At 42.2% G+C, this 144,179-nt stretch overlaps 2 protein-coding genes across 4 annotated transcripts; one reads left to right on the plus strand and one right to left on the minus strand.

Annotated features, from left to right (window-relative positions):
• The first annotated feature begins 39,989 nt into the window (after positions 1 to 39,989).
• On the plus strand, positions 39,990 to 110,919 carry LOC133380424 (atrial natriuretic peptide receptor 1-like). Of its 3 annotated transcripts, none has more exons than XM_061617794.1 (24): positions 39,990 to 40,027; positions 44,424 to 44,481; positions 46,599 to 46,695; positions 55,165 to 55,297; positions 58,023 to 58,146; positions 66,440 to 66,544; positions 67,713 to 67,815; positions 69,049 to 69,194; positions 70,797 to 70,869; positions 72,978 to 73,125; positions 74,857 to 74,943; positions 78,522 to 78,665; positions 83,556 to 83,677; positions 85,605 to 85,746; positions 89,423 to 89,471; positions 91,381 to 91,485; positions 94,883 to 95,002; positions 97,062 to 97,155; positions 98,819 to 98,906; positions 102,219 to 102,358; positions 104,882 to 105,034; positions 106,075 to 106,173; positions 108,890 to 108,981; positions 109,984 to 110,919. In XM_061617794.1, exons 2-24 carry the CDS (start codon positions 44,428 to 44,430, stop codon positions 110,116 to 110,118), a joined length of 2,553 nt encoding a protein of 850 aa, XP_061473778.1. In that variant the 5' UTR covers positions 39,990 to 40,027; positions 44,424 to 44,427; the 3' UTR covers positions 110,119 to 110,919. The 3 variants fall into 3 exon arrangements, with proteins under 3 accessions (XP_061473778.1, XP_061473687.1, XP_061473861.1); XM_061617703.1 differs by lacking the exon at positions 39,990 to 40,027 and adding an exon at positions 40,041 to 40,101; XM_061617877.1 differs by lacking the exon at positions 39,990 to 40,027 and adding an exon at positions 40,335 to 40,383.
• Positions 110,920 to 121,635: 10,716 nt separating this feature from the next.
• TMEM215 (transmembrane protein 215) lies at positions 121,636 to 126,982 on the minus strand. The gene has a single exon (XM_061631945.1). It carries the CDS (start codon positions 125,772 to 125,774, stop codon positions 125,019 to 125,021), a length of 756 nt encoding a protein of 251 aa, XP_061487929.1. The 5' UTR covers positions 125,775 to 126,982; the 3' UTR covers positions 121,636 to 125,018.
• Between the last annotated feature and the right edge of the window lie 17,197 nt (positions 126,983 to 144,179).

Consider the following 144,179-nt stretch of genomic DNA (forward strand, 5'->3'; position numbering starts at 1 on the left):
GTCCAGCTCCTGGTGATTGCATAGCAGACATCATGTGGTGCTGTTAAAAGTCCTTCTCCTGATGATCCTAGTGGTTGGGCAGCGATATATAGGGTAAGGAGGTCCATCAGATTAGGTGGAACCAAATTGTTTGGGGCTTTGTATACTAACAACAAAACCTTAAATTTGGCCCAAAAGCATATTGTCAGCCAGTGCAGATCGGTCAGCAGGGCTGTTATAGCTGTCAATGGCCTGTACCTGTCAACAGCTGAGCTGCAGCATTCTGCATGAGCTTCAGGTTCCAGACCAATCTTAGGATAGCTCTACATCGCGTGCACTGCAGCAATCCAGTCTTGAGAAGAAGTGGGTAAACAACAACTCATTAAAGTAGCAATGTTAAGCATATTGGTTATAAATTCTTTATGAGCAACTCTGGAAGGAATTATGCCACACTGGAGTTGGCACCCTTAATAAAATGACTTCATCTTATTTGTTGTGTTAAAAGACTGAGACATATTAATGGAGGCTGGGGAAGGAACAGACATGACTCTTTTGGATGTTAACGGAGAGTTTGTTTGTACTTCTAATTCTCTTGAATAATATGTTTTAAAGGCCTGTCTTGAAACTCCCGAAGCCAACACAAATAACATCCCAGATTTCAGTAGTAAGCATTGGACTGTTTTAATACCCTGTGAAAAACTTAATGCTGAATTGAGCAGGACTTTCTCATTTAAGTGGAGTCTGCATTTAGGTTTCTCAGAAGTGCTTTGAATCTGTCTCACTTGCTCCAGGCCATTTTCTTTTGGCGTTAGCATGCCAAGGACACTCCCATTTGTGTGCTATACAGGCCCATGTGGTAAGATGGTGTCCTGGCCGATCTACATGGTAAGAACATTTAATTGTGGCAGGATGTGCATGGAACACTGAAACATCATGCCTGTTTTGGCCATTAGATTAAGGTTATTGGAGGAAATGTCATGTCCTGAAAACACATAATAGGCACAAAAAACTGTCAGTGTAGTTCCCACCACAGGCCTATGACTAAGCACACCTGCTCACCCTTGTAGCTAAAGTATGCTCCAGCTGAGGTGAACAGTACATAGACATAGCATGCATGTGTGAATAAGAGAAAGGAAGCATAATACACTGTAATTAGACAATAGGCTATATTCAGAAAACATTTGCTACCATTACAGAGATACAGGTTGGTTCCAGATGACCTGTTTTATTGATTTCTCTTTCTTTGTACAAAATTTGCAGGAAGGTGAATACAACATCAACTGCTTATTGCACGTTCATTCTGATTTGCTTGTGGGGAGGTTATACGATATCATGTTAAGCAATTGTTACCCACACCTTCCAGTGCATTTTCCATCACTTTCCATACCACGAAAACTCTTGGTTTGTTGTACAAGAGGCCAAATCCACACTCATTGTGCAACCTGAATTGGCAGCGATTGAATCCCACCCACAAAATAGCAACAGTTGGGAAGCGGCCCTAGAAAGAGGAAGTACAACTATCAAAATTAGACATGTTTCCCAAAAAAATGGCTTCTGGTTAAAGAAAATCCCTTCTTATACTGCAGTTAACCAGTTCTGTGCCAACAGGAATCTCCTCAGTCTAAAAATATTGTCCTGTCTTGCCTTCGCAGAGAGGATGATGAGCCTCTCCACACAATGAACTGTAGACTTATCCTTAACCCTTAGTAGCGGCACCACTTAGTTTTTCAAAAGCGGCAGACTAGCTCACTGACAGCAGCCAAATTTACTAGAAGAGGAACAGCTGTTACCATGGTTACGTGAGACTCTCTTGCTGCCCAGGATGATGATACGTTAATGTGTGGCAGTTCTTTCTCCTCCTCTCCAGGATCATTCCAGGGAGCTAAAACTACTCCAGATCAAGCATGTACCTTTTCTAATAACAGAGGGTTGGACATTCAGCAGATATTTGAATAGCATGTGTTTTAACTTGCCTATCAGTTTTTATGGGTTTAAATTTGGTATGGTTTAAATTTGTATACTTGTTTTTAATGTTCTTAATTGTTGTAAACCACCCAGAGAGCTTCGGCTATGAGGCGGTATATAAATGCAATAAATAAATAAATAAATAAATTCTGTGGTGTCTTTACTCTTTAAATGGCTGATGATTTGCATGTGTGAAGCTGCCATGACAGATCAGTCATTTTGTGCTATTTTGCTTATTTTGTACGTCGCCCAGAGTGACTGGTTAGCCAGCCAGATGGGCGACTAAGAAATCCAATAAATAAATAAAAAATAAAATGGCACAGAAATTTCATATCATCTCACATCACCTGAACAGAACTCAGTACTACGCTGCTGGCAGTTCACACACATACTGATCTCTGAGTCATTCTGTGATCAGATATCAAGTGACAGGTTATGAAGTGATGCTCATACATGCGCGACCACTTCTGAGGCAAAACATGAAAAGAATGTGAAACAGCCCTTAAATAACAGGGTTTAGGGCCAATGTACATGCATGCATAAGTTTTCTCTAATGGGAAAACAGAAGGTGGGGGATGTTCTTTGGGAAAACGGTGAGGAAAGGGTTTAAATCACTCTCCTCCAGTGCTGTGATCCCAATCCAGTTTATTCTGTCTCTCTGTCTCTGTCTGTCTCTTTCTCACACACACATCCTATAGATGGGTTTTACAAAAATGTTAACAAATCTCCCATTTCTTACAATTTTTGTAAAAACTAGCTGCTCTGGTGTGTGTGTGTCATATTAGGGCCACAGCACTAGGGAAGGGTGCATCAAACCCTTTTCCCTTTCCTGCATCTTTTTCCCCCAATGAAAATTACTCCCCTCTCAAAGCAACAGATAAGCAAATTTCCCGTACCTGGGTAAATAGCCTTTCAAGGTGGGTGGGGCATTTTCAGTGCTATCGTTCTCTAAAGTCCCCCCTCCTAGACTGCTGCTTTTTACAAAACCTTAAAGAGATGGGAGATTCAGTTACAAGTCTCCATCATCTTATCTAGGGTGGCCCTGGAGATTCATGAATCATGAAGGCCTAATGCACTTGGGCTTCTCTTTATGTCTGCTGTATTACCTGCCTGCGTCTTGAGGCAGTGTGTTTTGGAGCACTGCACATTTGTTTATGACTGTAACATCTGCATCTTATCATTCTCTTGGACATATTTTTCCCAAGATATGCTTGAGAGAGAGGAAGAAGAAAGAGGAAAACCACACTGGGCAGGGCATTCAAAATGCACACGCTGAAGGGGCTGCAGCAACTGAAATAGTTAATGTCCAAGCTGATGTGGAAATGCAGAGAACTGAACTTAAGCTTTTAGAAATGAGAAACAGAGAGATATGATCATCCCTAGTTGGAGTCAACTAGCCAAATGTGGAATTACTATCTATTCATAGTGGTCTCTGTGAGCCTCTGTAGGATTCTACTAGTTATACATCCTGAAGTATAAGCGTATAAGGATCATTGTGGTACCTAAGAAACATACACAGCAGTCCTAAAAGGTTCTGTGCTGAAAGAAATTTCATTCCCTTGGTTAAGAACAATATGTGCAATTGTTAAGGAAAAGCACACACTTCTAAGATAAGTTGACTGGACCAGTATGTTTACATACCTGCCAGTTCTGAAGTTATTAACAGCCTGGCAGGAAGATTACAATATAGTCACGTTTCAGATGTGTATATTGCTTTCCAGAAATACATGTATCAAAACCCTTGTTATTCTTATAATCATAGTTACTCCAGATGCTAAAATTGTGACAGGAATATTCAAGCAGAACATAGATGAAAACTTGCCAAGAAAATCACACACAGAGAAAAACTGCTAAATATGACTGAACAGTTCCCCCTAGTGTATTTAGCCATGACAAGGTACATTTACTGTACTTTGAAATGCTAAAAGATATTCAGCAATTGCTAGTTCAAGATGCTTTGGTTGCACTAAATAATCTAGTCATCATTGCTCCAAGCTGCATATAACCCAGTTGTATTAGGAGGTCCGTTCTGCACAACATAGGAAACAGACCTTTAGTGTGGCGGCACCTACCCTGTGGAATTCCCGACCCTTAAATATTAGACAGGTGCCATCTCTGGTTAACTTTTCAGCACCTATTGAAGACCTTCCTCTTTCAACAAGCCTTTTAAGTTGAGACCTTATCCCAATCTGTGTCTGTGTTGGAATTGCTTTTTAATATGTTTTTAACCTTTTTTAAAAAAGATGTCTTGAAAGCTTTTTTTAAAAAAGAATGTTTTTAAATATGTTTTGTTTTAATGTATTTTAAAGCCTGTTTTTATCATGTTTTAAAGTGTTTTTGGTGCTTTGGTTTGGCGCCCTGGTATCCTGCTGGGAAGAAAGGCGGGATATAAATCAAATCAAATCAATCAATCAATCAATAAAATATTATACTGCGTTGCTTCCTCACAAAATACTCAAAAGTAAAATGATGAGTGCAGGCTCTCAGTAAATAAACCTGTCCCCACTGCCTTTTGGATAAATCTCAGAAAGGAGGATGACCAAGAGAGTCTTTCATGATCAAAACAAAAAATAAAATAAAATAAAAATTCCTGGAATGGGACCAGTTCCTAATCTTTCTGCCAAACTCTGACCATCAAGCCAGCTGTAGGGGACTTTTTCCTGTAGATCCAGCCACTGAGATCAAGACAGGGCCTCAGATGCTGGGCAAGTTCTCACCTTGACTTCTGTAGAATCCAATAAAGAGGACATTTCACGCATGGTTTCACCTAGAGGACTGCAAGGCCATCGGGTAGATCCGAGGGTCGGGGAGGGGGAATCGCTGTGGTCTATAGAAGTTCCATCCCTCTTGTTAGGCACCCTATCCAGGTGGCTAATGGTCTGGAGTGTCTCCACATTGCGTTGGGTCAGCGAGACAGACTGGGAATACTGTTGGTGTACCGTCCACCCTGCTGCCCAACAGCCTCCCTAACTGAGCTGACAGAGGTGGTCGCGGATTTATTGTTGCGATCCCCCAAGCTTTTGGTATTGGGGGATCTCAACATTCATGCCGAGACCGCTTTGTCTGGGGCGGCTCAGGACTTCATGACCTCCATGACAGCCATGGGGCTGTCTCAATTTGTTACTGGCCCTACGCATATCTCGGGGCACACTCTAGACTTGATTTTTGCCACTGGATTAGGGGATGGTGATCTGGGAGTGAGGGATTTTGCATCTATTCCTTTGTCATGGACAGATCACCGCCTATTGAGGTTTAGACTCACAATGTTTTCTCCCCTCTGCAAGGGTGGACGACCAATTAAGATGGTCCGTCCCCGGAGACTAATGAATCCTGAGGGTTTTCAGAAGTCTCTAGGGAGTTTTCCGGCTGATAAAACTGACGCTCCTGTCGAAACCCTGGTCACTCTGTGGAATACGGAAATGACCCGGGCAGCTGACGCAATCGCCCCGGTGCGCCCTCTCCTCTGCAGAGCTCAATTGGCTCCTTGGTTTACCCCGGAGCTAAGAGTGATGAAGCAAGAAAGGAGACGGCTTGAGTGCAAATGGAGATGAACTCCCGACGGCTGTAACCATGCAATTGTGAAGGTCTCTACCAAGCTCTATGTGAAGGCGGTGAGGGCAGCAAAGAAGCAGTACTTTGCGGCCTCCATTCAGTCATCTTCTAACCGCCCAGTGGAACTTTATAAAGTTGTTCGGGGACTTTTACACTCTGTTCCTCAGAATGCAATAATACCATCAACAGCCCGCTGTAATGAGTTTGCGAGACGCTTCCAAGATAAGATCATGAACATCCGCCGGGACCTTGACTCCAATATTGTAGCAGTTGAACCTAATGAGGTGTCCGGAGCACAGTCCTGTCCTGTTTTATTGGATGAATTTCAGTTGGTACAGCTCGAGGATGTGGACAAGGTGCTTGGACAGGTGCAGGCGACCACTTCTGCTCTGGATCCTTGCCCCTCGTGGCTAATAAAAGCTAGCAGGAATGGAACAGCCGGCTGGGCCAAGGAGGTAATCAATGCCTCTTTACGAGAGGGAGTGGTACCACTCTGCCTGAAACAGGCGGTGGTGAGACCGCTCCTAAAAAAACCCTCCTTGGACCCTGACAACCTTGACAACTATAGACCGGTAGCAAATGTTCCATTCCTGGGCAAGGTTCTAGAGCGTGTGGTCGCTCGCCAGCTCCAGGCTCTCTTGGATGAAACTGATTATCTGGATCCATTTCAATCGGGCTTTCGGCCGGGGTTTGGTACAGAAACAGCCTTGGTCGCCCTGTATGATGACCTCTGTCGGGAGAAAGACAGAGGGAGTGTAACTCTGTTGGTTCTCCTTGATCTCTCAGCGGCTTTTGATACCATCGACCATGGTATCCTTCTGGGGCGACTTGCGGACTTAGGAGTTGGAGGCACTGCTTGGCAGTGGCTGTGCTCCTACCTCGAGAATCGTCTCCAGAAGGTGGTGCTTGGGGAGCATTGCTCGAGTCCCTGGGTACTCCAATATGGGGTCCCGCAGGGTTCAGTTCTGTCCCCCATGCTCTTTAATATCTATATGAAGCTGCTGGGTGAGGTCATTAGGAGATTTGGAGTGCGTTTCCAGCAATATGCTGATGATACGCAGCTCTACTTCTCCTTCTCATCTTCTTCAGGTGAGGCTGTCAATGTACTAAACCGCGGCCTGGCTGCGATAATGGACTGGATGAGAGCTAATAAACTGCGACTCAATCCTGACAAGACTGAGATGCTGTTGGTGGGGGGGCTCTCTGCCCAGATGGTTGATGTCCGACCTACCGTAGATGGGGTTACACTCCCCCTAAAGGAGCAGGTCCGTAGTTTGGGGGTCTTATTAGATCTGCTCCTGTCACTGGAGGCTCAGGTAGCCTTGGTGGCACGGAATGCATTCTACCAGCTTCAGCTGGTAGCCCAACTACGACCCTATCTGGACAGGGAGAACCTTGCCACAGTTATCCATGCTCTGGTAACCTCTAGATTGGACTACTGTAATGCACTCTACGTAGGGTTACCTTTGAAGACGGTTCAGAAACTTCAGCTGGTGCAGAATGCTGCGGCCAGAGTTCTTACTTGGACTAAAAAATCTGACCATATAACACCTGTCCTGGCCCAACTGCACTGGCTACCAATATGTTTCTGGGCCAGATTCAAAGTGTTGGTTCTTACCTATAAAGCCCTTAACGGCATCAGACCGCAATACCTGATGGAACGCCTCTCCCGCTATGTACCTACCCGTTCGCTCCGCTCGACGTCGAAGGCCCTTCTCCGGGTCCCAACTCATAGGGAGGCCCGTAGAGCAATAACTAGATCTAGGGCCTTCTCAGTGGTGGCCCCCGAATTATGGAATGCCCTCCCTGACGAGATACGCCTGGCGCCTTCTTTGTTATCTTTTCGGCGCCCGGTAAAGACCTACCTCTTTGCCCAGGCATTTTAATTTTTATTTTTATTTTATCTTTGTCTTAACCTTGCTTTTAAAATGTTTTTATAGTTGTATTGTACCCACACTCATCTGTATTTAATGTGGTTTTATTCTGTTGTACACTGTCCTGAGAGCTTGTCGCTAAAGGGCGGTCTAAAAGTACAATAAATAAATAAATAAATAAAAAATTCTATAGTGAAATGATTGCTAAGATGTCCTAAATCTGTCGCCATAGGCAGGCTTCTTGTCACCAACCTGTTCTTTCCCTGCTCATGCTTTTAAAAGTCCTAGATGTACACGTGGAACAGCCAAGCAATACACATTGGCCAGTTAATCTTGGGGGGGGGGAACTACTACGTCTTAGTTCTGTTTTCACAATTACAAATGTGAAAAGGAATATTCTCCTCTGGGGACATTTTTGCATTAAACGACTGGGGCAGGATGAAAACAGGTCAGCCCTTAAATATCTCATTGCCCAATCCTGATTGTGCATATGGAAAGGATTGTTAAAAGGTGTTAAAGGAGTCACTAATAATGCCCATTAGTTTACCAGTGTTATTTATTCTGTTAATGAGAGTCCTTGGAGAAGATTGCTTTCTTCATTCAGAGCCAGAGGTACTGTGGTGATTTTGATTTATCTATGGCTATGCTTAACTCTCCATGCTTGGGTATCATGGTTCAAACAGTCTGACAAATTTTGCAATTGTTTCATATTCACTTTATTGTGCTAATTAAATTTCAAATTCTCTCATTTTCCTCTTAGTAGCTACATAAAGACATATTTATAGTAATAATGGAGTAAAGTAGGGCGAAAATGTTCCATTGGTCATAGTATTGAAGGAACCAGTTCCAGAGGATATTCTGTCATGACAAGGCCATCTAGAACTGCCATTTTTGTCAGTTTTGTGAGAGTTGCACATGGCTTAATGTGTGCTGCAAAATTCTAACTATAGGCTGTATTCAACTCACTCCTACTCAGAATAATCAGGGAAGGGATCCATTTGGAGCAAAGAACTGCAAGTGTGTGTGTGTGTGTGTGTGTGTGTGTGTGTGTGATATATATATATATATATATATATATATATATATATATATATATATATATATATATATATATATATATATATATATATATATATATATATATAACCCCTTCACTGATAGTTTCTCAACTCCATATTAAACTTCACATACATATGCACCCTTCATGAAGTTCCAATGCACATTTACCCCCCAAAACACCCATTTGGAACCCTGTGTATCTGTGGGTGGGGGGAGAAATTCAATTCGATTCACATTTAAAACAATTTATCATATTCACACTTTCCAAAACAATATGAGAACCAAAACACAGCCATGTTTTGAAATTTGTGTTAATCCCACCAGGTTTCCAACCAGTGTTTACAAAAATGCATGTTAGGGAAGATTGTGTATAAAAATGAATAGATTAATGAAAATAGTATGCAAAATAGTATGGCCACCCTGGTTTCCTTCTGGGAGGAAGGGTGCAATATACATTCCTCCGGAATTGGATTGCCAGACACACAGACCCAGATCAGCTACTGGAGATTTGTGGAACATGTTTGCATGTAGCTTTTAATTATGCCTCAGACTCAAATAAATTTCATTCTTATCCACTTCTCTATGCATAATTTTATAAAGATTGCAGCAGCAGATATGTCAATATTGCAGTTTTAGAATTTCAATGTACTTATAGTAATTAATTGTACTTATTTCATTAAGTTAGAAATGTCATTTCAGTTAGAAATCAGATTAAACAGCTAATGCCTTGCTCAGAGATTCTGTTTGTGGAGGGGGCACAGGAGCACACAGCTGAACTCCTTCCTGCACTAACTAGGAATATCTGAAGAGGGACTTTAGGATGTTTGGTTAAATGTGCATACAGTCCTCCCTACGATTGGAGTTCTTACTGCAGAGGATCCTGATTATAGGGAGGACTGTAAGCACATCTGGCACTTACAATTCCCCTTCAGACCTCTCTGCTGAATGCAGGAAGCTTGGGAGTAGAAAGGGTAGAGCCAGCCCCCCCCCATATAAGTTTTAAACTCCTAAATATTATTGATCTTAAAAGTCTGACAGCACTAGATTTGGGGTGGGTGGTTTTTTTAAAAAAATCATCTTCTTAGAATCATTGCAGGCAAGGTCTTTATGTGCTCTTGTCATGAAAACATCACAGAAGAAAGTAGGAAGACTCTGGTACGGTCCTGGAATAAGCAGCTCACTCTTCCTTTGTGTTTGTCTGCTTCTCATTAGATGGGACAACAAATCTGTATAATTTGTAGCTGTGGGAAGATGACTGCTGTTTATGGTGAAACACTCATATGCACAGACAGAGGAACAAAAGAGAAATTTGACAGCCAACCACTGTGATCCAAAAATAATTTGTCATGGGCACAGTGACTCATGTGGTGGCATAGCATGCTTACCCAGAGAGTATCACTCACTCACACACATGGGATAGTGATATAAAAATGGTTGTCACATGCAAGGGCAATACACTTCATCTTATGATAGTCTATCTCCCTGAATAAATTCTCACATTATTTTCTTTAGAGTGGGTCTTCATTGTGGGTTGATGGCAAATATGAAAAATGCTTAACCAACATTTCTTCGAAGTGTTGATATCTGGGGCATTCTTATTTTTTTGTCTGAATTAAAAGTTGGAGGGACACTGAAAAAGATTCAGTTTATCTGTATTTTATCTGACAACTCCCAGAACAATAGGCAGGCATTCTTCTTTGGACTTGTAAGGTAGGCCAGTTGCTATTTTCTTTTGTATTCCTGTGCTCCCCCTTTGCCCTGTAAGTCAGAGCTCATAGATAGGATAGTGCATTCTGGGCATGAGCTGAATCAGCGAATCCTGGTACTCCACTACCCACCCCCATCACTACCCACAGGATAATGGTGCTGCCTATATATAGGGGGGGTTGTCAGTACTTCATGGGGTCTCCTCACTTCAATGACTACAAAGCAGAGAAACCATCTACAAAATGATCCAACTTCCATTAGGCTACACAAGATAGAAAGCACTTATGGCCTGGTCTGCTAGAAGTGCAAAAAAGAGGGGGAGGGAATGAAGCTGGAATAGTTCCCCATCTTTGTGGGAACATTTTGAGCAGGCATTAGAGGTGCAATATATAAGATAACAGAAAGTGATTTATATTTAGACCTTACTATTTTTCTAAACATATTTTGTATACTTTCAGAAAACCTCGCAAGGTGGCTTACAAAGATATAAAAATATCAACAAGCATAAAACATTTTTTAAAAATATGAAAATGTTTAAAAAACTTTGAAGGATCATCTTGAAATCTGCATTGTGTGTATGATTTACATTGCAAGAGTTTGTATGCCGAATATTGGAGACTATTGTATGGATCAGTGGGACACCTTGTACAGATAACTGAGAAAACAGTAGTACAGGCTAAATTGATTTGCTTCGGGGGGTTTTAAGGAAGGAAGACAACCCTACAACTTTTTATTTAACTGGGCAACCCTTTATTGGACGGCAAAAAAATTGTGCACTTTTAAAGACTAACTATGCATTAAAAATTGTTTTAAATTTTACTGAATACACATTTGCTATGCTGTAACATTTGATGGTTGTTATGTTGAATAATGTTTATAAACAGAGTAGTGGGTGCATCCGTTGTGATTTTGTTTTTTTAAAGACAGACTTCAGCCCCTCTTCTGGTGTACTAGTGTGTCCTGCCAACCAATACTTAGTTTTAGAATCCCTGCCTTAAAAGCATAAGTATTGGGACAATCTCATGGAATTACAGAGCTGCATAATTTGTTTCACCCTGGCTCAACCCTGTAGTATACGGAAAAGCAGCCAAGGAATTACCTATTGTTTATCCTCTGGGTCTAGTTATCTGAGTGCAAAGGTTGTTATGGAAATCCAACAATGTTTACAGAAAGGTAGCATTCATCCCAGATTATGTCACTCCTCAAGTTAGCATGAGTGAGGAAAATCAGATTTTGGCAGGTATCCTTAGAGACTGATTTCTTCTTATGAAGTCAATTATATGATGTTAGTGTTCTACCTTGCGAATTTCATCCCATCTCAGGGAGTATGAGCAAAGCAGGTCATACATAACCCATTTCTGAAGGCTACTCCTTACTTGCATGTTCAACCCTTGAAGACTGCAACATCAAGTGATGTATGTGAATTGGGCTCAGTGTCAGCATGTGGCATCCTTGGGTAGCTGCTGCTTGCCCTGGTCTCTTTTCAAGAACAGCAGGATCTGCGAGCTGCCATTTAAATTTCCCACAGTGACTTCAACATTCCTCTGGTTCTTTTGGAAATTGAATTGGTGGCTCCCAGACTCAGATACATTGTGACTACCATCAGGTAAGCCTCCCCATCATGCCTTCAAACCTGAAGGCAGTGCTGGTGTGAATGAACTACTACACATCTTATACCACTGACAGAATTTTTGTGTCACTTCACCTCCAACTTGGGATGTGTGAGAATTGCGATTCAGTTTGCATTTCAAGCTGAATCTATGAAATTTGCACATTCCAAAACAATATGAGAAGCAAAACAGAGGCATCCTTCGAAACTCACAGTTATTTGAATTTTGCAGTGCAGTTCACCAACCAAACCATGTTTACAAAAATGCATATATTAGGGGAAAGTGTGCATAATAATGAATATATGGGTGAAAATAGCATACAAAAATGCATTATATGACAAGAAATTGCTTGCAAAAATGTGTAGTCAAAACTGTGTAATGGGCTCAGCCCAAATAAAGGCTTAAAATATGCATAGAATTGCTGAAATGGCTTGTATAGTCTGTATATTTCAATGTATGTATCTTGCAAAAGAGCAAAAAAAATTACTGCCTTCAAGTCGATTCCGACTTATGGCGACCCTATGAATAGAGTTTTCATGAGGCTGAGAGGCAGTGAGTGGCCCAAGGTCACCCAGTGAGCTTCATGGCTATGTGGGGATTCAAACCCTGGTCTCCCAAGTCGTAGTCCAACACCTTAACCACTACACCACACTGTCTCTGGGTTTTTTAAAAAAGGGTTTTTTCGTAAAGCAGTATCTATGAAAGTCTGTAGAAGAAGGCAGAGAGATAAGGTGTCTAGGAAGGCAGGCAATGCTTCATTATCTTTGTAAACAGCGATAGCAACTGCTGGCATGCCATTTATGGTGTTCCATTATTTAGGTGAGTCTGATGGAGACCTAGCTATCAGAACCACCGGAGAGGCACACCTGATTAAGATAACTAGTTGTTGACATCTAGCTTGCTGGGCCTAGCAGATGGCACAGTTGATAAGACCCTGAGAACACATCCTTTCCTTTGATAAGAAAGTGTATAAAATGCCAAGGTCAATTGAGCTCAAATACCCATCTCTTCTGGAATGGGTCGAAGTGGTCTGAAGGAATAATGATTCCGTCTTATGTCATCTGATGGGTGAGATGTATTTCCATGTACTTTGTACCCTTGGCTCTGTCTTTGAGCTTAACTCAATTTTTCCATTTATTGTAACCTCATTAAGCAAGTTGTACCTTCAAGGTTTTATTCTTGGATGTTATATGCCCAGTCGATCACTGTGGTCTGCAGATGAGGGCCTCCTGCAGATACGATCTTATCAGTAGGTTCGTTCTGCACAATATAGGAAACGGACCTTTAATGTGGCAGCACCTACCCTGTGGAATTCCCTCCCTTTGAATATTAGGCAGGTGCCATCTCTACTATCTTTTTGGCGCCTTTTGAAGACTTTCCTTTTTCAACAAGGCTTTTAGGTTGAGACCTATCCCAGTCAGCGTCTGTGTTAGAATTACTTAATATGTTTTTTAATAATGTTTTAACCCTTTAAAAAAATTAAAATGTTTTTAACTCTGTTTTGTTTAATGTATTTTCAGATCTGTTTTTATGATGTTTTAAAGTGTTTTTAGCCCTTTGTTTGCTGCCCTGGGCTTCTGCTGGGAGGAAGGGCAGGATACAAATTAAATAATGAATAAATAATATTCTTAAGAATAGCCAGTATCTTTTAAGTTGAGACCTATCCCAGTCTGCACCTGTGTTAGAATTGCTTTTAATATGTTTTCTTTAATAATATGTTTTAACCCTTTTCGTTTTGTTTTTAAAAAGATGTTTTTAAAGCTTTTTTAAAAAAATGTTTTTAACGTTTTGTTTTAATGTATTTTCAGGTCTTTTATGATGTTTTAAAGTGTTTTTGGCGTTTCTGTTTGCCGCCCTGGGCTCCTGCTGGGAGGAAGGGCAGAATATAAATCAAATAATAAATAAATAAATGTATGATTTGTATTCCTATTTTCTGTTTCTGCTATGCTGGCTAAAGCCACTTAGAATATATTTTATTAGTTGTTGTGGGCAAGATATAAATAAATAGCATATATTATAAAGATTATTCTGTTGTGTGAGGTCTGCCTCCCAAATAGAAAATATCTGGTATTTCCCAAGACTCAAGAATTCTTGAGTTGGTCTCCATCTGTTATCCGCCTACTGTTTGATGACTGCTGTTGGAAATCTGTGAGCTTAGGTGAACTAATATTCAACATACAAGGATTCTGAATAGATATGGATGACGGGAAAAAGCAAGAACCCACAACTCTGTGCATCCACATGAAAGAGGGCCAGCCTTGCCAGTATCAACTGCCTACAAAAATATATTTCTTAGGAGAAATTTGCACTAAAATGCTGGAGAATTTTCATGAGGATTAAAAAAAAAAAAACACCCGCAAATTGCTGCAGAAATGTGGAGAACTGAATTTAAGATTGGAAATACGAGAAACTGAGAGAACCGAAGATAACAGATCTTTCCATCCCTACCTCCAGCTGAGTGCTTTTATGATGGTGTTAATGTGAGCTGGGAGCTCCTGGTTCAAATATTGCCTCAGCCACAAGCTCACTAACCCTCCACCTACAAATGGAGGCTACAATATGGCCTCCATTACAAAACTCTTGAACGGACTGAGATAATTTATATGAAGGCCTCAAAACACTTGAAAGTGACTCTCTTCACACACTCAAGCCCTATTTGGGGGTTTCCCTCACACAATTACAATCACTCAAATGGAGAAAGCAACATTTTTATCCTCCACCCCCACCCCCCACCATTACAGCAGTTCCTATATTCCTGATATGTCAGAACAACAGACAGATAAAAAACAGTTTTCCAATACAGAGTTTTGTTTAGAAAAAGATATATTCTGAGCATGTGCAGTTTCACATTTTAAACGGACTTAAAGCCTAGCGCTATCATGACTATAGCAATAAAACTGAATTTGCTTCTGCTGACCTGATGCTAAACACAGTTACTTCAGATGGAGTAAGAATTGTCTTGTTATAGCAAAGTATATTTTTGAAGTGAAAGTAATAACATGACCTTCTGCAACCTTGTATATCCCAGGACAGCTGCCCCCAGACGATAATATTTTTAAAAAATAAAAAGGAAGAAAGGATACTTCAGTAACTAGGAGCTGCTTGGCCATCATGCCAGCCTAGGTACTGACATGAACCTGTTTGCCATTGCTCCCATAATCTCCTGCTCTCTGGGTTGTCATTTGGAGGGCCTGGGCTATGGAGCCCTAGACTTCAGCCCAGAGGTCAAGCCGTAGCTGCACCACTGGCTTTAAGAATGTATGCTCCCTGTCTGACATAAGCGGTAGCCCCCCTCCTTGACTGTCATTGCATGAGAGGGAGTGCCTGAATAGGGCTTCAATTGCAAACCATCAAGTGCACGTAAGCAAGGGATGTCCGTGCATGTGTGAAGCAACCCACAGCTAAAATACCTTATTTTAAAATATGCCACCTTTCTGCTTTCACCAAAAAAGACCAACACCAAAAGTGGCTTCCAAAATTTAAAAGGCAACACACACACAATTGCTAAAAAGCAGCAGGATCTAAACCAGAGAACAGCCAAACAGAAATGGAAAAGGAAGAAAAATGTACTAACAGCAACAGTTTAGGCTGAAAACCCCAACCTAAATGCCTTCCGAAAGAAATAGGCCTTGTTGGAGGCTGGGTATCACAAGTGGGAATGGCACTGTAGCACTCAGGTCCTGCTTTCAGGCTTTCCCCTAGGCATCTGGTTGGCTACTGTGAGAAGAGGATGCTTTACAAGATGGACCTTTGGCCTGACCCGGCATGGCTCACCTCTTCTTAGCACATCACCAGGAGTAAGGGGGCCAGGTGAGCTTCCTGGGGGAAGGAATTCCTTTTAGACCCTGGATGCAGGAACTAAGAATGCCCCTGTCCTGCATGTATTCATCCACTTTACTCAGTAGAGAGAACATGGAGCAGGGACTTATTACCAGAAGACCTCGATACTAGGCTGCCTAGGGCTTTAAAGGTCAAAATCAGCACCTTGAATTGGGCCCGGAAATGCAGGATGCTTGCAGCAGCACAGCTCAGTTCTGTACACACACAGTAGCCGACCTCACCCTTAAAAGAAACATTGACTTTACATGCAGGTTGGCAGGAAGGCTGCACGCCATGAAAAGCAAACATATTGTCCTGTGATATCTCTAAAAATAGTAGTGTTGTGGCCCAAGGTTGGCTAGCTGTTGTTTCACAATAGTAAGATAAATGAATTCTGTACATGCTCAAAGTTATCCTCTTTGTTGTTATTACTTCAGTTATTCCTGGGCTGAGTCCTGGCATTAAAAACAAGTTCTAGACCTTACTGTTCCCTGCCCCATTCCATGGCACTGTGGTTAAGGCTCCAGCTGTGCCCTCTTGTGCTTGGCATGAAATCTGTGCAGGATGATAAAAGCATTCTTTTGAGATGCAAGTATGCCTGTGGTCTGTGTTTTGGTTTGGGCCTTTGTCTAGGAAAGAAAGGGCTTTGAGTTTTGTGTAGGGTTGCCAGGTTCAGGGCCTGATCCTGATCCTGTATCTTTAGGAGAAGAGAAAATCAGCCAAGTGCAGGTGTTCTTGCAACGCTGTAATGAGAAAAACCACAAGGTGGAATTCTCCCTTCCCCCTGCACAACTTTTAAAGATACAGAAGACCTCTTGGTTGCCAGGCCCGGCATCCAAGAGGTCTTCTGTATCTTTAAAAGTTGTGCAGGGGGACGAGAGAATGCTGACTTGGCTGACTTTCTCTTCTCCTAAAGATACAGGATCAGTCTCAGGTCATGAACCTGGCAACCCTAGTTTTGTGTGATTTTTGAAAACTGGCTAAAGGGCTGTTTCTGTTTGTTATGCGGACATTAAGATGTAAATACAACTCTGAATGAGCAAAAAGGCCACTGCTGTAGTAGAAATGGATGGGCATGGGATGGGAAGTAAATTGCTTCCCATCTAATGGAGACATTGTAATCCTAAGCATGTTGCTCAGAAATAAAGGCCAATCTGTTGAACTGATTTGTTCCCATGAAGGTATACACAGAATTGCAGCCTTGGGAATAAGCATTGCAGGCAACAGGACCTACGTCTGAGTAGGATTGTGCTGTTAACCGAACAAAACATGAGGAAATGCATAGATCTGATCCTGCTCTGCTCTTATGGCAAACAACTCAACTTGGGCCCCAAATATCATACAGTATCATACTGCTTTAAGCAGTTGTAGCTTCCCCCAAAGAATCATCAGAGTTTGTTAAGGGTGAAGAGAGTTGTTTGGATACCTCTATTCCCCCCAAAGAACTACAATTCTCAGAGTGTTTTTACAACCAATCCCTCTTCTCAGGGAACTCTGGGAATTGTAGCTCTGTGGGGGGAACAGGGGTCTCCTAACAACTCTCAGCATCTTTAATAACAAATTCCAGCTCCCAGGATTCTTTGGGGGAAGCCATGACTGTTCAAAATGATATGATAGTGCAGCTGGGGCCTTGAATAGTGCAGGATCAGGCCATCAAACTTTTATGGACAGAATGTACTTGATAAGAACAAAGCCCCTTTCTCCCAATCCATGTAGCTCTGTGTCTCATTTCTGCCAAGCATGGCTTCACTTTATGTTGTCTAGACATTCATCTAAAACCAAAACCAATTTTTAAAAACCCTCATATTAAAATTAACCCTGTGATGTATTCTTTTGTAACAGGCCTTTAGAGACATTCTAACAGGCTTACTTGGCCTTAAGGGAAAGCTGACTCAAAAGACTGTAGACTGCTTTTCTGAAGAGTGTACATTTGGAAACCTTGGTCTGCATCAGCACTGTGAACATTTTGTTTGCACATGATTTTTCAGTCCAGATTTTTCTTCGCAAAAAAATGTCTTGAATTGTTTCCAGAAGTGGGGGTTTCAGCAGTCTCTGCCACTTAAAAACACGACCATATTGTCTTGTATTGAAAGTCTGATGTTACTAAAAATGCATAGGCAGCAGTAATGCTGTCAGGGAAAGACTAGGGCAGATGTGCAGGGCCCCACTCAGCAGAATAAACAGGAAGACCCCCATATGCAGCTGGTCTGGCTTTCCATATTCTGAAGTAAATGGAAAAATAATACATATTAACATCGGGGGGGGGCTTCCATAAGATTATTAAGTTCAGAAGTATCCAAAGTTACCTAACTGCACCACCAATAGGCAGGAATGTGTGGACAGTCATGCATTTCTGTTATTTTACAGACATTAAATAATCTCTGGAGGTTTACAAGGGATTTTTGTGTGATGTTGCTACCATCCATTAGCAAGGGAGAAGGAACTGTGATGTTAAGCAAGGGAGAAGGAACTTGTGGAAATTCTGCTCCATCATAACCTCCCCCCATCTAATGTAGAGAATGTTGGGGTTGTTACCCAAGTATCCCCACATCTCCCACACGATTGGATGGCTGTATGTATTAATAACCTGCCTCATGTGTCAGGCCAGGTTGGGGTGGTGCTCTTGAACCACTGGCCCCTGGTTCATAGCACTGCAGCCTTGTCGTGGAGACACCAGAGCAGGGAGTTACTCTGTTTGGTTTCCCAAGAAAATCCACCCCGAGAGCCCATTGTCCAATTTCTTGCAGGAAACAGTGTAAAAGACCCAAAGGAAGCTGGTTTTGTAGAGAGTTGTAGGGATGGGTGAATCCGTCAATTCTGGGTTCTCTCCATTTCACATTTATCCAGCCTTCAGTTCTCCACATTTCCATGTCAGCAATTAAAAAAAAATCCTTTAAAAAACTCATCAGCATTCTGTTGCAAATTTCTCCTGATATGCAAGCTTGTATGCAATATCTCATATATTTATTTTATTTTATTATTACATTTATATCTCACCTTTCCTCCATGCAGTTATATTTATATCTCACCTTTCCTCCATGCATACATGCTGCTGCTACTCTCCATTTTATCCTCACAACAACCTTGTGAGGTAGTTTAGGCTAAGAGATAGTGACTGGCCCAAGGTCATCTGGTGGGCTTCATGCACGAGTAAGTATTTGAACCCTGGTCTCCCAGGTCCTAGTCCAATACTCTAAGCACTATACTGCACTAGCTTCTAATATACACATTTTTGCAAAGCAAATTTCCATATATAATGCATTGTTGCAGGTTATGTTCACTACTACATGCATTTCACTAGTATATGGATTTTTGTACACATATATGGCTGGAGAACTTCATTGCAAAATTCAGAAAACAGTGAATTTCAAAGGATGGCTGTGTTTTGGTTCTGATATTGTTTTGGAAAGAGTGAATTAGGTACATTCACCTTTAAATATGAACTGAATTACATTTGTCCCCATCCCTGGTTAGGGGCAGTTCTCCTTTGTTGGTTCTGGTGTGCAGATGGGGGATATCCTTTTCTGATTTATTTGTTGGCTATGCATGCATTTGTAAATTGGATTGGGCTTGGCATATGGCCTTCTGGATTAACCCTTGAATCAACTATGTGTCCCTCCTTGGTGATTCTGCTCAGTTCCAGCTTTGGACCATTTAGCATGGCCCTTACATTAATTGTAACTTAGACTCCTGCTTGGTGATGCTGCACAGGCAGGGCTTTGGATCGCCTGGCTTTGGATCTCCTGGCCTGCCTCATGCTCCCACCTGTTTCTGCCACAGATGCCAGTCACTCTTTGCTGCTGCCCATGACCTGCTGTGATATTTATTTATTTATTTATTTATTCAATTTATTGGTCGCCCATCTGGCTGGTTATCCAGCCACTCTGGGCGACGTACAATATAAAAACATACAATTTATATTAGAGCATTAAAAAATCTCGAACAATGATAATAAAACCTAACCCACTCCAAAAGCCTGCCTGAACAGCCAGGTCTTAAAGGCCTGGCAGAAGCTCATCGTAGAGGGGGCATGGTGGAGATCATTTGGGAGGGAATTCCACAGAGTGGGAGCCACAATTGAAAAAGCCCTCTCCCTAGTCCTCACCAGTCTAGCTGTTTTAACTGGTGGGATGGAGAGAAGGTCTTTTGAGGCTGATCTTGTTGAGTGGCATCGCTGATGATGCTGGAGGCGCTCTTTCAGATAGACTGGGCCGAAACCATGCAGGGTTTTAAAGGTCAAAACCAACACCTTGAATTGGGCCCGGAAAGCAACTGGCAACCAGTGCGACTCCTTTAGCACTGGAGTAATGTGATCTCGCCGGCGGCTGCCCTTAATCAGGTGAGCCGCCACATTCTGTACCAGTTGCAGCTTCCGGACCATTTTCAAGGGTAACCCCACATACAGCCTGGTGATGCTGAGTGAGGAAGTTATTCAATAAAGCGGCGCAGTAGAGCTGTTTTTAAAAGGAGTGGTTTACCTTCATTGTTTTTTCTCCAGAATCTTTCAGATTTCACAATTGCAGGGGTTGATTGTGTATTTGTATCGATGTAAACACTTACACTTTTCTTGAGATGTTTTATTTGTTGTATTTGGCTTGTGAACAATACATGCTTTTTGAGAAAGTGGTCTCTAATGTCAAAATTAGGATTGTGTTTGTGTTGTGTGATATAGGGACGTGTATGTAGCACTAATTTTCTTTCTTAAATTTATATCCTGTCTTTTCTCCCAAAAGGAGCCCATGGTGGCAAACAAGTGATAAAACAATAAAAACAAAACATCTTGAAAACAATTCCAATACATATGCAGACTGGAATAAATGTCTCTACTTAAAAGGCGTGTTGAAAGAGGAAAGTCTTCAGTAGGCATCAAAAAGACAACAGGAGATAGCACCTGTCTAAATAGGGAGGGAATTCCAACGAGTAGGTGCCACAACACTAAAGGCTTTATTCCTATGTTGTGGGGAACAGACCTCCTGATGAGAAGGTATCTGCAGGAGGCCCTCACCTGCAGAGTGCAGTGATCAACTGTGTACATAAGGAGTAAGACTATATTTCAGGTATCCTGGTCCAAAGCTGTATAAGGCTTTATACACCAAAACCAACTTAGTCCAGCAGCTAACGGGCAGCCACTGCAATTCTTTCAGCAGTGGATAACATGTTGGTGGTATCCTGCTCCAGTGATCAGTTGAGCAGCTGCATTTTGCATCAGCTACAGCTTCTGGACCAATCTCAAGGACAACCCAACATAGAGTACATTGCAGAAATCCAGCCTGGAGGTTATCAGTGCCTGGATGACAACCGTCAGGATATCCCAGTCCAGAAATGGCTGCAGCTGTCTTACTGGACAAAGCTGGTAAAATATACTCCTAATCATTGAGATCACCTGGGCCTCTAGCAACAAAGATGGATCCAGGAGCACCCCCAAACTACAAACCTGCTCTTTCAGGAGGAGTACGACCTCATTCAAAGTAGGCAGTTAACCAGTTATCCAGACTTGGGAACCACCTACCCACAGTACCTTTGTCTTCCTAGGATACAGAGTCAGTTTGTTGGTCCTCATCCAGGCTACCATTTAGTGCAGGCACTGGTCCAGATCTAGGGCTCTTTATTTATACTAAAAAGAGTCTCTGGGAGGGGGCACAGCTGGTATTATACCTGTGAGATTTTAATCTTTCCCAGTGGCCAGTTTACTTAAATATCACACCTCTGACCTTTGTTTATCCCTCAGTGGCCTTGGATTTGTACTAGCCAGGGCTGGGAATACAGCTGTGAAGCTCACTCCCAGCCCCTGTCAGTGTATGTGATGAGCTCATCCATTGTCTGTTTTGGCTAATTAAACAGGCTTTTCCCAGCTTTTTGTCAACATATGCAGAGTGAGAAAGCCTGCAAATGGAGCTTACTGTCCTAAACAGAGCTTCTCAGATCACTGTACCATGCAAGCAGCCTGAAGGAGCAATAAACAACCCTAAAAATCAGGAAAAACAGGGGTGTGAGTCAAGAATGACGAGGACCAGCCGGTCAGCACATATAACACCTGTTCTGGCCCGTTTGCACTGGCTACCTATTTGTTTCCGAGCCAGATTCAAGGTGCTGGTTTTGACCTATAAAGCCTTACACAGCGTGGGACCGCAATATCTTGTGGAACGCCTCTCCCGCTATGAACCTACCCGGTCACTTCGCTCAGCATCTAAGGCCCTCCTCCGGGTACCAACCCATCGAGAAGCCCGGAGGACAGTTACTCGATCTAGGGCCTTTTCTGTAGTGGCTCCTGAACTGTGGAACAGCCTCCCCGAAGAAGTACGCCTGGCACCTACGCTTCTATCTTTTCGGCACCAGGTTAAGACCTGGCTATGCTCCCAGGCATTTTAAGCGTTTATGTTATAATTTAAATTTTTTATTTTTTATTTTTTTCTTTAGTTGCTGCTTGTGTTTATTGTTTGTTGTCTGATTTTATTGTTGATATTTTGTATTTTAACCTTTTTGTACACCGCCCAGAGAGCCACTCGCTATGGGCGGTCTATAAATGAAACAAACAAACAAATAAATAAATAAATACAGAATATGGGACAGGGGGAATGGGGCATGCCACTCTAAGCCTCCTCAGTATACATCTAGATGTGTTGCAGATCTATTTGCCATACACCAAGACAGAGGGGCTTCCTGGTGACAGAGATGAGACTTCTATGAACCAGCTGCTCCTCCAACACCCCTCTCTCAGCATCATGTGCTGATGTTGAACTGAGTATCCAACTGGGCACAGCTGGGTCAGCTCAGCTTCTCCCAGCTCACCCACCTAGGTCTCAGTGACACATATCAGATCAGTACCACCATCCTTTTTTTTTGTACTTTTGTTGGATCTGTTTATTTATTACTTAGATTTATACCCTGACAATCACTTTGTTGATAAAGGTCAGGTAACAGGGTAGGTAACAACAATTTAAAAACTATAACAGAAGTTAAAATATAACAGTTTAGAATAAAACACATTGTATAACAGAAGGAGTCTCACTATTTTTTAGTGAGCAAGTATGTTCACTAAAAATGTGCTTTTTAAAGCAGGGATGGGGAATCTGTAGCTCTACAGATGTTGCTAGACCACAACTCCCATCATCTGTGACCCTTGGTCATGCTGGCTGGGGCTGATGGAGCCCTTAGGTTCCCCATAGTTATTTTAAAGGATCAGAAACTTAAGCCAAAATTCATTGTGCCTACATGTGTAGAATATACATGTGGATAATTTCAATTATATATAGCAGGGGGTTGTCTTACTCTTCCTCCTTCATATATATTGGGACATCACTGTTTATTCCAGGTTTGCCCAATCTTTGGGGGCCCAAGGACACATTTGAAATTTAAGAAACTTGCAGACACAACAAAATACCCATTTCACAGGGGGAAATGTGGGGATGCTCAGAATCCCATCCTCTAAATATGCAGAACACCTATACCTTCCAAAAAACAAAGACATCAAAAGTAGGAAACAGCTTCCTCCAATCAGGAGAACCTCAACCGAACAAACCCCCCTCCCAAAGCAACAAAACCTATCTCCGGTTAAAAAAAAAATGGGCAGGGGGTCATGGTGGGCATCAAGGGGGGGTTCTAAAGGCATTGCGGTGCCCATGGGCACCATATTGGGGACCCCAGGTTTATTACATAACCATTTTTACAGGAAGATTTCCCCCCCAAAAAAATATTTAAAAAGTATGATTTCCACTGGGGGAAAAAAGAAAGTCAGAAACTGTTTTACTACAGAATGTACATATATAGATCTGGAAAGCAAGGCAAACAACATCATTATCAGTATGAGATAACTCAATCCAAACAGATCATCTAGTTCCATAAACACAGAACCAGGAAATGGGAACCAACTGGTGCAGCAGTGAATGGAGGGATAGACCTTCATACCACAGCAACAAAACAAGTCAGTCATTGGGGATGGAGGAACTGTACAATACTAACCACAACTGTCTGTACTGCAGCATTTTACTGCACATGTAAGAAATGATCAAATGTCCCCCACATTTTCTATGCAGCAAGCAGGTTGACTGTATTCATCCTATGGGAGTGAATCTGAAGCATTGTGCTTTGAAGGATCCCTGTATTACAGTCTGCCATTCCACAGTTTAATGGGCTGGAGACCTTTGGACTTATTTTGAGAGAAAGGTTTTACAGTAGGGCCCCACTCATGCAGTGGGTTACATTCCAGACCCCTGCCGAAAAGCAAAACCAGCCGAAAAGCAGAACTCATTCAATAGAATGGTGCCCGACGCCCGAAAAATGCCATAAAAGCGGAACAAGAGCCGTGTGAGTGGGGCCTTACTCTAATTGAAAGCCGCCGTATTAGCGGAATGCCGAAAAGCAGGGTGCCGAAAAGCGGGGCCCTACTGTACACTGTGTATAGCTTTGGGTTTTATGAGTCTTAATCTGTCCTGGAAGATGTAGCCTGCTCTTTCAAGATAGCTAAACCAACAGCATCAGAGGTTGGAGGGTCCCTGTATGTGTGTGTGTGTAGATTTGAATGACCCACCCAATAGACATTTTATCATGTTTTATTTCTCATTGTAACCATCCGGGATGGCTTATCTTGCACATGGTACTGAAGAAATATGCTTGTTTGTTCCATAAACCCCTGTCTTATTCTACAGAGTGTATCTTTTTGGGGGTAACTTACTGTGTTCTCTTGAAATGGCAGCATATGAGAAATCTCTTGGGATAGTCATGTAAATCACTACTAGACCATTTTCCAGAAAGAAAGAAAAAACCCAGAACAGATTGTGCAGTATGTAACTTTGTGGGTTTTTTGCTAACCTAGGCATATAATGTTAAGTGGCAGAAGCTTGTTTTGGTTGAGATGGATGGATTTCTCCCTCTCTTCTTTTCCTCCCCTTTCCTTTATATCGGAGTTTCTAGCTCAGTTTCTTCTAGTGACTAGGCTGGAGTTTCTTATTTGAAAAAACAAACCATAAGTCTATCAGCAATCCAATTGATATAAACTATCAACATGTTTAAAGGCAATTTCTCCATGAGTTTGTCTTTCATTGTGCATGTAATTATCCATTAAAATTGCCTGTATGTTGTGGTTTTCACAGTTTTGCTGTGGGTATAGCAAGTAGCTGCTCTAATCTCTTTTAGGCAGTAAATAATGGGCACAATCAGCCAAAGGTAAGCATGTTTAAATGAAGCATGTGTTTAAATCTCATATAAAAATCACTGGCATTTAAAAGTGCCTAACTTTAGCTGGATTGCCTAACCTTACTATATTCTATTTTTGTAAGCGTCATGCTACCCATGAACGCTTCTGTGCAGGCATGCACCTGTGCTGAAGCGTTCACAGGCAGCGTGACGCTTACAGGCAAGGCAGACAAGGTGAAGCAAACAGCAGTGGCAATGGCAAAGGTGGTGGCGAGAGGGGCAGTGGCGAGAGGGGTGGCAGCAGGGGGTAAGTAGGCGAGTGGTTGAGTGAGTGGCAGCAGTAGCAACAAGAAGTAAGGTAAGAGGTGAAAGTTGGGCTGCAGCAAGTGCTGGGAGGCAGTTTAGGGAGCTTCCTGGGAGTGGGGGAGCTATGATGACCCATTGGGGGGTAGGGGGAACATTGGCGACTCATGGAAGTGGTGGGGGAGGTATGGCGACCTGTGGAGGAGTGGGGGAGAGTTGGTAACCTGTGGAGGGGAGGGGGAAGGTACTGCAATCCATGGGGGGCAGGGAGAGTGTTGGCGCCCCATGAAGGGGGGGAGCATTGGTGACCCATGGAGGGGGCAGAGGGAGTGTTGGTGATCTGTGGAGGGGGAGGGTATGTTGATAAACCATGGGGAGCGGAAGAGCATTGACAACCCATGGGAGGCAGGGGAAGCATTGGTGATCCATGGAGGGGGGAGTGTTGGTGATCTGTGGAGGCACAGGGGGAGCCTTGGCAATCCATAGAGGGGGTGTAGGAGGTGTAGGGGGCATTGGTGACCCATGGAGGGGGAGGGGGAATTGATGACCCATGGGGGAGTGGGAGAGCATTGGCGACCCAGGGAGGGGGAAGGGGGTCTTTAGCAACAGTAGGTGGGGTTGGTGAGTGAAGCGAGCAACGGCAGTGCCCCTAGTATTATAAAAACAATGTTCTAGCATTTGAAAAATACTCCATGAAGAATATGTGCACTTGTGTCTCATTTTTACCTTTATTTATTTTTATTTATTTATATCTTGCCTTTCCATTTGGAGATGTCCGAGGTAGCCAACAAAGAAAAATATACAGTTTAAAAACTCTGTACAGTTAAAATATAAACATTAAAATAACAAAAGGCAAATAGAATGGAAGATGAGAAAAATCGCAGGAACCAGAGTATTTTAAAAATGCTTGCCAGTACAGGAAGGTCTTCAACAGGTGCTGAAAATAAACTAGTCAGTGTGCTACCCTGATTTTGGTAGGTAGCGACTTTCCCAAATTGGGTGCCACCCCAGAGAAGTCTCTTTTCTTATGAATATTTCCAATAGAATGAGATCATGAAATACATTAGGAGAATGAGGGAGGTGATGGTCATGATCCACAATCTGGACATATTGTTTCCCTTCATCTAATGCAGGGGTAGTAATTGTGGTTTATGTTTATTAGATTTGTGCATTGATTGCCACTAAGAAAGTCTCAAAGCAATTTACAATCAAAATTACAAATACAATAATAAATTGACATAAACATGATTAAAAACAGATTTAAAAGCAACTTTAATGTGATGCCTTCCAGATGTTGTCAGATTCCAACTCCCATCAGCTGAAGCCAGCATAGCCCCGATCAGAGATGATGAATTCAGATGTAATGTAATAACATCTGGAGGGCACCGCATTGGCTACACCTTTGATACGTATGATAGTCAGTTTCTTAAAGGCACATTTCTAATGCTTATTAATGTAGAGATGCTTTAAAATGTAATGATATGTGGATGCTACCACCTATTTAAACAAGCCAGTTTAATTCTATCCACTTTGTTTTCGCTACTACTTCCCTTAAAGGTTTGGCATTAGCATGGATTCTGATATCCATGAGTTCTAATTAGGGATGGGCAAGTCTATCAATTTAGGTTTCTCTCTGTTTCTCATTTTTCTAGCCTTAAGTTTTCCACATTTCCACGTCATAATTTTTTTTAAAAAACATGTCCTCACAAGAATTCATCAACATGCTAGTGCGAATTTTGCCTAATATACATACCAATCCCCCTAATATAATGCACTATGTGTGCTATTTTCACTAATATATGCATTTTTATGCATACGTTTTGTACTCATTACTTGGCTTGGGAATTGCATTGCAAAATTCAGTAAAGTGCAAATTTCAAAGGGTTGCTGTGTTTCAGTTGGTGTTGTGTAAATTAGGTAGGTTTGCCTTTACATCCAAACTGAACTGATTGGCATTAACCCATGGCAGGGCCTTTCAATGGTGTCTCCCCAATTGTGGAATGCCCTCCCTGGTGATGTACATCTGTCTCTGTCATTACCGAATTTTAGGAGGAATGTGAAAACATTGCTGTATCACTGGATAAAAGAATGTTTTTAACTGTAACTGTTTTTAGAATGCTTTTTAATAATCATTTTGTTGATGCATTTGCCGCCGTGGGCTCCTTCAAGAGGAAGGATGGGATATAAATTTAATTAAACATCATCATCATCATCATCAAACAAATGATGAGGTACTTTTTGTTGCATGCAAATTTCAAATAACCAAGACTCTAATACTTTGTGTTCTTCTGCCATCTGCTGGTAAGTTAGAGATAAACGCTATGAAGCCATTTGTGGGGAGGAAAATGAATCCATAGAGGGCAGGGCTAGTCTTACCATCAGGCAAAGTGAAGCAACCACCACATGCAGAAGATGTGAGGTACAATGGCAGTGGCAGCACTCTGGCCATTCCTCCTAAACCCCCTGTCCCTCTGTTCTGCCTCCTGTTGCCTCAGGTGCTGTACAGGACAAAAATGTGTCATTGGTAAAGTAAAATGCAATAGCCACTCCAGTCAGCTTCTGTACATGAAATAGGAAGAGGAACCATTTTGTCCTTGCCTTGGGCATAAAAATATTTTCGGCCAAACCTGATAGCAAGGCTCAAAGTCCCAGCTTTGGGTATATTCAGATTATACAGCCACAAGAGTTACATGTGCTACATGTGCCTGCTGTAGAATAAAAAAGTGGGGGAAACACTGAAAAGCAATGATACTGTTCACAGTGTTTTCCTTTTGGAAAGGAAAGGGGCTTCCTCTCTGCCCAGTGCCCACCCACCCAATCTCCTCCCCTCCCCCTTCCTCCCTACCCTCCCTGCCCTTCCCCTGGGTCAGTGTTGAACTACAACTTGGAAGACCAGGATTCGAATCCCCACTCAGCCATGAAACTCACTGGGTGACCTTGGGCCAGTCACTGCCTTTCAGCCTCAGAGGAAAGCAATGGTAAAACCATCTCTGAACACCATTTACCATGAAAACTCTATTCAAAGAGTCGCCATAAATCGGGATTGACTTGAAGGTAATCCATTTCCATTTTCAAACATGGTTGCACAGAAATAAATCCCATTGTACTCAAAAAGTATGCAAATGATCAAACCTACCCTCCTCCTCCCTCCTATCCCTCCCTCTTGCCTCTTTCCTCCCCCTTCCTTTGCCCTTCCCTTCCCTACCCATCCCCATCCCCTTCCAATCCCCTCTTGCCCCTTCCCCTCCTCCCCCTCCCCTTCCTCCCCCTCCCCTTCCTCCTCCCCTTTGTCAGTTTTACCTATCTTAAGCATGATTACACAGGAGTAAATACCATTGAATGCTATAAGCATGCAAATGGTCAAACCTGCCCTCCCCTCCCCCTTCCTTTGCCCCCTCCAATCTGCTCCTTCTGCTTCCTCCTCCCTCTCCTCCCCCATGGTCAGTTTTACCTATCCTAAACATGATTGCATAGGAGTAAATCCCATTTAACTCAATAAGCATGGAAATGATCAGATCTGCCTTTCCCCCCTCTCCTCTGTCTTCCTCCTCCCCTCCCTTCTTCCTTCCTCCTCCTCCCCTGCCCACTCCAGCCCTCCCTTCCCCCGGTCAGTTTTACTTATCCTAGGCATGATTGCATGGGAGTAAATCCCACTGAACTCAATAAACATGCAAATGATCAAACCTGTCCTTCTCCTCCCCTCCCCCTCCTGCCTGCTCCCATCCCCCTCCTCCCCTCTGCCCTTCTATCCCTCCCTCCTTCTCCCCTCTCCCCATCCCCTGTAGTCAGTTTCACCTATCCTAAGCATGATTGCAGGGGAGTAAATCCCAATGAACTCAATAAACATGCAAATAATCAATGCATTCTCAGCAAACTTGGACAGGATCCCATTTCTTACCTCCCAGATTAAAAAGCAGAGAAATTCACTAATAGGCAAAAAACCTTGTGGTTTAAGAACGTACCTATAGCCCACAGCAGGGCTGGTTCTAAAGGGCGGCCAGCTTGGGCACTGGCCCGAGGGCCCTGGAGCTACAGGAGCCCCTGAGGGACCCCTGACAGGCCCTCCACTCCCCTTCCATGATCCGGACCCCCCCACGCCCCCCACTTACCTGTCAGATGGCTTTTTAGCATTGCCCTTAATGAAGATGGCGGCCGCAGCTTCCCTAAGGTACTGAAGCCGCTGCCGCCATCTTAGTTGATGGCAGAGATGTGCGCGCGTAGCATGCACGTGTGCCATCAACAAAGATGGCGGTGGAGGCTTCATTCCCCTTAGGGAAACCACGGCCGCCATCTTCATTAAGGGCACTGGTAAAGACTAGACAGGTAGGGGGCATGGGAGCAGCACGCACGCACATACATGCACACACACACACACCGGGGGGCCAGGGCAAGCTGATGCCCAAGGGCCCCCGCATGCCTGGAGCTGGCCCTGGCCCACAGATATTTCTTTCAAACTTGAAAAAGCAGGGAAATTGGGCAGCTATAGTGAATGCACCAGGGGAGCAGGAGACCTGAACTCCTCTCTGAGATATTGTACTGCCCTACAAATTTGGCAAAATGCAAACACAATTTGGGTTGGTCTTTCACAGTCCAATCCACTTGCTGTGTAGCTTGGAAGAATTTGGTAACGTGCCTCTGAGCATATGGTGAGTGGAGGCAACACCTGCAATCAGCCCAAATAATAGAAAGAAGTCATGTGCTGTGCTGATCTTGTTTTAGCAGGGAGGAAGCAACATTATTAAGACAGTTGATATAGTTCAGATGGTCACTTTAAATATGTCTGATTTCCTTTGCAATTTTAGTGACGTTTCCTATAGGAAATCATTTTCTTATGTTTCTGTTTCTGTGAATATGTGTACAGCAACACTTTGCAAAATTTACACTAAAAAAACTCCAAAAATAATTGTGGAATAATGGCACTGACTATTCTGCAAAATAGTCTCCAGTGGACCTCAGGAGTGTCTCAATTTGCACAAGATAAAAAGTGAGACGTGAAATATATTCTAGCAAAATTCTAGATGTGCTCTATGCTTTTAATTGACTGTGCCCACCTTGCCTTAAATAAAGTGGTTTAAACATAGCAGGCTGAAAACATGCATCCTCTTTTTTCCAGCAGCTAGAGTCATTGTTGAAGTAGCAACATACTGTAATCAGTCTGATTTTACATCAAACTGCATCAGGCAAATACAAAATATTTTATGCAGGAAATGAGAAATTAAGAAGAAATGGGGTTGCCTTAATAGTGAGAAGTGATGCAGCAAGAGCAATTAGGAGCTACAATGCAAGGTCTGAGCGAGTGATATCAATGAGATTAAACGGGAAACCTATCAACATAACCATCATCCAAATCTATGCTCCAATGGCAAATGCAGAAGAAGAGGAATTGGAGAGATTATACGCAGAAGTACAGGAAGAAATAGATCACCCACCAAAACAAAATATGCTGATCATCATGGGGGATTGGAAGGCAAAAGTAGGGAACAGAGAAGAATTAGGAATGGTGAGGTAATGGGGCCTAAGAGACAGAAACAAAGCAGGAGAAAGACTTATTGAATTCTGTGAAGCTAATAATTAGTTTCTTGCAAACACATTTTTTGAACAACCGAAAAGACGACTGTACACGTGGACATCACCAAATGGTTAATATAGGAATCAAATTGATTATATAATTGGTAGCAGAAGATGGAGAAGTTCCATACTTTCTGCAAAAACAAGACCAGGAGCAGACTGCGGTACAGATCATGAACTGGTCGTATTGAAAATCAGAGTAAAGCTAAAGAAGACCAACAAAGCAATCATAATGCCAAAATACAATTTAAATAACATTCCAGAAGCATATAAAGATCAAATAAGGAACAGGTTTGAGGCTTTAAATTTAGTTGACAGAGAACTATGGAGTGAAGTCAGAGACATTATCAGGGAAGAATTGCAAAAAGACAATATCTCTAGTTAAAAAGAGAGAAAGACCTCAATGGATGACTGAAGAAACTCTTAAAATGGTGAAAGAGAGAAGGAAAGCAAAAGCAAAAGGAGATAGAAACACAGTCAGAACCCTAAATGCACAATACAGCAACTAGTACGTAGCGACAAAGAGAACTATTACTTTATAGAAATAGGACAACAAAAAGGGTAGAACAGGAGCCCTATTCCAAAAGATTAGAGAAATGAAAGGGAAATTTAAACCAAGAGTAGGAATGTTGAATAATCAACAGGGGAACACACTGACTGACCGAGATGAAATAAAAGGAAGATGGAAGCAATACACTGAATAACTCTATAAAAAAAGATGACAGGATGACAGATTTATACACGGAGGAACCGTATGATGAAGAACCAGAAATTTTAGAATGCGAGGTGAAAGCTGCTCTTAAAATACTTGGAAGAAACAAATCACCAGGAATAGATGGCATACCAATAGAGTTGCTACAAGCTACTGAGACTGAATATGTCCAAATTTTGACAAAAATTTGTCAAGAAATATAGAAAACTAAACAATGGCCCACAGACTGGAAGCGTTCCATATACATCCCAATTCCAAAGAAAGAGGATCCCAGGTAGGGTTGCCATATTGCCTGGTTAGCCGGGTTTTACCCGGATTCTATGCATGCCACCCGGCGCCCGGCTAGCCCTTTAGGTGGCCCGGATTCTCAGCTTTAATTTAAAAAAAAATTAAGTTTCTAGGTGGTCCGGTTCTCGAGATATACATAAAAACGTCAGCCGCCCCCGACTGTTAAATCTTTCTTTAAACAGTACTGTATAGCACTTCGTAGCTTTAACCCCGCCCGTTCAGGATTGCAGCCAATCAGGGATTGTGTTTCAGTTTCATTGACCTTAGGCAGTGTCTAGAAAACAAAATGGTGGTTTCACCCCCTGTTTATCTGAAAATCTCATAAATTGGGTAAGTATATACATTTCAGTTTTTTTTCCTCTTGTGTGCAGGAGTCAGATCTTGGGCAGTGTTTTGAAAACTTTCCCAATGCTTGCTTTTTGTAAAAGCAATGCTAATCCCATATGCCCAGAGTAAATCCCATTGAATTCAATAGGACTTACTTTTGAGTAGACATGGTTATGAATGTGCTGAAAATCAATGGGACTTTGGAGTGAATGTAAAAAAGAATTGTGTTTGTGCCCTCCAGTCCTATTTTAAAGCAAGTAGGCAGGGCTTACTTAGGTATTACAGTTTTTATTCTGTAGGAAAGTAATACTGATTTTTTTAAAACTAATACTGATTTTTCTGTAATGACCAACTGGTTTGACAATAAACTATTATATGGGCTGTAAGTATTTGTACATCTGCAGTGTCTGTGTGTGCGTGTGCGTGTATGGAATCTTTCTGACACCCCTGTGAGGTAGGGTTGGAAACCAAGGCAGCTCACAACAAGAAATAAAGCCATTTAAAATCCAATAACCATAAAAACAAGTATAAACAGTTGCAAAACAGCGTAAAGTGTCATGATTCGGAATTTTGGGTTGTGTGAATGAAGTTGCTTATCACTTGAAGTTGCATTTCTGTCCCTGTTTGAGTAAGCCCCACTGAATACGCTGGGACTTGCTTCTGAATAAATAAACCTAGGATTGCACTATAAATATCTTTACAGTTTGTGTAAATAATAAATATATTTGATAGTCATGCTTTTATATAAATATTTCTTCATTTATCATATTTTTGGTTGTGAGATGCTTAGTTTTCTGCCTTACTCATAGGAATCTTCTTGTGGTTGGTATGGTATTACACTTAGGAAAGTGTTACTGCCTTTTGTGTTGTTTTTTTCCTATTTGCATTTCACTTATCTTTAACCTCACTCCGTTACAGCCATAGAAGCAACAGCAGCATATGCAAGATAATTAACTCCCATTAGTGATAAGAACAAGAATTTATAATTATTATTTCAATTAAAACAAGAGGCTTATCAATACTTTGAAGAGGACCAGATATTTATTTTCTTTCTGAGCCCAGGACTGGGTCTTTCATGATGCCCGGGGGGGGGGAGCAGGAGAGTAGTCCATAAGACAGACGTCCTGGCATTGGTAATCTAATTAGCAAGCATTGGTAATCTAATTAGCAAGGTATGTGTGGGGTTGTTGCACACTTCCAGGCCCAGTTTCATTTTGAGTATGGAGGTGGAACCTGTGTAGATGTGGTTGATCAAAGGGAGAAGAAATTTTGAGTTAAGCAAAGCTCTGCTTTTATAAAACCTAAGAAACATACAGATACTTTGAATGTCTGAGTGCCTGCACCAGTGGAATACTGGAGGAACTTGTAAAGCTTGCTGCAACAGTATTTACAACTGAGCATGTGGTGTGAAAGACTCCTTTTCCTAACATTTTGGCTTCTTGTTTTTCTCCACCCACCACATCTTTGAAATATATCGTATATGGTTAACCGTACTGTTGCCCTGACTTACTTTATGTTTGTTGCTATTTTGTGTTTTTATTATGTTTTTATATTGATTGTGTATTTTTATTGTTTTTATTATATTTGTAAGCTGTGCTGAGCTCTGTTTTTAACAGCAAAAGGGCAGGATATAAATTCTCTTAATCAATCAATAAATACTCCATAGTGTTGGAAACTAGAGTCTAGGCATTTAAGGCTAAAAATGTTGCTTTAAAAAAAAAGATTTCTCCCATCTTTCCCCAGTTTTTGGTGGTAATTCCTAGGCACAAAAACAAAACAACTGGACAATCCAAGTATTAATATGCAAATATTTGCATAATATGTAAATAATATGCAAATAATTTGCATAATATGCAAATACTTTACATAATATGCAAATTAACCTGCCCGGATTTGTGGAACTGGAATATGGCAACCCTAATCCCAGGGACTGCAGTAACTATCGAACTATTGCTTTAATATCCCATGCAAGTAAAGTAATGCTCAAGATTCTACAGCAAAGGCTCCTACCATATATGGAGCGAGAAATGCCAGACATCCAAGCTGGATTTAGAAAGGGAAGAGGCACCAGAGATCATATCGCAAACATACATTGGTTAATAGAACAGACCAAGGATACCATACTAGTAGCAGAAGCCAGTAATCATTTGAAATGAATGCTGATGAAAGTTAAAGAGGAAATCACAAAAGCAGGACTACAGCTGAAGGTCAAAAAGACTCAAGTAATGACAACAGAAGATTTATGTAACTTTACAGTTGACAATGAGGACACTGAACCTGCCAAGGAGTATCAATACCTTGGCACAGTTATTAACCAAAATGGAGACAATAGTCAAGAAATCAGAAGAAGGCTAGGACTGGGGAGGGCAGCTGTGAGAGAACTACAAAAGATCCTCAAGTGCAAAGATGTATCACTGAACACTACAGTCAGGATCATTCAGACCATGGTATTTCCTATCTCTATGTATGGATGTGAAAGTTGGACAGTGAAAAAAGCAGATAAGAGAAAAATCAACTCATTTGAAATGTGGTGCTGGAGGAGAGCTTTGCGCATACCATGGACTGTGAAAAAGACAAATAATTGGGTGTTAGAACAAATTAAACCAGAACTGTCATTAGAAGCTAAAATGATGAAACTGAGATTATCATGCTTTGGACACATAATGAGAAGACATGATTCATTAGAAAAGATAATAATGCTGGGAAAAACATAAGGGAGTAGAAAAAGAGGAAGACCAAACAAGAAATGGATTGATTCCATAAAGGAAGCCACAGACGTGAACTGACAAGATCTGAACAGGGTGGTTCATGACAGATGTTCTTGGAGGTCGCTGATTCATAGGGTCACCATAAGTCATAGTCGACTTGGAGGCACATAACAACAACAACAGCAGTTTCAGATTCAACTGTTAATGCACCCAAAATAGAAATAGAACATAACCTCCAATTTGAAACATAAAAGGCTGTCTTCACCATCATATGACATTGACCAATAAAAAGGCTTTGAAATTAATAAAAATAAATTTGACACAGATTTCTAGGATGAAAAATGAGAGAAATAAAATTTTCTAGATTAGATTCTCTGTAGAAACATTAGTAACACAGGAAAGAAGCAAAGTAAGAAGAACACCAACAAACATACAAAAATATAATTCTCCATCTTTGGAGATGGCAGGTGTTGCCACCACTCACCATATGCTCAGAGGCACATGTTACCAAATTCTTCCAAGCTACACAGGAAGTGGATTAGACTGTGAAAGACCAACCCAAATGGTGTTTGCATTTTGCCAAATTTGTAGGGCAGTCCAATATCTCAGAGAGGAGGTCAGGTCTCCTGCTCCCCTGGTGCATTCACTATAGCTGCCCAATTTCCCTGCTTTTTAAAGTTTGATAGAAATATCTGTGGGCTATAGGTATGTTCTTAAACTGCAAGGTCCTTTGCCTATTAGTGAATTTAAATTACAAAACAAACAAACAAACAGTGCATTTCAAGAGCATTTGTTGTAATGGGCCTTAGCCCAACAGAAGACCACATACTTTGCATACAAAAAGTTCTACTTTCAGGTAGGGCTGGGAAAGACAGTCAAGGTCAGGGCTGACAGTACTGAGTGACATAGCCCAATGGTTTCACTTTGTATAAGACAGCTTTCTATGTTCTATATTCCTATAATTTACTTTATAGATATTTATGTAACAAGAAATACAGGTGTTTCTGAGGTATAATCACCTGTGGTCTGCAACATACCGCTCTTCCTTGAATGAAAACATGAAAAGAAGGAGTTTCTTTAGGAAGGTAACGTAAGCAACATAAGTTGTGCACAAGGGAGCTGAGGGCAGATATACAGCATTAATATGTAGGTTTAGATGGGGGTGCCATTTTTAATTGAATTGAGGGATGAGGGACATTCATCTGGTTAGTATATGGAACAGATGTGGAGGCAAGAGAGACATGGAGCGAAACATAGGCAGGCACTTTACTCCTCTATGGCACACTCTACACAGCACTCCATGGGATTTGGGTGCAAACCTCTTTCACACATCTTCGTATTCACAATAGGAGCAGTTAAAATGAGGACAAAAAAATGTACTTCCTGAAAGGAGATTGAAAACCAAGGTTATTTTAAAAATGCATGAATGTCCTGCATAGAAAAGGCATTAAAATTACAAATTACTTTGCCAATGAATAATTTATTTAACAAATAATCTTAGTCCCCAATTCTACCAAATCTAACAGGAGGGGAAATGCTATGATGCGACAAACTTTGAGGTAAATTCAGTGACAAAAAAGTGCCTGTCTGCACTTCAGAATTTAGTGTAACTTTCTGAATATCTCATTTTAAAAAAGAATGAAAATCTAAGTTAATTTTATCTTAGCTTTTTTTTAAAAAAACACAAGTCTATTTCAGACTCATAAAGGGAGAAATGAACATGTACTTTAAACTGAAAAGTACCTCATGACCTTCAGCCAAAGAATAGCCTTCTTTGGAAAAGAGCTACTTATGTACCCAGTGTTTTCATGCTGTAAACAATTCTTACAAAAGGGCAATATCTGAGGTTTCAACATCTGGTTTTCAAAGAGGGCTTCCAGGGGAGGGGGAGATTTCATTTTGGAAATAATTGTTTTCTATCTCATCTTTCTTCCAAGTATCTTAGGGTGCCGTATATTGTGTCCTTCTACATTTTATCTTCACAGTGACTCTGTGAGGTAGGTTAGGCTGAGAGATAGCAATTGGCCCAGTGAGCTTCACAGCTGAGTGGAGATTTGAACCAGCTTCTTCCAAGGCTCTAACCCAGCCTTTCCCAACCAGTGTGCCTCCAGATGTTGTTGGACCACAATTCCCATCTTTCCTGACCATTGGCAATGCTGGCTGAGGCTGATGGGAGTTGTGGTCCAGCAACATCTGGAGGCACACTGGTTGGGAAAGTCTGCTCTAACCATTACACCGCAAAAGCAATGTTGTTTAAGAACATTTGAATGAAGCTGGACAGTACTACTTCAGACTAAAAGTGGGAAGATTGCACATTTGAATGTTCTCCTATTTTTTATTTTTAAAAAAATCTTAAGTGTAGCAAAATATAACGATAAGGGGAAGTTTAAGATGAACATGTCTGCTACTCTTTTTTCTAAGCGCACACAGGAGTTTCACATGTGGGAGAGAATTCAAGCATGCCATCCTACTCTGCTTTCCCTCTGAACTAGCATAATACGTCAAAAGGTTTACCACTTGAATTTCTGCTCTTGTATAAATCATTCCTGAATGTATGGATTTCTCTTAGTGGCTGCAAGTCGTGATGATTATGTGCTGCCTTCAGGTTTGTAGGCTTCCAAATTCCCAGTTGCCAGGGAACAACAGTAGGAGAAGGTTGTTGCCCTCATATCCTGCTTGTAGCCTTCCAGGGGCATTGGCCACTGTGATAAAGGATGTTGGACTAGTTAGGCCTTTGTTCTTATTCAGCAGAGGTCTTCCAGCACTGTACTGAAAAGCAGTGTTTCTCAACCGGTGTGCCTCCAGATGTTGTTGGACCACAACTCCCATCAGCCTGTGCCAGCATTGCCAATGGTCAGGAAAGATGGGAATTGTGGTCCAACAACATCTGGAGGCACACTGGTTGAGAAAGGCTGACTGAAGGTGATGCAAATGTTCTAACTGTGATGTTTGTTCTTCAGTGGCTCATTCAAAGAATGAGGAAATGTGAAACTTTCATGATCAAGTTCTAAGAGAATCTTCAGGTATGACACCAAACTGGTATAAGCAGATGCACAAGTATGTCCATTTGCTTTTCAGGTTTTCAGTGTAACATAAAGACATACAAACTGCCTTGCAGGATCAGATCCAAGGATCCATCTCATCTGGAATTATGTCCTGGGAAGCTTATAAGCAAAGTGAGGCACCAAGGCCTGTCCCCTATTGCTAATCCCCAGCACCTGGTGCTCAGAACTAGGGATCTGCTAGACTTCCGCCTAATTCAGAACTGAATCTTCAGTTAATTCGTTTATTTACTATGGTTGCAGATCAGATTTTTATGTAGCAATTTTCCATGGCTGTTTATTTTCAGAAACAGATTTTTTTAAAAAAAAAAATCTAAAAAATCTAATTTAAAAAATCTAAAATATTGATATTAAGAACGGTAATGTTATCAATATTTCCTTTAAAATATTTATATTTCCTTTTAAAATATCAATATTTCCTTTAAAAGATTGACATTTCCTTCCAAAATATTAACATTTCCTTTAAAATTATCAGTATTAATATCAATATTTTTTGCAAGAGGAAAAACCCAGATTGGTAAAAGTAGCAGCTTGCAGACAAAGAACGAACTTGAATTGATACCAGCCCATTAGGTTGATGGAATGCTTTTGAACTGGTCTGGCCAATGGATCTCATTCCTGCTCAAACCCCCTGCCTCTGAACATGGTGTTTTTATATAGTTCTAAATAGCCTCCATGGATGGTATCCAATGTGCTCATTTTGTTAGTGGAAGGATTTCTGCTTGCATAATAGAACACCCTCCATTGTGTCCTGCGCCCTTCCCAAATCTGTTCTGAAAGGTTGGGAGAAAACACTACAGCTCCCGTCATCCCTGATCATTGGCCATGCTGGCTGGGGCTGCTGGGAGCTCTTTGCAAAAAAGGCATATATTAGGGGAATGTGTGAATAAAAATGAATATATGAATGCAAATAACATGCAAAAATGCATCATATGATGAAAAATGGCTTGCAAAAATGTGTACGTTAGTCAAAATGCCTACAAAAGTGTGTTTACTAGGAAACGTTTGTATGAAAATGCTGGAGAATTTTCATGAGGATTTTTAAAAAATCACAAATTGCTGTTGAAATGTGGAGAACTAAATTTAAGATTGGGAAAACGAGGAACTGAGAGAACCAAAATTGACAGATCTTTCCATCCCTACCCTGAGCTAGACACAGTGCAGTTGTTTTGAGGCCATGAATTCATGGTAACATCAGGATTGGCCCTGACAAATTTAGAGAAAAAAAGTTTTCACAAGGTCAAATTGATATAAGAAAAATAGGGGTGATGAGGCAGGATCATCACTAAGCTGTCGGCTTTTTGTACCGGAAACAAGAAATTAGAGATCTAGATGTGCAGATCTCCTTTTGAGCAATCAGTTCAGTATGGCCTCAGAGCACAGAGTGCTCCTCAGCAGTTTTGCTTCAGAGGAAGAGGAAACTGGAAGAAGAATTGGAAATAATGTACTCAGGGAGGAGATGCTGAACTGGAAAGCTGAACTCCACAAGCCTGATCTAACCTCCAGGCAGTATTCTGATGAGTATCGCTCATTATGGATGTTGATGTCTTTGTATGATAAGATGTATTGATTGTGAACCCTGGGCCTTTAAGTGCAATTTTAACAAAATAGCCACAACTACAACTGTAAAACAGCAGAGCCAACTAATCCTATTGATCTCTTGAAGTATCAAGTCGTCCAGATCTAATTATTTCATCAATGTCGTTAAACCGCTTCTGGAATTAGCAGGAAAAGCATATTTTAATTGTCCTGTAGTCTAAAAATGCTCCTTGCATACAGTGCAGTTTTCTAGTGGTTTTTTAAAAGTTTAAACTTTTCCTTCACAAAAAAGAAAAAAATGCACCTTTCTGTGACCACAATCACATGCATGTCTACTCAGAAGTAAGGGCATACTGAGTGCAATAAAGCTTACTTCCAGGTATGTGGGAAAAGGATTGTAGCCTAAGGTTGCAATCCAATGCACACTTACCTGGAAGTAAGTCCCATTGAATCCAATGGAGCTTCCTTCTGAGTAGACATATATTAGATTGCAGCCTAAATTATCCTTTTGCAAGATCTTATTGTTTGAGAGTTTTGTGCTGGCTTAGTGTCAGCCTTGTTCCTTTGCATAAAGCATGTACTTGATTAGCCAGCTTGATTAAATGCTCAGTTCCTTCTGCTACAGTTGGCTCAAACTGTCACCAAACATTAAACAACTAAACCAAGATGTCAGATCTCAGTGAAAAAAAAATATGGATCCTCCTCGGTGAGTGTGTTTGTGCCTTTTAATTTGCAGTCCACCAGTGAAACTGCCTGATCAAAAACGTCCTTGAGTCAGATGAGTGTGGATTACTGGTGTTTTGCAAGTGGGTTGGAAATAACTGTAAGTGATGTATTGGCAGGCCTGCTGCTTTTCTTCCTCTTTCAGAGGTTGAATCTAGGAGTCCAACTCTGATGGTAGGCCAAAATAAACTTAGATCTTAATTTTAGTCTGCGGACCAACAGGCATTCCATTGAAAGTAATGCAGTGCAAATAGACATTTGCATTCAGATGTGTATTTGGATGTGGATCAGGTTTATAATGGGACCTGATCCAACAAAAGAGGTCAGAACCTGGGAACCTCCTTTCATAAGATCTCCTTGGTTGGTCATGCCTCCTGGCTCCATAGAGATAACTGAGGAGACAGCTGCTGCAATTCCTCCGCTCAGTGCTAGTTCCAGGTTTTGGAGGGCCCACGGGTAAGGTAGATTCCGTGGGTCTCCCTCCCCTCCAGTGAAGCGCTGCCTGCTCACTGCCCCTCTCCCTCTGGGTCCAGTCTGTCTGGGGGAGGTTCACATTCCTTGCTCTTGTCATTGCCTCCATAATTGGAGAGTGCCGGTAAATGGGTGTAAACAGGAAAAAGGAAGGGAAGGGTCAAGAGCAGGGGTGGGGAACCTCAGACCTGGGGGCCAAATGTGGCCTTTTGGGCCTCTGTATCAGGTCCTTGGGACTCTCCCAAGGCCACATCCCCTCCACAGCCACACCCCTCACAGGCCCTACTTTGCACCCTCCTTGAGTGCTTTTTGCCTGGCTGCAATGTGTCTTTGAACTCTGACCATGCCTCTTCTTCACCTAGATTGAGGATAGAGGGTGTGGGTAGAAACCTAGCCAGCTGTACAAAAGGTAAAATTGACATTCTTTGTTCCACCCACCACTGGCATGTGGCCCCTAGAAGGTTGCCCAGAAGGGAATGTGGCCCTCAAGCTGAAGAAGGTCCCCTTCCCCTGGTGGCAGTGGGCCCCTTGTAGGGGTGTGGGCCTTGGCAGGCACCCAAAGGTGTCTGACCCTCATGCTGTCCCTGCCCAGCAGGAAGTGCCTAGCTCTAGTCCATCAGGGGGGCTGCAATGAGTTTCCCCAGGCTCATGTCCTGCTGTTACCCCTCTGTCCATGCAAGAAGTGCCTTGAGCAGAATGCCTAGGAAGCAGCTCCAGCGGGTTTCCCCAGACTCTACTCCTGAGAACCAACCTGCTGCTTTTAGGTCATTCTTCTGCACCAGCTAGGAAGTGCCTGGCTGAAGAGGCCGGCAGCTGTAGCAGCTGTCTAACCTTCCTGATGGCAGCCTTGGAGGTGCCTCCTCCTTTGGCCTCAGAAACCATCCATGGTGGTGGCTTGTGCGAAGCAGGGGGACAGAGAGGGAACTGGCCTTGGAGGATACCTTCATACACCATGCCTTCCCCTTCTCCTTTTAAACTGTGATGGGATGTTCCCTCCATGCAGTTTAAAGTTCATCCCAATCAGAACCTTAGTACAAGAAATGGGATTTGAAATACAGGGACTCTGAAGGCAGAGATTTCCCTTAAAAGAATAACATTTAATTAATATCTAAAGCTTCCATCTGCTTTTTGGCTTTTGCTCATTACCAAGGTGGATATATAGCCTCTGATGCAGCACTGGCATTTGATTTCATACTTTAAACCAGTCTAGTGCTGTTTTTGGTCTAAACCACTAGATGGGAGCAAAAGAACAGTGGAGAACAGACACTCTGCTTTTCTTGACATACACTCTAAATAACAAAGATCCCCACATCTGAATATATAGTGCAGACAGAGTGTTGTATTTAAAGTACAATTGCTAAAATAAATATTTTATAGCCACACAGAATGTGATATAATTTATTTATTTATTTATTTATTTATTATTTTATTTTATTTACATCCCACCCTTCCTTCCTTGCCCAGGGTGGCAAACAGAAACACTAAAAACACTTTAAAACATCATAAAAAGACCTTAAAATATATTAAAACAAAACAACGTTAAAAACATTAAAAAAAACTTTGAAAACATCTTTTTTTTAAAAAAGGGTTAACAATATTAAAAGAGATATTAAAATCAATTCTAATGCAGACGAGGACTAATTGCCAAAAAAATTGCCAAGTGTCTTCTTTTCGCAGCAGCTTTGTGTACCCTAACTGAGTAATTGCAAACTAGGCAGTCATAATTTCCCCCCCTCAGGACTAAAAAAGAAAGATGAAGGGTGGGGGTGAAAGAAGAATTAGTAGACAATGTGCTTGCATGGTGAGATAATACATATTCTGGTCTGCTTAGCCATTTATGTTGCAAGCTTCAGGTTCAAAAGAGAAGGGAGGGACAATTTCAAACCATCCAAGCAGTCCTGGGGAAACTCCAATTCAGACTGGAGTAGCAGCTCTGGGATAGGGGATGTTCCATTTCTTCTTATGCCGCTTTCCCAATCCAGTTTTTATGCTGTTGGCATTTTCTGATGGTTGTTTAATGCTTTAAATGGGAGGGGAGAGTGGTGTTGCGCTCATGTCCTGCTTGCGGGCTTCCCAAAGGCAGCTAGCTGGCAACTATGAGAACAGGATGCTGGACTACATGGGTCATTAGCCTGAGCCAGCAGACTCCTCTGATGTTCTGATGTTCATTTTGTGGATTTGGTTTTATTGTATGAATATTTTATTGTTGTAACTGCCCTGGATGGCTTAAAAAACTGCAGCTTTAATAATAAAGTAATTAAATAATTTAAGTCTACACACACTCACACACAGATCCTGGTCAGATCCTGGTAAATAGTATGATATTAAACCATAATTTTCTAGTGAATGTATGGATAATACACTGAGTCATCAGCATGAGAGAACATCTTCTGATGTTCTCAAACCGATTTATCAAAATGGAGACAGCCAACGGGTTTGAGTAACCACAATCCGGGATAAACAAAAGTGCTATTCTGCAAACATGTAGTTAGATTTGGAATCACCCAGTGGAATGGTATAGGTGCGACTTTTTATTAGGAATGATCAGCTTCTGTATCCCCAGTAAAATGGAACTAGCCTTGCAAAATTGTTACCTATCTTCTTTACACATTAGCTTCATTGTACGTAAGGAAATACTGCCTTACAAAACATTCCCTTTCTATATTTCTTTCGGCATAGAAAGCTGTGCCTAAACCTGTGCTGAGCAGCAGCTGTGGCCATTGGTGCTGCTGCACTAGTGCTCTCTGTGTGTGTGTGTGTGTGTGTGTAAGAGAGAGAGAGAGAGAGCATAGAAGTGAGACTTTGTGGAGTGCATAAAGGAGCTATCATCCTTATCATCATAATTTGTTGATAAGCTGGAAGTAGTTCTAAGTAGCCAGTGCAGTGGTGATGGGTATCTTGTGAACCAATACTGCACAGGCTGGAGCTGCAAAGCATGGCATTTTAACTAGATATGCTTGGGGAATTTGTTCTTTGCGAGTTCCAATATGAATTGACCTGCTGATCTGCATCCCCCAAACTAATGTGTGGTTTGGAACACAGTTATCCTTCAGATCTTGAACTTCTCTTAATGTTGCAATGCAGTGCTTGGCTCAAAAACTGTACAAAGTTGTGTGTGGAAATTCATATTTTGGATAAAATGCATTTTAAAATGCATACTTTGAAAGAAAACATTTGCACATTTTATGCACAAAATAGATTCAAAAATATGCATTTAACTATGAATTTTCATGGGATTTTTTTTAAAGAAATCACAGATTAATGCAGAAACAGGACAGAACAAACTAATGAATGAACATTTGCTAAACTGACACGACAGAAATAGACCAATCCATCCATCACTAATTTCAGTCATATCTGGTCTTTTAGCCAAGCCCTAAATTAGTCTCAGGGGTTTAAACTGGCATAACTTTATTTGTTAATAAATATCAGTCCTAGAGCCTGAGAACTGCTAGTCTGTGAATATTTGCATGGGAATGTTGTTGACTCTATACACCCTCAGAGTTTCATTTTCATATTTTGTACTGTACATTGTTCTGTTTCTTTTTTATTTGGCTTTTAATTGATTTCACTTATTTGTATAAAGCAACAAACAAATAAAAACAATAATAGTAATAAGAACAATATATGAGCCCTAATATTCTCACCTACGTTCAACCTTGATTTTTCAAAAAGAAACACTGACTATTTCAAAGAAATGGAAAAGAGAAGACCTGAGGACTATGAGTTATGGGAGAGGAGTGTATATGTGTTCATCAAGTTGTTCTTAATCTTCTCTCAGGCAATTAGTGGAACGTGTGTGTGTGTGTGTGTGTGTGGTCACAGGGGGGAGAACTTGAGGCAAGGTTCTGTTTCTCCTTGAATGAATCATGGACTTAGGATGCTGTCCATAATGTTCTCACTGCGTGCCAGGAAAGATATCGAGGGGTAGAGGGGAGGAGATCAGTTGCAGCAACTGTAGAACACCTGTGGGAGGAAGCGCATTTCATTCAGCAACAAACATCTTGTCTTCATGCCTGTTTCAGGACTATGAGAGCAACTACATCATTCAGCCCTGAGCTCCAAATCATCCTCAGTTTGCTGGTAGGTGAATGTTCTTTTAGATTTTGTTCTGAGTCACTAACCATAGTTGCTCATACTTATCTACTGATAATTCTGAAAGCAGGTTGTTCTGCAGGGATAAAGATTCATAGCGGCAGACACATCCAACATGCATCCCTAATATGAATCAGGTACCAATGACAAGCATTATCAAAATTGTGTGATCCACTTTTCACATGAAAGGTGCAACACAGCAGCAAAAACAATGACAGTAATAACAATGATTAATGGGCATGATCCAGCCAGAATCAAGCACTGGTCCCACTGATTGCAATGAGAGTTAAGCATTTGCTGAAATCTTTCCATCTGAAATAAATGGGAGTTTGGGGGCAGGGGGAGGAAATCTTAACTTTGGTTGGATTGTGCACAAAGTAATTATATGATGATAATGGTGGTGGTACTAATGAGCAGTTTTGTTACACTAAAAGGCTTAATAGAAATGATAAAATAAATTAAAAATAAAGCAACAGAGAGACAACAAAATTGTTAATAATTATTAACAAGCAAGCAGTATCCCTCTGGGTCTATGCGTATGGCGGCGGTGATAGTAGCAGCAACAGCAGCAATAGATATAGTAACTGTTGACCATATAGCCTGGGTCCTTAAGCAGTAGTGAAGATATTGAAATGTTACTCATCTTCTTTTCATATCTTTCTGTGCTTTTCCACAACTTGATTTCTTCCCCTCACACTAAACTGAAGAATTCTCTTCTTATGTCCGCATCCTTTTGGGGTACTCTCCTATTGCATACAAATGTCCATGTCTCCAGAGGGACCAGATCATTGGATTCTATTGTTCTTAATGTGCAATGCATCTTTCAGACATCATTTATATGATATAGAATTACACCGTGCAAAATGGAGGTGATGTTTCATTTAGAGCAAACACACAGTAATCTGTAGCCTCTTTACACAAATAGCAGTTGAATTGTGTCATGGATGAGAAAAAGACAAGTTCAGTGGTGGTGGTTGGAGGAGCCAAGTGTTGTTTTCATGAAATATACTGTTGTGTGCCTCCCCAATCTCCGAGAGGTGAGATTTCAGGGGTCCCTGCACTCCTCCAGTGTTTGGTTTCCTTTGGGAAGAAGGATAGCGGAGACTGCGGTGTCTTTATGAAATATGGTTTATTTATTTACACACATTCCAACCTGAGCTTAGGATGGAGGGGTTCAATGCATCAGCAGTCTGATATCCAGCTTTCCCATCAGTGTTACAGGAGGCACCCCAAATGCCATGGTGCAGAGAGCCAGTCTTGTGAAGGGTGCTGAGAGTTGTTAGGAGACTCCTATTCTCCTCACAGAGTAGTTTAACATTCAGTCCCTCTTCCTCTTCCCGGAGAACTCTGGGAATTGTCACTCTATGAGGGGAACAGAGATCTCCTAACAACTCTCAGCACCCTTCACAAACCACACTTCCCAGGAAGCTTTGAGGAAAGCCATGGTTATTTAAAGTGGAATAAATGTATGGTGTGAATGTGGTCACTCTGGGTAGTGACTTGGCCTCCCTCACCCCTGGTGCTGGCTGTTCTTCATCTCCTGCATTCAGTTCAGGGCTGTCAAAAAAAGGAGAGGGAAGCAAATTGGGAGAACACAAAAAATTCTGCACCCCCTGCACTGCATTAACATAAATAGATGGAACCAGTTAGATTGGAGTAGGTTGCTACAGCTCCAAGACCATATCTCCACAGGAATATCTTGCATTCCTAGTTTTATGTTTTGGTGTGAACCAGAAATAAGGAAACCAGTGCCAAAACAGCACCATCAACAGTAGCAGAAACATTTTTTAAAAAATCACATTGTCATGTGTTTGTATAGCCTTCCCATTTCTAAAGAGTCTCACCACTATGCGCCCCATAGTTCCCTCCCCATATACCATGTGGGTACTAGAGAATCAGCCTGACTTGCACCTGAAGGCCACCTGGCTTGTGGAGATAAATCTATAAAGATGGCTAATTTTCTGTGCCACTATTTGATCCACTTTCCAGAATGGCGACTATAAAATTGAAAAATGTCCCATGCATTTTTTTAAAAAAGAGGACCCAATATTTTTAGTAGTATACACATGTATATATGAGAGCCTTTCTATGTTTCTCTCTGGCAGGCTGTTATAGTGAAAGGGTGGCATGATTTGGATAACACTGATTATGACTGCTGGCCCCTGGAGAAACCCGATGAATATAACATGCTGGACTGTGGAGGTGAGTTCATCCCTTGTTTGCACAGGATGTAGCCTCAAGCTAGTGCAGCAGACTGGAAAGAAATTTTAGTAATCCAGAGGATTCCTAATGCACCTCCAGACTTATACCCGGCTGCAAATACCTGAGTCAGCAGTAACATCTATTTCTAGGCAATTCGAACTGAGGAAAGTAAACAGTGTATGCAAGAGCTTCAGAGTGAATGCTTGCCTGGAGTTCAAGTATTCCAAAGGAAATTCATCTAGGGTGATCTAAACAAAAAGAAAATATTTACAGTACGGTTATGATCTTCCAGAAATTTAGCCTGTGTAACTGGATGAACAGGAGCTATCCCCTCGCGTGGAGCTCTCATTCATTTCAATGAAGCTAGCTGTCTGTTGTCTTGGAGCCATTCACACTGCCATTGGGTTTGCTACAGGTACATCTGAATTCCCTCTGGTGTTTCTGCAACAAACATGTTATGTGTACACAGCAGAGGTGCTTCCTTAAATGCCTGCGTATGCACATCGGGGGGCTGTATTGGCTTGCAGCTGTCCAGTGTATGTACTCAGGTGCTGAAGAACATGCATCACTTTGTGGCCACATATGTACCTTACATTGAAAGCAGTATTATACCACTTTGAACAGTCATGGCTTCTCCCAAAGAATCCTGGGAACTGTAGTTTGTAAAGAGTACTGAGAGGAGATGCCTATTCTTGCCATGGAGCTACAATTTCCAGAGTGGTTTAACATTAAATCCCTCTTCCCAGGGAACTATGGGAACTGTAGCTCTGCGAGGGGAATGGGGTCTCCTAACAATTCTCAGTACCCTTAACAAACTACAATTCCCAGGATTCTTGGGGGGAAGTCATGACAAAGTGGTATAGTACTGCTTTAAATATAAGGTGCAGATGTGGCCTGTCATTCATATTTTAGACATTTCTTGCAGGAAAAAGCCACATACAGTTTGGAGCAGCTCTCAGGTACCTGTGATCAATAGTAAATGGAAAGCTAACTATTCAACTGGATCAAAAACTTTTCTGTTGAAATCTAAGATACATTTTCTTATGAGAAAGTCCATTGGGTGGTATCCAACTAAGTCATACTCATAGCAAACTCATTGATATTAATGGACTTAAGTTACACAGGTTCACTCATTTCAGTTGGTCTACTCTGAGTAAGACTTAGTTGAATATCACCCACTGATTTCAATGGCACTTGAAAGTGCTTAGTATTTGGTTAAATTCTCCATTGTTGTCAAGTTGTAGGCAGTCGTTGCAAGTCCCAACCTGTAGACACACTAATTCAGAGAGCTTTTCTACTTGTACGTTCATACTTCGATCTTTCCAACCATTTCATGATTGCCATGATCTAACAAAAAGCAAAAGCAAAATCCCTTCAGTTCTTGAACAGCTCTGCCTGATGCCTTCAAGACTGCATTGCTAATTGCAAACAGCATGCATAAAACTCATTTTTCATATCTCTTAAGCTACACTGCAGTTTTGAAAATATTTCTTAAAATGTTTATTTTTAAGAATCAACATTTAGAGAAAAAACGTAAGTAATGTAAAGCTATACATTTTCATGCTTTATTTGAAAAGAATTAAATGAATAGCTTTTAATCTGTTGGTAAAAAAAAGCAAATTGATACAAAAGCTCCCACTGTGGCCTAGGTCACACAAGATTTTTAAGGGTGTCACTGCTAATTGGGTCAAGATTTGCAACGCAAGTTCTGATCTGTAGACCTGTCAATGCCATGGGATGAACAGTATAGTGAGCTGGTGTCTTAAATCTGCCCACATTTAGTCTATGGGATGATATGCATGCTTGTTTATTACTTGATAACTGTGATGCATTGTCTGTTGAATAAAACATAGGAAGCTGCCTTATACTGAGAACCCTGGTCGACCTACCTCAGTACTACACCAACTGGCAGTGGCTCTCCAGGGTTTCAGACAGGGGACATTCCCAGCCCTGTCTGGAGATGCCAGGGATTTAACTTCGGACCTTTTGCATGCAATGCAGGTGCTCTACAATCGAGCTATGGCCCATCTAACATTAAGAGGTCTAACATTTGCATGCCTTTATAAACAGTGAAAATGGGATAAATGTCTCATATGATCTCAGGGTGTGGGGAATCTATGTATAATTGTTGCTGGACTTTTCCAGAAAAAAATTGGTTTGCAGATAAAGACATTATTATTATGAGGTGCACCACATCAGGACTTAAATCTATTGAGTTGATAATTGTGTCCCATGGTGACTCCAGGATTTTTGGAGCCCTTTGGCATGATATTCTTAGTGGACACTTTTAACCTGGGTAGCTTTTAGTCAAAATGGAATATTTGCTCATTTTTAATAGAACATCTGATGATCTAATTCTCAACACGCTACATTCCGCTGTTTTCTCTGTTGTCCCATCTTTTTTTCATAACTGATATATGGTGATTTTTCTCTCTGTGTTAGAATGTAATTGCAGTATCAGCCCGTCTAGGGTACTTTGACAAAGTGCTATTGCTTGAATATTTTCAAGTCTACTGTCCCTTTAGTTAGTGCCTCTACTGTCCCTTTAGTTAGTAGCTTCCTCCTTGTTCTCCTTTTTAATGGTTAATTAGTTTATTTCTATTCTGCCTTAGAATTGCCCTTAATTGGTCAATGCCTTGTGTGGCTTGAGCTTTAATTACTGTCTTCTTGTGCAGCCAGAACTGGCTGAGAGTTTAACTTTTTTTTATGAGCACAACTTCATTTCAAAATTGTGAGCATAATAAAACAAGGCAAAACAATGAGTAACTGCCCCTGTACCACCACCCCTGCACCAAGAACAGAATCTGTCTAATTAAGGGCAAGTCAGAAGTAATACAAGGACTAATTGAGGAATATCACAGCTATAGCAATTGAACAGGAACCACTTCGTCAATTTAGATTAAGGAACAGTTTCAGAGAGAAGTGGGACCTTTGCTGAATGGAACATATTTTTGAATAAACATATAGTGTGATCTTGCCCATAGGGACAGGCATTGCCCAATTTTAATGGGCATAACAACAGTTAAGTGTCATGTGGAACCACTCTTAATTTTGCTTCAAACTGTGGAAAAGCAATTCCTCAGACTCATTCAAGGACCTTAGTGTGGAAACAATGCTGGAAGAGGTGGGCTGTGCAAACTGATAACCTCTCACGCTGCCTGTGATTTTCTCCAATGATCCATGCCAGATAAGAACAGCAGTTCTCTCAAAGTAGTGGGCCCTTTGCTGGTCTTGGGGCCCTGGCCAACACCCAATCTCACCATACTCAGGACCCAGCCCTCTGATATCAAAATTAGATTTGACAACAAAGTCATGTTTTTCTGCATATATCCCTGAGTCATGACAATCAGCTTTTCTTGATTAGAATATGGATTACCTTACTGCAGAATCTGAATTCTTTAAAAGTACAGTATTTGCAAAGTCCTGTCGGTAAATCAGTGAATATTGTTAAGTATAACAGCTCTTTTGTTGCTTCATTTCTTGGTAGTCAGCCACTTTTATTGAAACTAAATGCCCCAACAATCTTAACAAAACAATGTCAACAACAGCATCCAATTTATTTATTTATTTATTTATTTATTTATTAAATTTATATACCGCCCGACTAGCAATAGCTCTCTGGGCGGTGAACATAAAACATAAAAATACAATAAATAACAAAACAATACTAAAATACAAGCAACAATCCAACACAGTAAACATTTTTAAAATTAAATCAGTATAACTTAAAATGCTTCAGAGAATAGGAAGGTTTTGACCTGGCGCCGGAAGGAGAGCAGAGTCGGCGCCAGGCGTACTTCCTCAGGGAGACTGTTCCATAGTTCGGGGGCCACCACTGAGAAGGCCCTAGATCTTGTCATCACCCTCCGGGCCTCCCTGTGAGTTGGAACCCGGAGGAGGGCCTTCGTAGCAGAACGTAGTGCACGGGCCGGTTCATATCGGAAGAGGCGTTCCGCAAGGTATCATGGTCCCGCACCGTATAAGGCTTTATAGGTTAATACCAACACTTTGAATCTAGCCCGGAAACATATTGGCAACCAGTGCAAGCTGGCCAGAACAGGTGTTATATGCTCGGACCGCTTGGTCCTTGTCAGCAATCTGGCCGCCGCATTTTGCACTAGTTGTAGCTTCCGAACTGTCTTCAAAGGTAGCCCTACGTAAAGCGCATTACAGTAGTCCAAACGTGAGGTTACCAGAGCATGTACCACTGATGTAAGGTCCTCTTTACTCAAATAGGGACGTAGCTGGGCTACCAACCGAAGTTGGTAAAACGCATTCCTAACCACCGAGGCTACTTGAGCCTCAAGTGAGAGGGAAGAGTCTAAAAAGACTCCCAGACTACGAACCCGGTCCTTTAGGGGGAGTGTAACCCCGTCCAGGACAGGGTATATATCCACCATCTGATCAGAGAACCCGTCCACCAACAGCATCTCAGTCTTGTCTGGATTGAGCTTCAGTTTGTTAACTCTCATCCAGTCCATTGTCGAGGCCAGGCAACGGTTCAGCAAATCGACAGCCTCACCTGAAGAAGATGAAAAGGAGAAGTAGAGCTGCGTGTCATCAGCATACTGATGACAACGCACTCCAAAACTCCTGATGACCTCTCCCAACGGCTTCATGTAGATATTAAAAAGCAGGGGGGACAAAACTGACCCCTGCGGGACCCCATATTGGAGAGCCCGCGGTGTTGAGCAATGTTCCCCAAGCACTACCTTCTGGAGACGACCCGCCAAGTAGGAGCGGAACCACTGCCAAGCAGTACCTCCAACTCCCAACTCCGCGAGCCTCTCCAGAAGGATACCATGGTCGATGGTATCAAAAGCCGCTGAGAGATCAAGGAGAATCAACAGAGTTACACTCCCTCTGTCTCTTTCCCGACATAGGTCATCGTACAGGGCGACCAAGGCTGTCTCAGTGCCAAAACCGGGCCTAAAACCCGATTGAAATGGATCTAGATAATCGGTTTCATCCAATAGCGCCTGGAGCTGGCCAGCAACCACCCGTTCCAAGACCTTGCCCAGGAATGGAACATTCGCCACTGGCCTGTAGCTGTTAAAATTGTCTGGGTCCAAGGAAAGCTTTTTCAGGAGTAGTCTCACCACTGCCTCTTTCAGACAGCCCGGGACCACTCCCTCTCGTAAAGAGGCATTTATCACTTCCTTGGCCCAGCTACCTGTTCCATTCCTACTAGTTTTTATCAGCCAGGAGGGGCAAGGATCCAGTACCGAAGTGGTTGCACGTACCTGTCCAAGCACCTTGTCCACGTCCTCGAGTTGAACCAACTGAAGCTCATCCAACAAAACAGGACAAGACTGTGCTCCGGACATCTCACTAGGATCTACTGCTATAACTTGAGAATCTAGGTCCTGGCGGATACATGAGATCTTATTCTGGAAGTGATCGGCAAACTGATTACAGCGGGCCTCCGATGATTCCACCGTGTCCGGAGGGTTTGAATGGAGAAGCCCCCGGACAACTCGAAAGAGCTCCGCTGGGCGGCAAAGAGATGATTTAATAGTGGCAGCAAAATGATGTTTTTTAGCTGCCTTCACTGCTCCTACATAGAGCTTAGTCGAAGCACTAACCAGCGCATAATTGTATCCATCGGGAGTTCGTCTCCATTTCCGCTCAAGCCTCCTCCTATCTTGCTTCATCGCTCTCAGCTCCGGAGTATACCATGGAGCTGTATGAGCTCTACACAGGAGAGGGCGTGCAGGAGCGATCGTGTTTACAGCCCGGGTCATCTCCGTATTCCACAGAGCGACCAGGGCTTCAGCAGGAGCGCCAGTCCTATCAGCCGGAAAATCCCCCAGAGCCCTTTGAAAACCTTCAGGATCCATTAGTCTCCGGGGGCGGACCATTTTAATAAGTCCCCCACCCTTGCAGAGGGAAGAGGTTACTGAAAGTCTAAACTTCAGCAAGCAGTGGTCTGTCCATGACAAAGGGAGTGTTGTAAAACTCCCCACATCCAGATCACTTTCCCCATGCTCAGTAGCAAAAACAAGGTCTAGAGTGTGCCCCGATACATGTGTTGGACCACTAACATATTGAGACAGCCCCATGGCTGTCATGGAAGCCATGAAGTCCTGAGCCGTGCCAGACAAAGTGGTCTCGGCATGAATGTTGAAATCCCCCAGTACTATTAGTCTGGGGGACCTCAACAATATATCCGAGACCACTTCCGCCAGCTCAGTTAGGGAAGCCATTGGGCAGCAAGGTGGGTGGTACACCAAAAGGATTCCCAGCCTGTCCCTCTGGCCCAACACAAGGTGCAAACACTCCAGGCCAGTAACTGAATGAACATGGTGCTTGGTGAGTGAGACGGAACTCTTATAGACGACAGCAACCCCACCTCCCCGACCCTCAGATCTACCATGATGCTGAACCAAGTACCCCGGTGGGCAGAGCTGAGAGAGACCAACTCCTCCCTGCTCACCCACCCAGGTCTCGGTTATACATGCCAGATCGGCTGCCTCATCCACTATCAAATCGTGGACGAGGGAGGTTTTATTATATACCGATCTGGCATTTAATAACAGCAACTGGAGATCTGAGAGTTGGCTGATAGGACTACCAACGACCTTGCGGGTGTGGGAAGGACCGGAACAAGGCACAGCCACAACATGTCTGGACCGCGTTCCCCTTACCTGGCACGTCCTTCTCACAGCGCCATACCTTCCTTTGCCCGTCACTACGGCAATTGGGGCCCCCTCAAGTCTCCCCGCCTGATGGATAAAACTCTCTCCGAAGCACATAATACAACTAAAATATACAACAATTAAACGTATAAAAACAGCTATATATACAGCCATATATACAGCATATAAACTTTCTTTCTCCTGCAGGGCCTGGGTCTCCCAGGCCACCTCAGCCAGCCGGCTTATGTATCCCTCCAAAGAGGGACAGGTGGTAAGAATCAGTCCTGGCTGGCTGGGTACCTGGGGCCTGGTCCTGCCAGGCAGAAGTCCCTCAGGGAAGGGTGGTGGAGATGGTGGTCCCACAGTAGCAGCAGCAGCACAGCAGCAGCAGCACAGCAGCAGCAGCACAGCAGCAGCAGCCTCTCCTTCCCTTGGGGCGATGCAGGGCTTTATTTTATTTAAAATCCATGTAAGAGTTTATATGGGAAAATATCTTGGAAAACATTTCAATGTAACGAGGAGGTTTAGAATGGCATGCTCTGTTCCCTTGTCCCATGCTCCTATCTCACACTCCTGCATTCCAGCCAGGTAGGCCTCTTGACATGCTTTCCCACCCTTCCTATGTAGTATACAACAGTACAGAGGGCTGGGAGGCTTTGCTTATGTAGCACGGATGAGTCAAGGAGAGGCCGTTAATTGCCCAGATGGACCATGGATGCCAATAGCTCATTAGTGAAGATGTTTTCACAAACTGGTACAGGGTGGGAACATGGCCTTCAAGGCAGGTGCAATGAATCATGCTGCTACAAAGCTCAAGCTGACCAGCAGGACTGACAAACAAAGACAGAATTGTGAAACCCAAATTAAAAACATCCCAACAGGTATATCTAATTAAAGTCAAGGGTACAAACCTGCACCCAGGTCCAGGGACTCTTTTTGGTATAAATAAAGCTCCATAAAATCTGATCAGGGAGCTTCAACACAGACCTTAGCTGCAGTGGTGCTGTGTACCTGTTGGCCAGCTGGGATCTCTCCATTGCAGCTTATCTGGGGCTTCTAGCAACTGAAAAGAGAATGTAAGATTATCTGTGCTCAGTTAGTTCTTGTATTCTTTTTAGTGCATTGCCTGCTATAAACCACCAGCTGTTCTCAAATAAAAGTTGTAAATCTTCTCCACTGATGTGTTCTTTGCCTTTGACATCCCAGGAAACTTCTTGCCTTTGGCAAAACAGAGTTTTCATACACAAAGACAACTTAGATAAAGAAGCAGAGAGCAAACATCAACCTTCTGAAAGAAGACCATATCAAAATGTTTACATTCTTTCTCTGTGGATACCTCAAATACAGTAATCCGTAACAGCCTGTAATGAAGGAGTCAATCTGTTCCACTACTGAATGGTTGATGCCATTATAAAGTTCTTCCTAATGTTTAGCTGAAACCCTCTGTCTTGTAAATTTAGCTTCTTGGTTTGGAACCCACCCTCTGGTGCAGGGATGGGGAACTTGTAGCTCTCTGAAAGTTGTTGGACTCTAACTCACATTAACTCCAACCAGCATGGCCACCAGTTAGGGAAGATGGGAGTTATAGTCCAGCAATGTCTGGAGAGTCACTGCTTCCCATCTGAAGCAAGTGAAAACAAATTTGCTCCATCATCTATGTGACAATCCTTCAAGTGCTGCTTCATCAATTACTTTCACACACCCCCATCCAAAAGAATCTGCTTAGGGCAATATTGCTTGCAGGCCATATTGTCCTTAGGTTAAGGGCTGTGAAACGGCAACACTGTTTTTATCTCTGCATATTTGACTCATGTCTCTGCTATATTTTCAGGCCTAGAGATGGCTTGGGTCCAGAGGCCTCCAGAAAAGGTCATAAGTGGAGAATCCTTTGATGTAATTTATGCAGTCTTTGCTTCTGATTACTTTTACCACTATTCTGTGGAAAATGGAATCCTGTCCCACAGGTGAGCCCTTGAGTGCAAGGTTGGGTTATCTGTACTCCTACTGCAGGGGATTTTTCTATATAAAAACACAGGTAGCAGTAGATTTTTTTAAATCTCTAAATAAAAGATTCCACCACACATCTGAAAGTCTAGTAAATATTGCCTCCTAGCATGCTTCTGTTCCCTTTTAACTAATAGGTCAGGTCCCAGGGCTGGGTCATGGGCAGGAGCCAAGAGCCATAGGACAGGCCAATAGCCAGGGCTGGAGTATCAGTAAGAACCCAAGGCAGGATCAAAGAATAACCAAGGATGCAGAAACATAGCAGAACTCAGGACAGTCTTATTGTTTTAGCTAGACTCAGCAGAAAAAGGAAGTGTTTTATACTCCTTCCTGCCCAAAAGGATCCAATGACCAGCCTGGGTGGGTGGAGACACTCTGGAAGGTTCTTCTGTGAAGCCTGCCAGCTGTAGTTCAGTGATTCACCACACAGGCCAGTGGCATACAGATCCAGCAGTTCCTGAAACTGACCAATGGTGATACTTCTGAAGTTCTATACATTTATATAGATAATCCTGATATCCTACCCTTGATATCATGCCACTGTTCATATATTGGCAGGAGAACAATGTTGCACAGGGGGGTTTAACAGGTATGGGGAACCTTTGGCCCTCCAGATGTTGCTGAACTACAAATCACATCAGCCCCAGCAAGCATGGTCAATGCCCAGGGATGATAAGAGTTATAGTTCAGCAATATCCGGAGGACCAAAGGTTCCCCACACCTGCTCTAAATAGTAAATGGTAAATGCATCCAAATTGTGCTTGAATTTGTCAATGGACATTTCAGCCCCTCTCCTGGCACAATAGTAACCACTCTGGCACTTCAGGAATCGCTGAATTAGGCCCTAGCATGCTGGGCAATAGTTCCTTTTCTTTCCCTTGTCTGTGGAACAATCTGAAAAACCGTGGAGGAAAAAAATGCCTTTGCATAAGCGTTTACAAGTGTTTGCCATTTATTTATTTATTACATTTATACCCCGCCTTTATTTTCATGATAGAAACCCAAGGCAGCTTACATATACTTCCCAGGCGGTCTCCCATCGAGGCACTGACCGGACCGGACCCTGCTTAGCTTCAGGAGCTGGCCTCATGTGCCTTCAGACCACCGTCTGGGAAGCAACATAATGCTCTAGCACTCTTGTAAATATCCTATAGACTTACAGGGGAAAGAACCTCTTTAACCACAGAAGATATTTGGGAAGGGCAGATAAGATTGCACACATTAGCCAAGTAGCAACAAGTTCAGCTGTTACCACTATTATCCCCCATCCCCTTAAGGCAGAGGTAGGAAATGCTGTGGCCCTCCAGATGCTGCTGGATTCCAGCTCCATCAGCCCCATTCAATACGGCCAACAGGCAAGGGATGATGAGAGCTGTAGCCCAACAACATATGGAAGGCCACAGGTTCCCCACCTCTCCCTTAAAGGATGTGGAGGAAAAAATAATAGGGATACCCAAAACTATGTGGAAACACACAATGTGCTTATAAAGCTGATTTTTTTTAAAAAAATATTAATAACAATAGCAACTAAAGGTATGTCCAGCTTCATTCATGACGAGACACAGGATACAATACAAAATTGTAAGTGTCGATATTAGAAAAATCAGAGTCAGTTCAGATATGTCATTTCACTGCTCTGTCAAAAACCAATTCAGTATCAGTTTAGAAATTGTCTTTATTACCTAAGTAAAAAGTGTTGAGAAAGAGTGGATCTTTTTCTTTTTCCAATCCACGCTGTAGGATGCCCTCCTGGAGGAGGCCAGATGTTTCCTTTACATCATTCCACGAGGCATCAAGTAAATTTTTAAAACTTTTTATAAGCTTTTGCAGGCATTGACAGTTAGGTGGCAGCTTTATTAGGGTTAGGGCAGTTTCTGTTGCTACTCTTTGGATTGTTGTGATTATTGTCTGCTACAGCTATGATAAGTTGTGGAACTCCTGCCCTACAGAGACGCATCTGTTGTTATTATTAACAACAATTTTAACTGATTTCATCTTATTTTATTGTTTTGTTCATTGTCTTAAGGTCTGAATTGTGGGTTTCTAATTTGTATATTGCCTCTTCCAGCAGAGACTGCAATTTATGACATTACTTAATTAATGAATTAATTTAGAGACTGTGCCTATTAGTATTGTATGAAATCTCCTGCTGATGTGAATGTGCACAATTGCAAACTACTACACGCTCTCTGGCTTCATGTAATGAATGTAATGAAACTCCCAGATTGATAATCAAGACAGGGTAAACGGTCATGCTGAAGTCTGAGCATTTTGCCAGCAAAGCCTTCACCTGCACCAGAAACAAATGGCTCCCCAGATGACAGCAGGCTTCTTAAACTACTTTTAAAAAAATCAGATATGATGGCTGGGACTGATGGGAGTTGTAGTCCAAAACACCTGGGGAGAATGGTCTTTAAGATACATATTTAAATGTGAATTTTCATATGAATCACAGGTGAATGCAGAAACATCAGATTTACAGGTGAACACATGAGGAATTGAGAGAGACCAGAAAGAGAATTATTTGCCTGCCCCTAATTTGCTTGTCTTTAGGGGAATTTGTATATTCTATTCTTCCCCGTTGTACTAATATCAGGGTGTCTGCTTGCCTACTTTCAACAAGTTAATGCAGAAGTAAGTGCAAACTGATTTCAAAGTAACTTTTGTCTGATTAATTTTTTTAAGTGATGCAATGGCTGCTAAGAAGTTCTGTGAGGAGCAGGAATGCCCTCCCAATTGGAAAGATGCTAATGGAGAGAACTGCTGTGTCCATCATGCAAACATCCACTCCTGTCCATTGGCCTTCATGGTTAGTACAAATTTCAAGGCTTTTGATATGGCTGCATTGCATAGTCTGGGAAAATGAATAGGCATTGGGACCCAGGAAACACCTTGGGCTGTATTCAATACTACCTCTCCACTCTCACAACAGACTTCCATTTGCACAATGGAACCACCGTGTCCTCTTCTCTTCACTGCATGTTGGGAGACCCTCTGTCACAGATTTTGGGGGTGCATGGGGAAAGGAGTAGAATGCCACTCACACAGCGTTGTATGGGTATGATCCCTAGTCCTGGCTTCAAAAGCAGTAGCAGCAGCAATTGGGGAAAATGAGGATTGTAAGGCCAATGACAAGCTGGACTCCTCCTTTGCATTGGGTGAGTGTGGGGAATGTTAAAGGGACAGACTCAGCTTCTTTCTCAGGCTTCCCTGTACCTCTCGCCCTGCTCTCTTGATTGAGCCTTCTTCCTGGCCCCTGAAGAGTAAAGGCTGCATGTTATTGAACAGCCACAGACAATGCAGAGCACTACCCAACAGACCTTTGCACTTGTTTTAAGTGGGCGCCAACTGTTATGTTACGTTATAGTTGATTTCTAGGCCGCCTTTTGACCAAAAAGGCCCCCAAGGCGGCTCACAAAGAATACACACAAGTACAAACTACAAGTAAGAAAAAACCCAATTCCAATTATAAACATTTAAAACAACAAAATCTTAACATTAAAAACAACAACCCAACACTAAAAGCCAGATACATTCATCTTCCTGGCAAAGGGCAGTCCCCAGAAAGATCTCAAAAAGAGCAGAAGTGAAGGGGCAAGGCAGGTGGAAAAACTTGCCACTTGATGGTGGTCCCGGCACACTCTCACCCCTACAACTCTGGCCCTTAGGCACATAAATGGTTTTTTAGGGTTATCAGCTCATCTGTTCATTCACAGTGTTTGCACGAAGAAGGCAATGATTAGTATGCAATGAACATATTTAGGATGGTGGTATGTATATGGTGGACAGCATATTGCATGGGGGCTCAGTGTGGATCACCTTGCATCCCTCTGCAGAAACTTCATGGGAAAGGGGAAGGTCGCAATGTGAGGGCTGGAGGATAGGTTTTGCCACATCACAAAAAAGTCCTCTCTACTTTTCCCACATAGGATGCATGATAACCATTAATTCATATGGAAAACCACCTTTTAGGTGAGGCTAAAAACCTGCTTTCTGTCCTGGTGACCATATCCAGTGAGAATTAAGACTCCTCCTGTCTGCATAGCCCCACACTTTCATTTGCATAATCATAGGTAATTTATCTTCATCAGGCTTTTCCTTCCATGGGAGAAAAATATCATAGTAGTTAGGGCTTTAGAGACCTAAATGGGACCAATGTGGTCTTCTTTGAAACCACCCTTTATGTAAGAGACTCAAGACTTCAGGCCTTCACTCTGCTGTCCCTTTTGTACCCCTTCAGTGCCTCCAGCATTTAAAGTGTCATTGCTGCCATTTTCTCTACAGTTAATTGCATGTTTGTTTGTTTGTTTGCTTGTTTCTTTGTTTATGGAGAAGCTTATCTTCCTCTTCCATTTCTTTCTTTTTTTTTAATGCCCAAAGCAGTCACTTCTGTCATCAACATGGTAACAGCTTTAAAGGGCTCCATGTTTGTTTCTGGGCGGAGACCTTTTTAACTCTACATGCACACAGGAATAAAGTAGGGCTTTGCATAGTGGGCAGAGACCAGTAGTATAGTGGCAAATCCAGAAATGAAGGATCCCTTCATGATAGTCCCCTCACTCACTTGCTCTCTGTCATCATCTCCACACTCCTCAGTCCTTCCCACGTGTGCCTTCTCCCACAACAACAGAAGTTCCTAGAAGCCTATCAGCATGGAAGAGGAGTGTGTTAGCTACTGAGAAGAGTCTTTTCAGTGGCACTCTTACCTCCTTTCACTCTGATTGGCTTCAATCAGCAGGAAAGGACAAGGAAGCATATTAGAAGGTTCTTCTCAGCGGTTAACACTCTTCCCTTTCATGCTTGTAGGATGCTGGACACATAGGGACTCTGCTGGGACCCTGCTCCCAAAAAAGAAAGGGGTCTAAGATCCCCTGAGACCATGTACGACTACACCCTCTGGTAGAGAAGTGAGATAATGACCCCTTCCCTCAGCCCACAAGGTCCTCCTTCTCCCTTACAGAACTCTTCTGAATGGGCCCCGCTGTCATCTGTGACCAAGGCATTGAAATACTAAATTAAAAAACCCCTTTGCTGCTAATGGACATCCACCCTTGAACCTCAGGCCCAGGGGCCAAATGCAGCCCTCCAGGCTGTCCTATCTGGCCCTCAGGATTTCCCCTATGCCATGCCATCTCTGAAGCTCACAGTCCTCATTGGCTCATCCAGGGTGGGGGGTTTTTGTTCTTGTTTTTTTACCTGTCTGGAACGTGTCCTTGAACTGTAATAATGCCTCTTGCTTGCCTGTACATGTTGAAACCTCTGGCTTTTGTGCGACTGGACTGTAGCCCACTGTACGAAGATCAGAGGCACATCAATTTCCCATCCCCCATTGGCATGTGGCCCCTGAAAGGTTGTTGACCAGGCCCTTGTGCTGAAAAAGGTTCCCTATGTCTGCTTTAACTTTCTCCTCACCGCCCCTCTGCTTTGGTGGCTGAGGTTACAGTCCTACCCCCCACTTACCTGAGAGTAAGCCCCATTGAATTTAATAAGACTTACTCCTGAGTAGGGATGGGGGAGAAATTCAATTCATTTTGCATTTAAAGCTAAGTCTATAAAATTCACACTTTCTCAAACAACATGAGAACTAAAACTCAGCTATCCTTTGAAATTCACACATAGCTGAATTTTGCAATGCAATTCTTAAACCAAATAATGTTTACAAAAATGTTTATATTAGGAGAAAGTGTGCATAAAAATGAATGTATTGGTGAAATTCCTTGCACAAATATGTACATTACTTAAAACTGAAAACAAAAAATTGTGTTTCAGGAGAAAGTCACACTAAAATACTGAAGATTTTTATGGGGATTTTTAAAAAACCCAGGAATTGCTGCACAAGTGTGGAGAACTGAATTTAAGGCCCTATCTGTGCTATACATTTAATGCTATATGATACCGTTTTGAACAGTTATGGCTTCTCCTAAAGAATCCTGGGCACTATAGTTTGTGCAGGATCCTGAGAGTTGTTTGGAGGCCCCTATTCCCCTTACAGAGCTTCTCTGGGAAGAGGGATTATTAAACCGCTCTGGGAATTGTAGCAGAGGGATTGATTATTAAACCACTCCGGGAATTATAGCTCTGTGAGGAGAACAGCTCTCAACACCCTGGAGAAGCCATGAAAGTGCAGATGGTGGCATGATACTGCTTCAAACGTACAGTGGAGATGGTGCCTAAGACAAGAAACAAGAGAAACTGAGATAACCTAAATGGACAAATCCTTCCATCCCTACTCTTGAGTAGACCTGGCTAAGGTTGTGCTATTAAAGTCTGAGAAGTGAGCCAGGAAGACGCCGATTCAAATCTCAGCTCAGATTCATTAGCTGATCTGAGGGAGAAAATTGTTCTCTCCAGTTGAGACTCCTACATGCAATATGAGAATAGCATTACTGGCCTACACTGCACATTTGTGATTCCTGGCTGCTTTGAATACTTGAAATATGCTATCTAAATGCAAAGTCTTTTTCCTCATCTTCTTCAGAAATAAGAGGGGAAGTTATCTTGGTGCACTGGTTTCTGACTCCCCACTTGTACTGTGAGGATGAGAAGATTTGTGAAATTACCAAAAGGACACAGTTTTAACCATCAGTTATGGAAGTTTCATTTTAGTATAGATATTTAATGCTTCCCTGCTTAGATGGAAGAAAATATGAAGGCTAAGAGGAATGTGGCTTTGTGATATGGAACAAGCTTGTACTGCAAGGACTCAGCTCAGCTAGGTAGGAGCTATTTATACACTCTGTGACTTTTCTTTCTTTTTTTACCTTAGCTTGCAGGAGTCACCTGCATTTTTGGTATAACATAAATGGAGATGTCCATAGGAGTATCTGAAATTAGCGACTAGAAATAAGCCATATTTATTTATTTATAGTTAAAACCTTAAGACCTTCATATTGCATATTTTAGCACAATATAGCAAACATAATCCTTGTTGGTTACAGCTGGCTGGGAAATGAGAATCTTTGAAAATACTTACTCAAAATAGATTTTTCCCATGTTAAAAAAAAAATCAATGGAGGAGCTGTCAGAACAAGTTGAACATCAAAGAAAAGGCTGCAAGGAATCCTCTGTGTGGAAGGTCTAGGGGCAAAATTACCTTCTTAAGTACCTGTTCTTAAGGAGTTCTAGAAGAACTACCACTGCTGAGATGGTCCCTTATACAACACCAAAAAGAGGACAAAAGAGGACACAGATTTGCATAAAATCTGCATATGCTAAATGTATGTGTATATATAGGTGAATTCTGAAAGAATTACTGCAATTTAAACAGAAATACTGTACACCTCACCATGTTGGGTGGCCTGTGTGCCTGCTCAGTCTGCTGTCAGTTGATGAGCAACTTCAAGGTCCCTGCTCTCTCTCCTTATAGTTCTTTATCTTTAAACTGGACTTGGACCAACCAGCCCTTCAAATAGAGGACTGTTCTCTGATAGCCCTTCCTCTATAAAGTGGGACACTTTTTTATGTGTCCTACCACTTTATTACAGGGAGCAGGAGTTGATCCAATGTAACACTTTAACCACTGAACAATTCTTTGTAGTATGGTTTATCCAGTATTGCTCCATTGACATTATAATATATGGGTGGGGGGGGTGCCCACAAAAGTTACTCCACTTTCCACATGTGCCCCATGGGCTCCAAAACCTTGATGACCCCTAGTTTACAGAATGCAGCCAGTCTTGTCTCTCCTTCTGGCTGATGTTGCTACTGGCCTGTCCTCTAGCTGCCAGATTTTTCTTAAGAAGACCAAAGCCAGTTAAGGGATAGGAAAGACTGGACCAACAGGGTGTAGTGTGCAGAGAGCTGGACTTGAATAAGGGAGGTTTGAGGCCCTGGTCAACCATGAAGCTTATTGGGTGACCTTGGGCAAGCTACTATCCTTCAACCTAAGTCTTACTGGGGGGAAAACTAACCCTCTCAAAGGTGCAGCTTGCCATTCAGGACTGGTTCCCACTCACCCTCGCCAGCAGATCTAGGAGAGAGGACTCAGCTGGTTTTGAACAGCTAGTTATCTTGTACTTTATACAAGACCAGTTTTATTTGAAGACTGCTATCAGTTTAATGAATCAGAATAGGTAATATAACATACCTCACGGGGTTTCTGAGGCAACTTCATGCATGCCACCGTCAGATCCTATACTTTAAAAAAAATTGTCATAAAAGGATGTGTAATATGTTGTGACTCTGTAGTGCTTTGTCATTTATTTGTCAGAGGACTTTAGATTAAAAAAATATTCTATTTTATTTTATGTGATTTCTTACCTGTCCTTCATCATAAGGCCTCAGGATGGGTTACAATAATAGAATATACAGTTATCAAAACAAATAAAACCATTGCAATTATAAAACACATAAAACCATTCCAAATGGAACAGAACAGTATATGTATTATTTTATCAGAATGGCATAGGTTAATTCAAAACTTTTTTTTAATGATCATCGCTTAGAACACCTCTCATATCTGTGAGGTTTTTAAGCTGGTGTGTCTACTTCCTCGCTGTCTGCCTCAGGCTAGTGTGACCTCTGCTTCTGACTGTTGCTGTTTTCAGCTTCTGTAATTCCAGAATCTGCTGCCTTTTATACAGTGGTCTTTAACTCCAGCGGCAAGAGCGGGGACCTTTCTTAAACAAGCTGTTGTGAATGTGTCAGAATGCCCTACTTTTAAATTCATCAACCTGAGAACTGGAAATCAAATTCTGCAACTTGGATGTTTGATTTACTACCACTACTACTGCTATTACTGTACTGCAATTTATTTATATACTGCTTTTTGGCTGAAAGCCCCCCTCCAAGAGATGAATGGTCTATTCAGTCAAAAATAGTACAATAAAATGCCATAAATTGATCAGCAAGAAAAACTATCTAAGACCACAAAGTCACACCATAGGAAGGCCTTCCCAAGCTAAAGAGTGCTCTTGAGAGTGCTAGCCTCTCTGAATGAAAACTCAGAAGTTAGTGATGGGACCTAGAATATCCCTAAGAGGTCTCTGTGCACATTCCTACAGGTCATACTATGGTTCTGCTTTTTTGATATACTGAAATTGTATCAATTTTTCTCAGACATTAACAAACCCTCCACATGTGCCATATGCTACATACCAAGAACAATGATTAACAATGATCAACCTTAAGTCTCCAGATGTTGTTGGGACTGCAATTCCCATAATCCCCAGACAGCATGGTCAATGCTCAGGGATGATGGAAGTTGTAGTCCATAAACATCTGGGGATCTAAGGTTGAAGAACACTGATTTAGCCCACAACGAACTTGCCTACTTGCAATTAGCAATGCAGAGTTTCACCAAAGCAGCCCCAAAATAATACAAAATAAGGTTGAATGAATTAGCCACAGCAAAATTTAGGCAGCCATTCAAACTTTACATACTGTTGACAATATCCTTCCAAGAGTAAGAAGCAGGAAACAAAATCAATTTACAAGTAGCCTCTTGCCAGCATATTAAAATGTCAAGGTTGTTTTTAAAATGTCAAGACATACCTTTACTTACCAGAGTTTGAATTTGGACCATGACATTTTAACTTTGCCTTTGTCCAGGGAAGGATTTTGCTCTTGAATTTTGGATTTGGAATTTTGAAATATGCATGGGAAATTTGAATGGGGAATTGCTTTTTGAGATGATTTTAAAGCTTCTTTTTTAAAAGATTTTTAAAAAGTTTTATTTTAATGTGTTCTTAAAGATGTTTTGTTTTAATATCTTTTAAAGTCTGTTTTTAAGTGTTTTTGTTTGCTACCCTGGGCTCCTGTTGGGAGGAAGGATGGAATATAAATTTAATAAGTAATAATAAGTCTAAACTGGTGTTTGGAATGTTTGAATTTGGAGTCATGTGGTCTAGTTTGAATTCATTAACTTTTAAAAGCCTAAATAACATGGGTCTAGAATTGCTCAGTTAATACCAACTCCTGTATAAGCCGATTTGTTGTCTCCTCCATACGCTTAGCTCATCTTAGGAGACTCTGCATGCATACATTTAATGCACATTTAAAGAACATGACTTCCCCCAAAGAATCCTGGGAACTGTGGTTCAACCCTCACAGAGCTACAGTTCAGATTCTTTGGAAGCCATGTGCTTTAAATGTATGGTGTGTATGCAGCCTGTCCCATGGCTTAGCCATACTTAAGTTGGCTGCTGTGACGAGAAGCACTTTCTGTCTAGTGGTACCCATTCCCTAGGACTTCCCCTACGAGAGGCTTCCCATGCTGTTCACCTTTATCTTACAGGAGACTTCCCAAAATATTTTTATTCCAGAGGGCTGTGGAGTGAGCTGATGTTTGATATTATTGTGCTAGGCTTTAAACCAGGGATAGCCAGCAGGGTGCCCTCTAGATATTGTGGATTACAGCTCTCCTCATCCCTGACCATTGGCCGTACTGGCCGGGTCTAATGGGAGTTGCAGTCCAAATAATTGGGAGAGATCCATGTTGGCTACCCATTTTAAACTATTATGTGTTGGTATTTTATAGCTATTTTTATGATTTGATGCTTTTATATTTTGTTAGCAATTTATACATTTTGATTTTTATAAAAGAGCGATTAAATCAAGCGGCATAAACAAGGCACAATCCATCCCCTCTCTGCATCCTTTGCTTCTTACATGCAGAGCTGTGCATACATGAATGGATTAGCTACACAGAGAGAGAGAGAGAGATGCAGCACTGTATATGTTCAGTGCCATCTAGTAATGAACTAGTAATAATAAAATTAAAACCACTTAAACGTTCAGGAGCACTCATGCAGGGTCCTGGAGGTTCAGCAGGGAGATACATAATTGGAAATTAAAGAGAATTACAAATAACAAAGAGGACTGTTGAAATGTTTCATCCAATATGCAAGAACACTAAATGTACCCCCCTCCAAAAAAAGGAGACTGAAAAAATGTGTCCTGACTGTATTTAGTTATCTGGAAGTTATCCAAAATTGCATGAAAGGCTGAAATATATATTCTCTTTTTTAAGCATAGCATGTAACATTTGATCATTTGCTTTTGGAGTTTATTGTTATAAGAAACATTTGATCATTTGCTATTGGAGTTTATTGTTATAAGAAGTTTATTGTTATATGAATTTCATTCCAATCTGCTTGGCAAAGGGCAAAGGTGGCATTTGTGGACCATGGATCCCAGATGATGGCCAAATATTTACCCACACCATATCTACTGCCGGCAAAATGACACAGACAAACTGGACTGCCAAGGTAAATAAGGTGTAATCCTCTTCACAGACTCAGTTTCACTCTCTTTCAGACTTCTGAGCAAAGCATGAATGTTCAATATCAGTCTTTGCCAAGTTGGTGCCCTCCAGATGTGGTGGATTACAACTCCTGTGCTGGCTAGGGATGATGGGAATTGTAGTTCAAAACATCTGGAGGGCATCATGTTAGTGAAGGCTGAACTATATATTTTAGAAGTATGAGCCCCTTTCACTCATATAGGGCACACTGGTAACATCTTGAATATCTTTGGAGATTACTTCCTTAACCTCCCTTCATTTCTTGACTTCAGTCGGAATTCAGCAAGCTTAGTAGTTTCATGACGTATTATGTGCTGTCCATAGGTTGTTGCACCAAGAAAACTGGCTGAATTTATGTCTCAGAAGCTCCAGCCTACCTTTAAGCAATCATTAGAGTGAATGATAATTTATTACACATAAAGAAGAAATTTCTAAGGAGAAGCATCAGCCTAGTTTTACAATTATGGAAGGTCCTGGAGTAAAAACCTTAAATTGGCCCTGAGTTATATGCTGTAAAATTTCTTATGTTTATGTAATGTCCTCCAGATGTTGTTGGCTCCAACTCCCATTAGCCCATTATCAGTGGTCTGGTATGATGGGTGGTGGACTCCAACAACATCTGGAAGGCTGCAAGTTCCCCATCCCTGGTATACATCAGGCAACTATTAGGACAGCTTGACTAAATCTGGGGTGTGGCTTTCTGAATTAATAAACTCCATTCCTTTCACAGGAATTTCAAAAAAGTGGGGTGGAAGGACTTTTAGATTCTGCTGAAAATGTTCATGAAAAGGGCTCCCTTTTTCACCAAACCAGATCCCAGATTCATTCAGATATCTCAAGTATTTCTTCACACAGACAGAATGTATGACCTCAAGATATGGTGATGGCCTCTAGCTTAAAAGGCGATTAGACAAATTCATGTCCAAGGCTATGAGGTATGATAGATAAATCTAAACTATTGACTGAGACACTATCCCTCCAGCTAACAACTGCTGGGGACTAATAGGGAGAAGACCACCTTCTTCATGGCCTCCTTGTGAGACTCCAGAGGCATCTGGACTAGAATGCTTCTTGCTGAGCCCATAGAGTAGTAATTCTTCTCTTCTTCTCTTCCTTGCCTACTTGTCTTGTAGGTAGTCCTGGTGCATGTAGGTATGACTTCTCTCATCGCACACATCAGAGTTGGGAGAATGCAAGCAGCTTTGGAAGCCCAAACCATGGTCCTCCCTGCAGTAGGTATGCTACAAAACTGGTTGAGGTAGTGAGCGGAGGTGTCCACAGAGCACATGCGGTTCTGTTGCTAGGAAGGAAGACTGGAGAACTCTGAACATTCATTAGAACTGAATGTCTCATTTCCTGCACCACTGGAATTCTTCCTTGTCCCTTCTTGAATGAAGAATGGATGTCAGGAGATATAAAGCTGATGTACAATCTCTCTCTCTCTCTCTCTCTCTCTCTCTCTCTCTCATATATATGGGCATATATGAGGATATGGATATTTATCTGAGGGGTAATGGTCTAGCCTGAAGCACTACAGTTAAGTTATGCAGCCAGATTATTAAACCTGATAACACTTTAATGTAGATCAGGTGTGGGGAACCTTTGGCCTTCCAGATGTTGCTGAACTACAACTCCCATCATCCCTGGCCATTGGCAATGCTTGCTGGGGCTGATGAGAGTTCAGCAACATCTGAAGGCCCAAACGTTCCCCTCCCCTGGTCTAGAGTAATAAACAGAGTTCTTGTTTTCCCCTTCATTTTAAATGAGTAAAATGTGACTGAAAACACAGGGCAAGAGCAATGATACCCTTTATTGTCCTAACAAGTCTTCGAAATGTTGGAACAAATCATTCAGACTGCTGATTCTTTGTTCAGATGTGTGAAGGAGATTTTTCTTCTAATTTGTAGCACAATGGCTTAGAGTGTGAACTTTGAGCTAGAGGTTCCCAGTTCAAATCTTACATCATCTGTAACCTATCAACTAGATGGCCAAAGGCATTGCCTCTAAGTCTCATCCATTCTATCCATACTCACATAACGCATTCCTGGCCAATCAGTATCCACTCATCTTGCACAATGTTGTCTCAACCTCCCTTCTGCCTCTTGATGTAAGAGCCTTGAATCAAGGGGAAAGGGCCATGGCTCAGTGGTAGAGCATCTGCTTTGTATGCAAAAGGTCCTAAATTCAATCCCCAGCATCGCTAGGTGGGGCTGGGAGAAACATCTGCCTAAAACCCTGGAGAGCTACTGCCAAACAGTAGCAGCAGTACTGAGCTAAATGGACCAATGATCTGACTCAGTATAAGGCAGCTTCCAATGTTCCTATGAATGTTTGTTGGTAAACATGATTGAATGCCTGTTTTTAAGGGTGTGGAGCACCCTCCCCTTCTATCATGCACAGTCACAAAGAATATTCTGATGCCATCTCATCGTATTCTTAATTTTGAAAATGCTGTCTCTTTATGCTTAGTCTGTGGGGATGACATTTGTGAAGATGATGAGGGCTGTTCCACATGCCCGGCTGATTGTGGTGAATGTCCATTGACAACTGATGTCAGGATAGCAATTGCCTTACCAGTATGTTTGGTCTGCACTGGTTTTATTCTGACAGTTGTGGTAAGTATCACATAGACCTTTGCTAAGGTAAAGGTAAAGGTGTCCCCACACTTATAGTGTGAGTCGTTTCCGACTCTTAGGGTGATGTCTTGCGACGTTTACTAGGCAGACCGTATATAAGGGATGGGATTGCCAGTTCCTTCCCCGGCTTTCTTTACCCCCCAGCTGGGTACTCATTTTACCGACCACAGATGGATGGAAGGCTGAGTGGACCTCGACCCCTTTTACTGGAGATTCGACTTCCTCCTTCCGTTGGAATCGAACTCCGGCCGTGAGCAGAGCTTCGGCTGCATTACCGCCGCTTACCACTCTGCGCCACGGAGGATTGTTTGCACCACAGAGGATAGACCTTTGCTAGTGCTCCTCTATTTCTCCTCCCGTCTTTCTCTCTTCCTTTTCTGGTTCCTGTTACTTAATCTTCATTTTATAACTCAGCACAGTGTAAACAAAAGTTCTACTTCTTTGCTGCCCTCTAGGGTGTACCTGGATGAGAAGCAGCTGTAAGTGGTTCAGCCTCCAGTGAGAGATACACCTCAGAACAGCCAGTTCCTCTTGTGTATGCCTCCCAGGAGCTTGTCTGAGAGCTTGTCTGAGACCATTCTTTCTCTGCTTTATTCACAACACAAACTGTCTGCACTGTGGAGTGGTGGAGGGGGACTCAGCAGCAGATTGCATTTGTGTTAGACTAGGTCAGAGGAGGCTTTTTTAAAAATCTGGTAGGGGATCTCTGAGGAGACCAGACTCTCATTCTGTTCAGCCTTCCAAAGAAATACAATGCAGTGAAAGAAAATGTGTCCCCTGGAGTTAAGACGCACTTCACACAACAGTCCCCCCCCTCCCACAGAATACGGTGGTGATACTGTGCAGCTCCTCAAGTTGTTTCCTGTGGTGTGATGACCTCTCTTGTGAATGTAAATAACATATGTTAAGATTTTAATAATAATCAGTTTTAAAGCCTTATGGGATTTCATACACAAGTTGGAAAGGTGTGTTTTGGTGTATGGGTGGCTTCAACACTTCTCCACCCTGTTATTATTTTCTTGGCCAGGGATAGCCAACATTGTGCCGTCTAGATGTGTTGGACTACAACTCCCATCAACTCCAACCAGCATGGCCAGAGTGGTCAGAGATTATGGGAACTGTAGTCCAACAACATCTGGATGGCACCACGTTAGCTACCCTGCTCTTGACTTTATATGTGAATTTTATTGTGAGTGCAATGGTCAAGTCAATGCATGTAGCAAAAGCTTGATCTGTTTACCTGTCATGTGAAAACATATAACAAACATGTTAATTTCCTACACTAAGCTTAACTCCATGTTGGAAACCATGAACCACATATTTATTCAATCTACCCCCTCACTCTAAGAGTCTAAGACTAGAGTCAGGTTCTCTCTGCTTCTAAATTTTCAAGATGCTAAAAACAAATGCATTAAACTTGCTTAAGAAGGATGAGACTGTTTGTAGAAATACGTATAACTTAGCTTTTGGAATCTTGCATGAATTTACCGGTGTACTAGTCACCCTCATCCATGCCTTAATGTTGCTAAATTAATGGAGTAATCGCTATGACTGAATCTGACCTGTTATGTTTTTCTTTAGTGGTTCCAGTACCAAAAGCAAAAAATGTTTTGGGATGAAAGCTGGATTATAGACTTCAGATGCATCAAACAAGGTCTGTAAGTATGAACCTATTCTCATTTTTAAGGCAATGAGAGACAAGTAACTGGTGGCCCATGGGCCAAATCCAGCCTGGGTTCTCAAGTGACCCCTAGCATTGTGCCTTATCTTGAGGACCTCGATTATGCTTCTTGGTTGCTTCCTCCCAAGCTGAAACAAAGATGAAGGCCAAATAACGTTTGATCACCACTCCTCCATTGTCAACAGCAACAACAGTTTTGGCAAACTTCTCACATTATGGTGCTCACTTCCTTTAATGAGCCAAGAAATAGGCAAATAGGGGTGAGTAGGAAAAGTACACAATTATGGAACAGTTGTGCCAAATCTCCTGTGGTTGTTCATACTGGGGAGGGAGGAAATATATTGGTGGGGAACACACGACTCCAGCCGCTGGGGCAGAAGAGAGCCTTATAGCAGGCCTGTGTGTATGTGTGTGCACATGTATATAAAGTGATTTAGATAAACTGGTTGCTGATAGATGGCCCAGGATGGCCCAGGTCTCTGGACAGTGGCACTTAAGCTAAGTCCATGCTGTCTTCTGACAGCATGACTTATTTTTGTAAGCCACCCTGTGAACATTTTTGGCTAAAGGGTGGGTTATAAATGCTGTAAAGTAAAAGGAAATGTTGAATTAGTGGGCAGAGCCGATTGCTTGTCCTTCGGCCTTTGCTTGGTTGAAAATATCTAACCCATATTTTCAACAAGTTACTGATCCAAGTACTACATCTGTATCCATCTATGCCTATCTCTCTGTGTCATATTTAGAACTTCACATTAATCTTGCTGACCTCATTAGGACGACTTGGGGCATGTAAAATTTAACCATATAAGAATATAAAGTCATAGGGAAAGCCCTGCTAGATCAGACAAATAGCCCATCTAATCCATCATTCTGTTCTCACAATGGCCAACCAAATGCCTATGGGAAGCCCACAAGTGGAACATGAGTGCAGTAGCACTCTCTCTGCTTGTGATCCTCAGCAGCTGATTTTCTTTAATGAACTTGTACGATCTGCGTGTCTTTGATTGCTTTCAGTTAATACCTGTTGGTAAGCTTTTGCAGAAGAAGGAATTTCAGCAGGAGCTATAGCATTAAACCAAATGTGGGGTTAGCTGCCATCTGGAAAACGCACTGAATCCATCTATATAACTCTCTCAAGTTGATGGGGAAAATACATCAGCTTTAAACATAATATATCATTTTATGTATGAAATACTGGAGTTTATGATGTTAATATAATATACTACCGCCTCTTGTAGCCTTGGAACTGATTTCATTTCTTTTTTTATTACTATATGCAGAGTGTGAATTTGTTGTTTTTTGATGATGCATTGCTGCCCTGTACATAAGATATTTGGCTTACAAAAGTGTTCTGCTGAAAGCTAACAAAATCATTCCAAATATTAGTGCTGCAGTCAGGCTGGATCTCATAAAGTGGAAGGCATAAACTAACATTCAAAAGGAAAAATACACAAAAGAGATTATAACTACCTTAATCAAAATATATGGAAAGATAGAAATAAATATGCAAATCTGTCAGGAAAGAACTAGCAATGGACAGAGTTGCGCAGGAAGACAAAAAGATGAAACAGAAAAGAAATTAGGATGATAAGAGCTGGTTTTGTTTTTTAAAAAAACTGCAAAGCCAAGGAGTTCATCAATGGGGAAAAAAATCCTAAATACAACTGTTTCATCTTCATATATGTATATTGCCTTCTGCTGAGTCAGAACAGAAAAGATGTGTAGGAGAGAATAACCCAGATTAATGCAATAAAATAAACATGGATACTTTATCTTCAGTATATTAAAAGCATAACAGCGAAATCATTCCGAGTAAGTAAATTATGTATGTAAGCTGGCTGTTTAAAAGTTGCAGGAAAGCTCTGAAGTTACAAAAATTAGTTCCACACTTCTCTGTGGTGGGTCAGTTCATCAGCAGGCTTTCAGCAAGCTGCTAGTAGACAACATGCACACAAACCGCAGAAAGGTACCAGCAGAGCAAGCAATTTGCAGTTATATGGATAATACGTGAGTATTCTTGTCAATGAGTCGATGACCAATTTAGATCTAATTTCCTGTTTTATTTCTTTTTAAAAAATTAGAGCACATGACGAGGACTGCAGTGGGGAGTACCTTGAGTGTGCCACATGCACCCAGTGCCTCCAACACCAGCTGTCTTACAACACTGAGCTCCTGTACTGCACCTGCGAACGCTTCCAAGATGAACTACTTTACACAGATTGGAACCTAGTAGGTGTATTTTGCAATCATTTCACTCTACCCTCTTATTGGAACACAGGAAGCTCTCTTTTGCTCAGTCAAGCCAGTGGTCCTTCTAGCTCAACACTGACTAGCAGCAGCTCTCCATAGTTTTGGCAGGGACCTTTCCCAGCCCTAGCTGGAGATTGAACTTGGGACCTTCTCCATGCAAAGCATGTGCCCTACCACTGAGCTATGACCTGTCATCTGTTGCTACCTTGGGTCAAAATGCTACATCACACACCACATATTAGTCCTGTATGTTTGGAGCTGGAACTGTTTTCACATTGCCTTTCTTCTGCCCGCTCTACTCTAAACACACACAAAAGCATGTGGGTACACACCAGAAGCAAAGAAACAAAAAATATTATGGCAACTTGTTGGGATAGCAAGTCCACACAAAAGGCCATTTTGCAGTAAAGGTCTGTCTGGATCAGACGAAAGGCCTATCTATTCTAGCATCCTGTTTCTCACAGTGGCCAGCCAGATGCTTATGAGAAGGCCACAGATTTCTCACTGGTGCCAGTGGGAGTTTTCTTTTCAATGCAAACAGCACTAACAGAGATGGGATTATCCTTGGGACTAAAGCAGGGGGTTTAACTTCGCTCTCCACATCTGCAGTGATCATTTTGTCATATGTAGTTTGGCCATTAGCTGTTAAGCTGACTAGGTGGCCTATGGCTAATTACTTATCTCTCAGCCTACCTCACAAGGTTGTTGTGAGGATATAGGAGGAGAAGGGAAGAACTGTGTATGCTGCCTTTTGCTCACTGGAGGATATAAATGTACAGTAATATCTCAGTCAACAAAGCAGATGTGTTCCCTCCCCTCCTTCTCCTCCTCTGAATTGTATTGGATCCTTCCCTCCCTAGCACTGGGAGAAAGCAAGAGACCACTTTAATGCAAAGCAATCACACAGGCTGGTCAGTTTCACCTTAAAGCAAAGGCACAGGCTTGGAAGTGTATTGGTAGCAAACAAAGCTAGTCAGTTTCACCTTAAAAATAAAAAGCCTTTGTTGAAAGGAACTTCGTTCCTGGTGTAGCAGGAGCCTAAATCGGCTATTGCCTGCTATAGTTCAATGCTGGGAGGCCCTAACCAAACTCTCAAGACACAACACAATTGATTCTTTGATTAGAAGTCTTTATTTGCGCACAAGCAATTGCTTGGAAGAGTTGCACAGAGAACAAGTCTCTATGTAAGCCTTACCTATCATAAAACACACATCTTTCTTATATACTCTTTTCAAGGTTACATTGATTACACAATCTTCACATCAACATATGTCAATAAATACAATAACTTGGTATAAACATTCTTAACATAGCATAAGCATTACTATATCTTCTAATATATGCAGGTCAAGATAACTTTTTCTCTTCCTTTTCCATGACACAACTACTCCATGACACAACTACTCCAATCCCTTCCCTACATGTTCATCATATCTCCTTTGATAAGTATTTGACCTTTAAAGCAAGCATATATTTATAACCTTTACTCTACTCCTTCTCCTAGCTTTATAAGTGCAATTTTAACAGTTCCACTAATACATTTTACTAATACATTTTGGGCCTAGCCACTTTGGAGAGCTCACACAAACCTGAACCAAAAGAATTCCGCAACACTGGAGAATTCATTAAATGAGGTATTACTGTAATAGATAAATATACTGAAGCGTTTGGCCTTCTGGTTGCTAGACAAACATCTTTGCCTTCTTCCAGTGATGGTAGAACAGTGGCCATCAAGAAAATAATGAACAAGACATTTACCATCACCAAGACCATACGTAAAGAAGTCAAGCAAGTAAGGTAAGTTATTAAAAAGGGGTTCTGGATGCCTTTCTGGATATACAGTCATATGTGAGCTTAGAATGTGTGCTCTTTGAATTTCAGTTGACTATCCAGTTGCTTCAAAAAGTGAACTGAGACATATATTCACTAATAGGCAAAAAACTTTGCGGTTTAAGAATGTACCTATAGCCAACAGATATTTCCATCAAACTTTACAAAGCAGGGAAATTGGGCAGCTCTACTGAATGCACCAGGGGAGCAGGAGACCTGACCTCCTCTCTGAGATATTGTACTGCCCTACAAATTGGTAAAAATGCAAACATAATTTGGGTTGGTCTTTCACAGTCCAATCCACTTCCTCTGTAGCTTGGAAGAATTTGGTAACAGGCAGGAGGGGGAGAACGAGGGCTGGTTTGATCATTTGCATGTTTATTGAGCTCAGTGGGATTTACTCCCATGCAATCATGGCAAGGATAGGTAAAACTGGCCATGGGGAATAAGGGGGGGGGAGAGTACAGGGAAGGAGAAAGGGGGGAAGGGGAGGGGGGAGGGGGAGGGGGGAAGGAAGGGGAAGGGAAGGGGCAAAAGGGAGGTAATGGGGGGAGGAGGGGGGAGGGCAGGTTTGATCATTTGCATGCTTATTGAGTTCAGTGGGATTTAGTCCCATGCGATCATGCTTGAAATGGAAATGGACTGCCTTCATTTATTATTTATTAATTTATTTATTTATTAATTATATTTCTATACCGCCCCATAGCCGAAGCTCTCTGGGCGGTTCACAACATATAACATCCAATATACAATTTAAAAACATATATTAAACTTAAAATAATTATACCAAAAATACCTAAACATAATTAAACATATAAACAACTACAAAACTCAGTACTAAAATATTAAATGTAAAATGCATTAAATCGATTGAATATTAAGATGTTAAGATGTAAATATTAAATTGCTAAAATATTTAAAATTATAGGTCTTAAAATGCCTGGGAGAACAGGAAGGTTTTTACCTGGCGCCGAAAAGACAACAATGTTGGCGCCAGGCTTACCTCATCAGGGAGAGAATTCCATAATTCGGGGGCCACCACAGAGAAAGCCCGTTTTCTTGTTGTCACCTTCCGGACTTCTCTCTGGGTAGGCCCCCGAAGGAGGGCCTTTGATGTTGAACGCAGTGTACGGGTAGGTTCATATCAGGAGAGGCGTTCCATCAGGTATTGTGGTCCCAAGCCGTGTAAGGCTTTATAACGATCCTATGTATAGGGTTTTCATGGTAAGTGGTATTCAGAGGTGATTTTATCATTGCCTTCCTCTGAGGCTGAGAGGCAGTGACTGGCCCAAGGTCACCCAGTGAGCTTCATAGCTGTGTGGGAATTCGAACCCTGGTCTCCCAGGTCATAGTCTAACACTCTAACCACTACACCACACTGGCTCTCTGAAATCATGCTTAGGATAAGTGAAACTGACCTGGGGAGAGGCAGAGAAGGGAGAGGGAGGGAGGGAGGGGGAGGGGAGGGGGTAGATTGGATGGATGGGCACTGGGCAGAGAGGAAGCCCCTTTCCTTTCCAAAAGGAAAACATTGGGAATGGTATTCTTTTTCAGGGTTCCCCCCACCTTTTTATTCTACAGCAGGCACATGTAGCCTCCCTCCCAAATTTAAACCAAAGCTGGCCACATCCACACCAGACCTTTATTTCTCTTTAGACAGTTATGGCTTCTCCCAATGAATCCTGGGAAGTGTAGTTAGTGAAGAGAGCTGAGAGTTGCTAGGCGATGCCCTCTTCTCCTCACAGACCTTCAATCAGAGTGGCTGACTGTTAAACCCCTCTGGCCACTGGAGCTCTGTCGGGAATAGGAGTCTCCTCTCAGCATCCTTCACAAACTACACTTCCCACAATTCTTTGGAGGAAGCCATGACTGCCTAAAGTGAAATAAAAGTCTGGTGTGGATGTGGCCCCCTGATTAGGAAAGCCCAGCAGCTGTGAGTCTGGCTTTTAAAACATCGACAGTTGGTTCTTACTGAGCATGCCTGACATTATAATAGACTTCAATGTAAAATTTATTAAATTAATTAAAAATCATCCAGGCATTTTTTAAAAAACTTTTAAACTGCAGAAGATGAAGGTCAGAATATAGGGCAACGTCAGTAATAGGATTACAGGTACTCTGAATGTGGCTGGTTTTTAATTAATTTCAACAGATTATGAGAACTCTTACAGAAAAAAGTCCAAAAGGGGTCTGGTTTTTCTCTGTCTCTTTTTACTATTTGAACTCTCAATTCTCTCTTACTGTTTTGTGTATCGCCATGAAGATTTATAGGGTTGTTAAGCAAGCATTTCTGAGTTCAGGACTATACTTTTTGTAAGGTTTTATTTTGAAATGAATTTATGGGAAGCATCAGAATGTCATGGGGGTATTTTCAATTTAGCATTGCAGAATGTGAAAAACCCATGCTGACTATAGTATACAGCCTCTCTTGTGCCTGTATAATTTCATTTACTGGCATGTTTACCTTCTGAATCAATCTGTATGTTATTCCTTCTTCATGAAAACAGTATCCTAAGGGAGTCCTTCCCCATCCCCTCTTGTCTCAAAGCCAGTAGCAGACTCTGAATGCCTCAAGCTACTCCAACATGAGGACTAGAAATCTCACCCTTTTTGTAAAAAAAAAAAAGCAAATACTGGAATTCTCAGGAGTTGAATCCATGTGACAGAAACCAAAATTCCATGGCATAATCTGGAGCCAATTGGTAAAATAAGAGTGCCCCCTAATAATTGTGAAAAAATAAGACTTCACTGGCAGTGGAACCTTCCCCAGCCTGTTCCCTGTCTCGTCCCAACTCCTTTTGTCTCCAAGTCCTTCCCTCCTTGCTTGATCCCGTTGCTCTCTCTGTTGTTCACAGCTGATCAAAACTTCTGTAGGCCCTCTAACGATGGCATATGGTAATCCAATGGTAGCCAGTGTAGCATCCTCCAGATCAGCCTTTCCCAACCAGTGTGCCTCCAAATGTTGTTGGACCAGAACTCCCATTTTTTCTGACCATTGGCAATGCTGGCTGAGGCTGATGGGAGTTGTGGTCCAACAACATCTGGAGGCACACTGGTTGGGAAAGGCTGCTCCAGATGTTGTTAAACTACAGCTTCCATCATCCCTGATGATTGGGCTTGCTAGTTGGTGCTGATGGGAGTTGTAGTCCAACAACATCTGGAGGACTCCTCATTGGCTACCCCTGCATTAATCTATATCCACTTACAGCACCTTTCTGGATCTTGGACACATACAAGAAAAGAATAGTTTACAAAGTAATCCTATGCATGTCTACTCAAAAGCAAGTCCCAATAAGTTCAGTGGAAATTACTCCTAACAAGTGGGCATAAGACTGCAGAATTACAGATGGTTTCCACCACCATACACACACCAAATTGTTATGGGGCACAATCCTAATGTCCCTCCTCAAGGAAAAGCTTCTATTGCAGGGGAAAGTGTTCAAAATGCAATCCTGCGTTCCTGAGGAAATGTGATACAGTTCGGGCACACTCTGATGTTTTCTTAAAAAGTTTGCCACAACTTCATCCCTGTCTTATTCTCATAGAGAACTGGACCACCCCAACCTCTGCAAATTCATTGGAGGCTGTACTGAAGTACCAAACATTGCCATAATAACTGAATACTGCCCTAAAGGAAGCTTGAATGATGTGCTGCTCAATGAAGACATCCCTTTAAACTGGGGCTTCAGGTGAGAGAAAGGTGACAAAAGTGGACGTCAATATGAGCCTTTTCTTTAGGACTACTAAAAGCAAAGAGGGTCATGGGCAGAAGCCAAGCTTGGGGTCAAACTAGGTATTTATGTGCATATGCCATTAAAAATGGCAGCCTCTTTTCTGCTTCCCCCTCCATTTGTTGTAAAATCTAATTAAGGAAACATCATTTATTTCCTCACCCCATCCTTCTATTATTTGCTGTTCCTGAATATATGTGTGTGATGATGGTGAGGGAAATGTAGAATGTGATACCCTTGCATCATGTATTTCCCTCAACAAGGAAAGGGAGATGAGACATGTGGCTGGCATTTTCAGTGACAAATGCTACCATAAACATAAATATGATTGGCTTTAAAATCCTGAATGGTTTGGGATCAGGTTATTTGAGATCCACCTATGCCCATAGGAATATGCCTAGGCCCTTACAGTGACCCCAGACTCTCTTTTCTCTGGAATCATCCAATTGGCAGGCACCAGAGACATGGTCTTTTCAGTGGTTGCCCCACATCTTTCGAACTCTGTGAAATATGTTTCACCCCCTCCTTAGTGAACTTAAAATCGATCTCTAAAACCCTTTTTGTTTTGCCTGGTCTTTCAATGAACCTTGTGGTTTTATCTTAGTTTCAATTTTTTAACTACTGCTGTTCTTGGTTGTTCTTTAACTCTTATTGGTTTAAATTTTAATAAAACAAAACAAAACATTGTACTGATTGCTTATCCTGAAAGCTGCCTTCTAAGAGTTTATCTTGAAACGCAGGGTACAAAATGATTACATAAATAAACATAGTGTCCTGCCCAGGGCTGAAGGATTCAGACTGGAGGTGATGTCTTTTTCTCTTTTTATTAACATTATGGTTACATCCAAAGCAGTGCGCTTCATATACTTGTCTGCTCTGACTTGCTACTTTCCCTAAATATCCTAACTAAGCAATCTCTGCAGCATTTGGGGAGAGTTGACTCAGCACTTGTGTATTGGCAGGCACCAGCTTAAGTAGGGGAGACTTTCATGTGTAAGCGGTGGCTCTGCCTGAATTTCACCCTTTGAAAGTCTCTCTTCTCGCACCTCCTCACGCGGGGTGAGGGGGGCGAGTCTCAGACCGCACATCCAATAGCGGGGCTTCACTAGGTGACAGTGCAGCTTCTGGAAGCTGGATGCTGATTGGCTGGGAAGCGTTTGAAGTGTCTGGCGGGGATTCCTGCACGGGCGTGGATGGTGCAATCGGAGAGTCTCTTCCCAACTGCTCTGGCATTGGACTTGCAGGAGGGGCAGGAACTGCCTCCATGGAAGTGCTGGGCATGGGAGTATGAGGTCTGCCAGAACCCTCCCTGCTCATCTCTCTTCCTCCATCTCCTCAAGGAACCTCGTTCTCATCTGACTCCCCTCTCTGATCTAACTCTCCCTCCGACTGGGGCACAACACATAGAAATATAGGAAGTTGCCATATACTGAGTCAGTCTGTTGGTCCATCTAGCTCAGTATTGTCTACACTGACTGGCAGTGGCTCTCCAGAATTTCAGACCGGGTTCTTTCCCAGCCCTGGAGATACCAGCAATTGAACCTGGGACCTTCTGCATGCAAGGTAGATGCACTGCCTCTGAATTATGCCCCTTTCCCAATTAAGCTTGCAATTAAGACCCAATAATATGCAGGTATGGGTCATGGGCCCACTCTATCAACTCAGGAAAGAATTGCATTTAATAGGTGAGAGAACTAGTTATTTTAGAAAAAAAAGAAGGGAAGGTTTGTTTGCTTTTCATGTTTCCTTCACCATCACCATCATCATTTATTTGTAGGCTACCTTTCCATAGCTGAACCATGCTCAAGGCAATTTAGAAAATTAAAAAATACATAATTCATTCTAACAGAGATATATAAACAAATTAAATTGTCACAAATAAGCTAATGAAAACATCTCAATGTGCAATAAAATTAAACAATCCCCTCATAATGCATAAGGCATAACAGTACAAATATAAAAATATAATCCCAATAACAGCAAAAATAATGCATCTCCAGAATTAAATCTTGACCCCAATAAGGACTCCTAAACAACAGTACACCCCAATAGACTCTAGGCATCCTGAGCTGCAGTCTTTCTGGACTAATAGCAAGATGGTCTCTGGATCCTTCAGCAGAAGCTTTTGTAGCAGGAATCAGTCAAGGCCATGTGCTCCGAAGCCCAGTGGAAACCAACCAGCAAAGCAGGGAGCAGGTCTTGCAGGACTCGCAGCAAAATGCTCTCTCCCCCCCCAAATGAAAACAGTTATCTATATTGTATATAAAAAAAGGGAAGCTATAATGCAGGGGTGTTGCTGAACTACAACTCCCATCATCCCTGGCTATTGGCCATGCTTGCTAGGGCTGATGGGAGTTATAGTTCAGCATCTTCTGGTGGGCCAGAGGTTCCCAATCCCTGCTTAGAAGAGCACTTGTATAGTGATGTTGTTTCATATATTACATTTTAAAAAATTCAATATATTAAAGTGTTAATAATTGAAACAAATAGTTAAGGGGAGTCTTGTTGGTGGGATGCTGGTGGTCTTGGACAAACTGTAAAGAAAAAGCGAATGGAAAATATCTTATCCATATCAGTTAAAACATCAACAACAACAAAACCTTGCTAACTTTCAAAGTGATAAGCTATATATAATCTTTTCACCAGATGGCATTTTTGATAGAATATGGGATTTTAATTACTGCGAGACATCATTAGGAAGATAAAATAGTAGTGTGATGCAGAGTCTGAGTGACAGAGATCAGCCGACTTTGTGATTAAATTTTTTGATGGTAAAATTATGGTTTGGGCCTTGTGCACTTTAAATTTTAAAAATAATGGTTATATATTGCTTAATGACCTAAGGTCCCATGTAGAAGTTATAGGGGATTCCTTCAGCATATGTCTCCTGTGTGTTGCCTGTGTCTCACTGGTAACTTATAGTGAAAGAAGATGCATGATATGATGTCATAACACTATTGCCTCACCACTTCTTTAGCTAGCCAGGGGTAAAGAAATGCTTGTAATATGTACAAGTCCACTCCATTTTTTCCCTAGTCACTGTGAATATACCGTAATCTAGACTCTAGACCAGGGGTGGGGAACCTTTAGGCTTTCCGAGCTCTCATCATCCCTAATCATTGGCCATGCTGGCTGGGGCTGATGGGAGCTGGTGTTCAGCAACATCTGGATGGCCATGCGTTCCCCATCCCTGCTGCAGACAATCAGCTCATTGTCAGAGTTTACATAATTCCATGAGCAAAGTGGCAAGCCCTGACAATAAGCTGACTGTTGGGGCTTGTACAATGCTGGACACAGAGCTATGCAAGCCCCAATGATCAGGAGGCAAAAATGGGTTACCAGACGTCATTGTGATATCAGGTGACTGACAGCTTCAGCCACCTGCCAAACTTGACCCATGTGGATGAGGAGATAAGGATCTGGCCAGCTGTCTAGATCCAGCCTGCCCCCCCCCCAGATCAAGAGCAGTTCCAACATAAGGTTTACTCAGACCCTTTCTTCAAACAAGACCTGCTTCGGCAACCACAGAAGACTTTGCTAGGCATTTAATGTCAGTGTGCATTTTGGCTTGAACATTTTCCATGGCTTTTCTTGAGTCCCTGAAGAATTTTACAGTGCTGAGCACAAAGATATCATGTCACGCACTTTCTTTCACTAGGCTGCCCTGTAACCACTCCTTTACCTAGGAGTAAGTCCCGTTGAACTCAATGAGCATTAAGTCTAAGGAGACATGTATCACATTGTACTGCACATGTTCCAGAGGAGATAAAGCTTGTGGCTATAGCAATTGGTTTGTGCCCTACATGGTTTATAAATAAAATAGGTGATAGTTATTCCCATTCCCAAAACAGGTATGCTATTGCTTATCATTTCAATTAGGGAGGGATAAATTGCATTCTCAGAGGAATAGATTAGGTAGGCTCACTGCTGTATGTATATATTGATAACCATATTCATATGCACCCATGCCAGCATGAAAGAGCTTCCAGTGACCTAAAGAATGGCAGGATTTAAATCCAATTCAGCATGAATGGCCTTGGCAATGGGAACATGTTCACTTTCTACTCTACCCCCTTCACCCTCTTGCTTGCAAGTCGCTTTTCGCCCTGGCACAATGGGGTGTGAAAGAGCACCAAAAGGAAGGGCACATTGTGTGTGTGTGTGTGTGTGTGTGTGTGTGTGTGTGTGTAAATTACAGAATGAAGGCCTCCATTTGGCTCAGCGCTATCACTGAAGAAAGGAGTACTGTACGGCAGGGGCCACCAACCATTTTAGACCAGTGGGCACATTTGAAATTTTCAGAAAGTGCTATGGATGCGGGGTCAGTAGTATAACACAAAATGGCTGCCATATCGTAAAGAGCACAAAGGGCCACAAAATGGTGTGGTCTTCCTCTTCGGCTACCCTGATCTATGGGGAAAAGGCACTCGCCTTAGCCACTGCCACATTTGCTCAAAGGGAGGCACTCTTTGCACATATCTTCTGTTCAGAATGGAAGAGGGGCTGGGTGTCCAATGCTGTCGTCCAATGGTATGTGGGTGTGTTTAAGAGGGCGTGTTCAAAGTAGGAGAGACTGAGCCAATGCAAACAGAAACTGAGCAGGAAGAGCAAACAGTTTATTGAACACTGTGGATTTTTGAGAGGCTATTTATTGATGCTTTTTGCGAGCACCATACTAGCAGGCACAATGGCTCCCTTGGTTGCCACGGTGGTGACCACAACTATAGGGTGTGATTCAAACGTCCCTGCAATCATTGCCCATTTGTTCTGTAGAGCTCTTTAAGCTTTAGCCTAGCCCTCTGAATCAGTAGGCTATATTAACACTGATCATTATCCCCAACCCCTTAGGCTTTCTTTTGCCACTGACATTGCTCAGGGAATGGCGTATCTTCACCAGCATAGGATTTATCATGGACGATTAAAGTCCAGCAACTGTGTCATTGATGACCGCTGGGCTTGTAAGATTTCAGGTAAGCAGAACAGAAGATGAAACCATTTTCTCTGCGCAACAGAAAACTGAAAGCAGAAATTGTCCTATGTGATTCCATTGCTATTGTCCTCATGATCCTCATGACATCTGCAAACTACAAAGCTATGAGACATTAATTGCAAATGTCAGATGGCTCAGCTAAGATCCATTAGCAACAACAGCAATTGGCAATACTTCTTCAATGTGACACTGATTATATACAGTAGACACTATTATGTAATGCCCATAATGTATATCATGTAACATAGGAGACTCTCTTTGCTATTACTTGCGGCCATATTGTGAGCACTCACTGTAAAACAGTAAAAAAAAATGGTGGATCAAACTCAAAGCGAGTTGAGGAAACAAACTGGAAGATTCATTATGGGTTGTGGATGTGCTAGAATTCTGCCCAACTCAGATATGGTACCAAATTTTCCATTAATTTGCATATTCACTATCACTGCGGATAGGATTTTTATGTAGTGATTTTCCTCAGCTATTTTTGGAAACAGATTTTTTTGTAAAAACAGTACACCTAAGCTATTGATATTAATATCAATATTTTTATCGACATTTCCTTTAAATTATTGTAATTTCCTTTTAAAATATTGATATTATCATATTTTTTCTGAGGGAAAAACACGTGGATTGGTAAAAGGAGCAGCTTGCGGACAAAGAACAAGGTTGATGAAATGCTTTCAAACTGGCACTGGCCAATGGATCCCATCCCTATTGTGGGTGGATAATATTTAGCATTCAAAATTCTCCACATATATTAGTAATCTGTACAACACCACTATAGGGTAGATCAGAATTATTGCCCATATATTGCAGATGTGGGGGGCTCACACAGAGATATATTAGCTTGCTTAAAACTTACCTACCAAATTTACAATATGGTCAAGATCTGATCAGGGGACTTTCTGGTTTATAGCTCATTCTTGTGCATCCTAATGTGCTGATTCCAAACATGTTTACTTCTTCCCTTGTGAATGTGTTTAAGATTGTAGTTTAGCCAGTATATTTCAGTAGCTCTCAGATTATACACAGCATGTCATATATGTTGTGTAAGTAGTTATATTCACACTTTTGGACACAGCCTTGGGATCATTTAATGAATGGCAGTTAATAAATAAACAAATAAAAGTTCACATCAGTACTTGCTCTGCACCCCTACGATCCTTTCTGGCTGTCACGATCTGTTCAGGAGCATCTGTAATGGATTATACTCCTACCTGATGTCCATTCCAAGGGAATGAACCATGTTTTCCCTGTTGTGATATAATAATTGTGAAATGTTTGCCTAAGAGACACTCCCCAGGTCCCATCCCTGGTTAGATTCAGGCAGAGAGGTGAGCTTCCTGACAACACACTTAGGCAGCCCATGTCTCCCCATACCTGGAATTCAGATGGCAGCATCCATGAATCTCTCTGAAGCTCTAATCAGTTTGGGCCCTGTTTTTGTTTGAAAAACAGCCCTCCTTTCCCTTAATCACAGTGACATCATCATGCAGCCAATCAGATTTGGCTACATGATACTGCCACTGAAGGCAAATAAAGCTAATTCAGAGTAACATGTTAGCTGTCAAATGCTGATTGTTGCGAACAGTCAGATGCTGATCCCTATGGAATGACAGCTGTTAGATACTGGCAAAGGTTGGTTACTACTACCAAAACTTTGAATTATAAATGCTGATGCTGAATATTAAAATGTGACTAATATTCTGACATTCAGGGAATTTGCTTACATCCTCACATCTAAAATTTGCTAAGGAGAATTCATTTGAGGTTTAAACTGAAATTATCCATTTTCCAACTGAAGAATGTATGGATAAACATATCCAGTGACACTAGGTTCAAAATAATGCAAAACACGCATGGGAAATATCTAATCCTTTCTTTTTCTTTACCTCTCTTTGTGGCAGACTATGGCTTACAGTCTTACAGAAAAGATGATTCTCTGATGGATTCCAATGTCCCTCATCAGCACTTTATGCAAATATATCTGGCTCCTGAGGCTCACTCTGTACCAAGCTTTGAACCAACTCCAGCTGCAGATGTGTACAGGTGATGACAAATTAATATCTCTCTCATGTCTCTTCTATTTTTTGTTTGTACTGTTGCGGTAAACTCTGTTACTGTATGGTGGAATCAACATGGATTATTGGTTTGCATTACTGGAATTATTCTTTGTTTTGCAAAGAAGCTGTGCAGATTGTCTGTTTGAGCATACATTGAGCCATACAATTTAATATCCTGAATATATGGAACTGTGAGAGTCTCTTGACAAATGGGAACACTGTTTCTAGACTGTGTCAAGTCAGACTGAAAATGGGGAATGGAAAGACCAGATGCTTTTGTGTGTATATGTAGAACATCCTCGCACATAATCAAGCCTTTCTTCCTGACATGCTAGTTTTGTATATGTAGGGTTTTTTTATTCCTTTGTTCTTCCGCAATCATGCAATTCCATCCTCCTCCACCCCCCAGAAGCATTACTTCTTTGCTGCCATCACATCTGCATGAGCCTTTCCAGCAGAGGTTTTCCAAGTGGTTTGAGGCTTTTTCCAACACAGCCCACCAGAAGATGTAAAGCATGGATAGCTAATGTGGTACCCTCCATCAGTCCTAGCCAACATAGTGAGGGGAGTTGTGTAGCCCATCAACATTTGGAGGGTACTATGTTGGCTACCTCTGATGTAAAGGTACTCTTGCTATCCAGCATGTTTGCTAAGCACTAACATCTTTTCCATCTCCCTTGACTGGGATATCTCTAGCTCAGCAGTTCAGCCTAGGGATGTGTCCAGAGCCTTATCTGGTCCTTTATTTTAGAATAATTTTCCACTCCTGCAGGATGAGGATGTGAACAAGGTGCTTGGAGAAGGGTTTCCTTGACCTTTGTCCTTCTTGGCTTATAACATCTAACAGAAAACTGATGAGCAGGAGGTAATCAATGTCTCCTTGCAAAAGGGGTCCACCTTGTAGGAGATGGTTGTGAGAAGAACTGAAGAAGAACTGAAGGGAGAGGGCCTTCTCAGTGGTGACCCCCAAATTATGGAATGATGTTTTGACGAGGTGCGCCTGGCGCCAACACTGTTATCTTTCCAGTGCCAGTTCAAGACTTTCCTCTTCTCCCAGGCATTTTAGCATGTGTTTTAAATTGTGTTTTAAATTGTTTTTAAAAGATGTGTTTTTAAATTTGTGTATTTGTTTTTAATGCTTTTAGTTATTGCAAACCTCCCAGACAGCTTCGGCTATGGGGCAGTATATAAATACAATAAATAAATAAGTCCTCTGTAGACCACAAGGATTGTCACTATAAGGATTTTCACAACAATTGTCCAGTTGCATATATCTCCTTCCTGGGCAAAGTGGTCAAGTAGGTGGTGGCCCTGCAACTTTAGACTTTTGGTGAGACTATCTGGATATATTTCAGTCTGGCTACCTGCCATGTTTTGGTGACAAAATATCCTTTCTCAGGCATCCTAATGAATGGCATATGTTGGGAAAAGGACAAGGGGAGTGTACCCCTATTGGACCTCCCAGTGGTTTTTGATACCATTGGCCATGATATCCCTCAGAATAGGTTGTCTATTTGGGGAGCACCATATTCCAGAGTCCATCTTCCAAATCTTCCTTGCCATCTAGAGGGCCTTTTCAGTGGTAGCACCTTTTATGTGGGATGCTGTCGCCCAGAGGCTTTCTAGGTAGCAAACTTGATGTCTTTTCAGCATCAGTCAAAGACTTTTTATTCACGTAAGCCAGGGGTAGCCAGCATGATGCCCTCCAGATGCAGCTGGACTACCTCTACTATCATCCTGACCATTGACCATGCTGGCTGGGGCTTATGGTAGTTGGAGTCCAACAGCTATCTAAGCCTTCCAGCCTGCCATCAGAACTGTTTTTAACCAGCAATTTTCATGGTTCTCCTGGTACTCTATATGATCAGCTTTTATTTATTATATTGGTCTTATTCAATGTATATTTTTTTATTCTGTTTTATTTATTGCTAATATCATGAATAGCTATTAATCATCCCAGGAATTGTCTAAATGAAGAGCAGCACACCCATTTTTCAAATAAATGAATAATATAGACTTACGAATAGTCACCGCCGAGATCACATCACACCAGTGTTGTTCGACCTACACTGGCTACCAGTTGTTTTCCGAGCCCAATTCAAGGTGTTGGTATTGACCTTTAAATCCCTACACGGTTCTGGCCCAGTTTATCTCATGGAGCGCCTTCAACGCCACCAATTATGCCGCCTGACAAGATCGGCCACACAGGGCCTTCTCTCAATCCCGCCAACAAAAACAGCCAGATTGGCGGGTACAAGAGAGAGGGCATTCTCAGTGGCGGCCCCCACTCTTTGGAACTCCCTCCCACAAGATCTCCGGCACGCCTCTTCCCTAAATGTGTTTCAGAAAGCCTTAAAGACCTGGCTCTTTCAGCAGGCCTTCGGGGTATCCGGGGAGGGTTAATTGTTATAACTGTAATGCCTCCTGCCCAGTTTTAATATTGTTGCTGCAGATGTATTGTTTTTATATTGTATTACTGTATTTTATCAATTGTATTTTAACAATTTTGTAAGTCGCCTAGAGTGGCCATTGGCCAGATAGGCGACGAAGAAATTAAATTTATTTATTATTATTATTATTATTATGAAGTGGCACTATCTAGGATCAGTTAGTAACATGAATAATTTGTTCCCATTATGGCAGTCAATTCTTTAACACTCCAAGGCTACTTTAGGGAGGACAAGCATATGATGTACTTAAACGTAACAAGAACACCTCTGCTTAGTGTTCTGTGTTTGCTGTTCTGTGCTGACAGCTTGATCTGGGCTTCTTCAGCATGTCTGATTTGCCTCTTTGGATGTGTGGCAACGAGTATAATGGATCAAACCCTGTAAAGTTTGGTCCTGTTTTGCCAATGCACAAAGATGATTCCAACTTAACGAGTATTTGGCATAAAGAAGTTTTGCACAGAACTTCCCATGTTGAGGGTAGTCAGATGCAAAAGAGAAGAGGTTTACAACAATTATATATGTGAAATAAGACACAAACAAAGATTTAAAATGCCAGAGCATCAGCTGCCTGTTACAGAAAATGTTTGTCCTTAATTGTCTGCATAAGCCTGGCAGCATAGAAAAAGTTTCAGCAAACTTTTAAAGGTTAATATAGAAGGTGTCCTGCTGAATCTCTATTAGAAGAGCATTATATAGGACTGGGCTGATGACACTAAAGGCTCAGTTTCATGTCAATGTCAAATGAGCCTCACCAACTTGGGGAACCGCCGATGATCTTGCTGCACGTGATCTCAGTGATCAAGCTGGAATATGAGGGTTCAGTTGGTCCCTAAGGCACCCTGGACCTAAATTGTTCAGGGCTTAGTAAATTAATACAAGGACCTTGAACCTGGCTTGGTAGTGGATGGGCAGCCAATGCAGATATGTTAACAATGGTGTCACATGTTGTCAGCCATGTGCCCCCATCAGCAATATGGCTGCTGCTCCTTGTGCCTTTAATAGTAGCTTTGTTCCCATGTTGAAAGGGAAATGCATCATGCACCTACTTCACAATACGTTTTGCATTGTTTGACAGTTGCTTAATATCATATTTGTACACTGCTTTGTCGAGAATTTTCTCTTGAAAAGTAGTTTATCCATTTATAAACTAAACTAATCGTTTTATTTTCAAAATCTTTTGCCGCTAACAATGACTTGTCTCCAATTTTGCAGCTATGCCATCATTTTATTAATAATAGCAACAAGAAGTGACCCAACACTGGTAAGATCAATGCTCATTGGTCCTTAACTGTCCTGTTCCATTTGGAACGGTTTTGTGTGTTTTATAATTGTAATGGTTTTATTTGTTTTTATAATTGTAAATGTTTATTGCTATAATCTGCCCCGGGATGCTACGGTGAATAGCGGATAAGAAATCTTATAAATAAATACATAATTTTGAGCTTGCTTCCACTGAAGCTCATGGCAAAATTCTGCTGGATCTGTGGGTGAATTTACACAAATGTTGAACTTCTGGTGGCTGATTTCCTTTTTGCTTGTGATGGCTGTCTCCTATGTGTGTGGCTGTGTGTGGTTTGTTTGATGTGAGTAGAAGTTGCATGTTGCATGACATTGGAGGTTTGAGAGTTTTTCATTGCAGGCTGGAGGAAAAATTGGCTACCAGAAACCCAGCTAAGCCTCTTTCACATATAGTGAAGTGAGGAATCTGTTCTGCTGTCCACACCAGAGTTTGGGTGAAGCAGAATTGATAATTTCCATTCTCTGTGAAAACATTGCAGCATGAGGAACCATTTGGTGTTGCTCCTTCCTACACAGAGAGCTATAAAAATTCCTGAAATTTGTTCTATGATCACAAACATGTTAGAATATTAATCTTTGTACATATAATGGTTGAAATGTACAACACAATCTGCCTCATTATAGGGGCCACCCTCCAGAGGCTGTCATGTAATTTGTCTATTCCCATGGCTGGCACTAAAAATCTGTGGCAGAGCCAAGTAAGTATTTACTAGAAATGTTACAGCAATTCTACCAAGACAGCCTCAGAGACAAACTTTGGGAGCTCAGAAAGCCTGTCAAATGAAAGATGAGCTGAATATGCCTTGAGATTCTTCTCTGGTTCTGAACAAAATCTGAGCCAGAGAAGAACCCAGCTTTTCCCTTCTCATCTCTGCCATCCTCACCTTTAGCTTTCCTTACCTTGAAGCTGGGCAGTGATGGGGACTACATTGGAGGTACATGTGGAGGATGGAGGATTTCTGAAATTTCTGAAGCCTTTGGGAGAACCACATCTCCATATGCCCTGTATCCATGTGAAGAGGACAACAAAAGAGGGAGAAAAATAACATCTGGGAATGTGAGAATGTGTTTGGGGAAGTGCTGGCTGTGGAGACAGCTTTTGGAGATGGGAAAAGCAAGAAAAGATAAGCAGATAATTATTTCTGAGCCCTTGGATTGGCCCAGAAAAAAATACCTGAAATTTTCCTATATTTTGTGTAAGATCTTGGATAATTTCTAAATAAATCTGTCATGAGGTTCAGGTAGTTAAATCTCTACTTTTGAATATTCAAAAATTAGAATGTATTTGAGTAACATACCCTTGCTTGGGTCATATTAGATTTTTCACAGATCAGTGTTTCTCTATTGACTTGTGAACTCTACCAATGAGATACGGTAATTATCTTACTGTGTACATGCTCGCTTACCTTGAAATGAACAGCATTCAAGTCAAGAGCTGTTGATGCTATTTGAACTGATCTCCTTTGTCTGAACTAGGGATGTCCCCCTGGGCCATATAAATTAACCTTCAGATGAGATTAATTCAAGGCAAGGGTTGTTACAAGATCCTGAGAAGCACTACAGCAATCATGGGAATTCATTAAAAGTCAGGGTATACAAGCCTTAAACAAACACATACACAAATGATTTATTGGACAAGAAGGTACTGCTCTAGACTACCTCTGATAAAAGTGGCGGGGGGGATAGTTTCTACTGTGAATGGAAGGCGTTGATGATAACACTGGTGAATCTGAAATGTATTCTTCCTGAAGCAGGCCATGTCTGATTTGAAATATGATGTTTCCAGAGCTTGTAACTGTTGCTCACTTCTATTCCATGATTCCAATCTCCATAACAAAACGAAAAGTGATGGCACTATTTGTGTTTTCCAGAAAGACGATACACCTTCAGAAGAATATTCTTTGTGCCTACCTTTGGCTGAATTAATATCAGAAAAATCTGAGAATGCCTGCCCATGCCCTACAGAATATGTAGAGGTAAATCTAATGCTAACATATCCCCCTGGTCTTCTTTATGATAGAATTATAATGGCAACAGTTAAGAATGAAAGTATAGAGAGGCTGTCAGCTGAGTGGAAAACAAAAAAAACTGCATTGGCCTACTCTTTGTGCCTTTAACAGCAGCTTAATCTGCAGAAATCAGCTGGTGAAGTGTTCCATGATGTTGGGATAAACATTCTCATCTGCTCATATCTGCAGATCAAGCTGCTGTGCAAGGCACAACAAAGCACAAGAACCTTTAAAACGGTTGGCAACCCTAACAGATGCGGTTGCAATGCATGTTGCCTTTGAAGAAAGGGAAAATTTCATTTTCTTTTAAAAACAAAATGCAAAAAAAGTTTCCAATTCCTCATCCAAGACACCACAGAACAGCATGTAGCTTTAATATCCTTTAAAAATAGTACTATTCTGACAAACTGAAATTTTAGCTTGTCTCACAAAAACAGAAGGCAGTAAATGATGCTTTTAATGTGCAGCCACTGGAGGCTTCCTATGACTTATGGCTCTCTATGGTTATAAACTGTCAGATCCACATTCATGTTTAATAGTTGTGATGCTTTAGCTTTTGCATTTGAAAGGTAGCACTCAGTGAGACAAATATATTTGTCTGGGGGAGGTTCTGATCATTTAAACAAAAGATTTCAAAAATTACCTTGTAATTTAGGACTGATCCTAACTAGTTTGACAATCTGGAAAAAACAGACTTAGGTTAGCTAAGACCAAGATCACTTCTCCCTCATCCTTGTTTCTTTTTTATATTACTCTAGAGTAAATTCAACTCTATTATAGCTGTATATTTTCCCCTGTGGAGCTAATAGCAGCTTGGGGGTGGAGATCAATTTAGATCAGGGAAATGATGAAAGCCAAGGGTACAATACATAGTTAAACTATGGAATTCACTCCCACAAGAGGCAGTGATAGCCTCCAACATGAATGGCTTTAAAAGAGGATTAGACAAATTCATGCAGGATAAGGCTTCAGATGGCTACTAACTCTGAAGGATATGTTCTGTCTACACTGTTGGCTGCAGTATACCTCTGAATACCAGTTGCTGGAAACCACAGGAGGGGGGAGTGCTCCTGTGCTCAGACCATGCTTGTGTGCTCCCCACAGGCATCTGGTTGGCAACTGTGAGAACAGGATGCTGGACTAGATGGACCACTGGGCTATGACTGGTTTATGACCTTTGGTAGTATCCTCCTCCTCCAGCACCACTTCCCCATTCTTCAAAGCATCTATGCGGTGGCTGCTAATTAGTAAGCAACAACAAGCCCACAGGAGATCCTGACCACAGATGACCCACTTCACATCTTGTTGGACCATCAATAACAATTAGAAAAAGCTGTCCAAGTAATGTTTTGCCCCACATTAAGAACATGCCTTTTGTGAAGCCAACTGACTTCAACCATGCACGTCTGTAGATGGATAATACTTGCTCATAAATAGTATGTCAATTTTAACATCTCCAGGTTATGCTAAAGTAATTCTGGCTTCATATTTAAGTTGAAATAAGACTGACAGATGTCAGGGCTAATATGTGTAGCAAAATAGCCTGCAGCCAAGGCCACTGTCTTTTACCTGTTGTATGGGGCTAGTTCTTATTTAGATGCATAATAACAATAGCAAGAAGATGCAAGATGGCTAGTATTTTTGAAAGAATGTAGGGTTTAGAGAAGCATGGGAAAGGTGACCTGTAGGGATGTGTGTCAGAGAATTGTAGGTAGGAGCAAGAAAGTACAAAAGGCTACGTACAAGGTACTGATTGCCAGATCCTTTGTCATGTATAGTTGTAAGCAAATCCCACTGAATTCATTGGGGCTTATTCCTGTGAAAGTGTGCCCAAGGCTGTGAGCCTGAAATTTTATGCCAAAATTGGGGGTGATTTTCTTGTCCCCCAGCTGTCCCTGGTGCCACACCCCACATTTGCAAGAAAGGACTTAAAGAGAGGCTTTTCAGGGGGTGCAGGTGGCTAGATGAGAGAGAAGGGGAGGGGGATTTTTTCCTTCTGTAGACCTCCTTATGTTAACTTGGGATGTAAAGTGATACACACATATGCACCCACTAGAGATGGGGGAGAATTTCTGCTACATCGGACTTAGTACCGGATTCCGAATGAATTCTACAGTCCACTATCTTTTTGGACCGGCACTGATTTCTTGCAGCAGGCTGCGGCCATAGTTGGCACAGATTTTTTCCTAGATTTTTTCCCCATTTTATGCAATTGTCTTCATAATTTCCTCTGAGTTGATACATTTGTAACAGTGTGTAGGTGTGACAAATAGGAAAAAATAAACCACGTGGAACACAGTGATAATTTACATAGGCATTTACATTAAAAATTATGCAATTTTATTCACACACAAAAAACCAACAGTGAATCACATTGGCAAGTGCCAAAACAAGTGGGAACAAAAACAGGGGGGATCAGGATCGAACGATGGACTATCAGAATACAAGGGGATCGGTAGCGAACCCTACCCCTAGCACCCACATCCAAACATTCCTTCCTTCCCCACAGTATGACGTGATACAGTCCATCAACAAATATATCTGCTGGTTATGTTTTGCAGCTGTTAGGGCCAAGCTGCATGTGACATTAAATGCTTGACTGTATTTAACATGATTTAATTAAATAACAGCTGCAGGGCCCCTAATCGGGACTAAAGTGTATAGTTGACTCTTCTCAACACAACTGCCAATGTTGCCAATGAACATCCCCTGCCCCTCCAAAACTGCTATTAGTCTTGGAGGGAAATTTCCATTAGTGCCAAAAAGAGCCAGGGGGGATTTTCAGTGGGGGGAGGATAGAACTTGCCACATTCCCATTTCTCAGCTTCCCCTCTCCTGCAGATATGATTTTAATGAAAAAATACTAGATATGTTAAATGGAATAATGCATTTCACATCATACATTGGTTGTTTGATAAATGTCAGAAGAGGTTAAGCTGTTTGGGCATGCAGCTGGTTGTATACAAAGCCTAAATCTGTTGAACAATCCAGGTAGTGTTCACAGTAATCACAAAATGACTAAATTATATAGACCAGGCATAGCCAACATGATACCCTACAGATGGACTACAACTCTCATGATCTGTGGCCATTGGCTATGCAGGCTGAGGCTGATGGGAGTTAGAGTCCAAGAACACCTGGAGGGCACCACATTGGCTACCTCTGGCATAGACCATATGCTGAGTTGCTTTAAATCTGTGTTGGTCAAGTGGCTCCACATATTTTTTTTTAAATGACACGTTTGATGAAACATCAGACTTATTCTGGCAATTGATGATGATTAACAGATACTAAGAAGCAGGCCAGGATTACCTTTGAATATGAATGGGTGACTTGCTGTCCTGTATCTTTTTCCTTCTTGCAGCTGATCAGGAGATGTAGAAAAAGCAATCCAGCACAAAGGCTTACCTTTGAGCAAGTCAAGAAGTTGTTGCATAAGATGAACCCAAACAAAGTTAGCCCAGTTGACATGATGATGACTTTGGTAAGGATTGTAAATGCTTAGATAGACTGAAAGCATTCCAGTAAGTTCAGAGGATGACTGGGATATGCTTGAAACATATGAAAACAGGAATGCATATTCTGTGTAACTAGTGTGATGACAAGATGACAGTAATAAGGCATATGGTTTTATGATGAACATATTAACAAAGACACCCACACCCACAAAAAACAACCAACCACAGTCTGTATGGCAAATAATATGGAAGAAACATGCACATAAAATGAAGGTGGGGGTGGGAGGGTGTGTGCAGGATAAAACCAGGAAGGGGGTTACTTAACCATTTTCACACACATGCACATCCTGCTGCTATTCCTCTGTAGATGTCTTCTAGGCCATTTTAATAGTTTTCCCCACCCCAGCTTGGCTATGACATGAAAAGTAAGCCCATCACAGGGGGAACGGTGCAGGTTGCATTTGCGAGAGATAACTGGTAAGCTTAGGAGAGGTTATATTAAGCATTCTGCTCTCTGCCGCTCACTGGTCCTCTTCAGTTAAATGGCCTCCACACCTACATTCATCAAACTAAGAATGAGGATTGGTTATCCAAGTTCTGACAAATGGTAGAGATGGGGGGTGGGGGATCTCTCTAAGTGTGATCCGACAGGTGAAGAAGGATTCCACTTATTTATTTTATTTTAAAATGTCATATTTTTCCTTATCTCTACAGGCTCAGTCTGGGAGATTTCTGGATAATGGTAGTTTTCTGATTTCTGTATAAAGGTGGTTTTCTGATTTAAGGGAGTTAATTGTCTGGTGAAAATCTGGTGATCAATCATATTTTTAATTAATTAATTTTAAAGCAAAAGGAGTACATACAATGATTGCAATAACAGAGAAAATATATATGTGGGTAAATATTGTCTTGAAAATTATTGTTTCAATACAGAACAAATATCATTTATTAACAAATGCATTTATCTGAGATCCAGTATGGTTCCTTGTAGAATAAGTTAATTTTGTTATAAATGCTATTGACTACACCCAATCATAAGCTTTATTAGTAGTAATAAGACATTAAAGACATTCACTATGAGATGGATCCTGGATAGAGCCAGTTTGTGGGGTCTCTTTTCAGCATGTTGTTGGGAAGACACATTTTAAATATACATTTTTTGCATATAGGCATTCACTGGAATAATTCCAAAATGTTGCAAATACAACTGGCAAGTATCTTTGAAGTAATAATAGGTATCATCATCATCATTATCACCAAAGGAGAGACTATGTTTTTCCGCTTGCATTGTAGCAAAGGTTCAGACATAAATTCAGATGTTGGTATTCTTGGTAGCTCTCATTTCTACAAGTCTTCTCAATGTACAAATGCTTGCCTTGCCTTACAACTGCCCATTTTACAGTGTAGGCTAACCCATTTCCCCGTATAGAAGCTTTCTATATTTAGAGAGATTATGTGTGGTGATTTCAAATAGCCTCCCATTCCGAGGTGGGAGAGGCCAAAGAAGAAATGCACTATATCAGAAGCAGCATGTTTGAATCACCTGTAAAGACCACCTCATATTTTACTTGACAGCCTTGTTCTACCAATGTCCCTCCAATATTTCTTTTAGGAAATGCGTAATGAAGATAACATGTGCACTGTTAAACATGAAGAGTGCATGCACCAGACAACTGTGACCAATCACAGCTCCCTGTCGAGCGTCCACTAGATGTGTCTCTGAATTTTAGAGATTCAAAACATTTATTATTTATTTGATTCAATGTATATAGCTTACTCAACAGAAGACTATTTTTTAAATATTAATGAAATCAACAATCATCCCTTCATGTTATGTCACTGCAGAAAGCATTAGCGTGCAAGTGGCAGTTGTGTAAAACAGCAGTTTATCGGCTACCGCTATACAAATGCTCTCAGACATCTTTGAAAAATGTGATATCTCCAAGTACCTCTGTTTTATTATTTAGCTATGCAGACATCTGATGGCAATGCGAGGCTGAGGCTGGTGAATGCAGAGTTAGTTATCTCACACAGAACACCTTCCAAGGTTGCTTGTGTTGAATATATTTTTGTTTGACTGTCTAGATGGAGAAATACAGCAAACATCTGGAAGTGTTAGTGGCAGAAAGGACTCAGGACTTAATGCATGAAAAACAGAAGACAGACCGTTTGTTGTATAGTAAGCAATCAATATCAATGGGGATACAGCTTATTCTGAGTAAATATCTACTGATATGTGGTTCTGCTAAAGGAAGACTTCTGTTTCCAGTTCTGTGAGAGCTCAAGGCTCACAGGGGAAGCCTGGCAGTGTCTCATCAGTCATCAGAGTCAATGGTCTGAATCAGGAATTCAAGGCAAGAATCCATGGCAGAGATCCAGTACAAGGGTCCAAGGCAGCTGCAGGACCTTGGAGAGCAACTGCACAAGCTGTTGTGTCTCCAAGCACCAAGTGTAGCCTTACATATGTTGACTGATCCTGTAGGGTAGTTAGTCCCGCCTCCCCAGAGAAGCTGGCTGGCCATTAAAGGGCCCTCTCTTATTTTCCAGTCTTTGGTTCATGTGGGGCTGGGAAGACACCTCCTCTGCTAGAGGAGAGTAGCAAGACTGTGTCCTCCAGCCAGGATGGTCCTGAAGAAGGTCTTGGCAATTCTTCTTTCAAGGATTGAGCCAGAATGTCAGTCCTCCTCTGAATCCTCCATCAGACAGTGCACAGCTCCCAGGTCACGCATCATGGCATTTAGCATATATTTAGTGGTTCAACAGATGCTAGTGGAGGTCGCTGATTCATAGGCTTGCCGTAAGTCATAATCGACTTGAAGGCACAAAACAACAAAAACTTTGTTGCATTGAAGACCTTTTTTATTATTTGATTGTTCTTTGAAGATCATTGCCATGTTTCCTTACTATATAGAAGAGATGGGGAACCTGTGGCTCTTCAGATGTTGCTGGACTATACCATCTCTAGCCATTGGCCATGATGGGAAATGGAGTTCAGCAAAATCTGGAGATCCACGGATTCCTCATTCCTGCCATATAGCTACAGTTGTGGGATGGTGCCTAAAAGGCTTCCAGATTCAAATTGAACTATTACATTTGTTTCCTGTGGCCACATATGCTAAAGCCATATGCACATACAAAGGAAAATTGCACCATTCTTTGATGTTTCCACTTCAGCTACTAGCATTGCATAAAAGGAAAACTATGTGTCAAAATGTTAAAGTTCAAATTGGGTTGCTTCTTCAGCATGTGATGAGAACATAAAAAAAAACCTCTGGTGTTTCAACATTTCCCCCCTATTAATTTTAGAATGGTTCCAGGGACTACAGGCTAGCCATGAACCACAGTTTAAGAAGCAGTGGATATCGAGCAATGAATCCCAGGAGATGAGGAGAGGAGAAGATAGGAGGGATAAGAGAAGGAAGGAGATAATTTGAGGAAGTGCGCTATAAACATTATAAATAAAATACAAAAAATAAGATTATTATCAGAGACCGAAAAGAACAGAGGGAAGAAATGGATGTGAATGTCTCAGTTGGGACCTTGCATGTATGTCAGTTAGCAGAGCTATGAGTCAGCTGGGAGCCTGGGTAGGTATTTGCCAAATATGGGATATTTCATACCAGCAGACTAGCACTAAACTCAGAGGACCAGTTCAAGGAACCTGATGTAAATCTACATTAGCTGCTTTCTGGTCAGTGAAGGTATTTTGTCTTGTAATTAAATGCATGTAGTGGCCAGATACAGAATTCCACTGTGAAATCACTTTATATTTATTAATACAATTTGGGTTTTAGTGGGCACTTTGTGTTAGTAATAATGACTTTGTTTGTTATACAAAATAGGCATGTTGCCAAAACAAGTAGCAGATGATTTAAGGCAAGGGAAACCATCACAGGCCCAAAGTTACATAAACTCCACTGTCTTTTTCAGGTAAGTGGGACTGAGCCCAAAGATGCAAACTACATAGGCTGTGCGTGAATAGCTTTTCAGAGGTGTAGAGGTGCAATTGACCATGGCGAGAGACACATTATTTTTCATGTCCTTCCACAACCGTTTGCAGATATATTAAAGATTAGTTATGGTAAAAGCTGTAACCAGCATCAGCAGTTGTGCAAAAGACATATGTACATTTTGGTGTGACTGTCAGGGCTGCCTATGATGAGTAACTGTCGTGCCCGGGTTGGGACTGAAGAACAGAATCACTTGATGAAAGCAAATCAGTTTTTATTAGAGTAATTTCCAGACATAGGCTCCTCCGCCTCATGAACTCTTAACATGACCCAAAACCCGCGACATGGAAGAGAGTTGATAGAACAGAGTATCAAACATTCCCTGTCCCTTATCAAGGGGGCTTTCGGGTGCGAATTCTCTCGCTCCACCTCAAATTGCCCACATCGACGCCCCCTCCCTCCTCTTTTCTTTGGCGCCTTTTTAACTGTCTTCGGGTGCGGGGCGAAGGGGGGGCTGCTACCTCCTCCCCTTCTGATTCGGAGAGGATGGTAGGGAGTGTGGGGGGTTGGCCCAACACTTCAGGCGATTTCTCTCTATCCTTCTCTGCAGCCGAAGGGACTTGGACTCCCTCCTCCTCCCCCTCTTTCTGTAACTGCTCCACATTTCTAGGGGGGGAGTGCGTGGGAAACGAGTCTGTTGCCTGTTCAAGGTTTTCACCCTCTATCTGGCAAACCTCCTCCTCCCCTCCAGACGGCTCAGCCCAACTGCCCCCCTCTCTTAGCTCATTCTCAGAAACATCAGAATCCCAACCATACATCCTGACAGTAACATACACCTCCATATTTATGGGCCAGCATATTTATGGAATGTTGATTGTTTATTTACATGAATGTATTCATAATGATGATTGATTGAACATATCTACATATGCACTCCTTGTAGGTCTTTGAAAATATTTTTTAAAAACACCCCAAAAACCTCTTGACTCCTTTAGAAATGTAATTAAGTATACCTACAGATCAATGGCATCTGGTCTAATCAAGTTCAACACACTGTTGAGTTACATAAATCTAGGAGAAATGGCTGCAATCAGGAACTGGGAAAATCTAGTGAACATTTTTTTCCTTCTGGCAAGACTTTCCTTCCCATTACATTTGTGTGATTATAAAGCTATTGATGCCAGATCAGAGTTAGTGCCATGTTAGCAGTAAGGGCAAAGTTACTGTAATTACTCTAGAGTAATAATCATCTGTACACTGGTCTTTATATGAAAGAATTTTTGATCATAATTTTCTTTCTGTTTGACAGAGACATAATCATTTAGAATTGGTCTGAACTGCACATTTCTGCATTCAGCAAACAAGCCCATTAAAATTCTGCAGATTAATGTCTACTGATTTATGCTTACATCTGCTTATCTACAGATGGACAAGATTTATATGTCAGGGTGACCAATACAAAGATTTATAGGTCCAACAAATATATATCTAACATATAGATAAGAAGTTATGTACTCCCCTTGTAAATGAAGTTGAATTGATTTCAGACTACTTCTGGAATGGGGGTGGGAGTACCACAGAGCTCTTTTGTCCTAACAAATATTCTTTAAAGAAATCTCATCAAGATCCTTAGATAGATTCCCTAGTTCAGAGTCCAGTAAATAATATCTGCTTCTACCATTGAAATGAATAGGAAGGGGAATTAGCACAGGAGCCCTATGTACACAATGAAGCCTTTTCAGCTACAACAGATCACTGGACCGGGGAACAAAATTGAAATACGTGTTCACTAGTGCTATGAGACCTTAGCTATTTTCCACTCCCAAATGCCAGTCAAAAACCTGCTAAATTGACATGGCTGGATTTAATTTGAGCAACACGTATTCATAAGGTTGACAACTTTTGTTTTTAAAAATGCTGCCCCTATTGGCAAAACTGCTTCCCATTCACAGGGCAGGCAGAGCCTGGGCAGAACTTGATAGTTTAAGGGTGGATCAAGGGCAAAATCTGGTGGATCAGGGATAGACCCAGAGTAGAATCTATTTACTTCATTTCAGAATTCAGTGCAGAGACCAGTTTAACCTCTCAAGCCAGTAAAATATGGTTGTCCATTCTGCACAACATAGGAAGCAGACCTTTAGTGTAGTGGCACCTACCCTTTGGAATTCCCTCCCTTTAAATATTAGGTAGGTGCCATCTCTGTTATCTTTCTGGCATCTACTGAAGACCTTCCTCTTTCTACAAGCCTTTTAAGTAGACACCTTTTCCCAGTCTGCATCTGTGTTGGAATTGCTTTTTAAGATGTTTTTAAAGCCTTTTAAAAAAGATGTTTTTAAAGATGTTTTGTTTTAATATATTTTGAAGTCTGTTTTATGATATTTTAGAGTGTTTTTAGTGTTTTTGGGCACCGTGGGCTCCTACTGGGAGGAAGGGTGGGATATAAAATCAAACAATCAATAAAATAAAATAAAATATTGGCTGATTGGCAACCTTACCTGTTCTTGGTAGCTCTCCACAAGCACATTTTAACAATGAATTCTAGACTGCAACTGGAATCAAATGCAAACAATATACATTGTAGTAGGCATGCACTACATGCAATTTGTATGGCTGAAAATAGAACACATTAATCCATGGGGAGTGACAGGCAGTTATGATGAGAGAACTGATGGAAGCCTCAGTCTCAATCTCAATGTGCTCTGTTTTCTGCTGGGGCTGCCAGCCAATTAAAAGAATTTCAGTTAATTAATTATCTGCCTTTCATCAGTTAATTAATTGCTTAAATGTTAATAAATTTGCATGTTACTGAAAATCTCAATATAAATGTCATTTTCATAGACAGAGAGAAGTGTAAGATGACTTATAAATCAATAAATGAAATCACTTGATGTTTGGAATGAAAAGTCACCTTTAATAGTTTCACCCCCTGCTACAGGGACATACTGGGGCCGGAATTTCTAAAAACACACAAGTGCAAACCTACTGGATATCTTGTTGTTGTACATTTTCAGTTATGCAGATGCCCTGGCATTAATAGTTTAGCCAAACACACATTGGTTGGTATGTGCTCAAGGTCACATCTTTCTATTATGCTTCAATCTGCTACCTTGAATATTCAGAACAGCCAAATAATTATTACAGGGAATTGGCAGGATGGCAGAAGAGAGGAGGAAGAGGAAGACACTGCTCAATATGCAGAATTTGAACTGTGCCATCAAAATATTGTGTCAATTTAAAAATGTTTTCTGAAATCCTTCAATTCATCATGATTGAGCTTGTTCTTTCTTGCCAGCGACATTGTTGGCTTTACTCAGCTCTCCAGCACCAGCACGCCTTACCAAGTGGTTGAATTCCTAAACAAACTCTACACGACTTTTGATGAAATCATAGATAATTATGATGTCTACAAGGTGGAAACTATTGGAGATGCCTGTGAGTGTTTAAAAACAACTTTGTTAGTCCTTTGTGGTTTCCTTAACTGACCAAGAGATGAAAGAACAAAAACTGGGCTTCCAAATTAATAAAAAGGGCATTGAACTCTAGTTGATACATTTTGTGCATAGAATAACAAATCATGAACAAGGAAAAACCTTTGCTGCCCTAACTTATTTGCATCTAGCTTCTTTTCCCAATAGTGTAGTTGGTAAAAACAAGAGCTGAAAGCCAAGGAGCCCCCTGTCCACACCTTACCTCAGCCCAAACTTACCAGGAAAAGTATTATTTCTTAGCATTTGCCCACATCTGCGTAATAAAGTTGACAGTAGTGGCCAACATTACTGGGATGTTGTAAGGCTTACTGAGGTAATGTATGAAAAATGCTTTGAACATTTGAAGTGCACTGTATAAATGTTTAGCCTTTTTCCTGCATTACAATATCCTTTCATGAATAGGTTCCCTATAAATTTTTCCTGTGCAGATACTGCTTTTAAAAGTTTTTTTTTATGTTCCTGTATACCATCCTGATGTATCCAGCGAAGTTGTCCCATCAACACAAGGACTTGCACCTGTGCAACAGGACTTCCCCTTCCTCTCTGTGTCCCCTAATCATCCAGAGCAGATATGGGGAGGTCATGGGGACACATGGGGGGAGAGGGAGGAAGTCCTGTTGCACAGGCAGAAGTCCTTGTACTAATGGGACAAAGTCATTGATTACAACCCATAATTATTGGATGGTAAAATGAAGGAGGAAGCTCAAAAATTAAGAAGAGCAAAAAGACGAAACTGGGTTTATTTTCTGCTATTTTTTCTCCCTTATAAACCCAAAACAACAAAAAGACTTGTGGCACCTTAAAGATGGAACATATTTTTCCCCAGAAGCTTGTAAGAGCCTACTTCATCAGGTACATAAATTGGTAACCTCAGTGTCTGGGAGCAGAGAAGCAGATTTTTATTTTACAAACTGATGCCAAAAGGCCAAGTATCACAGAACTATGTATGCAGAACATAAAATAATACAGAATCCAGGCAGGGCCTCATGACGTACTGGCTCATGGTGAGAAGCTTGCACTCACTTTGCTCTTTCTGGGAATTTTTAGGTCAGTACAGGACCTAGAGGTGTGAAATCCTGGAAAACATTAAAAAAAAAAAGTCAGAGGAAAAAAGGGTTTTTGTCCATTTTTGGGAAGCCTTCTCCTCCCCAAAAATTTAAAAGTTAAAAAAAGTATAATGTGAAAAGGTATGGAAGCAGGTTTCAATTTGGGCAAAACTTCAGTTTTTAGAAGTCCTTGATAAATATGATGACAAATGCGAAAAATCAGAAGAAGCAGAAACTGATAGTGATAGGTCAGAAAATGAGACTGAATAAATTTCATGTAGTGTTCAATGAGTCTTGTTTTTTCCCTTCTTTTTCTCCACTTTTTTAAAAATGGAAATGAGTGCTTTATGTCTGCTTAACACGGTGGAGGATAGAGGAGACAGAATAATTTCCAGAATACATAATAATTTTATCTTTTTTACTATAATGGTTTCTCCTGTTTTTATCATTTTTGCCTGCTCCTCATAAAGTTGCTAAACAAAAGAGATGCCGACTTCCTTAGTTTCTGTTCAGCAGCTTGTAGCTCCATTTGTAACAAAAAATCGTTTTTAAATGTAAATTAAATTTGTAACGATTGTCTGAATAAACTGTACTTTTAATATACCAGACATGACAATTTAGCGTCAAACCAAGTTATACTTAATACATTTTATGTTCCTGTAGTAACAATGTGACTTTCAATCTGTTAAAGGTGCTAAAAAAAACCCTGCATATTTTTCAATTTTTCCTATTTTAAAGAGAGAAAAACGGGGGTATTTTTTCATCTGTGGCTTCAAAATTTCTGGAATTTTTACATCGCTACCAGGACCTAAATCAATATTTGGCTTAAGCGTGTTATCTGAACCCAGGACCGTGGTTAAGGTCTCTCATCCTTAATCATGAACGAGTAGAGGCTGCTCCATTAGGGCAACTGAGGCACTGCCCCACCAACCTCACTCTGCCCTCAGCCAGCACCTGCCTGTCTTCTTTCTTATGACCAGTCCAAGTCCTTAGCAGGGAGGAGGGGGGCAAAACTAGAATCAGTTGGCTCTGTCTGTCATTGACTGTGGCTTCTCTTGGCTGTTGGTCTCCCTGCCTCCCCCCTGGGGCACCAGACACCACTGCCATAGGTCAAACATTGTCTGCAGATCATGGTTAAGAAAGAAAGGCAGTGCTGACCCAAAAAGCCCAGGGAGGAGCAAAATGGCTGTGATCTCCTCGGGAGGCAGCATCTTCATACCTTCGTGGTAAGCCATGGTTTGGCTTAGCATGATGTGCAAACATTGCCCAGCCTCTCCAGTGCAACCATCTTCAAATGAACAGTTGCGGTTTGCTTTCTTGTTATCTTCTCCTAAAGTTGTAATATGAGTGGTGGTTGTAGTTATAATAGTCGTCTACGCCTTCCAACCATAGCTGATTATTCTCATTTTCCTCCCCACCAGACATGGTTGTATCAGGAGTGCCCAAAGAGAATGGCATTCGCCATGCCAGTGAAATTGCAAGTATGGCTCTGGACCTGATCTTGGTGTGCAAAACATTTAGGATTCCACACAAACCCAATACCCAGCTAAAGATTCGAGCAGGAATTCACTCAGGTATGAGGGTGGGAGTACTGTGGCCAGTGTCTGTGGGGAAATGTTGACTCAGTAAAGATGGGCTGTGGCTATTAGAGAGATTGCCCTGGGCACTTGCCTAGATGACAGTTTTTAGAGGCATAAAGTAGGTTGACCTCATTCAGAATCAGGTAAGATGTGAAGCTTGCCCTCTTAGGGGTTCTTCCACACATTGTCCTTATTGGCAATGGCAGGGGTGGGAGAAGACAAGAAGCACAACAGGACTTCTGTTGGGGGGGGGATGGTGCTAATGTTGCTTTTTGTAATGGTAGCTCTGCCTTACATTCTGATCTGTGTTAATTTACACACACTAGCAATTGACATGGGAACTGCAATTGCCTGCCCACTCCCCATCCCCCCATCTATGAATGAATGGTTTGCATGGATCTGGTGCTCTGACTTAGAGCACCGATCTCCAACAGATGCACTTCTGTGAAAGCACCCTCTCATGGAGATCTACAAATCACTGTGGCAGTTATCTGCCACCTCCTCATCTCTTCCGCTGTTGTAGCTCTATCAACTAAGTATCTCTCTTCCTCTCCTAGTTGCGTCTAGTTGGTCACATCCATACTAGACATTTAAAGCACTCTTATAATAACAGTCATGATCCTCCCACAAAAGAATCCTGGGAACTTTAGTTTGTTAAGGGTGCTGACTTTACAGACCTACTATTCCCAGCACCCTTAATGAACTACAGTTCCCAGGATTCTCCATGACCATTAAAGTGGCATGAGAGTGCTGTAAATGTATGGTGTTGACGGGTGACCAAAGTTGTTCAATTCACAGTGAAGATTTTCCTCCCCACCACATACAGAATCCTGCCACTGTCCTCCCCGCGCTGTTTCTCATTCTCTTTCCTCTTAGATTGCAAATGCTTTCCTCCCCGCCATTCGTTTTTAATGGAGAGAACCTTCACAGAATGGGTAACTCAAACGACTGGGCCTTTTAAGTCCAAGACTGTGGTGAACTGCAAATAAACTCAAGAGTTAGAAAAGATCCTTGGACTTCTTTGTTTTCTCTAGGGCCAGTTGTGGCAGGAGTTGTGGGAACAAAAATGCCCCGGTACTGCTTATTTGGAGACACTGTCAACACCGCCTCCAGGATGGAGTCCACTAGTGAAGGTAACTAAAACAACAGTGATTGGCAAATCTCAGTGAAAATTAACAAAATATAAACTGATGACATCTCTGATTTTCTTTCCTGACGTCATCAGCTGAAGTATCCAAACCCAGAGTTATTTGGAGGACAGATATCTACAGTAGTCTTTGAGTAAAATAAAGTTACAACACCCTAAATACTATCCGTACAAAGACTGGGAAGTTATTTAAAACTAGAAATCCTGCTGCCAGAGACGTGATTGCCTAGTTCAGGTTCAGGTGTGGGCAGAAGGCGGAAAGTAGTACAACTTCTGGTGGACCCCAAAGTGGCTGAGGATTGCTGCCCTTCTGCCAAAGCATGCTGAACTAGGTGGACCTTAGTCTGATCCAGCAGGCTATTCTTATGTACATACAAATGCGGACTCAGGATCACTTGACAAAACCGTTACATAGTTGTGCATTAACTGTTAAGAGATCCTATGATTGCCAGTAGAAGGTGGTCCATCAGGGTGAACAGGGCTCTGCCCCACCAACCTCACTCTGCCCTCAGCCAGCCCCCACCTGCCGATCTTCTTACTTACAACCAGGCCAAGGGATAGCACTACCAGTCAGCTTTCTCCTCCTTAGCCTCAGGATTGCCATTATAATAGCTCAGTGGTGGAGCATCTACCTTGCATGCAGAAAGTCCCTGGTTCAATCCCCAGTATCCCGAGATAGGGCTGGGAGAGACTCACTCCCTGAAACCCTGGAGTCAGTGTAGACAATACTAAGCTGGATAAACTATTGGTTTGACTCAGCACAAGGCAGCTTCGTATGTACTCAGCAAAGAGGTGGATGGGGGAAAAGTTGGAATGAGTTGGCTCTGCCTGTCATTGGCTCTGGCTCCGCTTACTGTTGGGCTCCTTGCTTTCCGCCCTGCCAGTTCCAATGGGCACCATCACCATGGCACTTGCACTCTTGCTTTGTGTGTGCAAAACACATCTGTGGATTGTGTGGCTTTCCATTTTTTTGAAAAAAAACATTAAGTAAACTATGTTAGACTGATGCCAGCCCAAGTGTGGCCTCCTTATTCAAATTGGTTTGTGAAATCCGAGACCTTAATTTCTCTCACCTCTCACAATGACCTGCCTCATTTCAGAACCTCTCCCCTGTACCTTCACCAAGACCTCAGCCAGAACAGCTTGACTAGAGCTTTCGATGTAGCTAGTTTGGCCTCTCTGCAAAGCCTCACCCTAAGAGCCTTACCCTAAGGCCATAACTCAATGGTAGAGCATCTGCCTTGCATGCAGGAGGCCCCAGGTTCAATCCCGTACATCTCCAGGTAGAGCTGGCAGAGACCTCTGTCTGAAACCCTGGAGCCCTCTTCTAGTATCAGTGTAGATAATACTGAACTAGATGGACCATTGGCCTATCTCTACATAAAGCAGTTCCCTATGTGTCTCCTGCAGCTACCATTAATTTCAACAAGGCTTGCATAGGAGAACTTCCAGGTGGATTGTACCTATTGAAACTACGCCCGTCAAGCATGTTATTGGCCCTTCTCCTGCAACCTTTACATTAAGTATGTGAAGCTTCCCCCATCACTTTACTTCCATGCCAGGAGAAAGAATTTCCACTTGCTTGTTCACTGTTCCAGGCAGCTGTAAAAGGCATGGGAGAAAGAATAGGTAAAAAAAGCTGGCAACAGAATCAAAGAGTGTTGTAAGTCCAGCCCCCTGCTTGATGCAGGAAATCCAGAGCTAAGGTTTCCTTAACAGATGGCTGTCCAGCCTCTCCTTGAAGATCTTCAGCAAGGGAGAGCCCTCTAGATCCATTGGTCTCATTGCCAAACTGCTCTTACCATCAAGACATTTTAATGTTCAACCAAAATCTACCTTCCTTTACTTCAAGCCCATTCAAGAAGCAACTGAGCTCAGGCCAAGAAGCTCATGCTTCCATCTCCTGAAGGAATCATCAGTGGTCTGAGAGAGCCCCCACCCTCCCTGGGGCTACTGAAGATCTCTCTGTCCCAAGGGAAGGCAGAAGAGGAGAACCCCAGGCCAGAGACCTCATGCCACCTTCTCCCAATCAGCTTGAGAGGAATCTATCATCCTACCTTTTATACCATTTATTTGTTTTAACGTTTTAAAATTGTAACCTGGTTTGAGTTCCTTACCATAAAGGCAATATATAAATGCAGTCAACCAATCAGTCAGTCAGTCGGACACATCTTGTCCTGCCCTCTGGGACACCACCAGAAAACAAGACTTTGCCCTCTTCTTTGTGAGAGCCCTTCAAGTATTTGAAGAGTGCTATCATGTTCCTCCCTCTCTCTTCCTTTCTCCAGGCTCAACCTTTCCAGTTCTTTCAACTTTCCTCCTTCTTTTCTGTAGCACCGGCCATCTTTGTTGCTCTTCTAAGTGAAACTACATGGAGCTGGGAATTGCCTTTGGGAGGTGGAAGGGTCAACTTGTCAACAGCTATAAGGAGCTGGAAAATACGGATAAGGCATTAAGCCTTTGTTGCCACAGTCACAGATGTATCCCAAATTGCCTCAGACAGAGGCCAGAGACCTCATAGTTCCGCTGTGAGTCCATCCATTGGCAGGACTGTCGCAGCAAACAAATGAAATAAGATAGGGGGTATTCAGTGCCTTAACTCTGTCTAAGAGGAGAGTGGTCAGAATCTAAAGTTAGTTGTCTTTGAAAATGAGTGCAGAGCTGGTAACAATGGTGCAGCTGTATGTCTCTTTCCCTTCTAGCTCTCAAAATACAGTGCAGTTCAAATACATACCAGCTGTTGGAACAGATTGGAGAGTACGTATTGGTGTGCCGAGGGAATTTGCAAGTGAAGGTAAATATGAAGCGTTTCGTGTTCAGGCTTTCCCGAAGGGGAAATGAGTGGCAGTCCTTTGGAAGGTTTCTCCTTTAACCCCTTGTGTTGGCTGCCCTCTCATCTGCTCTGAATCGTGAATGACATTCATGGTTGGGCTGCTCCTTACAGCACATTTGCACAGTGTAAAGTGACTTGGATCTTAATGCCTCCCCCAAGGAATCCTGGGAAATGGCCATGATGCAGTTGTGGGGTTTTTTAAACTTCTTGTAAACTGCTTTGATGTTTTTAAATGAAATAGCAGTATACCAATACATTTATAAATAAATAAATATTGAAAGTTACCATCCTAGGCTTAATTTGTGCCTATGTTCTCCAGGTCTTATTTTTAATTTAAAGCCTTAGTCTCAGAAGTTGTGGATCTGTAATACAGAAGATAGTGGCTCTGAGCCGAGTTTCTCCTAACCACTGGGCAACTGCAATCTCACCCATTCCATATGACAGAAACACACCTAAGACGAAGTGCCCTCAATACAGAAACATTTGTGCCCAGGACTAGTAAAGACTGGTGGTTGCGATGTCAGTGAGGCAGTGAATCAGCACCAGGTGAAATCACCTTGGACAGCTCCTTGAAAGTTCGGACTAAAACCCAGAGTGGATTCACTGCCCCACTGACATTGGGGCCACCAGCCTTCACTGCCCAGCACTCAAAGTACGAGGGGGTGAGAAAAGAAGGATATGATTCCAAATTAAGCAAAATGCAATATCCATTGAAAGGAGTAGGATGGCATCCTCCCCACTTTGAGCACAGCTTGTGTGCACTTAACTTGAAGCCCTGCTGACTAAAATTGCCACTTTTAGTTGATAAACCTACTGAATAATGCTTAGAGCCCCAAACTCCAGTGTAGTTAAAATAAAGCTGTCAGCTAGCCATGCTCCCTGTTGTAGTGCTGATATTTGTTCTTCGATGTAAAGTACTGTAGACACAATTGAGAAGCTGTGCTGTTATGTTTCTCTTTCTAGGGAAAAGGTGACATGATAACATATTGGTTGGAAGGAAAGAAGGCTAGTACAGCTCAAAAGAAGGCTCTAAGCCCTTCTGCAACCTCTCAGATGCTTAACCAAAATACTTTCAGTATCATCCCAGGTGTTTTATAGAATGACTTGCTTTTAACCCCACCAGAAAAAGAAAAAACCTGGCGAGGTGGCTGATGTTGTTTCTCAGTGGTCACAGTCTTTGTACAACCCAAAGAAGAATCGGTGTTCTCTTTTCCACAACCAATGTTCTCATTAGAGATAAAAAAGAAAATAGAGACCATTCTGGGCTTGACTCTGGCTGGTTTCAGTCATGTTTTTTTTTGCCTACCCACAAACTATGGTTTGTTCAGGGCCAACAAACCAGGATCCAAAGCCATTGTTTGAATCTTGTTTGCAAGCGACAATTTGTGCTGTTATTTTGCTATTAAGTCTACATTCACAGACCACTACCAAACCACAATTAGGTTCACTGTGCCACCTGACATTTTTTAGGTGGCACACAAATGGTAGTGAATGGGGGGGACCAAACAATTTAAAACCATGGTTTGCCTGCTGTATGTCTGGAAGCTCAAATGATGGTGATCCTCTTTCCATCCACACACTGGCGGCAAAGCTCTGAAAAGCGCAGCCAGGATTCTAAATTTTCAAGGGAACCCACATGCATGGAGCAGGTTCCCCTCTTTAGAATGCTTTTCCAACACATGGATGTCAGGGGTGGAGCCAGCCACTCTCTCTCCATGTGATTATAATTACATGTTTTAACACCCAAATGGGGATCTATTGAAGGAGATAATCTGGAACACCCCTTTCTAAATATGGAAGTAGGAGATGGAGGCAGAAAAATGGCATTTTGTCTAGAAACTGCCAAAGCACTTTTCTTGAGGTCCCTTCCTGCCAAAGCTGGCACTCTTTGAAGAAATTATTCAGAGCGGAATCAAATCTGGTGTAATCTTCAGCACCGTTTCATTGAGAATCTTTTGGAGACTGAAAGGTTTCCAAGTTTGAAATTGGCATTTCTGTGTAGACTCTCACTACAGCTACAAATGTAAACTGTGCAAGCTAGGTGAATCCGGAGGGAAAACTATGCCATCAGTTTTCCATAAGCATTCTTTTGTTGTGCCTGTTAGATGCACCTCAGTGATGCTGTGTCCTTTTTGCCACACGAGAACACAATACTTTTTTTTTTTTTACGGAGAACCTCGGAAGCACTCTGACTCATCATGGAATTTAGGGCACCGCTGTGGTGTCTCATTTCTGAAGTAAAGTGTGCCTACTTCTCACCAGTGCTCCTTTGTTCATAAATAGTCACTAGGTTTTTGTTTTTGTTCCGTTCATAAGCACTTGATATACTGGATAATCTCTCATGTTACAGCACTGCCATGGATTCAGTCCTGCTTTGGGATCTTATTCAAGTTCCAGCAATGGTCATTCTCTCTCAGGTCAAGATAAGAAAAGCCCTGTGGGATCTGATCAAAGGCCTTCAGGCCTAACTCTCTGTTTCAGATAGTTGTTCCCTTCAAATGTTTGTGGGTTATTGGAGTGGGGTTTTTCTTGAAATGTATTGTTTTATATGTTATGCCTTTTTATCTTTTTGTAAGTTTCCTCAAGACTTTTTTGTAGTAAGCAACTAATAAGTCAAATTAATAATAATAATTTCACAAGCGAGATGTGAGTGCAACAACACACCCCTGCTGGTCCTCACAATTTGATATACAGAGTTATCTTACCTCTCTACACATGGTACACTGCAGTCACTCTTTAGTGACCAACAGCCATTGCACACATCTTTCCCCCTGACTTGCACAAAACAGAATCTATGAATTCCTAAAGCCTCACTCATTATACAACTTTATTTATTATTTTATTTATTTATTTATTTATTTATTAAACTTATATACCACCCGACTAGCAATAGCTCTCTGGACGGTTAACATAAAATACAATAAAATTACAGAATCTGATACAACAAGTATATAAAAACTACACAATCTAAAACCAAGTTACAAACATTTAACTAAGATTAAAATGCCTCAGAGAAGAGAAAGGTTTTAACTTGTCGCCAAAAAGATGATAGTGTCGGTGCCAAGCGTACCTCCTCGGGGAGACTGTTCCACAATTCGGGGGCTGCCACTGAGAAGGCCCTAGATCTCGTCACCACCCTCTGGGCCTCCCTATGCGTCATGACCCGGAGGAGGGCCTTCGTAGTAGACCGTAGTGTACGAGCCGGTTCGTATTGGGAGAGGCGTTCCGACAGATATCGTGGTCCCGCGCCGTATAAGGCTTTATAGGTTAACACCAACACTTTGAATCTGGCCCGGAAGCGTATTGGAAGCCAGTGCAGGCGAGCCAGCACAGGTGTTATATGCTCAGACCGCTTAGTTCTTGTTAGCAGTCTGGCCGCCGCATTTTGCACTAGCTGTAGCTTCCAAACCGCCTTCAAAGGTAGCCCTACGTAAAGCGCGTTGCAGTAGTCCAAACGCGAGGTTACCAGAGCATGTACTACTGATGTAAGGTCCTCCTTACTCAGGTAGGGACGTAGCTGGGCTACCAACCGAAGTTGGTAGAATGCATTCCGTGCCACCGAGGCTACATGAGCCTCAAGCGAGAGGGAAGAGTCTAAAATGACTCCCAGACTACGAACCTGTTCCTTTAGGGGGAGTGTAACCCTGTCCAGGACAGGGTATATATCCACTATCTGATCGTAGAAACCATCCACCAACAGCATCTCAGTCTTATCAGGATTGAGTCTCAGCTTGTTAGTTCTCATCCAGTCCATTGTCGCGGCCAGGCAACGGTTCAGCACATCAACCGCCTCACCTGAAGAAGATGAAAAGGAGAAGTAGAGCTGCGTGTCATCAGCGTACTGATGACAACGCACTCCAAAACTCCTGATGACCGCACCCAACAGCTTCATATAGATGTTAAAGAGCATGGGAGACAAAACCGAACCCTGCGGGACCCCACATTGGAGAACCCACGGTGTCGAGCAATGTTCCCCAAGCACTATCTTTTGGAGACGGCCCGCCAAGTAGGAGCGGAACCACTGCAAAGCAGTGCCTCCAACTCCCAACTCCGCAAGCCTTTCCAGAAGGATACCATGGTTGATGGTATCAAAAGCCGCTGAAAGATCAAGGAGAATCAACAGAGTTACACTCCCTCTGTCTCTCTCCCAACATAGGTCATCAAACAGGGCGACCAAGGCTGTCTCAGTGCCAAAAACAGGCCTGAAGCCGATTGAAATGGATCTAGATAATCGGTTTCATCCAAAAGCGTCTGGAGCTGGTCGGCAACCACTCGTTCCAAGATCTTGCCCAGGAATGGAACGTTCGCTACTGGTCTGTAGCTGCTGAAATCTTCTGGGTCCAAGGAAGGATTTTTCAGAAGTGGTCTCACAGCCGCCTCTTTCAGACAGCCGGGGACCACTCCCTCTCGCAAGGAGGCATTTATCACTTCCTTGGCCCAGCCAACTGTTCCCTCCTTGCTAGTTTTTATTAGCCAAGAGGGGCAAGGATCTAGTACCGAAGTGGTTGCACATACCTGTCCAAGCACCTTGTCCACGTCCTCGAACTGAACCGACTGAAACTCATCCAACAAAACATGACAAGACTGTGCTCCAGACACCTCGCTAGGGTTAACTGCTATAAAATGGGAGTCTAGGTCCTGGTGAATGCATAAGATCTTATGCTGGAAGTGCTCAGCGAACTCATTACAGTGGGCCACCGATGTATCTACCGTGTCCTGTAGGCCTAGATGGAGTAGCCCTCGGACGACTCTAAAAAGCTCCACTGGGTGGGAGAGAGATGACTTAATAGTGGCGGCGAAATGTTGTTTTTTCGCCGCCCTCACCGCTTCTACATACAGCTTAGTGGAAGCACGAACCAGCGCATAATTGCATTCATCGGGAGTTCATCTCCATCTCCACTCAAGCCGCCTCCTATCTTGTTTCATCGCTCTCAGCTCTGGAGTATACCAAGGAGCTGAATGAGCTCTACAGAGGAGAGGGCGCGCAGGAGCGATCGTGTCCACAGCCCGGGTCATCTCCGTATTCCACAGATTAGCCAGGGCTTCGACAGGAGCGCCAGTCCTATCAGCCGGAAAATCCCCCAGAGCCCTTTGAAAACCTTCAGGATTCATTAGTCTCTGGGGGCGGACCAATTTAATAGGTCCCCCACCCTTGCAGAGGGGAAAGGCCACTGAAAGTCTAAACTTCAGCAAGCAGTGATCTGTCCATGACAAAGGGAGAGATGTAAAACTCCCCACATCCAGATTACTATCCCCTTGTCCAGTAGCAAAGATAAGGTCGAGAGTATGCCCCGATGTATGTGTTGGGCCACTAACATATTGGGACAGCCCCATGGTTGTCATGGTGGCCATGAAGTCCTGAGCCGCCCCGGACAAAGTAGCCTCAGCGTGGATGTTGACATCCCCCAATACTAATAGTCTGGGGGATCTCAACAATACCTCCGAGACCACTTCCGTCAGCTCAGTTAGGGAAGCCATTGGGCAGCAAGGTGGGCGGTACACCAAAAGGATTCCCAGTCTGTCCCTCTGGCCCAACACAAGGTGCAAACACTCCAGACCAGTAACTGCATGGACATGGTGCTTGGTGAGTGAGATGGAACTCTTATAGACCACAGCAACCCCGCCTCCCCGACCCTCAGATCTACCATGATGCTGAACCAAATACCCCGGTGGGCAGAGCTGGGAGAGACTAACTCCTCCCTGTTCACCCACCCAGGTCTCGGTTATGCATGCCAGATCAGCTGCCTCGTCCATAATCAAATCATGGACGAGGGAGGTTTTATTATGTACCGATCTGGCATTACAAAGCAGCAACTGGAGATTTGAGAGTTGGCTGAGAGGACAACCAACAACCCTGCGGATATGAGAAGGACCGGAACGAGGTACAGCCACTACATGTCTGGGCCGCGTTCCCCTTACCTGGCACGTCCTTCTCATAACACCATACCTCCCTCTGCCCGTCACTACGGCAATTGGGGCCCCCTCAAGTCTCCCCGCTCGATGGAAAAACCTCTTCCCCAGGCACATTGTAAACTATAAATGCAAAAAACTCATATACTTAAAAATACACACTCACTCATAACATACATTCATACAAATACCCACACATCCAATTCAAATCCGCACAGTAAACATAGTCCCGCACAACTTTCCACAATCAATAAACACCCCATGCCATGGGTGGGGAACCTCAAGCGTCAGGGGCTGAATGCAGCCCTCCAACCCTCTATCTGACCCTTGGAACTCTCCCCAGACCACACCACTCTTTGCACTCCAAGTATTTTTGTCTTGTTGGAATGCGTCCTTAAACTCTGAGAATGCCTCTTGCTTGTCTAGATGGAGGATCCAGCAACGTGTGCAAGCATGTGCAGAAACTAGTCTACTTCTGCAAAGGTAAAATTTACATTACTTGCTTTGCCCACTTTTGCCTGTGGCCCTGCCCACCCCTCACATATGGCCCTTAGAAAATTGTCCAGAAGGGAATGTGGCTCAGGCTGAAAAAGGTTCCCCAGCCTTGCCTCATGTGTTCATCTTCAGAGGTGCAGAACATATGGTCTGGCCTCTCGAAAGACACACAAGACGTTCTGATTCTGTCTCCTTATAGGGAAACCATCTCATGTCAGTATGGGGTAAAGAGAGACGAGGTGACCCCTGTTGGGCTGAGTGCTCCCTAGCTACTTGTTCAGCTCCCAGCTTAATATCAAACATTTCGTTTCATGGTGTCGTTTGTTATCCTGTCTCCCCTTAGCTTCTTTGGTGCTTGTTTGCATTAAAACTATGGTGTAACATGACCTGTAAACCAGGCCAAGTCATGGTTACACTTGTTTGCAGAAAAATCTTAAGTTTTTACTGCTGTAGTTTACTTTTAGTTCTTGAGCCTGGAAAATATTAAAATTGTTTTGTTAATGTTTTGCTTTTTAAAAGTTTCACACACACCCCACTGATTGTCTGATTTAGTACTATATATAGATTGAAATGGAAAGAAAATGTTTTTCCAAACCAGACGTGATGGCAACTTTGTCATTGGATTTTACCATCCTTATTTTGGATAGTGACTTGAATGTGCCCTCTTTGATCATCTTTAATAAAAGCACACCCAAAGCTCACACTTAAATGAATGGAGTCTCATGATTTCACTGACCTTCAGAACAGATCCTGTATACCCTATTTTTGGTACTGACCAGCATCCTTGCTAGGGATGTTTTGAATCGGACCACTTAAGGCATTCTGGCAAGTCATTCCCACAAAAATTACAAGCTTACACAAATGTTTACTCGTGCTAGCCACATTTATAAAATTAAGTATTATTATTTTGAATGTCATTTTAAAATTGTTTCACATAGATAATATAGCTTTAGTTCTTAAAATCACCAAGTATGGTGGAACACTATCATTATCATATTCTAGATGGAGGGTTGAATCTAAAGGTCAAGTCACCACATTTCTGTATCTTTAATTTTAAAATACAGTGGCAGCACTGACCTGGATTACAGCTATGGGTGAGGAGGGGATTTAAGGCTGTTTTCCTAAACCCCCTTAAAACTGCCATTTGACTGAAAGTAAAGCTACTGTTAACAAAAAATTGCAGCTTTACGTTTGGGGCAAATAGCAACTTTGGAGGGGAATTTTCAATGAGAAAATTGCACAGGGGAAAGGATTAACGTACAAGCCATTGACACTTCTGTTGTGCTGCAGTCCCCAGGTAAATCAGAGAGCCTTTTGGCTGTTCTTTAAAGTTAAAGATACAGAAATGTGATTACGCATTGAATGTATTGTCTAGTATAAACCACAGGGCTGGCACCAGAGGGCAGCCAGGTTGGGCCCTGGCTGAGGGCCCTTGAAGGGAGAGTGGTGCTCCTGTTCCATGATCTGCAGCAGTGTTAGGTCCCACAAATCTACCCTGCAATGGAATGCAGAGAGGAGCTCCCAGGCACCTTCCCCCAATACAAACAGTGCAGGCTTCAATAAGCCTGCATGCATGCTCCACCTATCTCTCCCATCTAGGGTTGCCAGGTTCTTGGCCTGAGACTGATCCTGTATCTTTAGGAGAAGAGAAAGTCAACCAAGAGCAAGTGTTCTTGCAACACTGTAATGAGAAAAACCACAAGGTGGAATTCTCCTTTCCCCCTGCCAAACTTTTAAAGATACAGAAGACCTCTTGGTTGCCAGGCCCAGCCTCCAAGAGGTCTTCTATATCTTTAAAAGTTGTGGAGGGGGGAGGAAGAATTCCACCTTGTGGTTTTTCCCATTACAGAGTTGCAAGAACACCTGCACTTGGCTGACTTTCTCTTCTCCTAAAGATACAGGATCAGTCTCAGGCCAAGAACCTGGCAACCCTACTGTTAAACCATACTTGAAATGGTGTTAAATGTTTCAATAGACAAACAAACCTCAGATTAACAACACTATATTTTGGAAACCATTACTTTTCAGAGGATCTTGAGCATTGATTCCTAGGATAATGTATGTGAAGTGCTTTGAACACTCCAAAACACTATAATAAAGGTTAAACATTATTTAACAGGCAGAATAGTAGAACTGGAAGAGAAACATCATGTGTTTGAAAACAACAGGATGAGATGGTGAAAAAACCGTGCTTGGAATTGCCACAAATTTTACAAGCAGCAAAATGCAATCAAGAGGAAGGGCCATCTGGATCAGGGTCATGACACTGGGAAAGACCTTTTTAACCCTTTCCCACATGCCATTTCCCAATCTTAATCACCCCCCTGCAATCGCTAGTTGCCCCATGAGCAAAACATACAGGTACCATATGGACATCTGAAAGTCTATGCTTTGATAGAACCTCTTGCCAAGTTCAAACCTGTTTGCTCCTCTTCCTTGATTATGGCACACACTAACCTTAATGGTTAATGGTTAACGGTCAAAGCTGAAACACCAGACTAAGATGCATCCAAACACAGAGGAAGGCAATGGTAAACCACCTCTGAATATCTCTTACCACGAAAACCCTATGAACAGGGTATCCAAAATGCAACACAGCATAGTGCTGAACGATGAGACCCCCAGGTCAGGAGGCACTCATCGAGCTACTGGGGAAAAACAAAGTACGAGTAGCGCTGTGACTAATGATGCAGCTGGGTCAAAGCTGAAAGGAAGTCTAGAGGCTGATGCGCACAGATGCAAAAGGAAAGTCCGGAGTTGTATGACGCACACAATAGGAACATGGGATGTGAGAAGCATGAACTAGGGAAAGGTAGAAATTGTCAAGCAAGAAATGGAACGCATCAACATTGCAATACTTGGCGTGAGCAAACTAAAATGGACGGGAATGGGACATTTCCAATCAGGCAACTACAAAATATTTTATGCAGGCAATGAGAAATTAAGAAGAAATGCTTTAATAGTGAGAAGTGATGTAGCAAGAGCAATTAGGAGCTACAATGCAAGGTCTGAGCGAGTTATATCAATGAGATTAAATGGGAAACCTATCAACATAACCATCATCCAAGTCTATGCTCTGACGGCAAATGCAGAAGAAGAAGAATTGGAGAGATTTTACGCAGAAGTACAGGAAGAAATTGATCACACACCAAAACAAGATGTGCTGATAATCATGGGAGACTGGAATGAAAAAGTAGGGAACAAAGAAGAATTAGGAATGGTGGGAAAATGGGGCCTAGGAGACAGAAACAAAGCAGGAGAAAGACTTATTGAATTCTGTGAAGCCAATAATTTGTTTCTTGCGAACACATTTTTTGAACAACCGAAAAGACGACTGTACACGTGGACATCACCAAATGGCCAATATAGGAATCAAATTGATTATATAATTGGTAGCAGAAGATGGAGAAGTTCCATACTTTCTGCAAAAACAAGACCAGGAGCAGACTGCGGTACAGATCATGAACTGGTCGTATCGAAAATCAGAATAAAGCTAAAGAAGACCATCAAAGCAATCATAATGCCAAAATACAATTTAAATAACATCCTAGAAGCATATAAAGATCAAATAAGGAACAGGTCTGAGGCTTTCAACTTAGTTGACAGAGAACCAGAAGAACTATGGAATGAAGTCACAGGCGTTATCAGAGAAGAATGCAAAAAGACAATACCTCTAGCTAAAAAGAGAGAAAGACCCCAATGGATGACTGAAGAAACTCTTCAAATGGTTAAAGAGAGAAGGAAAGCAAAAGCAAAAGGCAGAACCCTAAATGCAACAATACAGCGACTAGTACTTAGGGACAAAGAGAACTATTGCAATAGTTACTGTATAGAAATAGAAAAGGAGAACAAAAAACGAAGAACAAGAGCCCTGTTCCAAAAGATTAGAGAAATGAAAGGGAAATTTAAACCAAGAGTAGGGATGTTGAATAATCCACAGGGTGTAACACACTGACTGACCGAGATGAAATAAAAGGAAGATGGAAGCAATACACTGAAGAACTCTATAAAAGAGATGCCAGGATGGTAGATTCATTCACGGAGGAACCATATGATGAAGAACCAGAAATTTTAGAATGCGAGGTGAAATCTGCTCTTAAAATACTTGGAAGAAACAAATCACCAGGAATAGATGGCATACCAATAGAGTTGCTACAAGCTAATGAGACTGAATCCGTCCAAATGTTGAGTAAAATCTGTCAAGAAATATGGAAAACTAAACAATGGCCCACAGACTGGAAGCGTTCCATATACATCCCAATTCCAAAGAAAGGGGATCCCAGGGAATGCAGTAATTATCGAACTATTGCCTTAATATCCCATGCAAGTAAAGTAATGCTCAAGATTCTACAACAAAGGCTCTTGCCATATATGGAGCGAGAAATGCCAGACGTCCAAGCTGGATTTAGAAAGGGAAGAGGTACCAGAGATCATATCGCAAACATATGTTGGATAATGGAACGGACCAAGGAATTTCAGAAGAAAATCACCCTGTGCTTTATAGATTATAGCAAAGCCTTTGACTGTGTAGATCATGAAAAACTATGGAATGCTTTAAAAGAAATGGGGGTGCCACAGCTTCTGATTGTCCTGATGCGCAACCTATACTCTGGACAAGAGGCTACTGCAAGGACAGAATATGGAGAAACCGATTGGTTCCCAATCGGAAAGGGTGTGAGACAGGGGTGTATTTTATCACCCTGTTATTTAATCTGTAAGCAGAACATATCATACGGAAAGCACAATTGGACCAAGATGGAGGTGTGAAAATTGGAGGAAGAAATATCAATAATTTAAGATATGCAGACGGTATTATACTACTAGCAGAAACCAGTAATGATTTGAAACGAATGCTGAAGAAAGTTAAAGAAGAGAGCACAAAAGCAGGACTACAGCTGAACGTCAAAAAGACTCAAGTAATGACAACAGAAGATTTATGCAACTTTACAGTTGACAATGAGGATATTGAACTTGTCAAGGATTATCAATACCTTGGCACAATCATTAACCAAAATGGAGACAATAGTCAAGAAATCAGAAGAAGGCTAGGACTGGGGAGGGCAGCTGTGAGAGAACTAGAAAAGGTCCTCAAATGTAAAGATGTATCACTGAACACTAAAGTCAGGATCATTCAGACCATGGTATTTCCGATCTCTATGTATGGATGTGAAAGTTGGACAGTGAAAAAAGCTGGTAAGAGAAAAATCAACTTGTTTGAAATGTGGTGTTGGAGAAGAGCTTTGCGTATACCATGGACTGCAAAAAAGACAAATAATTGGGTGTTAGAACATATTAAACCAGAACTATCACTAGAAGCTAAAATGATGAAACTGAGGTTATCATACTTTGGACACATGAGAAGACATGATTCATTAGAAAAGATAATAATGCTTGGAAAAACAGAAGGGAGTAGAAAAAGAGGAAGGCCAAACAAGAGATGGATTGATTCCATAAAGGAAGCCACAGACCTGAATTTACAAGATCTGAACAGGGTGGTTCATGACAGATGCTCTTGGAGGTCACTGACTGATAGGGTCGCCATAAGTCGTAGTCGACTTGGAGGCACATAACAACACAACAACCTTAATGGTGACTGTTTAACTTTTATTACATGGAAGATCCCTTCTCCTTAGGGCAAGGATTGGCCTAGAAAAAGGTCCTGTCTAGCGCTTTTCTTGAGTGATTATGTGTAATGCTGGATGCTAGATTTTGTCTGGTGTATGCAGCTGCTCCCTATGAGCAGGTAAGTGACATGTACGATGCATCCCCCTTCCCTTTAAATGGCAATACTGTGTTACAGTTAGCATGTAGGAACGTTCACACCCGCAATGAAAAGCATTGTCTCTCCCTTTGAAAATCCTCTTTCAAGTAACTGTCCGTACCAATGTTTCCAGAAATGAGACAGCCCTGAAGGAGCCCAAGGACTTGGTCTATCTGCTAATAGGATCACATGTGTAAGAGTTGCATAGCCTATCAACCTCTCCTAGTGGAAAATTTGAAGTCAGTTTATGCAGAATCACTCCAGGCCTTCAGCAGGGGTATACTGTGGACAGTTGAATGAAATTGCCTGGAATAAATTATGCCTGATTAAAACACGAGCTAATATTGAGATTTCTAGACTAGGAGGCTTTTTAGAGCGGCGCAATCAGCTATGGAAACAAAGCATGGACAAACTTACAGAAAGCCCAAGAGATGCAAATTACTGTGAATTTATTGAATATGTTGTTTCTCACATTTACCCTTGACAGGCATTCTGCATAGATTAAATATGTAACATATAAAATCTCAAATCAGATATACATGTACAATATTGCACATATGATACAGAAACATAATGTACATGGGATTTGCTGATTTATTCCCTGCATTCTCTGCAGGGCTTGCCAAATAACAAGTTTTGCGCTGAATCATCAGAAAGTTCCTGTTTCAATTACTACAGCTATGAATGGTAATTGAATGGATGCACAGCCCACGTTGTGCCAAAATGCTAACCAATTATTTCTTTACCCTTTACCTTGTGGGGGAAGGAAGGCCCAGGTGCACAATCAAACCAAAGTTAAGCACTTTTGAACCTCATTGCTTTCCACCAGAAGGATTTAAGAACATGCTCAGTACACCCAATAAACTCAAAGGAGCCAAAAATTGCTTCATTTTGGATGGATTTTGCCACTGGTTTTACATCACCACATACTGTCTTCTCTCAACCAGGTTAGAGTTATCCCCCATTATTCTTTTGAAGATGTACAATTCTGAAACACATGAACCTTTCTTACAAATACCTAATTCATATCCAATGTAAACTACTAGAAGAGATTTATCCATTGAATTTGGTGAGAACTGGTTTTAAATCCAAGTGCTGCTCAGTCATTGCATAAATGCAGCCACACTTGCTTTAAAAGTACCCAAGAATTGCCTTGTGGGATTATACCAAGTTCCACCCAGCCCAGTGTTCTGTTCCCAGCTCCAGCCAACCTGGTATGTCTGGAACATCACAGTCAGGTTATGATGGAGACTAGGGCTTTCCTCAATTGTTTTCCCCAGCAACTTGCATTTGTTGATATACTGCCCAGTGTCTCTAAAGAACTAATAGTGATCATAGCTAATAGCCATTGATAGACCTTGACTCATCTAATCCTAGTGAATCTTGTGGCAGTGAATTCCAAACACCATCTCTCGGGTATGTATACAGAAACATACATGATTTTAATGGTGAGCCTACTGTGAAGGTGCACTCACCATGTTTGCTTAAATGTGCAATGTTCTCTCTTGGAGTAAGCCTTGAGGGGAAGTAGTTCTGAATGTTTAGACAGGATACTGTGCACAGCACTGATTGGCTGAAAGGTAGTGATGTCACTAACCCACCTTCACTCTCCCCCCCCCGCCAAAAGAGGCTTCTGGGACTTGTGAGGCGGAGGAATGTGTTGTAAATGTATGGTGTGTATGCAGGCAGTGTTTTAAAATGTATTCTGCTTTTTTTAAAGTACGTGTGTGTGAATAGAATGTTGACTGAATAATACATGTGGTGCCTTAAAAATAAAAAAGATGGAGTCAGCACACCTGAAGCATGTAGAGGAGGGACAAGTCATACTATTCAATCAGCTTTCAATTTACTGGCCAGTTTGTCAAATGTATTGAGAAAGGGAAGTTGGATCTGAGCTGCAGGAGAAAACAAACACTAAATAACAGCAGCAAGTCCTGACTGACATGGATGCCCAGACACAGCCGGAGAAAGCATTACATTTGACAGTCAATCAGTGTTCAGATCAGAGACAGGAGATGAGGCATGAGCCCTGTTTAGAGGAATCTGGCTGTGGAAAGTCTAGCTATGTACTGTATGTGCGCAAATATATATTTAATGAACCTTTCCTATACATTCAAAGTAGTCAGAGTGAATGCTGAAAGAGAATCATAATATAGATTTTGGATTCAAATTTTAAAATGACCAACAGCAGGGTGGTATATAAATATGACTTTTGAAATACGTTTGCAATTCTCTTTCTTCCATGGGATATAGCTGTCAGAAAGAAGTATGTCAGTCCAGAGTTCCAAACACTTTTTTCATCCATGCCCAACATTACTTTTAAAGTCAAAATCACATGTGCATTCAAGACTAGCAGTACTATCCTGCTGCAGATCAGTTACACAGCACTACATGTCAATTTCAGCAGAGATCTTCCATAGACAAAGGGATACCATTTTCTCTCTAGTTGTGCCAGAACAGTGATGTAAGGATAAAACTATATAGAATATTCTACAGAGGAAAAAATAGTTGCAAACTATGATGTGTTATTTAAAACAAGAAAAAAATTAATAAAAGGCAAAAAGGGAATCATACTTGCACCTTGGAGAACAATTCTATACCTGACTGCTCAGAAGTAAACTCCACTGAGTTAGTTCAATGGTACTTATTTCAGGTAAGGCTGTATAGGACTGTTGCTTTAACAGCAGTGCTGCTAGTGTTGGTTTTTCTCTCACTTTCCCCCCATTTTCACTGTTAAAACTGATGTTCGGTCTTTGACATCTGCACATGACCTTATTTGAAGCAACCTGATCTTTAAGATGATAAAAATGAAGACACTCCCTCTTGAGGCTGGGCCAAGCTGTTTCAGTACCTGAGCAGCAAATGGCACCTCTCTCCAAGTCAAGGTGTTCAGTACACACGGGTGAAGAGCCCCAGCTCAGTGAGTAGCTCCCAGGTTCAATCTGCAGCATCTCCACATAGGGCTAGGAGACACCCCGGTCTGAAGCCCTAGAGGGTGGCTGCCAGTCAGTGTAGATAAAGCTGATCTACATGGACCAATGGTCCAACTTAGTATAAGGCAACTTCCTAGATTGCTAGGGCTGGCCACATTCTTTTGGCAGCTGAGACTAAACAAATTCCACAAGCCCCTCTTCCCTCCAGGGCAATAATACAAAATTCATAAATGAAAGCATCATCAGCTTGCTGCCCACTCAGGACGCCCAAAATCAGCTGCCTGAGGAAGCCCTCTCGCCTTGCCTGATGGTAGGCTTGGCCTTGTCACACACCCCAGCTTAAAGCATCTTACAAGAAAACATCTACTTGAACTGCTCTCTGCCTTTTCTCAGTGCTTGCAAAAACTGACAGAAGAGAGAGAACCCCAAAGATCTTTTGCTTGTCAGAAGAGCTCCTGACATTTGATTTCTGCTTTACTTTTTACCTAGCAAGCACATTAGGAATTTCCCTCTCCCCCCCTTCCCCAGCACCCGCAATATTTGGTAACTAAACAGTAAGCATGGCTATACAAATCGTAATAGAAAAGACTGATTCTCTTTAAACATGCTTATTATTACTTTTAACAGGAAGAAACAAACGAAAATCAAGTTTTTCAGGCACAAAAGGTTTGAGTTATCAGTCAGACCAGGTTTTTTTAAAAGAAGTTAACAGCTATGAGGTTTGTCCCATGCAGTGCAAAACCAGCCAACAGTATTAATTATAATTATTACTATTATGATTTTTAAAAAAAGCCGGCAGTTGGAGTGTCCATCCATTATTGTTAGAAAACACATGGCCCATTTTCAAAGCCAACGCCTTGGAAGGAGGAAGAGAAAGGGCACCCCTGGGCAAGGTTCGTTCAAACGACCGTCTCCTGATCCGAGCTGATTTCTTCGCTGGGGTTTATGTAACAACAGTACCTGTCGTAAGGGCTGTTGTCCTTGTAGGAACAGACGATGATGCTGTCTCTGGGAGCCACGAAAATGTTGTCCTCCGTGTCCGGGCACGCGGTGGCCCCTTCCAAGCCCGGCGATAGTTCCTGCTGCTGCTGCTGCTGCTCCTTCTCTAAGGCACTGTAAGGGGTGGCCTCGGCCACAAATACATTCCCAGGCATCTCCGGGTAGCAGTTCTCCAAGTATCTCAGCATCTCTTCCTGCTCCACTTTTCTGAGCGAGCCCTGCCCGGCGGCGACGGCGCAAGTGGCAAGGGAGCCCTCCCCCTCCCCGCCGCCTCCTTTGGGGCTCGCCTTCCCGGCCTCGGCGGCGTAGGCTTCCTTGGCCAGCTCATCGCAGCTGCCTTTGCCCGATTCCAGGTCCGACGGGGTCCTCAGCAGCTCCAGGGCGTCTTTGTCTTTGGGCTTTTTGCGGCAGCAGCAGCAGCAGCAGGGCGGGCAACATCTGGCCTCCGGCCACTTGGTGCATCCGTCGGTTTTCTTCGTCAGGGCTATGGCGGCGATGCCGGGCAAGCAAATGGCCGGCCCGATGGCCAGGAGAGGGATGTCCCCCAAACTCTCCCCCTTGATCCCGGACACCGTGAACATAAAGCCGAACACCAGGAAGACGCTGACCAATGCCACCACGAGGCCAGTCCGGGGGTTGATGTCGTCGGGTCGCATGGCTTTCACCAAACTCTCGACTAGGTCATCGGAGATCCCTTTGCTTCACAACGCAATTGGGGCAGGTGGATAGGGAAATGAGCCAAGAGTATCCTTTGCTGGAAAGCAGCAGCAGGAAAACTCCGAAACCGGGGCAATCTTTGCAGCGGACGTCTTAGTTCACCTCCCTTACCTTCGCAAGGCTCGCTCCCTTTCACCCAGCATCGCTCCACCAGCTTCCGCAAGGCAGGCTCTCCCTTTCTCCGAGTGCTGCCTCTGTTCTTGGCGCTGCTGCTGAAGCCAGCCTTGCAAAAGGAGCTGCCTTCCCCCCCCCTTGCAATCTTACACGTGAAGTCCCGTGGGCCTCTCTGCTTGGGATCCCGGGCCAGAGATCAACAAAGCTGGGAGATGCATTAAAAGCCACTGTATAGTGTACTGTAGAGGGAAAACAACACAGCACCAACAGCCACCGAGGCATCGGGCGAGCGAGGGAATTAGTTGCACAATGTAAGGTACCAAGACCAGACTAAAGTGTGGGAGAAACCCTCTTCTGGCGCGTGTAAGACTGCGATCCTAGACAGTAGATGATGCCACTGACCTTGGTAGGGCTGATTTCTGAGTAAACACGCAGAGGCTTCAGCTGCATTGCTGTAATCCTATGCACACTTAACCCAGAAAGAAGCCCTATCGAAATCACACGTTACTTGTAAGCACGAATAGGGGCTGCGACTGCCCCACTCCAGCCAAAGAGCTGCTGAGCGAGGCATCAACGGAAACCCCTCGAGGGGATTTGCAACCCCAAGTGATCGGGTTGGACGCTTCAGATGCAAGGACGGCCAGGCTGGAAATCAGCTGTTTGCAAGGAGGCAGGTCGGGATCTGCAGGTCCAAGCGCCCTCCTTTTGCAGATGTTTAGCGGCCCGCCTAGCGGTGAGGGTGGAGGGGATGTCCCAGCCTGGGCTAAAGCAGTCAACACAACCCGCTGACACTTCCCCGCGCGACCTTCCAGCGGCCCTACACTCTTCGCTCCGGCTCCTTCGGCCTCTCATCTCCGCCCTCGCGCTCGCCGCCGCCCGCTGAAGAGGAAGAAAGGCGCCACAAACGAGCGGCAGCCGCTCCTCAGGCGCTGTTTGGCGCCCAATGCCGAGCGGGCGCTTTGCTTAAAGAGAGGCCCCGTCCAGGGCGTCTGAGGTGTGCTCCAGCGCCCGAGCCCCGCTACCCGCGGATTCTTCTATGTAGTGGTGACACGGAGGAGGAGCCCGGTTAAGCGCTAACTGCAGAAGCGGGTAGGCCTCTCTGAAGCGGGCAGGAAAAAAGGCCTTGTTGCCTCAGACAGGCAAAACATACAGTCCTAGGAAGCTGCTGCCGACTGAGGCAGACCATTGGTCCATTTAGCTCAGTAGTATTGTCTAGCGCCTACACAGACTGGTAGTGGCCCTCCAGGATTTCAGACGGGGGTCTCTCACCGATACCTGGAGACAGGCCGTTGCCAGGGAGAGTCTAGGAGGCCCGCCCCTACTGTTTTTGTGCCCTTCCCCCAAACCTTTAGGCTAGCTGTGGGTCTGCCTGGAGATGCCAGGGATTGAACCTGGGACCTTTTACATGCAAAGTAGATGGACTGCCACTGAGCAACAGCCCCATCAAGCTTCCTGGCTCTCCCATAGCAGCGGGCAGATGCTTACAGGCATCCCATTTCCAGAGGGATGTTCAGAAGGACCCCCTCCAGCTAGTCCTGTCCATACCCACCATTCTCTTATGATGATTCTACTGGGGTGGCCTCTAGACCAGCTGCTGCCAGAAAACCAGTTGAGCCTTCAGCCTGATGTGTTTGGGAGGAGATTAGATGACATTGGCTTTTTAATGAGCAGTCATTGTGATGTGTTTGCGGCTAGGTTAGATGGTGTTGCATCAAAGCAAATGTTATCCCACACTTTCCAATGCATTTTGAGGTCACTTTCCATATTGCAAAAAGTCTGATCTGTCAGTGAAGTGGGTTTGTTGTGCAAGAGCTCCCTATCAGCTGTAATTGCACAACCTGAATTTGCTGGTAAGTTATTGAATCCTACCCAAAAAGTATGGAAGTGCTCTGTCATAAAGGCAGGGCCAGCCAAAGAAATATTGCTGCCTGAAAGGAATTGCAAATGGTGCCCATTGCCTGAAGTCAAGCTTTGTGGTATACAAACCTGGCCAAATTATTTCAGCACCAGAGACAGAACATCCCACAAGTGCCTGTCCTGAGGAGAGTAAAAATATAATAGTAACAACTAACAACAAGCACCATATGATAGGGCCGGTACTTCTTACCTTCCCAACATTCCACTCAGTGCATGAACAGCAGGGTCAGATGCATGCGGACATGGGTCAGGTGCCCTCTCCAGTCATTGGCTATATGTGTGGAGGGGGCTCTTGTGAATTGGGATGTGAAGGCAACAGCCCTCTGCTACTGTTTGTCCTTGCCATCTAGTATTTGGAGAAGAACTGAGTCTGTGCATGGAGGGTCCATTTTGCTTAGCTAATAGGTATCGATAGACCTGTCTGTGAATTTGTCTAGTCCCAATAGTGGCTGGTGCCCATTGGAATTGGCAAGAAGAGCAACAGTCAGTGGAGCCAGAGCCAAAGACAGGCAAAACGAAATAATTCTAGTCACCAACGTCCCTGCTGAGTTCTACAAGGGCCACCATGAGACTAAGGAGGAGGTAGCTGACAGGCAGTCCTGTCCCTTGGACTGGTTGTAACTAAGAAGACAGGCAGGTGGGGGTTGGCTGAGGATGGAGCATTGCCATCAAGTGGACTTCCAGTTCATAAAAGGCAAGGACAATGTACAATGTTGGTGGAGCATTGCCCCATTCACCTAATGGACCACCCTGTACCATCAAGCTCTCTATTAAAACCATGAGTCTGGCTGTCACACATCTTGTGGCAGCAAATTCCCTATCAGAGTCCAGCTTGAAAGTGACATAATTTAGAAGTGACAATAGGTGTGGCATGCCCTACATATGCTGTGCTAACGTACCAGAAACTCATGCCATAGGTGTGTGCCACACTGCCATTCACACAGTATGCCGGTTACCGAGAACAGTACCCAACCAACTTGTTCCATCCGCACAAAGATTTATGCTTGTGCAACAGAACTTCCCCCTTCCTCCCACCAAATCTGCTCTAGAAGGGTTTGTGGAACCCCTAGAACGGATTTAGGGGTCACACAAGGGACGGAGACAGGGGAAAGGGTTCCATTGCGCAAATGTAAACCCTTGTATTGATGGAACAAGTTAGTTGGATTCTGGTCCTATTTTAAGCCTGAGGTAGAAAACTTCATAGTTAAGGGATGTGCACGTGTGTTTTAAAAAAACATGCCTTGCATCATTAGTTCTGTGTGCTTACTTGCACCCATCTTAACTGTGTGGGGAATGGCATGAGTGGTCCAACAAGGGTGTACATGAGAAGGTATTGCGTTGGTGAAAGAGTAGTTGTGTGGTTTTCCCCCTTTGACCCAAATTGGCCAGGGGCTGATTTTTTTCCTGACCAGTGTGATACTGCATGCAGGAGTTAGGCATTTGCTTAAGGACTGTTGGTTATTTGGGAAGAAAGGAATCTGTGTTATGCAAGGTCAGGGTATTTATCCATCCAACCAAGTATTATCTGGCCTGAAACCCTGGAGAGCCACTGCCGGTCAATGTAGACTATATTGAGTTAGATGGACCAACGGTCTGACTCAGTATTAGACAGCTTCCTATGTTCCTACATGTGTTCTGCCATTGAGGTCCCTTTTGTTTTAAACAGGTCCCTATTGGCAAGGTCAGTGTGGGTTAAAAGGACTGGATTAAAATAGGACAGCGAGCACTTTCACTGGGAAGGTGAAAGTGTTTGCTTGAACTGACTTTCAGAGCATTAGGGATTGGGCCCTACCCCTGGTCTGGCTGCTTTGCCTACTCAGATGGGGTGGGGCTAGGTAACTATATTGGGCCTCCCATCGCACATCCTGGGTGTGAAGGCTCTGGAGAGCCAGGAGATGAACTACTGATGTTTCTGAGCCAGAGTGAGATATCATCCAAGATGGCTTTAGTATGATGGTGGCTCACCAAATTGTCTCACCATCTTCCATCTCATGAAGATGAGATGCCTGCATTGGGGGGGGGGGCATTTTTTAAATACAGTTTAAGCATGGTTAGCTTTTTGCAATGCCTTTGTCAAGAAGTTAAGTTGTGCCCCTTTGTTTATACAGAATCTTGAGTCTCATCTTTTCATTCCTGTGTACAGTATTAGCTCTGTGTGTGTGTGTGTGTGTGTTGAATGCTTGCATGTGTATATGTGAGAATGTGTGTACATGTGTAAGAAAGCATATATCTCATCCACTCATATATCCGTTAATCATGCTCAAGCCTGTTTCAGACATTTACTTCCATCACTTGAATACTATACTCTTGATGACTGACAGCTAACAACTGACAGTATTGGCAAAGAGTTGCATTTGAAGTGATGTGAGGAGATACGAATATTTTGTGAGTAGTCTTGCATTAGCGATGGCCTCTCCTTCACACAGGAGGTTTTGGGAATACCGGCAGGCACATGGATACTGAGGAAAAGTATAGGTTATGTTGCCTGGTGCCTCTGGCCATGTCTCTGCATCCACATGGTTGCCAGTACCACTCTTGGGCTCCTAAGATGTTAAACTATTTCACTAGGCTGCTGCTAAGAAGAGAAATTGCATGGGAAATTATTTGAGTCAAGCATGTTATGCCGATTTGCATCAGAACACCCCCCCTTTTTGCTAGCCTTGTCAGATGCTAATCACTAGAAGCTGTTTCACACAGCCAGCTTCCCATGCGGAAAGGCAGGCACCCACATGGTTTAGTTTGCCTTCTCAGCAGAACCCACCCTAACACAAGTTCCTGGCCCGAGTATCTCTGATTAGTGCCACCACTTCCCTTAGTAACACAGCATGAAACTGCGCCTGGGGGGAAAGCTGCTCCCTGGTGAAACCTTTATTGGCCGTGATCAATCATGCAAATTGCAGCAATCTTGAAGAGAGCTGGGGCTTGGTATTGGGCCCTAAATGTGAGCAAAGTGGGGCAAAAAAAAGTAAAAGGATCATTTAGCTGCAGTGGACATATGGGAAGGCATGTGTGCCTGCTTTCTCTCCCTACCCTCACACTCTGCTTGAGATTTGCTGGCTTAAACTCTTTTTCACAAACGCTTCTCCCAAGGCAGAGCAAGGAGATAACAAGAAGGAGGAAGCTGAAGTTCTGGCTATTTTGTGTTTGTCTTTTAGAATATGGGCGCTTTCAGACCGTTGCTATTTTCGGGTTGGATTCAATCACATACCAGCAAATTCAGGTTGTGCAATTACAACCGATTTGGAGGTCTTTTGCAATAAACGTGGTTCCCCAAAATATCAGACTTTTTTGCAGCAAGGAAAATGATGGGGAAATGCGCTGGAAACTGTGGGCTAACACTTGCTTGGCCTCAAGGTCATTTTGAATCCCTGCAAACAGATCAGAATGAATGCTCATTAAATAGCCTATGTTGGCTAATCTCCTTGCAATCAAATCAGGATGAATGCTCAGTAAACAGGTTGTATGGAAGCACCCTATCATAGCTCTATAGAACACAATGAGAATCCCTTATCTAAAACACCAGCAGTTACCCAGGATTATAATAATAATAATAATAACAATTCCATAGTCTTCCTTTTTTTCTCTTTTTAAATTTGATCTGGCAACCCTTGATAGCTAAAAAGGAACTATTGAGAAAGTGTGTGTATTTTTAAGCAGAATACTTTACATGATGAAGCCAACAGGAAGGGGGGGGAACCATGGTGACTGGTCTTTTGAAGTCTCTGACACATTTTTGACAGATGTTGAGACTGGAGTTCACTGATCTGGTTCACACAGAAGCCTTAATTAGGTCCTTCACATGGACAGAAGTCTCAGTGTGGTAGTAGAAGCTATCAGTTCTGACAGCTGCAACAGTCATGGAGGGAGTCTCCTTCTAGACTTCTCTCAGCATTGCTGCTCGCTGGTCAGCTTGTTCGCTCATCCTCTGGCTGTGCCTACTGGGGTGGCCTTGGAAAGTGATACATTGCAGCCAGGGAATCTGGCTATCGTGCCAACAACCTGGCTCCAAAGCTGGAGAAGAATTTTTGGCTTCTTTTGTATTCAACTCTAAATAACCTTGAATTCATCAACAGTGTTTCAAGAGCAAAGGCCATGCAGAACAGAACAGCAGGTGTACCAGGAGAGCTTCTCATTGCTTTGTGATCACATTTCTCTTGTGCCTTTTGGAATAAAGTCACATGTACTTCTCCCACCCACAACACACATACATTATTTTCCTGCTTGCAGCTGTGAGGGAAAATAGCAATGTGAACTTCAAGATGTGTGTATTTCATAGAACCTATATTCCTCTGCCTGCTTTTGTGCTTGCTGGGAAATGATATATTACAGGCTATCGTGACGAGATTTGATACCCTTTCAGCAAGTCTTGTAATATAATAATTACCTGAAGGGCTATTCTCAAAATGGTTATTTTTAATTTGCATTTTGCCTAGACAACGAATGCCTTTTATAATCACATTGTTTTGGCTGGACTTCCATTGGCTGAGAGCTGCTGTTTCAGCCCTTGGTATTCCCCCCATCTCCCTCTCAGGATTTTGTTCATTGCTGACAGAGTTTAATGTGCAGAGATGTCTTCACAGGACATGGGACTTAATTGTACACAAAAGCTATTCTGAATCCTTGAACAACATAATAGTGTTCTCCAATTATGAATCCAGCAAATAGAATGCTAGTATTATAAGGGTAAAAACATACACACACTTTAAGTACCTAAACACTCAAATACCTAAAACTTTTTAAGTATGGTGGTAGTGATTTTTTGAATACACACACTCTGCCTCAAAATGGAGCAAAAGCATGTTCAAATAATTTCTCTTGCCTACCTTCACTCATATTTTCTTTTATCATAAAGTTGTTGTGAAAAATTATATATGATAATCTGCATGCACACACAATCAGAATGAACATGAGAGTTTCTAATGAGTTGTGAGAGGCAGCAAAATAGGTTTTCCAGGACAAAACTTCAGTTTGGACAATATGTACTCGGAATGCTTTTTGATGTATGGTGGGTAGCAAAAATGTATATTCTCTTCCCACCCATTTTGCATGCTCAGCCCACTTCTGGCACCATAAATGCAGTATTCTACTAGGGTGTAATTGCTGAATATTCAGTGCACGTAGGCATAGATTGTGTGTCCTGGATTTTTGGCATGTTGACTTCACTGTCTGGATCAATACGCACATGTTTTTATTGTAAAGTTCTTAATCCAGGGCTAGATCTAATGGGAGGGTAGATTTCAGTTGGGCATTAAGAAAAAACGTATTGATGGTGAGGGCAGTTCAACAATGGTTTACCTAGACAAGTGGAGGGCTCTTCCACACTGGTGGTCTTCAGGCCAGAGGGCCTTCTGTTGGTGTTGCTTTAGTCCTAGATATCCTGCACTGAGCAGGGGCTGGGCTAGATGGCCTGCATGACCCCCTCCAATTCTATGGTTCTGTGATTCTAATTTCTTATTTGTAAATTTCCTTGTGAGGCCTTGGCCCTTAATGGAGTCTTAGACCCTTCGGAGGCCCACTGTGAATTGTTTGCAAGGCAATTTGAATGTAAAGTTGCTCGCCTCCGTAGCAGTCTTGATGTCCCAGTGGTTCCAATTCTATCTCCAGGGTCGTTCTCAGAGAATAGCATTGGGTGACTGTCTTTCAGCCCCCTGGCAGCTGTGCTGTGGGGTGCCGCAGGGTACCATCTTGTCCCCCATGCTGTTTAACATCTATATGAAGCCCTTGGAAGCAGTCATCAGGAGCTTTGGGGCGAGGTGTCAGCAGTATGCTGATGATACCCAGCTCTATTTCTCTGTAACATCTGAATCAGGAGAGGCCATGCAAGTCCTGGACCACTGCTTGGACTCGGTGGTGGGCTGGATGAGGGCAATAAACTGAGTCTGAATCCTAGCAAGACGGAGGTGCTGTGGGTTGCTGATTCCCGAGTTCAGATAATTGGTCAGTTGCCTGCTTTGGATGGGGTCGTACTCCCTCTGAAAGAGCAGGTTTGTAGCCTGGGGGTGCTCCTGGATCCATCTTTGTTGCTAGAGGCCCAGGTGACCTCAGTGGCTAGGAGTGCCTTTTACCAGCTTTGGCTGGTGAGAGAGCTGCGGCCATTTCTGGACCGGGATAGTCGAGGTATATTATGTCCACAGCATTCCCACGGTCTACAAGGGAGGTTACCCGGTCAAAAAATTAGATAAGATTAGTTTGGCAGGATTTGTTCTTCATAAATCCATGTTGGCTCCTAGTAATCACTGCATTGTTTTCAAGGTGCTTACAGATTGACTGCTTTATCATCTGCTCCAGAATTTTTCCAGGGATTGATGTTAGGCTGGCTGGTCTGTAGTTCCCCAGTTCCTCCTTTTTGCCTTTTTTGAAGTTAGGGACAACATTAGCTCTCCTCCAGTCATCTGGCACTTCACCAGTCCTCCATGATTTCACAAAGATAATAGGCAGCGGTTCTGAGAGTTCTTCAGCCAGTTCCTTCAATACTCTAGGATGCAGTTTATTGGGCCCTGGAGATTTGAACTCATTCAAAGTGATTAGGTATTCCTTGACCATTTGTCTATCAAGCTCAAGCTCCAATCCTACCCCTTCTACTTCATGTTTCCCGGGAGGATCACAGATCCTTTTTTGGGAGAAGACTGAGCCAAAGTAGGAATTGAGCACTTCTGCCTTTTCTTTGTCATCTGCTATCATTTTGCCATCCTCGTTGAGTAGCTGTGCCACCGTTTCTTTTCTCTGTCTTTTACTATGGACATACTTGAAGAAAGCTTTTTTGTTGCTTTTAGTATCCCTCGCTAGCGTCAGCTCATTCTTAGCTTTAGTCTTCCTGACACCATCCCTGCAATTCCGTGATACCTGCCTGTGGCCTGGCCTTCTTTCCACTTCCTATATGTGTCCTTTTTTGTTTTCAGGTCCCCTCTAAGCTTTTTGTGAAGCCCCAGCGGCTTCTTCTGTTGTTTCCCCCCCCCTTTTTTTTTCCTTGTTGGAATTGCTTGCCATTGCGCTTTTAGAATTTCCTTTTTTAGAAACTTGCACCCATCTTGGACTCCTTTTCTCATTAGGGTGGCTTGCCATGGAACCATACTTACAATTGTTCTGAGTTTATTAAAATCAGCTTTCCTGAAGTCGAGGGTGCGCATATGGCTACTCTCAGCTTTTGCTTCTGTTAAAATCAAGAATTCAAGTATGGTGTGGTCACTTTCCCCCAGAGTTCCTGTAACTGCCACGTCATCCACCAAATCACCAAATCACTTCATCCACCAAATCATCTCTGTTGGTTAGAATCAATTCCAGGATAGCTGATCCTCTGGTTGCTTCCTCCACTTTCTGTAGGAGAAAGTGTTCTCCAACACAAGTCAGAAATTTCTTGGAGGGGCCGTGTTTGGCAGAATTTGTCTCCCAACAGATATAGGGATAATTGAAATCCCCCATTACTACTACATCATGCCCCACTACTAGTACTCTTGTTGTTGTTGTGGGGCGAGGTTTCATTGTCCCTGCTTAATTGAGCTTCAGCCTCTTGCTTGCTGTCACACGGGGTCTCCTGTAATTCTTCCACCACAGGCTGTCCTCCAGTCTCCGCCTCGAGTGGTTGAAAGCGGTTCCATAGTGCCACTGGTGAAGGGTGTCTTTTAGCTCTTCTGCTCTCAACTGTCACCCTTTCCCACGGAGTTTCTTCCACTTCGTTATTCCTCTCCAAAGCAGTCTGCTCTTCTGCTACCATATCCTGTTGCTCTTCCATCTCCACTTCTCTTTGTTGCTGTTGTTCCAGCGTTCTGTCTAAGAACTCTTCATCTTCTCTTATAGTTCTCAGTGTGGCCACCCGCCGTTCCAGGCCTCTCACTTTTTCTTCCAACACTGCCACGAGCTTGCACTTGTTGCACATGTACACCATGTTGTTCTCAAGCAAGAAAACAAACATGACACACACCGTGCAGGTCACAACCACTGGGGTATCCTTCCTGTTCATACTCTCTTCTATCTTTTGTTTCTTTCTGACTGCTTGTTTTGGAGTGGCCTGTGCTTTGTCCTGTCCTACTTCAGGGTAAACTTGAGAGTCCCACTGGTATGCGGTGCAAGGAGAATTAGTAATTTGTTTGGGGTTTTTTTGTGTTTTTTAGGGACCTCCCCCTTGACCTCCCTGGCCGAACTCCTTTGTCAAACTCCTGTTTGCTCTCCCTGTTCGCTCTCTCTCTGAAAGCTGGCTTGCTTATACATCCTCATCTGTAGACCAACTGCACTATCTTGAACAGCAATATTTTGAATATGGGAGTGGGGGCCAGGGGTGAGGTGTAAAAGCAGTGCATAGTATGATATGAGAGCTGGCTGATAAACTATTTTTTTAAAAGTGGAGTATCACAAGTTCCTTGTGGGTCGGGCCTAGGCAGCTTCTCTAGATGACAGTTTCCACCATGAACTTTAGGCAATAATTCTAAAAGTACATTTCACTGAGCACAGAGGGAGGAAGCCTATTGTAATAGGTGGCTAAAACGGTGAGGAATAGCCCCCAAATAATCAAGGTAATTTATCTCAGAAAATATTAGATGGTCCAGGCCCTTCAGTTTTTCAATTTATTTTGTAGTATGAACCGGGAAAGGAAATTTGTTTGCTTCCACAAATGGGCCTAATTCTTCTTAACACTTAAAGATTAAGGTTTCTTCTTAAGGTTTAATTTTTACTTTTTAATCGAGTTGCCAAGTTGAGGGGTACTTCACACATTATGATTTTCTTACTTGTGACTGCTTTGTGTTATATAATAGCAATGTGTGTGGCCAGATCTGTGATACCAATCCAGAAAATTTATATTTCAAATTTTGATTGTTTGATCACCAGCCTTTTTAGTAGGCTATGCCAGTTTTTTAGTTCTGATTTTGGACTGGTCCTCATGACATATTACTGATTTTATTTGTGGTTATTCCAGCGGTGACACCATGATGTCAAAAAGATTTATAATAACTCTGAGCCATTGTGAATCAAACACAGATATACTATATTATGGACTGGGGAGCTGCATTCATACATAAGAAGAGCCCTGCTAGCTAACAACAAAGGCCCATCATAATCTGCTGTTCTGTTCTACAGAGGCCAACCAGATGCTTATGGGAAGACCACAAGAAGGACCTGAATGCAGTAGCTGCCGGAATAAGAAAGTCTTTGTCTTGTTCTTGATGTTCAGCAAGGAGGGTGGCTATCTAATCTCAGCTGGGAGGGCTTGGGTCCACAATACTGAATGCACAGGATGTTTTCTTTACACTTTTTGATAAAGTGCTTTAGAAATTAATTAGGACATTCACCCTCCTGACAACCCCTCCTGCCCATAATTTAAGATCAGTCGATGCAGCCCTCTTCCATGTGCTAAAGCCTTCTGCGATTCATTTGGTAGTAATGCATGACAGGGCCTTTTGTGTGGCAGTGCCATGGCCCAGAAATTTAGATTACCCTCCCTGTCTCAAGAATTTAGATTATCCTGTACTTTATTGCTTCCACCAGCATTTGAAAACGTTTCTCTTTTCAGCAAGCATTTAACACTGTTGTTCTTCAAGTTGTTAGTTGGCTGTGTTCTTTTTATGTTGCTTTCAGTTTAGTATTGTTATTTTTTCATGATTTTAATTATGTGGTTTATTGTTATTTTCTAATGCTTATTGGATCTTGTTAGCTGCTTGAAAGCATCTGTTGGAGAAATCAGGATGGAAATTTTAGCATAAATAATTTTTTAAAAATGAGCTAGGTGCAGCTGAAAGACAGGTTGGAAGAAGACATTCAGCAGCTAATTCCCAAAACCCTAGGCTTGCCTTTGCCATTTATTGGGTAGAAGTAATGAGTGCAAGTGGTGTGTGCTTTGTTTCATGTGCCACTTTACCTCTATAACCCTCTGTCCTGCCACATTGAGCGTGGAATTGGCTGGGGAGAGAGAACAGTTGCTTATGAGAAGTGGTGAGCATGGTGGGAGAGACGACAGGGCAAAACCTTGACCTCCATTTCCCATCACTTCTGCTGCTATGGAAGATCAACAACTGTCAGCATCAGAGGGAAGAGCAAAACGCAGCCCTTTGTCTTCTATCACAGGTGTTGAAACTGAAAGATCTTTAGCTCACAGGAGCCAAATCCAACTCTCAAGTTTCCATTGAGAAACATCTTCTATATGATGATTCTGCCTTTGCTGTGACATTGTCCTGAATTGTTTTGGAACAAAGGCAGGATAAAAATCAAGATGTGAGAAGCAAGGCTGCGTCTACTATATACAAACACAACACTATACATTGCTCCCCACCAGTTCACAGTAATGGAATATCTTTTTCCCATGCTAGGGATAATCTGTATTGGGGTGGGGAACTTGTGCCCCTCCCCGATGTTGTTGGATGACAATTAGTATTGTTGGACTATAGTTACCATCAGCCCCAGCTAGCTTAGCCAATGGTCAGAGATTATGGGAGTTGTAGTTCAGCAACACCTGGAGGGCAACAGCTTCCCTACCCCTGATCTGAGGAGTCATCTAAACAAATTAATCAAATTTGCCATAAGAAGCAGTGCGACTTTATTAATATCAGGGGGAAATCTGCCTTTGGCTTCAGTGGAATGTGGATTTTCATCCACAATCTATAAGGGACATTTTTTTTTTGTTACATAAGACTTGGTTCTTGAAAGCGTGCCAGTGATCTGCTAGAAAAGCTAAAACAAAAAATCAACCATTTGAAGTCATAGAAAGATAAATTATTCGACTAGTGCCCACCGTGCAGCCACTAGTAGACATTGGTGTCTGCAGGAGATAAGGATAGCAATTTGAAACACAATATTTAGCACAGTAATTCAAGATTTCATAATTGTGGTTGAAAACTTAAAAGAAAAGCAAGGATCAAAATAATAAGATACCAGCTGAACCAAAACTATACTTGCTGCATATTGCATCTTGGTAATATGTGGCAGTATAAAGTCTTTTAAAATTAGATCACATTGTGCTCAGTAGTGCAGAAAGGTGATTCCTATGGAGGCAACGGTGCTCTTGGGTCTCCTCTTGAAGAACTGATGTACAAGCATCAGATACATCATGTGAAGTTTCATGTCTGTGATTAATGGTGGGACAATGATGATAATGGGTCTAATGGCAACTTAAAGGCTAGCCAACTTGTTGACACACAGTCTTTCAGGTTCCAGAGTTTTGGCTGATGAAGGCTCATGCAACAACCAGTTAGTCTTAAGACTCTTTGTTGTTTTCTGAAACAGACAAACACAACTACATCTTTGGCATTCATACAAACGGGGAATTTTAGTTGAACATTCACCATTTTCTTGGATTCAAATGGAAAAGTGGAGGTGCAGGGACACGAGGTGATTATTTGTTTATTTATTAAAATATTTATAAGCCACACTTTTCATAAAAGTCTGTCAAGGGGGCATTACAACATATAAAAACATGATAGAATTAAAAACCAATAAAAATATTAAAAAACCATAATAAAAGCATCCTTAAGAACTGCATTGGTTAGAAAAAAATCATATTAAAAGGCCTGTTTTAAAAAGGACTTTTGTTGTGGCTGCTGTTGCAGCTCAAGACATTGTCCTTTTTTATGCAAGCAGGTATTTTAACTGAATTATTTTACTGTTTTAACTGGTTTTTTTAAAAAACATGTATTGAGTTATTTGTATACCACTTAGAGATAATTGTAATTAAGTGGCATATAAACTGTCAAATAAATAAATAAAATGACAAGTGAAGTGGGGGGAAGCCTGACCCATTCTTCTGCTCATGCTTTCCCTCTCCCCTCAAACCACTTCTCCCCTATCAAATTTCTCCTGGCAGATTTTATTCCCGGTCACAGATCCCCAGCAGGAAAAAAAACCAACAGGGAGAAGGAACTGGAAGGGAGGAAGGGAAAGTGTGTGCATGTGCCACTTTTGCTCTGCAGAACTGAACCAGTGTCAGAATTGTGTTTTGACTGTTCCATAAATGACTGTACATGGTCTAAAATATGTTATTTATCATGACTTAATATTTCTGATACAGAAGATTGTTATGTAGCAATCAATGGATTTTAAAATTTTGTTCCATAACTACTGTACTGTGATGGTTTTTCTGCTTTAATTGTTTTGGCACAACGAATGACAAATAAGCCAAATGTTAACAACCTCCATAACAAGACACAAAATGAAATACACAGAAGCAGATGTGAACTTTCCTGAAATGCATAGTGGTGAAATTTTTAAAAAATTAACTAAAGCAAATCTCAAAATCTTTCACAAAAGAGCCTGCCAAAGTTGAACATGTTAAAAGCCCATGTTTTAAGTAGTGAAGTGTTAGCATGTGCTTAACTTACCCACCAAACTAAATGGCATTTTAAAGTGATTATCTTTGACTGCATTGTGCCAATGATATCTATACATAAATAAAGTATGCAGTGCATCCATTATAAAAATTATAATAAAGACCTGGTAAATTGAAATAAAAAGGAACAAACACCTGCACACCATCAGAAACGATATGGTATGACAGGGGTGAGGGACTTCTTTGGCCTGGCAGGCCAGATCTTTATCTCCCCCCATCCTGCAGGCCAATTTTGATAGGTGGGTGTAACCATTCACCTGTTACTCATTTGATGTCATCATGAAACCAGGTGACTGATAAGTGGGTGGTCCTGCTCACTTGTCAAAATTGATCCGTAGATGTAGAGAATGCCCTGGTGAAGCAGTACCCAGAAGGATTGAACCTCAATCCTCCATGCATTGACAAGTGGGTGTGGCTTTGAGAAAATGGCCTTGCAGGTCAAATTGGATGCCTGGCAGGCCAAGACTGGAGGTTCCCCATCCCGTACTGTGTTCCATACACACACATTGTTGAAGCAAGAGGAGAAAAATAATGGAGAGAGATCTGTGGAGAGAAGAACAAAATATTATATAATTTCAGTATATAGTATTGATCCTTATGTAGCGAAAATGGTACCATGTATGCACAAGAGCAAGCATCAATAGGCTTTGGTGAACCTCAAGAACTGCACTGTGTGTCTGTTGGGAAGGGAAATGGAAAACTATCCATTTCTCTCTGTCTCCCAGATATCACTGTTATTTCTACTCTCATGTCCCAAACCCCTGCCATTTGCATTCGAGCCACCCTTGGTGCATCTAGGCCTCCGTTGCAGCTTGTGGGATTCCCAGCACCACTCCATACTCCTTGTACTGCAGCAATAATATTCCCTGCCTCCGTTTATCACTGCCATAGAAACAAGTAAAGTATAAGGGTGGAGACAAGGAAATCTTTGCTTTGTGAATTATCTCAACTAACCTTTTTATTCTCTGTTAACATTTTGGCAATTCAAGCTTCCAAACTCTTTTCTCTGGTTCCATCTTAGTGCTGTGTAACAATAAACAAATTCCTTTTGAACCCAAATTGGAACTCCATAATCTTTTGCTAATGTCCCCATAGTAAGAAAAGTACAGTGAGACTTCTCTGTGGCATGCCATGACTCTGGCCCAGGACATCAAAATATCATGTCTCTGTGGTGACGTGTTCACATTCGGGTTAATGTGTATTAGATACATGTGTAGCCTTGTTAACAAGGGAAATGGAATGCAGAGCCCTGGAAAAGGGCATAAATGGCTGGACTGAAGCTCTCTACACCGCTATATTTTGTTGCAAATCCCACTTGCACTATAATAAGCCGGATAATTCCAAACTTCCAGTCCTTGATGAACCCTTTTCTGCATCAATTTGCCTATCAAGAAGCCCCTATGCATCTGGTGTGGTATCCCTGCAAGTTACAGAAGATTCTGGGATGTGTTCTAGGGCATATTCTTAGTTTGTGTAGGGCTCTGGCCAGAGCTGTTAGGCCTACCCATTGTTATCTTGAATGTTTCCAACATTCTATGGCTGCATGTTGCAGCAGAGGTTGGGTGATATGGACGACATTGCATTTGGCCCTCTTGTCTATCGTGACTGACTTTTCATTGGAGAACTCCTTTTTGGGTCCTAGGAGTATAGTTTGAGAACCACTATAAAAATGGAACACCAGAATGAGCAGCTGTCCAGACAAGCTTTATGATCATCACTTAGAAAGATGCAAACAAAATGTGTTGAACCAATACCAATTTAACATAACCACATTAGCCTGCTGTGTATACATGGCCCATTTTCAACCAGCTACCAAATCATCTCTTGGCAAAAATCACCTTGAGTATATTTGGGCTTATATCAGACAACAGGGGAGATGGGGAGATACGGTTTTTGTTCTGCAACCTTTTAGAACAAGCTAAAATATTTATGGCTTTAATGGATGAGCTCTTCAGTTGGGGTAAAAAGCACTGTCAAGGTTGAAGTCCCTAGCACTGTCCCCATTTACAACAGTTGGCAATGTAACTTACCATTCTTAAAAACACTTGTTGCATAGTTGTTAATATTAGACTTAATTCATTAATATATATTGATCAAAGCAGAGAGAACACAATGCTTTTTGAATATGTCAGAAAGGCAAGCAAGAAAAAGGCAACCTAAGGAAAATAATGGGTTTTCTTTAGGGACAAGAATTGAAACATTGAATTAGAAGGGCAAGATGCTTTTGATAGAATCATAGGAGAGTTGGAAGGGGCCTACAAGGCCATCGAGTCCAACCTCCTGCTCAATGCAGGAATCCAAAAAGGGTTTTAAGATCATCTAAGGAGGGGGGACCCTAAAATATTTGAAATATTTGTTTTTTAAAAAACCACACCAAAATTATTGGGCATGCTTTATAAAGCCCACAATTCCATGTGGGGGCATCACAGAGTAGGAATATGCAGATGAAAGGGCAGGGTTATGCAAATAGAGGCTGCCACTCCCTCTCCCCAATATACTGAGAGAAGATAGATGTTCAGTACCATCCCCAGAATACTGCTTAGTGCATCATTTTACTTGGTATAATGAACTTTCTATAATGAAAGAGATATACATGGGTGGAGAGGATAACTGGTGACAAAATCTAGTGACTGAGAACACATAAGTGAGGGTCAATGTGCCATGCTTGAACATCTATTGGGTTTCTGCAATATACAGAAACTCCTGATGACAGGCATTTTTCTAGATTATTTAATAACCTATAGATAGGATTGAAGTGGTAAATGCATTGATGGCTCTTTCATTGAAGATTGATTCCATTGTCGATTAGGCTCCCTCTTTATAATCAAATTGATTCATCTAGTAAGGTTTAGAGGATAAGAGGAAGGAACAGATCAGCTGTCATGTTATGCTGAGAGCTGAAACTCATTTGTCATACAGTGAAACAGATGGTTTAATCAAAATGTCTGCATAAAAATTTTAGTATGTTGAAAATCTCTGTTTTAATGTACTTGATTTATTCTAACTCAATTCTTAAGTGAATATTTAAAATTATAAATTAATGGTGAAACTAGGCAGCAGTACCATTGTAGAAGAGCTCAAGAACTACTTAATGATCATAGAGGTACAATGAGAAGTACTTAAAACCATTTAGAGATTGCTGATTAAGTGGCCATGTTAATGCAAGAACTTTCAGCTTAAAAACCTACGTGAAGAATGGCCTTGCTGGATCAGATCAAGGATTAGGGTAACATTGCCAACAACAACAAAAGGAAATGCATTACAAAAAAAAGGACATAGATTTGCATATGATTTATATGTTTAGGTGCACATTTAGATATAATTACTATACAGAAATGCAATACATCTCACCAGAAGTCTTATCCATGTGATCTGTGTAGCTGCTGAGTTTTCTGTCCAGGTACTGTTGACAGACAGCTTCAAGGCCCCTGCTGTTTCTTCTTGTGGTTCTTCATCTTTAAACTGGACATGGACTCGACAGCCCTTCCAATACAGGACTGTCCTTGTCATGGTGGGACCATGACCATCTTCTCAAGGGCCCTTCTAGTCTAGCAACCTAACAGTGATTCAATAATAGGCAAAAAAACCCTTGCGGTTTAAGAACGTACCTATAGCCAACAGATATTTCTATCAAACTTTAAAAAGCAGGGAAATTTGGCAGCTATAGTGTATGCACCAGGGAAGTAGGAGACCTGATCTCCTCTCTGAGATACCTACATATTGGTCAAAATGCAAACACAATTTGGGTTGGTCTTTCACAGTCCAGTCCACTTCCTGTGTAGCTTGGACAAATTTGGTAACGTGCCTCTGAGCATATGGTAAGTGGTGGCAAGTTGTACAACCCGAGGATGTGGACAGGATCCTTGGAGAGGTGAGGCCCACCACATGTCTGTTAGACCCTTGCCCTTCCTGGCTTATTAAAAGTGCCAGAGGGGGCCTAGCCGAGTGGGTGAAAGAAGTGGTCAATGCCTCCCTACAACAAGGCAGAGTTCCAATGTGCCTAAAG

This window comes from Rhineura floridana, chromosome 1, assembly GCF_030035675.1.
Source record: "Rhineura floridana isolate rRhiFlo1 chromosome 1, rRhiFlo1.hap2, whole genome shotgun sequence".
NCBI classification, from domain to species: domain Eukaryota; kingdom Metazoa; phylum Chordata; class Lepidosauria; order Squamata; family Rhineuridae; genus Rhineura; species Rhineura floridana.

Coding starts and splice junctions, on each gene's coding strand:
- LOC133380424 (XM_061617794.1), top strand. CDS start 44,428: ATGAGAGCAACTACATCATTCAGCCCTGAGCTCCAAATCATCCTCAGT. Junction 69,195..70,796: donor GTTTTATTCTGACAGTTGTG/GTAAGTATCACA, acceptor GTTTTTCTTTAG/TGGTTCCAGTACCAAAAGCA. Junction 73,126..74,856: donor TTTACACAGATTGGAACCTA/GTAGGTGTATTT, acceptor GCCTTCTTCCAG/TGATGGTAGAACAGTGGCCA.
- TMEM215 (XM_061631945.1), bottom strand. CDS start 125,774: ATGCGACCCGACGACATCAACCCCCGGACTGGCCTCGTGGTGGCATTG.